The sequence below is a fragment of the Dendropsophus ebraccatus genome, chromosome 13, assembly GCF_027789765.1.
Source record: "Dendropsophus ebraccatus isolate aDenEbr1 chromosome 13, aDenEbr1.pat, whole genome shotgun sequence".
NCBI lineage: Eukaryota > Metazoa > Chordata > Amphibia > Anura > Hylidae > Dendropsophus > Dendropsophus ebraccatus.
The window spans coordinates 66804194-66923408 of NC_091466.1; the positions used below are offsets into that span (position 1 = coordinate 66804194).

General features: G+C 46.4%; 2 protein-coding genes across 3 annotated transcripts; one reads left to right on the plus strand and one right to left on the minus strand.

Moving 5' to 3' along the window:
* Positions 1 to 27341: 27341 nt before the first annotated feature.
* Positions 27342 to 80562, plus strand: CDC42BPB (CDC42 binding protein kinase beta). 2 transcript variants are annotated; one of them, XM_069950248.1, is made up of 38 exons: positions 27342 to 27798; positions 41806 to 41897; positions 42534 to 42617; positions 43469 to 43564; positions 45632 to 45780; positions 46889 to 46982; positions 47900 to 48100; positions 49055 to 49303; positions 50763 to 50842; positions 51024 to 51190; positions 51824 to 51943; positions 52038 to 52171; positions 53341 to 53583; positions 53831 to 53941; positions 54569 to 54813; positions 55386 to 55491; positions 56218 to 56342; positions 56529 to 56634; positions 58004 to 58054; positions 59721 to 59869; positions 60277 to 60371; positions 60463 to 60536; positions 62398 to 62490; positions 63808 to 63885; positions 66203 to 66308; positions 66797 to 66933; positions 67169 to 67308; positions 68408 to 68489; positions 69335 to 69554; positions 69808 to 69870; positions 71085 to 71681; positions 73998 to 74095; positions 74177 to 74261; positions 74401 to 74521; positions 74607 to 74724; positions 76314 to 76431; positions 76664 to 76719; positions 77524 to 80562. In XM_069950248.1, the coding sequence occupies exons 1-38, from the start codon at positions 27624 to 27626 to the stop codon at positions 77653 to 77655; spliced, it is 5190 nt and encodes a 1729-aa protein (XP_069806349.1). In that variant the 5' UTR covers positions 27342 to 27623; the 3' UTR covers positions 77656 to 80562. The 2 variants fall into 2 exon arrangements, with proteins under 2 accessions (XP_069806349.1, XP_069806350.1); XM_069950249.1 differs by lacking the exon at positions 58004 to 58054.
* A 205-nt stretch (positions 80563 to 80767) lies between these two features.
* On the minus strand, positions 80768 to 106096 carry AMN (amnion associated transmembrane protein). Its single transcript, XM_069950250.1, has 12 exons — positions 106016 to 106096; positions 101442 to 101563; positions 100335 to 100379; positions 91135 to 91219; positions 90391 to 90626; positions 85269 to 85406; positions 85053 to 85161; positions 83021 to 83103; positions 82292 to 82478; positions 81591 to 81762; positions 81378 to 81501; positions 80768 to 80935 (listed from the first exon to the last, which is right to left on the minus strand). The coding sequence occupies exons 1-12, from the start codon at positions 106053 to 106055 to the stop codon at positions 80837 to 80839; spliced, it is 1440 nt and encodes a 479-aa protein (XP_069806351.1). The 5' UTR covers positions 106056 to 106096; the 3' UTR covers positions 80768 to 80836.
* Positions 106097 to 119215: the final 13119 nt, after the last annotated feature.

Below are 119215 nucleotides of genomic sequence, written 5' to 3' on the forward strand. Positions count from 1 at the left end.
CTCTTCCTGGATTACCATCAGCCCCTCGCCTGGCCCAGCTGTTCTTTCAGCATATCTTCCGCCTCCATGGTCTTCCTCTTCATATAGTCTCTGACAGAGGCTCACAATTTGTCTCCAGATTCTGGCGTGCTCTCTGCTCTCAACTCCAAGTGAAGCTGGACTTCTCTTCGGCCTATCATCCCCAGACCAATGGGCAAGTGGAGAGGGTCAATCAGGTCCTTGGCAATTATCTTTGACATTTCGTCTCCGCTCGCCAGGACAACTGGTCCAGTCTGCTTCCTTGGGCAGAGTTTTCCTACAATCATCTGGACTCGAGCTCCACAGGCAAGTCACCCTTCTATGTGGTCTATGGACGTCACCCTCGTCCTCCTCTGCCTCTCTCTCCATCCTCTGAGGTCCCAGCCATGGAGGAGTTGTTATCTGACCTGCAGTCAATCTGGGAACAGACTCGACAATCTCTGCTCAAGGCATCTGTCCGCATGAAGGACCAGGCGGATAAGAGAAGAAGACCCGCCATGAATTTTCTCCCTGGTGACAAAGTCTGGCTCTCGGCCAAATATGTCCTACTCAAGATTCCCAGCTACAAGTTGGGTCCTTGATTCCTCGGTCCTTTCTCGGTGCTAAAACGCCTCAACCCTGTCACCTACAAACTCCGCCTACCCCCTACAATGCGGATTCCAAACGCCTTCCATGTCTCCCTCTTAAAGCCAGTGGTCCTCAACCGGTTCTCCGATAAGGCTTCGCTCTCTGCTCCACAAGCCGTCTCTGATGACGTTTACATTGTCAAAGACATTCTGGCTATGAAAACTGTCAGAGGGAGACGATCCTTCATAGTGGACTGGAAAGTATTTGGTCCTGAGGAGAGGTCCTGGGAACCCGAGGCTAACATCCTGGACCAAGACCTCATCAAGAGGTTCCTACAGGCCAGAAAGAGGGGGAGGCCAAAGGGGGGGGGTACTGTCACGGCAGCGGCGGCGTCCCGTGCTCCGGGCCGCCGCCGCGACTCCCCACTGCCCCATGCAGCAGCCGATGTCCGTAGGCAGGGACCCGGCGCTGCTGTCACTTCGGCCCCGGGGGCGCCTTACCTCTCCACGCTCCTGTCCGTCGCTGTGCCGGCCGGCGCGCGCGTCCTCGCCTCCTAGGGTGCGCGCGCGCGCCGGCTGTCTCTGATTTAAAGGGGCAGTGCTCTCCTAATTGGTCCATGTGCACAATTACTCCCTATAAATTCCAGCCCTGCCCCACTACAGGTGTTGGAGCCTCTACATGCTTCCCATAGCGTTTGGCCCAGCTCCCTGTTGTTCCTGATTCCTGTCCACTACCTGGTCCCTAGTCCTGGTTCCTGCTTCCCCGTTACTCTATTGCTCCTGTCTTCAGCCTGTCTCCTCCGGTCACGACTACAGACCTCTGCCACTACCATCTCCTGCCTACTGCTCCTGCCACGCCTCGCCTGCCATCGCCAGCAACCAAGCTAGGGGTAGCGACCTGGGGGTCGCCTGCCGCAGCAAGTCCATCCCGCCTTGCGGCGGGCTCTGGTGAAAACCAGCGGCCCCTTAGACTCCGCTCCCTGGTGAGGTTAGTGCCATCGCTGGTGACGGACCAGTGGATCCACTACTCCAGGCGTTACACATGTGACCACACAGACCTCTGACAGCAGCCCTGCTTCTCTATTCTAGCTTGTTGTACCACACTACTGCATTATGGGGATCTGCAGCTCCATCCTGTATCTACAAACTGCTGCTGTGTTATCAGGGTTATGCACTTACTATACATTATACTCCACATGCTGATTGCTATACTGTACAGCAACTTATAATATCACATATTCTGCTGTATCTGAATGTTTGTTTTATCAGAATAATAAATCATTATTTTTGGGGTGTGGAACCAATTGTCTGCATTTTTATGATTTCCTATGAGAAAATTTGCTTTGGTGTAAGAGTGGATTTGGATTACAAGCCTTGTCCCGGAATGAATTATGCTTGTAATCCAAGGCACCACTGTATAAGCAAAGCCCCAGCAATACCCCAAACAACCTCCATATGCCCCAGGAGCATCCCTGCTTAAAACAATCCCCCTGGATGTCTATACAAAAGTGCACCCTTAAAGGGGCTCCCCAACGTCAGGTAAAAAATAAACAACCATACAGCAGAAGTATATAGCATTACCTATCTGCCCCAGTACTGAATCCATTTGTTTGGGGATCTGGGTTCTGTACTTGTTCTGCAGTCCTCCCACCCTTCCAACTCCCAGCACTCCTGCCAGTTTCCCACCTGGAGCTGCTGCAGAACATCTTATTTCACTTCAGACTATTGCACAGTGAGCTTGCAGCACCTGCTGCCTAAACTCCCTGTCTGCTCCTTCTGTAGCATCATTCAGCACAGAGCAGCATGTAGTAATTACTGCTCACTCTCCCTTAACCCAGGCCAATTGTCACTTTTGGGTTTTTGTTTCTTCCTCCTCGCCTTCTAAGACCCATAACACTTATATTTTTCCACTTACAGGGCCATGTGAGGGCTTGTATTTTCCAGGAACAGGTGTACTTTTTAATGGCATATTTCAATCTGCCATAAAATGAATGACGGAACCTCCAAAATATGATTTTTGGGGTAACGTTGGGTCAAAAAATGCGGTTCAGCAAAAAAATTTGATTCCGTGTCAGTTCTTTGCTGCGCCGTATGGGATCCCATAGCAGTAAAGGCAGTGTTCCACACTGTACACTTTTACGTAGTGTGAACATAGCCTTATAGTCCCTTTAGGGGACTTTTACATATATACATTAGATTTCATACACTGATCACTGCTATACCATAACATAGCAGGGATCAGTGTTATCTGTGGTCTTCTGATAGAGTCTGCCACAGGCCACAGGCCACAGGCCACAGGCTCTATCAGAAGATTGAAGACCTGACTGCGCAGAGGAAGGTAAGAGACCCCCGGCGATCAGGTCATGTGATCGGGACCCTGCAGACACGCTGCGTGGGTCCCAATCGGTAAGTGACCAGAGGTGCTCCAGTCACTCACACTTAAACGCAGCGGTAGTGTCAGAATCCACACTAAATGGATTCGCCTATCCGCAGCTACAAAAATCAGCACAAAGTGGTACAGATTCAGTTTGTAAATTTAACCATGGAAATGCTGTAGAAAATCCGCAGGGAACATCCATACAAAATTTTGTCAATTTTGCTGCAGATTTCCTCTCAGGCCATGTGGAGCCTGATAAAAAACCCATCCATGTTGCTGCTACTGTAGAAATCCACAACTGATCAATAGCTGTGACAATACAAGAGACTGCCAGCAGAGGGCGATCAAGATTTACAAATATTCAGCACTGCACGTTTTACTACCAGTCCAGAAGTATTATAGTAGTTATATTCCTGTATATAGGGGCAGTATTATAGTAGTTATATTCCTGTACATAGGGGCAGTATTATAGTAGTTATATTCTTGTATATAAGAGCAGTATTATAGTAGTTATATTCCTGTATATAGGAGCAGTATTATAGTAGTTATATTCCTGTATATAGGAGCAGTATTATAGTAGTTATATTCTTGTATATAGGGGGCAGTATTATAGTAGTTATATTCTTGTGTATAGGAGCAGTATTATAGTAGTTATATTCTTGTATATAGGGGGCAGTATTATAGTAGTTATATTCTTGTATATAGAAGCAGTATTATAGTAGTTATATTCTTGTATATAGGGGGCAGTATTATAGTAGTTATATTCTTGTATATAGGAGCAGTATTATAGTAGTTATATTCTTGTATATAGGAACAGTATTATAGTAGTTATATTCTTGTATATAGGGGCAGTATTATAGTAGTTATATTCTTGTATATAGGAGCAGTATTATAGTAGTTATATTCTTGTATATAGGAGCAGTATTATAGTAGTTATATTCTTGTATATAGGAACAGTATTATAGTAGTTATATTCTTGTATATAGGGGCAGTATTATAGTAGTTATATTCTTGTATATAGGAGCAGTATTATAGTAGGTATATTCTTGTATATAGGAGCAGTATTATAGTAGTTATGCGGTTCAGGGAAGAAACAGAGTGCTGCACCTCACACCTATGGCTGATACTAGTGCCGCTAGGCTAAATAAAAAACACATCAGAATTATTGTGTATGAATTGATCAAGCCATACTGCCCCATGTACCTCGTGCCGGTATCTGATACACATGGGTCCCTACACTAAGTCCACACCGTGCCAGTCAGTGGCCACCAACCCCGCAGGCGTGCACAGCCAGGGAACGGGGGCCATGGGACGGCCCTGCGACCCCCATGCCACAGGACCAGACCCAAAAACACCACACCAGAACCCGGCAAGCACCCCCGGCGGAGAAGGTCGCCCCCAAGCAGCACAAGTCTGGATAAGGTATTACACTCACCATAGCTGCAGCAAACAGAATGGGAAAAAACAGGAGGGATTAAAACCATGTGCACTCAGGTGTCTCCTGCTAATTGCGGTCATGTGGGTCTCACCAGGAGGAGTGCAAAACACGGAGAAAAGAGAGAAACAAAATGCGGTTCAGGGAAGAAACAGAGTGCTGCACCTCACACCTATGGCTGATACTAGTGCCGCTAGGCTAAATAAAAAACACATCAGAATTATAGTAGTTATATTCTTGTATATAGGAGTAGTATTATAGTAGTTATATTCTTGTATATAGGAGCAGTATTATAGTAGTTATATTCTTGTATATAGGAGCAGTATTATAGTAGTTATATTCCTGTATATAGGAGCAGTATTATAGTAGTTATATTCTTGTATATAGGAGCAGTATTATAGTAGTTATATTCCTGTATATAGGAGCAGTATTATAGTAGTTATGTTCTTGTATATAGGAGGACAGTATTATAGTAGCTATATTCTTGTATATAGGAGCAGTATTATAGAAGTTATATTCTTGTACGTATTGACTCAGTATGGAGACAATGTAACCTGAGTTCCGCCCTGAGGCATGATGGCAATGATCCTTTGAGTAATCCTGGGACACTTCTACCATCTCTAACCCTATTTTTGGAATAGTATTTGCTCCCCAGTTAAGTGAGCACTTTAAGAGCAGACGACGGCTTTTACTGAACGATCTTAACGCAATTAGAAGAAGCCTTCCAGGATAAATGGATTTTAGAGCGCTGCGTTTCCTGTCAGCTGAACACAAAGGGGTTTCTTACCACTTAAAGGGGGCTGCACACACTTTATATGTTAACGCTCATCCTACGGCTATGTTCCCACTACGTAGAAGTGACGGCCGTCTTTCTGGGCGGCTGTTAATTTAGCACCAATTTACTGCCCTATCTAAGTTATTGACCACCACTCTGCTCTAAAAGCAGTGGTCTGACTGGTGTGTATATATAGCCGTAATGTAGATATATAGAGATCTTGGGGCTGATTTACGGGATTTAGATTTTCGTTTTTCGATTTTTTGGTTTCTTGTTTCCCCATATTTACTAACGTTGTGAGCTATAAAAAATATTTTTAAAAGTACACACCTGTCATTTTGCACTTTAAAACTGAGAAGTGGGCGTGTCGTGGGCATGTCCCTTTAAAAATCACTACAAGTTAGTTGAAAAGGGAATCCTCAGACCATGATCACTATTGATCATGGCTTATGGGGGACAATACAGTTGGCTGTAGGGCTGGGCGATATGGCCAAAAAATAAAATCTCGATTTTTAAAAAAATTTTGGACGATTCTCGATTTAAATCTCGATTTTGTCTCTTTTTGCTAAACAAACAGGACATTTTTCTCCCTGCAGCATCAGAAACTATTTTATAGACGCTTGAGACAACTGTTTTGCTTCCCAGTGTAACAGTGCTCCTCCCGTGCCCCTATGTAGTAGACAAGCCCATTGTGTGCCCCATATAAGTAGTTTTTCCAAATGTGTCCTATGTACTAGTGTATTAGTAGTAGTACAGATGAGGGGATTAGCAGTACAGGTAAAGGTGAGGGGTGTAGTAGTAGTACAGGTACAGATGAGGGGTGCAGTAGTAGTAGTGCAGGTAAAGATGAGGAGTGTAGTAGTAGTACAGGTACAGATGAGGGGTGCAGTAGTAGTACAGGTAAAGATGAGGGGTGTAGTAGTAGTAGTGCAGGTAAAGATGAGGGGTGTAGTAGTAGTAGTGCAGGTAAAGATGAGGGGTGCAGTAGTAGTAGTGCAGGTAAAGATGAGGAGTGTAGTAGTAGTAGTGCAGGTAAAGATGAGGGGTGTAGTAGTAGTACAGGTAAAGATGAGGGGTGTAGTAGTACAGGTAAAGATGAGGGGTGTAGTAGTAGTAGTGCAGGTAAAGATGAGGGGTGTAGTAGTAGGGTTACAGGTAAAGATGAGGGGTGTGGTAGTAGTGCAGGTAAAGATGAGGGGTGTAGTAGTAGTACAGGTATAGATGAGGAGTGTAGTAGTAGTAGTACAGGTAAAGATGAGGGGTGTAGTAGTAGTACAGGTAAAGATGAGGGGTGTAGTAGTAGTACAGGTAAAGATGAGGGGTGTAGTAGTAGTAGTGCAGGTAAAGATGAGGGGTGTAGTAGTAGTAGTGCAGGTAAAGATGAGGGGTGCAGTAGTAGTAGTGCAGGTAAAGATGAGGGGTGCAGTAGTAGTAGTGCAGGTAAAGATGAGGGGTGTAGTAGTAGTACAGGTAAAGATGAGGGGTGTAGTAGTACAGGTAAAGATGAGGGGTGTAGTAGTAGTAGTGCAGGTAAAGATGAGGGGTGTAGTAGTAGGGTTACAGGTAAAGATGAGGGGTGTAGTAGTAGTGCAGGTAAAGATGAGGGGTGTAGTAGTAGTACAGGTATAGATGAGGAGTGTAGTAGTAGTAGTACAGGTAAAGATGAGGGGTGTAGTAGTAGTACAGGTAAAGATGAGGGGTGTAGTAGTAGTACAGGTACAGATGAGGGGTGTAGTAGTAGGGTTACAGGTAAAGATGAGGGGTGTAGTAGTAGTACAGGTAAAGATGAGGGGTGTAGTAGTAGTACAGGTATAGATGAGGAGTGTAGTAGTAGTACAGGTATAGATGAGTGTAGTAGTAGTAGTACAGGTAAAGATGAGGGGTGCAGTAGTAGTAGTACAGGTAAAGATGAGGGGTGTAGTAGTAGTACAGGTAAAGATGAGGGGTGTAGTAGTACATTTAAAGATGAGGGGTGTAGTAGTCGTAGTGCAGGTAAAGATGAGGGGTGTAGTAGTAGGGTTACAGGTAAAGATGAGTGGTGTAGTAGTAGTACAGGTAAAGATGAGGGGTGTAGTAGTAGTACAGGTATAGATGAGGAGTGTAGTAGTAGTAGTACAGGTATAGATGAGGAGTGTAGTAGTAGTACAGGTACAGATGAGGAGTGCAGTAGTAGTAGTACAGGTAAAGATGAGGGGTGTAGTAGTAGTACAGGTAAAGATGAGGGGTGTAGTAGTAGTACAGGTAAAGATGAGGGGTGTAGTAGTAGTACAGGTACAGATGAGGAGTGTAGTAGTAGTAGTAGTACAGGTACAGATGAGGGGTGTAGTAGTAGGGTTACAGGTAAAGATGAGGGGTGTAGTAGTAGTACAGGTAAAGATGAGGGGTGTAGTAGTAGTACAGGTAAAGATGAGGGGTGTAGTAGTAGTACAGGTAAAGATGAGGGGTGTAGTAGTAGTAGTGCAGGTAAAGATGAGGGGTGTAGTAGTAGTACAGGTATAGATGAGGAGTGTAGTAGTACAGGTAAAGATGAGGGGTGTAGTAGTAGTACAGGTATAGATGAGGAGTGTAGTAGTAGTACAGGTAAAGATGAGGGGTGTAGTAGTAGTACAGGTACAGATGAGGGGTGTAGAAGTAGGGTTACAGGTAAAGATGAGGGGTGTAGTAGTAGTACAGGTAAAGATGAGGGGTGTAGTAGTAGTACAGGTAAAGATGAGGGGTGTAGTAGTAGTAGTACAGGTATAGATGAGCCTGGTGTAGTAGTAGTACAGGTACAGATGAGGAGTGTAGTAGTAGTACAGGTACAGATGAGGAGTGTAGTAGTAGTACAGGTACAGATGAGGAGTGTAGTAGTAGTACAGGTAAAGATGAGGGGTGTAGTAGTAGTAGTGCAGGTAAAGATGAGGGGTGTAGTAGTAGTACAGGTATAGATGAGGAGTGTAGTAGTAGTACAGGTAAAGATGAGGGGTGTAGTAGTAGTACAGGTATAGATGAGGAGTGCAGTAGTAGTACAGGTAAAGATGAGGGGTGTAGTAGTAGTACAGGTAAAGATGAGGGGTGTAGTAGTAGTACAGGTAAAGATGAGGGGTGTAGTAGTAGTACAGGTAAAGATGAGGGGTGTAGTAGTAGTACAGGTACAGATGAGGGGTGTAGTAGTAGGGTTACAGGTAAAGATGAGTGGTGTAGTAGTAGTACAGGTAAAGATGAGGGGTGTAGTAGTAGTACAGGTAAAGATAAGGGGTGTAGTAGTAGTACAGGTAAAGATGAGGGGTGTAGTAGTAGTAGTAGTACAGGTATAGATGAGCCTGGTGTAGTAGTAGTACAGGTACAGATGAGGAGTGTAGTAGTAGTAGTACAGGTATAGATGAGGAGTGTAGTAGTAGTACAGGTAAAGATGAGGGGTGTAGTAGTAGTACAGGTAAAGATGAGGGGTGTAGTAGTAGTAGTACAGGTACAGATGAGGAGTGTAGTAGTAGTACAGGTACAGATGAGGGGTGTAGTAGTAGGGTTACAGGTAAAGATGAGTGGTGTAGTAGTAGTACAGGTAAAGATGAGGGGTGTAGTAGTAGTACAGGTATAGATGAGGAGTGTAGTAGTAGTAGTACAGGTATAGATGAGGAGTGTAGTAGTAGTACAGGTACAGATGAGGAGTGCAGTAGTAGTAGTACAGGTAAAGATGAGGGGTGTAGTAGTAGTACAGGTACAGATGAGGGGTGTAGTAGTAGTACAGGTAAAGATGAGGGTCAGGGACATAGCTAAGAGCATGGGGCAGACTGGGGGGGAAGGGCATGGGGTACACTGGGCTGGAGAGCATGGGGTACACTGGGGGGGGCAAGTATGGGGCACACTGGGGGGAGCAAGGGGCAGACTAGGGGGGAAGGGCATGGGGCACACTGGGGGGAGCATGGGGCAGATCGGGGGGGAGAATAGGGCAGATCGGCAGGGGCATGGAGCAGACCGGGGCAGGAGGGAACATACCTGGTGTACCCGCTCTGCGCGGGCGCACACCACCGGCACTTGCTCTCTCCTCCCGCCCGCACTACTCCCCGCAGCGGACCCGCCCCCATAGCCGGACGTGTACGCGCGCTTCCTCCCGGCCGCACATGGAGGTCCCCGGAGGAGGCTGCAGATACTGAAGCATCGGGTGATAGTGTCGCTGCTGTACAGCTCCAGCACCCGCAGCGATCACCCGATGCTTCAGCATCTGCAGCCTCCTCCGGGGACCTTCATGTGCGGCCGGGAGGAAGCGCGCGTACACGTCCGGCTATGGGGGCGGGTCAGAGGCGGGGACATAGGACGCTGCTGGGCGCTCTCGCTCCTCACGCTGTTTCAGTAGCTGGAGGATGCGAGCAGCCCGCGCGCCCAAATCCAATGATTTTTTTGGAAAATCGATTTTCCAAAAAAGTCAAATCGATTCTCAAATTCTGGGCGAATTAATCAAATTAATTCGATTAATCGCCCAGCCCTAGTTGGCTGATATTGGCTATTACTAGTGGGTGTCAGCTGCTGATAGGGAGCTCAGCTCCTGAACTTGCTTCATACTTCTGCACCCTACCACTAACATACATATGTACATACAGTAATACCTCCAAGAAAGAAGCAGAGACACCTGTCATAATGACAGGTATCGCTGCTCTAAACAGGTGGGTGTCAGCCAGAGAGGGGCTCCTTCAAAAAAAAAAAAGGGTGGAGTCTCCTATGCAGTCAAGTGCGCCGGCCACCTAGGAAAGGGGGATTTCCTGCTCCTTTAGTAACGAGTAATGCACAATGCACCCGTACTCACTGCTAGTGCAGAGGAGGTAAGTGGTGATGCTATTGCATCTCCACTTAACTCTTTACGCTCTGTGGTACGGGCACGCTGCATCTGACCTGTAGAGTGCAACAACCAATTGCACACATTTACACGGTTCCCTATGGGAAATCACACAGCTCGATTCTCAAAGAGCCTTTCAGACTGGATTGTATTGTATTACTGTATAGCGGTCATGAAGGGGTTAAAAGAATACAGTATAAGGCTGGGTTCACACTATGTTTTTTGCAAAAACAGATGAATAAACGGATGCATTTGTGTGCATCCATTTTGATTCGTTATTCCATTGACTTTTATTATAAAAAACGGACCAAAACGCATGTTGTTTTTTTTAACACAAAAATAACGTCAGCTCCGTTTTTGTGTACGTTAAAAAAACAGATGCCAATGGAAAGAAGTCAATGGAAAAACTGATCAAAACAGATGCAAACACAAATGCAAAAACGGATTGAAAAAACGCAGTGTGAATCCAGCCATAGGGTGGTATTACGTGGAACGATTATCGTTTGAAAAATCGTTAAAACATTTGGATTTGAACAATAATCGTTAAGAGTAATAGCAGACAACAATTAAACGACCAACGAGAGATCGTTGGTTGTTTAATAGAATTTGGACCAGTTTTTATCGTTGGTCGTTCGCATTTAATAAGACTTCGTTCGGTTGTTCGCAGTGGCGACGACAGGAGGAACGCAATAATGATCATAAGTAACGATCATCATTCCGTTTAATTGGGTGAACGATTTTAGGTCGTTCGCCATAGCGGTCATTTGAGTTTGTTTATCGTTAATCGTCAAAAAAATCGCTTTGTGTAATAGTCCCCTTACTCTGCTGATTGGAAACACATAACAGAAGAACAGATCTATAAACAGCAGCTTTTTAATGGTTTCCACTAAAGTTTCACTTTTTTTGAAAACAAATAAGATAATAAGAAAAAAAAATTATACGAGCACGTCTCCTCATTGGCTTCATCCTCCAGGACGGTGTCAAGTGCAGCTGGGAGAAATGTATGAAGAGCAGCCTCTCTGTATGACCACTTGGCAAGCAGGGTGCAGATTCACCAAAAGAGTGCAACGTTCTGGTTTTGTTTAAAGGGGTTGTTCACCAAGAATTTCTTTCTTTCAAATTAACTTGTGCTAGAAAGTGCTAGAGATTTGTAATTTACTACTATTAAAAAAAAGTCTAGTCTTCCAGTACTTATCAGCTGCTGTATGTCCTGCAGGACGTGATGTATTCTTTCCAGTCTGACACCACTTTCTGCATGACATACAGCAGCTGTAAGTAAATTACAAATCTCTAGCACTTTCTGGCACCAGTTGATTTAGAAAAAAAAGCTGGTGAACAACCCCTTTTAAAAAAAAAAAAAATACTGGATCTACACTGGGGTCAATACAGCCCTATTCTCGTTCTCCCGATTACGCATGGTCTCACTACGAGGACCGTGACACTTTATAGCTAAGATATCAGCAATAACATTAAAGGGGTCCTCCGGCTACATTGTTTTTCTTTCATATCAACTGGTGTCATAAAGTTATACAAATTTGTAATTTACTTCTGTGCCCTTATTTTTTGCGTCACTATTTGTACTTTGCAATGACAGGCTGAATTTTTGCATAAAGTACACTGCGAAACCAGGAAAAAATTCAATGTGTGGTGAAATTGAAAAAAAAAAATGCATTTCTTTTATTTGTTTTTTTTTTTCGTTTTTACGCCATTCCCTCTGGGGTAAAACTGACTTGTTATTTATGTTCCTCAAGTCGTTACGATTACTATGATATATAACATGTATAACTTTCATTGTATCTGATGGCCTGTAAAAAATTCAAACCATTGTTAACAAATATATTTTCCTTAAAATCGCTCCATTCCCAGGCTTATAGCGCTTTTATCCTTTGGTCTATTGGGCTGTGTCAGGTGTCATTTTTTGCGCCATGATGTGTTCTTTCTATCGGTACCTTGGTTGCGCATATGCGACTTTTTAATCGCTTTTTATTACAATTTTTCTGGATTTGATGCGACCAAAAATGCGCAATTTTGCACTTTGGGATTTTTTTGCGCTGACGCCGTTTACCGTGCGAGATCGGGAATGTGATTAATTAATAGTTCGGGCGATTACGCACGTGGCGATACCAAACGTTTATTTATTTTTATTTATAACATGGAAAAAGGGGGGTGATTCAGACTTTTATTATGGGAGGGGATTTTTATTAATAAAACTTTTTTTTTTTCTTTTACACGCCCCTGGGGTTAGTGTTATTCCACCCCTGGGGTTAGGGTTATTCCCCCCCCCTGGGATTAGTGTTATTCCCCGCCTGGGGTTAGGGTTATTCCCCCCCCCCCCTGGGATTAGTGTTATTCCACCCCTGGGGTTAGTGTTATTCCCCCCCCCTGGGATTAGTGTTATTCCACCCCTGGGGTTAGGGTTATTCCCCCCCTGGGGTTAGGGTTATTCCCCCCCCTGGGATTAGTGTTATTCCCCGCCTGGGGTTAGTGTTATTCCCCCCCCTGGGGTTAGGGTTATTCCCCCCCCTTGGGGTTAGGGTTATTCCCCCTGGGGTTAGGGTTATTCCCCCCCCCCTTGGGGTTAGGGTTATTCCCCCTGGGATTAGGGTTATTTCCCCCTGGGGTTAGTGTTATTCCCCCCTAGGGTTATCCCCCCCCTGGGGTTAGGGTTATTCCCCCCCCTGGGGTTGTTATTCCTCCCCTGGGGTTAAGGTTATTCCCCCCGTGGGGTTATTCCCATTCCCCCCCTGGGGTTAGGGTTATTCCCCCCTGGGGTTAGGGTTATTCCCCCCCTGGGGTTAAGGTTATTCCCCCCCTGGGGTTAAGGTTATTCCCCCCCTGGGGTTAAGGTTATTCCCCCCCTGGGGTTAAGGTTATTCCCCCCCTGGGGTTAAGGTTATTCCCCCCTGGGGTTAAGGTTATTCCCCCCCTGGGGTTAAGGTTGTTCCCCCCCTGGGGTTAAGGTTATTCCCCCCCTGGGGTTAGGGTTATCCCCCCCCTGGGGTTAGGGTTATCCCCCCCCTGGGGTTAGGGTTATTCCCCCCTGGGGTTAAGGTTGTTCCCCCTGGGGAACTTCTAGTATAAGTGCACTGATCTCTCATTGAGATCTATGCTGCATAGATATGCAGCATAGATCGATGAGATAGGCACATTGATTGCTTCTGGCTGCTGCAGCCAGAAGCAATTGAGTGCTGAGCCGGGATCAGCGCCATTATGGCGCAGGCCCCGGACGGCATAAGATGTGTGGGTCGTTCCCCACTAGACACCAGGGATCGGCTGCATCAATTAATCAGATGCAGCTATCAACTTTGACAGCTGCATCGGATTACTTTATTAGCAGGCACGGCGATCGGACCGTGCCCGCTTATAGCCGCGGCCCCAGGCTACGAGCGGCACCCGGGACCGCGGCGGTTCAGAGCACGGCCCCGCTCTAAACGCATGGAGGCGGCCCTGGACGTACCCGTACATCCAGGGTCGCCTACGGGTTAAAGCGACTCTGTAACCCCAATCTGACCCCCCCCCCCCCCCCCCCCCCAAACCACTTGTACCTTCGGATAGCTGCTTTTAATCCAAGATCTGTCCTGGGGTCCGTTCGGCAGGTGATGGAGTTATTGTCCTAAAAAAATACTTTTAAACTTGCAGCCCGTGCCCTATGGGCGTATCTGTGCCCTAACTTTGCACCACCCCTGTGTCCCTCCTCCCCACCCTCTTCATCATTAGGAATGCCACTGAAACATTTTCTCCATGCTGAACATTGCACAGGTGGCCTAACGATCCAGCCCATGTGCCAGGCTGACACAGGTGGAGAATAGGAGGCAATCTGCCTGGAACATTCCTAATGATGAGGAGGGCGGGGAGGAAGGACGGAGCATAGTTAGGGCACACATACTCCCGTTTGGCACAGTATTTTTTTTTAGGACAATAACTGCATCACCTGCTGATTAGGCCGCAGGACAGATCTTGGATTAAAGAGGATGTACCACCAGGTATGTCCTCTTTAACCTGACACAGGGATAGAACAGCACCGTGATGGGGAAGCCGGTGCCGCGGTCCGTTTTTCGAAACGCGGCCCGGTTCCCCCGTACAGCGCCGTTCTTTCCATGGTTACCGGGCGGGGCTGAAGTACAGGAGGCAGGCCGGCCCGCCCCCAGTGGGAGAGAATTCCCTCCCCTCTATGACCCCGCTCCTTAGATTCTAACGGAGCCGGGTCATAGAGGGGAGGGAACTCCCTCCCACTGGGGGCGGGCCGGCCTGCCTCCTGTACTTCAGCCCCGCCCGGTAACCATGGAAAGAACGGTGCTGTACGGGGGAAGCGGGCCACGGTACGAAAAACGGACCGCGGCACCGGATTCCCCATCACGGTGCTGTTCTATCCCTGTGTCAGGTTAAAGAGGACATACCTGGTGGTACATCCTCTTTAAAAGCAGCTATCCGAAGGTACATGTGGTTTGGGGGGTCAGATTGTGGGTACAGAGTCGCTTTAAAAAATCTCCAGTCTTCCAATACTTATTAGCTGCTGTATGTCCTGCAGGAAGTGGTGTATTCTTTACAGTCTGACACACTGCTCTCTGCTGCCACCTCTCTTTATGTCAGGAACTGTCCAGAGCAGGAGAGGTTTTCTAGGGGGATTTGCTGCTGCTCTGGAAAGTTCCTGACATGGACAGAGATAGCATTTGCACAGTGCGATCAGGATACAGCTCTGGATCCTCCATTGATGCTGATCCTCTAGTGATACGGCTTCTTCCCGCACAAGTTCAGTACAGGATCAGTAATGTATGTACACCGTGACCCCACCTGCAGAATAGTGAGTGCAGCTCTGGAGTATAATACAGGATGTAACTCAGGATCAGTACAGGATAAGTAATATAATGTATGTACACAGTGACCCCACCAGCAGAATAGTGAGTGCAGCTCTGGAGTAGACTGGAGGATAGGCGGGTGTGGTCACTTTCAGTGTGTGTAGGTGTGTCTGTCTGTGCTCCTGAGCTCCAGAGAGAGAGGCTGATTTTCCACCTGCCTTTCCCAGGAGTGTGGCAGGCTCCTGGGGGAGGCTTTCAGCATGGATCCCCGGGAATCCCAGGCCTCCATCTCCCGAACCAGGCCGGCGGGGGGTGGAGAGGAGAAGCTACCGGCCAGCGCTCCAGCCTGTGGACTGAGGAGATCTGGAAGGGTCCGCAGCAATGTGGCCCCTGGCCCCCAGGCAATGGCTTCCAGTGATGGAGGAAAGAAAACTGCGCCTAAGAAAACTCCAGCAGTGTCCAGGAGTCAGCCGGTGGAGATGTGGGGTGAGCGAGGCCCCAAGGAGTCTGCCAGCACGTACTGCTCCCGCATCACCGCTAAGTTTGCAGAGTACGAACAGCTTGGGAAGGAACTGAAGGCAGCAAGAGAAGATCTGCGCTTTCTCAGGTACCAGGCTAATACGGCTCCCAAGAGGAAGAAGCCCGAGTTCTCTCCCAGGATCAGGTCCCTGAGTGCCCAGGTAAAGGGGATAGAGGAGAGGAGGGCGGCCATCCTAGAAGGGAGCGACCTGTTCAGGGAGAAATTGCGCAATGAGGATCGCTTTGCCACTATGAAATCCCCTAGCAGCAGAGCGGATGATGGGGGTGATGCTGCAGGAGATGGGGAGAGTAGTAGTGGTGAGGAGGAAGAAATGGAGGCTGAGGAGGCTGTGAAAGCTGAGGACTTGGTGGAGTGTAAGGAGGAGGACTGTGTGGTGAATGAAGACCCCTCTGATGTCACTCAAAGTAACCCCCAAAGCATGCAAGAGAGCTACAGCATTATGGCAGCGCAGGTGGCTCTGCCAGACACTGATGAGGATGATGATGATGGTCTGTCAGATGGAGGACTACTACAGGCCATAATCAGGCAGGAGTCCCCCCTGAGGATGGAGGCCTTCACATTTGGAGAAGATCTCGGTGATGATGTTCCGGTAAAAAGAAAAGCAGCAAAAAAGCAAGAGAGTGTGAGTCTTGTGTTCACTCCATTCCAGCAGTCCGGGGCGGCTGAGAAGTCAGTCCGGGCGGCTGGTGACTCCTCTACACTGCCAGTCCCCATTTCTGATGTGGAATGGGGCCAGCAAGGAGGAGAGATAGATGGCAAGATGGCGGAGAAAGCCGCTCCTGCTTGTGTCAGTAGTGGGGGCGGCCATAGTAAAGGTAAAGAAGGGGCGGACAGGAAGGTTCAGGGCCACTCGGGAGTCTCGGGTGCTGCAGGACGCTCCTCTGTGGGGGGTGCCCGGGCATCAGAGACTGGTGCAGAAGGTTCCGGAATGTCACATCCACCCGGAGTGACTGCGTTTCCGGTTGCCGTGTCTCCTGCTGTTGGCTCTGCGGAGTCGCAGCGGGATGGCGCATCTTCTGGGAATGCAGTAAGCAACTCTCCCAGGGCAAGAACATTGGAGCCTATAATGGGTTCCAGCGGGAGAGTTAATGGTGATGCGGGGCCATGTGCGTCACCTGTCATGGCATCCGCAGCTAAAGAGACTGTTGGGACTGAGACACGAAAAACAGTGCTAAAACCTGCCACACTGATCCATAAAGCCAGCCCAGCTACTGAGTGTATGGAGGTGACGGATGGGGGGAGTAGTAGTAGTATGAATGTTGTGCAGACTGAGGGAGGGAGTGGTGTTATTGATGGGAGTAGTAGTGGTGTGCATGATGGGGATGTGAGTGGTTTGAATGCTAGGGGTGGTGAAGTTAACCCTTCAGGTGCCACTGGAGAAGTGGCAATTCTCAGGGCAGATATTGCTGGGGTATATTCTGGTAATGCGGTTACTAGTCAGTCAGGGCCGGGTCCGGCTGCCCCTCCGGCTGCCATCAGGAGTTACGCTAATGTTGCGGCAGCCGGAGGTCCAGGGAGATCTTCACTTCCACCCCCTGGGGAGGGTCACTTGCAACGACGCCTTCTGGAGGCTCTTAGGAAAGGAGATAGAACGCTCCAGGTAGAGGGGAGGGAGGTCGACTTGTCCTTCTACATAGAAAGACATGGACTTGGAGCCTTCCGAGAGAACAATGGGGAAGTGGTCTGGTCGCTTCCAACACCCGGGCAGGAGGTGGGCCGTAGGAACGTGGCCCGTCTGGTATGGAGAGGCAGTGATGCGTGCCCACAGAGAGGGAAGGTGGTGGAGCTTCTCTTCCAGATGAGGTTCAAGGCCAGTGACATCTTTGCTTTGATCCACCCCTACGGCTCCTCTGAGTTCGACATCAGCTTTGTAAGACCAGAGGGGCTTGAACTTTTCTGGTCTAATTATGAGCTGGTGAAGGACGAGCCCGGATGGCGAGATTTCATTGTTAAAGCGATATCTCGCCAGAGCATGGTAAAGAAAGTGACCGTTTTGACACGTAACGAATCACTTTCTTGTTATGACATCATGACTTGGTTGGGCAGGTACGGGGAAGTGACGGACGTTCCCCGGAAGAACTTAGATCAGCATGGCATCTGGTCTGGGGCCTGGACGTTCTCAGTCCGTCTAAAACGTTCAGGCAATACTGTTGCGCACATACCATCAGCCACTTTCCTTGGTCGCGACAGAATCCAGGTCTTTTACCAGGGGCAACCGAAGCTGTGCCACAGGTGCGGTGATCCCACCCACTTTAGCGCAAACTGCTCTAAGCAGATGTGCGCACTGTGCGTTGCGGAGGGTCATCTTGCTGCATCCTGTGGCCGGATTAGGTGCCACCTGTCTGGTGACCTTGGTCACCCATTTAGTAGGTGTCCTCGTTCTTTCTCTTATGCTGCAGCCACCCGAGCTGGGGAGAGCCCTGAGGTTGCCTCAGAGGGGGAGGGGACTAGCAGAGGAGAGGGAGCACCAGAGCCAAGGAAGAGAACTGACAAGGAAAAGCGTAAGAGCCCCACTCAGCTTAGGCGAGAGGAAAGGCGCAGAAGGAGCAGGGACCTTGGAAATTCCAAGATGGTCGGGGTAGTCCAGGGTCCTGCTCCTGGCGTTGGCTCAGATGGTCAGGCTGAGGCTTTGGGGGACGATGAACTAGATGAAGAGATGGGGAGACTGCGCAAAGAGGAAAGCGAGGCTATAGCCATCTCCTCAGGTTCTTCCCAGTATGAAAGTCTGGATGAGGATGGAGGGAGATGGCAAGAGGAAAAACCTAAGCGCAGCAGAAGGAAGAATGTTAAGAAGATGCCTAAAAAATCTAAGGGGACTTCTTCGTCTTCCCAAAATATTATTAAAGGCCAGATGTCAAAGGAAGCTCTGACTGACCCCCCTCTGATCGGTCTATCTAACAGATATCAGTCCCTCAGTGAAGGAACCTCTCCATTTTTAGAGGGAGAGGTTGAGGGACTGGTGTCTAGGGCAGAGGAACCTCCAGGAGATGCCGAGCCTGCTCCCCCAGAGGTAGTTTCCTCAGGGGGTCAGGTGGGGGAAGTGAAGATCAAGAGATGGATATGTCCACCTCTCTAAAACGGTCTAAGGAACCATCTAAGGGGTCTTCCTCTGATGTTGAAGGGGGTGGAAAGAAAAAAGGAAAGAAAACAAGTAAGTAGGCCGTCCAACTCTATCATCCATGATGGCGGCACTCACCCCATTGACGCTGGCATCCATTAACTGTGCCAGCATTAAGTCGGATACGGCTAGATTTGCAGCCTTTGATTTTCTCGGTCGTATTAACGCCGACATTTTGTTTTTGCAGGAGACCAGGTTAACAGATCTAGCCTCTCTAATAAAAGCAAAGAGAGAGTGGAGGCATGGACCTTCACACTGGTCTCTTGCGGCTGAGCCGTATAGTGGGGTGGCGGTCCTTTTTACCGCTCCTGTAGAATGCAGACGGGTTATCGAGTTGGAAATGGGGAGGTGCCTGATCTTGGATGTCCTCATGAAGGGGCAAGAGCTCCGGCTCATTAACATCTATGCCCCACAGACTAAGTGGGACCGTAAAAGCCTTTTTATGAGGATTAAGCCCTTTCTTTTTATGAGTCGGCAGGTGGTCTTTGGTGGAGACTTCAACACTATCACGAGGTCTCAGGACAGGAGAGGCGCCAAAGACAAGCTGGCTTATGATAGCATGGCCCTGATCAGCATAGTTAGGGAAGCTCGCCTAGAGGATGCCCACATCCGGACCCCCTCGGGCCACACGGGTTTCACCTATCATCGAGGTAGCTGCAGGTCTAGATTAGACAGGTTTTATTTAAAGGAGGAAGCCGTCTCTTCCGCAGTGTCCGTGGTTGAGGTGGAGTTCTCCGATCACTGTCTAATTTTGTTTTCCCTGAATGTTTCAGAGACCCCCCGGATGGGTAGAGGCTACTGGAGGCTGAATTCGTCCCTCCTGGAAGAAGCAGGGGTAAGACAGTCCTTTGAGGATTTTCTTCAGAGTCAGGTACCTCTACTGGGCCTATGTAGTAGTAAGTCAGAGTGGTGGGAGATATTCAAGAAGCGGGTTGCGAGGTTCTTCCGCCAGCTCTCGAGCCTCAGGTCCCTGAATAGGTATCGTGTGTATCAGGGCCTGAGGAGGAAACTCGAGCATCTCGTCTCGACTGGAGGTAGTAGAGAAGAGATCTCCAGAGTGAAAGCCTTGCTCATGAGGTGTCAGTATGATAGGCACGCATCTTTGGTTTTTGAGAGGGATTTCGGGAGGTACCGCTCGCCTGACCCCTACAGAAACTGTAAGATGTCAGTGAGTAGTAAGATCGTGACTGGACTGGTTGATAGTACGGGATCTCTGAACCGGTCCAGATCAGGGATCCTGGAGGTCGTCAGATCCTTTTACTCACACCTCTTGGGGAGGAAGGATCTAGATCGAGACGAGATGTCGGGTTTCCTGGCTGAAACCATTCCTGAGCCAGGGGTAGACCCCTCTCTTGATGTTTTGGCAGAAGAGATCAGGGAAGAGGAAGTTAGACTGGCGATTGAAGGGCATGCCCTGAAGAAGTCGCCAGGTCCAGATGGCTTAACATCTGAGTGGTATAAGACCTTCAGGGACCTCTTGGTTCCCCTCTTGACTGAGGTCTTCAATGAGTGTCTTTCCTCGGGCACTCTGCCGAGGTCAATGAGGAGGTCAGCCCTGATTCTTCTGTCAAAGGGTAAAGATTCGAGCCGCATTGAGAATTGGAGGCCCATAGCTCTTCTCAATGTGGACAGGAAGATTCTGGCCAAGATACTGTTTAATCGGCTGGTGAAGTTTGCACCCCGGCTCCTTTCGGAGGCTCAGCATTGCTCTGTTCCAGGCCGAAGCACCTTAAGTGCTGTCCTTGGTGTCAGGGAGGCAGTGGAGCGGAGTAGTGCGGGTCTTTGGAAGGGGTACTTGCTGTCCCTGGATCAGGCCAAAGCATTTGATCGGGTGAACCACGAGTACCTCTGGTCTGTCCTTCGGAGATATGGCCCACCAGCTACTTTTGTCAATTGGCTTAAGATCTTGTATGCAGGGGCAGAGAGTTTCCCGCTGGTGAACGGTTGGTCTGGCCGCTCTTTTGAGGTTGGGTCTGGTGTTCGCCAGGGCTGTCCTTTGAGCCCACTGTTGTATGTGTTCGCGATCGACCCTTTCCTTAGGAGGGTTGGTTGTGGACCATTGGCAGGGGTCGGGATGAGCCTGGAGGAGCCAGAAGCCACCCTGAGAGTGGTAGCGTACGCTGATGATGTCACTATCTTCGTGTCCTCGAGAGAGGAGGTCGATATGGTGATGTCGGAGGTGGACCGCTACTCAGAGGCATCTGGGTCCAGAATCAACCCGGATAAGTGTGAAAGTCTCTGGCTGGGAGGGGGAGATCCCGAGTTTGATCTCCCGGACACCCTTCCAGGGCCCCAAGACTCGGCAAAAATCCTAGGCATTACATTCGGCCAGGGTGATTACCCCACTAAAAACTGGGATGGTAGGCTCCAGAATGCCGCTCAGAAGGTGGACCAGTGGAAGGGTTGGTCCTTAACCTTAAGGGAAAGGGTACACCTGATCAAATCGTACCTGCTCCCTTTGTTTATCTACCTGGGCAGTGTATGTATCTTGCCAGAGGCTTCCTATACTAGGATCTACAGCCTGTTCTTCCAGCTGTTATGGGGGAATAGGCTGAACCTGGTCAAGAGAGAGGTTACGTACCGCACGAGGAGACTTGGGGGTTTGTCTATGGTGAACCCTGTGGTGTTCTTACTGAACACCTTCTTAAAAGCTAACATCGCAAACCTCTGGAAAGAGAGGGCTCCTCCGTGGGTACTCTCCTGCAGGGAATGGTTTCGGCCTTTCTTCCAGGAATGGGAGACAGGAGGGCGAGTGAAGGACCTTCGTACACCCCATGGGTATCTTCCGGCTTACGCTACCCCGACTCTGAAGATGATACGTCGGTGGGGTCTGGGAATGTGGGAAATCAGGACTCAGTCGAGGAAATTCCTTGACCAAAGGGTTCTGTTGACCCATTTCCAGAAGCCCTTGGCGCTCAGGGACTGCCCAGGTCAGGATCTAGAGGTTGGGCTTAGTCTTTTAAACTCGAAACGGATCCCTCAGAAGTTTTGGGATTTGGCCTGGCTCTGCTTCCAGGGGAAGCTATATGTAAGGGACAATTTGAAGTGCAGGAGCTCCGATGATCGGGGGTGTCCCCGTGAGGAGTGTGGTAATACACTGGAAAGCATGGATCATTTCCTGCTTCATTGTCCCTTCAATATAGGGGTTTACACCAGGGTGGGCGCCTCCATAGGTTGAAGTCAGTTAGTCAGCTTCACCTATCCGGAGTGGGCTTATGGGGCATTCAGGAACCTGGGTGGCCGAGATCGCTGCACGTTATTTCTAGTCAGCTTAGTGGTTAGGTTCCACACGTGGAACGCACGGTGTCCAGTATCTACACAGCGTAGAGTCCTCTCCGAGGTGGAGGTTTGTAGGAACATCACTGGTGACCTTGGGAAGATCAGGTCTTTAGAGTATGGCAGGCTGGGTACCAGTAGGGCTTCTCTCATGTGGAGAGGGTTTTCTTTTGCTGTGCCCTAGGTACTAAGCCCACTGGGTGAGGGACCATAATTCTGGTTAGGGACAGAGCAGGTAGGGACAGCAGTAGGGAAAGCGCGTAGGGTCAGTTTAAACTTAGGGTTAGAGATAGGGAGAGAGCAGGGTAAGATAGTAAGGGATAGTTTATAAATTTCTAGTGCCCGGTCTGCCATCCTCCGATCCCGGTGGAGGGCTGGTGCATGCCACTTTAGCTTTTTGTTTTGTTTTTCTGGTCAGCAGTAGGTATAAAGGGCTTACAGGCTACCGAACTTGGGCCTTATTATAATATTGTATAATATTGTTGTGTTATGTTATTATGGTGTGCTATGTTTATGTTAATATATGTTTTGTGATAAGTGTAGGCAGGGTTATGGCTGAATAAGCCATGTGAACTTTATGGACATTATAGTCATTGTATATATTGTATATATGAGGGGATACAGAATAGGTTGGGAGGGGGGATATGGGGGGCGGGGTCTGTGGGAAGGTGTGGGCTGAATGGAGCTGACACCAAAAATGGACTGAACTTTGACTCCATGAACTGAGCTCACACTGGGGTCTAGGGGTAGGTGGAGGGGCACGTGGGTAATAGCTAGAATTGTTATGTGTTTTGTTTCGCTGTTACTGGTGGTTTGTTTCACTGTTACTGGTGTTTAGGTACCTTTTTTAATTTTTTAGGGCAGCCGGGCCCGAGTGTTGTACTGGAATAACCAGTTAGTTAGTTAGTATTTTATTTTTATACTGATATGTTATATGCTTTCTTTTGGTTAGGCCTGGATGGCTTTCATTTTCCGTTCATGTATAGTTATTGTTTGTAGTATCAGGTGGTCGTGTGTTGGTCTAAAGGTGGTTGTATGTGTGTGTTTGTTTTGTTTATTTACTATAACCCAGGTTTGGGAGTTTTGTTTTTGTTCTTTCTCTAGCCAGGGCGGCTTCTCCTTAGTTATGATTACAGCCGAGGATGGCTTTGTAGTTTAAGTTTTATGGCTTATTTTGCCTGGATTGAAAACATTTTTATTTATTTATTTTATTTATTTATTTATTTTTGTTAAGTAGGAATGCTGGGCTGGCTTGGTGGCAAAAGGTTAAATATTTCATTTTTGCTTTATACTATTACAATGGTTTATCATTATTATTTGTTATTTATGTAATTTACTGTTATGTTTAAGTTATGGCCAGATATGCCTTGTTTGTTAATTTTTATATTTTTCTAATAAAAAGAATTACAGGATGTAACTCAGGATCAGTACAGGATAAGTAATATAATGTATTAATGTACACAGTGACCCCCACCAGCAGAATAGTGAGTGCAGCTCTGGAGTATAATACAGGATGTAACTCCGGATAGCTGCCCTGGCAGTGTGAGTACAATGTATATGAATGTAAGGGGAGATATTAGTCATCCGGTCAGAGTAATAAATATTGGATTGTTCTAACCCATAAAGCCCTGGGCTGCCCCGGCTGTCCGTTGTATATTGTCCTGGGGCGGCAGGATGACCAATTTCCATCCATGCATGAATTATTAGTGGTGGAGCGCCTGCTGCTCTATAGAAAGCCATCTATACATCCATTAGCTTTAGCCTCCGCTTTCCTCCTCTCTCCAGGGAGGACACCCCCGTGTCCGGCCTCCCCGGCCCTGAGGACGTTCTGTCCCTTTAATGTCATCTTCTCCTGATGACCTAGTGACAGGTTTATGACCCCTGGGAGAAATACGGGAAGATCTGGAGGCAGAAGGTCCCATTCACTGACAGCAAGCAGAAGCCTTGGGAATGGTGCCAAGCTGAACACACCAAGTATACAAGGCTGAATGACAAGAATATGGAGAAGCCCTTGAAGAGGTGCCGCAGGGTGGAGGGATCAGTGTCAGGTGCACACATTGTGTATGTTTGTTGCTGTGTCACAGGGTTGTCACTAGGCCCCTGGGGCAGAGTCGGGGTGAGGTCCTGCATACCGTACACGAGGCAGCACCCATAGGAGACGCCATACACCAACCATCCCCCATTACCACCAGCAGACTTAGAGGGATTGTCCACCTCACAGCTTCACCCATCTCTCAACACTGGAGCCTCAGCCGCCCCTGTGATACACCCCGCTGGTGGGGTGCGGAGAAAGCTGTAAAAAAGGCCGTCCTGTAAAACACAATCACACATGACAGGATTAGATACAGCAAGACAGCATCACACATGACAGGCTTAGATACAGCAAGACAGCATCACACATGACAGGCTTAGATACAGCAAGACAGCATCACACATGACAGGATTAGATACAGCAAGACAGCATCACACATGACAGGCTTAGATACAGCAAGTCAGCATCACACATGACAGGATTAGATACAGCAAATTAGTATCACACATGACAGGCTTAGATACAGCAAGTCAGCAACACACATGACAGGCTTAGATACAGCAATTCAGCATCACACATGACAGGCTTAGATACAGCAAATTAGTATCACACATGACAGGCTTAGATACAGCAAGACAGCGTCACACATGACAGGATTAGATACAGCAAATTAGTATCACACATGACAGGCTTAGATACAGCAAGACAGCGTCACACATGACAGGATTAGATACAGCAAATTAGTATCACACATGACAGGCTTAGATACAGCAAGTCAGCATCACACATGACAGGATTAGATACAGCAAGTCAGCATCACACATGACAGGCTTAGATACAGCAAGACAGCATCACACATGACAGGCTTAGATACAGCAAATTAGTATCACACATGACAGGCTTAGATACAGCAAGTCAGCAGGAAGCATCACACATGACAGGCTTAGATACAGCAAGTCAGCATCACACATGATGGGCTTAGATACAGCAAGACAGCATCACACATGACAGGCTTAGATACAGCAAGACAGCATCACACATGACAGGCTTAGATACAGCAAGTCAGCATCACACATGACAGGCTTAGATACAGCGAGTCAGCAGGAAGCATCACACATGACAAGCTTAGATACAGCGAGTCAGCAGGCGGCATCACACATGACGGGCTTAGATACAGCAAGACAGCATCACACATGACAGGCTTAGATACAGCAAGTCAACAGGCAGCATCACACATGACAGGCTTAGATACAGCGAGTCAGCAGGCGGCATTACACATGACAGGCTTTGATACAGCAAGACAGCATCACACATGACAGGCTTTGATACAGCAAGACAGCATCACACATGACAGGCTTAGATACAGCGAGTCAGCAGGCAGCATCACACATGACAGGCTTAGATACAGCAAGACAGCATCACACATGACAGGCTTAGATACAGAAAGTCAGCATCACACAAGACAGCCTTAGATACAGCAAGTCAGCATTACACATGACAGGCTTAGATACAGAAAGTCAGCATCACACAAGACAGCCTTAGATACAGCAAGTCAGCATTACACATGACAGGCTTAGATACAGCAAGTCAGCAGGAAGCATCACACATGACAGGCTTAGATACAGCAATTCAGCATCACACATGACAGGCTTAGATACAGCAATTCAGCATCACACATGACAGGCTTAGATACAGCAATTCAGCATCACACATGACAGGTTTAGATACAGCAAGTCAGCATCACACATGACAGGCTTAGATACAGCGAGTCAGCAGGAAGCAGCACACATGACAGGCTTAGATACAGCGCCTGAGCAGGCATCATCACACATGACAGGCTTAGATAGAGCGAGTCAGCAGGAAGCATCACACATGACAGGCTTAGATACAGCGCCTCAGCAGGCATCATCACACATGACAGGCTTAGATACAACGAGTCAGCAGGAAGCATCACACATGACAGGCTTAGATACAGCGCCTCAGCAGGCATCATCACACATGACAGGCTTAGATACAGCGAGTCAGCAGGAAGCATCACACATGACAGGCTTAGATACAGCGCCTCAGCAGGCATCATCACACATGACAGGCTTAGACACAGCGAGTCAGCATCACACATTACAGGCTTAGATACAGCAAGTCAGCATCACACATGATGGGCTTAGATACAGGGAGTCAGCAGGAAGCATCACACATGACAGGCTTAGATACAGGGAGTCAGCAGGAAGCATCACACGACAGGCTTAGATACAACAGCTCAGCTGACAGCATCACACATGACAGGCTTAGATACGGTGAGTGAGCAGGTAGCATCACACATGACAGGCTTAGATACAGCAGCTCAACTGACAATATCCCAACATAGGCGTAAATACACCAGTACATTAGACTGTATCATACCATAGGCTTAGATACACTAGTACAGCAGACTGTATCATACCATAGGCTTAGATACACTAGTACAGCAGACTGTATCATACCATAGGCTTAGATACACTAGTACAGCAGACTATATAACACCATAATCTTACATATACCAGCACATCAGTAAGTATCACATCATAGGGTTAGATACACCCTCGCAGAAGAGTATATCACACCAGAGGTACATTACCACAGCAGCCAGTATCACACATTACAGTCTTAGACACATTAGTAAAGCAGTCAGTATCACACATCAGAGGCTAAGATACATTAGTAAAGCAGCCAATATCACACATCATGGGCTTAGATACATTAGCACAGCAGCCAGTATCACACATGATGGACTTAGATACATTGACACAACAGTCCGTATCACACATAACAGGCTTAGATACATTGGCACAGCAGCCAGTATCACACATAACAGGCTTAGATACATTGGCACAGCAGCCAGTATCACACATAACAGGCTTAGATACATTGGCACAGCAGCCAGTATCACACATAACAGGCTTAGATACATTGGCACAGCAAGTAGTATCACACATGATGGACTTAGATACATTGGCACAGCAGGCAGTATCACACATAACAGGCTTAGATACATTGGCACAGCAGGCAGTATCACACCTGATGGACTTAGATACATTGGCACAGCAGTCAGTATCACACATAACAGGCATAGATACATTGGCACAACAGGCAGTATCACACATAACAGGCTTAGATACATTGGCACAGCAGGCAGTATCACACATAATAGGCTTAGATACGTTGGCACAGCAGTCAGTATCACACCTAACAGGCTTAGATACATTGGCACAGCAGGCAGTATCACACCTTACAGGCTTAGATACATTGGCACAGCAGTCAGTATCAGACATAACAGGCATAGATACATTGGCACAACAGGCAGTATCACACATAACAGGCTTAGATACATTGGCACAGCAGGCAGTATCACACATAATAGGCTTAGATACATTGGCACAGCAGGCAGTATCACACATGATGGACTTAGGTACAGCAGCCTATACTATGAGGTACAGTCCTGCGCTTCGCGGCCGCGCTCTTCTGTCCCTCCCCGCTCCCCGTACTCCAGGCTCTCCTTTATTCCCTATGGATGTGCAGTGCAGCCAGTGACCGGAAGAGGGCTCTTCCAGGCTCGCCGTGACGTCGCTCGGACATTCCTTCCCTTTCCGGTGGGCTGGGTCAGCGCTCCCGGTCTGCTCGGTGATCCCGAATCCCAGGGACAGGGAGGGGAAGGCGGCGGGCCATGGTCCCGGGCAGCAGTAGCGGCAGACAGCGGGCAGCAGGGAGCCGGGGCATGGACTGAGTCCCGGCAGCAGAGAGCCGCGCCCTCCGCCGTGTGGGGGGGATTACATCCCGGATTATTCTCCTCCTCGGCGGCTCCGGACATTTTCTGCTGCTTGTCGCTCGGATTTGTCGCACAACATGTCGGCCCGGGTGCGGCTGAAGAAGCTGGAGCAGCTGCTGCTGGACGGGCCGCAGAGGGACGAGGCTTCCCTGAGTGTGGAGACCCTGCTGGACGTGCTGCTCTGCCTGGTCACCGAGTGCGACTCCTCCACGCTGCGCCGCGACAAGTACGTCAGCGAGTTCCTGGACTGGGGTGAGTACTGACCCGAGGGGATGGTGGGTACGGGAGACCGGAGGGGGTGGTGGGTACGGGAGACCGGAGGGGATGGTGGGTACGGGAGACCGGAGGGGGTGGTGGGTACGGAAGACCGGAGGGGATGGTGGGTACGGGAGACCGGAGGGGGTGGTGGGTACGGGAGACCAGAGGGGGTGGTGGGTACGGGAGACCGGAGGGGGTGGTGGGTACGGGAGACCGGAGGGGATGGTGGGTACGGGAGACCGGAGGGGAGGAAGGTGGGTACGGGAGACCGGAGGGGATGGTGGGTACGGGAGACCGGAGGGGAGGAAGGTGGGTACGGGAGAGCGGAGGGGATGGTGGGTACGGGAGAGCGGAGGGGATGGTGGGTACGGGAGAGCGGAGGGGAGGAAGGTGGGTACGGGAGAGCGGAGGGGAGGAAGGTGGGTACGGGAGACCGGAGGGGAGGAAGGTGGGTACGGGAGACCGGAGGGGAGGAAGGTGGGTACGGGAGACCGGAGGGGAGGAAGGTGGGTACGGGAGACCGGAGGGGAGGAAGGTGGGTACGGGAGACCGGAGGGGAGGAAGGTGGGTACGGGAGACCGGAGGGGAGGAAGGTGGGTACGGGAGACCGGAGGGGAGGAAGGTGGGTACGGGAGACAGGAGGGGAGGAAGGTGGGTACGGGAGAGCGGAGGGGAGGAAGGTGGGTACGGGAGACCGGAGGGGAGGAAGGTGGGTACGGGAGACCGGAGGGGAGGAAGGTGGGTACGGGAGACCGGAGGGGAGGAAGGTGGGTACGGGAGACAGGAGAGGGGCATCTGCACTGGTAGAGGAGAAGCTGCAAAGCTGCCAGAGGGCGCATGAACTAGACTGGCACAGAGTGACCAATGCACAGGGCATCATCTCCAGGAGAAGGTTGCCAGAGGGTGCATGTATCTGTAGTGGTATAGTATAGGCATCATTCCTGGCATCATCCCCAGGAGACATGAGAAGGTAGCCAGCGGGTGCATGAATCTGCTATGGCTTAGTATAGGCATCCTTTAGGGCACACTATGATAGAGGCATGAGAAGGTAGCCAGAGGGTGCATGTATCTGCATTGGCATAGTATCAGAGACTAGGATAGATTGCCAGGCGGTGCACATACCTGGAGTGGCATAGTTTGGGCACTGTAGCCAGACAACATAGAAAAATCGCCAGAGGGTGCATAATCTGCATTGGCGTGGCAGCACATAGGAGACATGGAAATGTTGCCAGAGGGTGCATGTGGACAGTGCCAAGGACACCATATACAGGGGCAGTGGAAGGTTCCCATGGGTGGTAGAGTGCCATAGGTGGTGTGTGCCTGCATATAATGAGCACATGACAATATTGCCACAGGGTGCATGTACTTGGAGTGGTGGTGGTGGCATCATTTATAGGAGGGATAGAGATGGCACAGTGTGGTCATACACCGGGTACACACTGGTATTATTAGCGGATTGGCCTTGTGGAAATAGGACTGGGCACTAAGGGTCAGTATAAGGAGTCAGGGTGGCATTGCCTTGTGTATCCAGACAGTAATTGTAGGCAATCTATAGGATATGGCAGTGATTCACCCAGGAGCAATGCCAGCTGGATACAGACAGGGTGAGGGGTCAGATGGGCATATTCATGGTGGTGGGATTTCTCAGGGCCTATGGCCTGGGGCCATTACTGGGAGGGCATGTGGGTGTTATGGGGCTGGCACTGGAGGGGGCAAGGGTGTCACTGCAGGGGCTCAGGAGAGCTGGAGGGGGCAAGGGTGTCACTGCAGGGGCTCAGGAGAGCTGGAGGGGGCAAGGGTGGCACTGCAGGGGCTCAGGAGAGCTGGAGGGGTCTGAGGTGGCACTGCAGGGGCTCAGGAGAGCTGGAGGGGTCTGAGGTGGCACTGCAGGGGCTCAGGAGAGCTGGAGGGGTCTGAGGTGGCACTACAAGGGCTCAGTAGAGCTGGAGGGGGCAGAGGTGTCACTGCAGGGGCTCAGGAGAGCTGGAGGGGTCTGAGGTGGCACTACAAGGGCTCAGTAGAGCTGGAGGGGGCAGAGGTGTAACTGCAGGTGCTCAGGAGAGCTGGAGGGGGCAAGGGTGGCACTGCAGGGGCTCAGGAGAGCTGAAGGGGTCTGAGGTGGCATTGCAGGGGCTCAGGAGAGCTGGAGGGGGCAGGGTGGCAATGCTGGGTGTTGGCATTGTTTATTGTGTAGGCATTTAGTATTGCCTGGGGTGTGGTCATCAGCGCCACCCAAGAGTCTCTATCCAGTTGGCACAGCTTGGTATCAATAGTTTTTTTTTTTCTTTATTGGTTGGCATTAAATATACACGAAGAATGCAACCCATAGTTGTGCAGTCATGGTGGGACTACAACCCCCAGTTGGGGGTTGTACTTCCTACACTATAGATGACAGATGCAGCACACTGTACGCCACCAGTTCTGGATCTCTGAGGTCTTCTCTGTTCATGCTGGGAGTTGTAGTTCCCGCACACTGTACACCACCAGTCACAGATCTATGAGGTCTTCTCTGTTCATGCTGGGAGTTGTAGTTCCTGCACACTGTACGCCACCAGTTCTGGATCTCTGAGGTCTTCTCTGTTCATGCTGGGAGTTGTAGTTCCTGCACACTGTACGCCACCAGTTCTGGATCTCTGAGGTCTTCTCTGTTCATGCTGGGAGTTGTAGTTCCTGCACACTGTACACCACCAGTCCCAGATCTATGAGGTCTTCTCTGTTCATGCTGGGAGTTGTAGTTCCTGCACACTGTACGCCACCAGTTCTGGATCTCTGAGGTCTTCTCTGTTCATGCTGGGAGTTGTAGTTCCTGCACACTGTACACCACCAGTCCCAGATCTATGAGGTCTTCTCTGTTCATGCTGGGAGTTGTAGTTCCTGCACACTGTACGCCACCAGTTCTGGATCTCTGAGGTCTTCTCTGTTCATGCTGGTAGTTGTAGTTACTGTACACCACCAGTCCCAGATCTATGAGGTCTTCTCTGTTCATGCTGGGAGTTGTAGTTCCTGCACACTGTACGCCGCCAGTTCTGGATCTCTGAGGTCTTCTCTGTTCATGCTGGGAGTTGTAGTTCCTGCACACTGTACACCACCAGTCCTGACTCTGAGGTTTTCGCTTCCTGTTTTTTGTGGCTGAGTATGAGACAATCGCATCCACAGCAATTCCCTAATATTAGGGCTATCACCAGTATGGCTTTCTGCAGGCCGGATCCTGGTATTGGGGATCTTTACTATGACATCCCAGTGCATTGTCTACCCAACCTCCAGGTTGAAAAGTTGCAGAACTTGCCGTCTGGCAATCCCTGTGCGGTGAGGATGGGCGCTGTGGTCCGGCCTGCGTCACAGGTAAACACTGAGCGATTAGTCAGACGATCTGGCGGTGTAGTCAGGTACATGGAGCACTTCCTGCTGCTGCCGCCCATCCCGGCTCTGGAGATCGTCTATAGTGAGGAATGTATGGCCGCTCTGTATACACCGCCTGCAGATTCCAGGAAGCCTTAGGTCAGGAATGCTGCAATAAGACTCAACCATATGGTGGATCTGAGGCCAGGAAATCTCTATAGCAGAGGATGGACGGCACCCAGCTTTCCCTGGACACTGACTGCCATCAGTATCCTTTACACCCCATAGGCCCCTGTAATGTCCAGTATATGTAATTTCGCCCACCTATCACATTCATTTCTGTCTCACTATGCGGCTGGGGTTACTCGCCTACAGTTAATGCATTAGGTAGAACTGGATGAACACTGCTGCCCTATCCGAGCAGTAAAGTGTTGCGTGAGGCGCTGCGAAATGAGCGTGTGATGCATCAAATATCACGATTTGCAATTTTTTTGCTGTGTTTTTCTGACACCGAGGACATGGTGTTTTTTTTTTTTTTTTACGACTCCTGCGCTCCGAACTTCCTCAAGTGCGAGGCAGGAAATTTTATTTCCTGTTTATACGACCGAGAATAACTGGACATTGTTGGGAACGAAGACTTTTATCTGGCGGCGGATGGGGAAAGTGTCGGCCACTCTCAAGGACGCACGATCAGGTGTAGATCATAGGGGATGCTACAGACTACAACTCCCAGCAGGCCCAGGCGGCCATGGCAATGATGTATAACCTGTACTACTACTTCAGTAGTCATTAAACTGCAGCTCCCGATGCCTGGGCAAGTAACAAGCATATCCTGACAGTCCTGAGCATCCTGGTTGTGAAACTACAACTCCCAGCAGTCCCAGGCATCCTGGAGTTCTGTAGCTAACTTGTAGGGGTTATCCAGGATTAGAACAGCACCTCTGTCCTCAGGTTGTGTGGGGTATTAATACTCAGCTGCATTAACTTCAGTGGAACTTAGCTGCAATACTAAACACAACCTGAGGATGGGGGTGGTGCTGCAGCTGTGTTTTTCTACTCCTTTAAGGAGAGCTCCGGCCAAAAAAAAAAAAAAAAAATACATATTTATTTTTTCATATCACAAGGTTTCAGGAAGTTATAGAGATTTGTAATTTACTTCTATATAAAGTCTTCAAGTACCTATCAACTGCTGTATGCCCAGCAGGAAGTAGTGTATTCTGACACAGCGCTCTCTGCTGCCGCCTCTGTCCATGTCAGGAACTGTCCAGAGCAGCAGCAAATCCCTATAGAAAACCTCTCCTGCTCTGGACAGTTCCTGACATGGACAAAGGTGGCAGCAGAGAGCGCTGTGTCAGACTGGAAAGAATATACCACTTCCTGCAGGACATACAGCATCTCATAAGTACTGGAAGACTGTAGATTTTTTAATAGAAGTAAATTACAAATCTATATAACTTTCTGAACTTGCCAGAGTCGCCCTTTAATACCTCTTATTTGCAGAGTATTTTCTGTATCCTGTGGCTACCTAGATTTTTTTGCAGCCGCCACTTCCTTTACGTTCTGTCAGTCAGATGTCACCAGGAATTCTGTCGCCTCCAGGAAGCAACAACCGCCACCAGAATATTCCGTCACTTCTCACATCCTGGGGCTATCCTCTAGCTTTCTGTCGTCTGTAACCTGAGTTGTTCCTTTTTCCATCTACCACTCCCAGCATGCTCTTCAGCTGTTGGGAAACTACAACTCCCAGCAGGCTCCGTCAATCATTAAATTGCAAATCACATTATTCTGCATTTTTTTGCTTTGCAGGGCATGTCAGGGCATGCTGGGAGTTGTAGTCTCGCAACCAGTGCTTAGCCCCAGGTTGCACAGCAGTGTAATATGTCTTTCAGGCGGCTTTAGATCTGGCTGACAGATGGGACCACCATTAAAAGATGAGAGGAATTGAAGGAAATGACATGTGAGAATCTCTGGGGTGGGGAGAGAAGCCTTTCCTGTCCTGGAGGGGGAAGCATTGCCCATCACCCAGCTTTCCCAGAATCTATTATCCTCTAAGAAGCACAGAATATTATAGAACCCGTCCGGCCGCTCCGACGGCCACTGGAGTTAATATTTAATGGATGGTATAATGGACATTTCCTGTGGAGCGTAATGCATGAAGGACCCGGCTCGTAGGAGGTCACTACTGCTTAAAGGGGAAGTGCATGACTAATGCCTCCCCGGTCTGGTGCTGGTGAGCTCTGCTGCATCATCACAGCTGTGATCAGTGACTCCAGCTTATTGCATTGTGTATAGTCAGGAATCCAGCACTTACCTCAGCATTGCTCACTATGCTTTACACTGCCGCTCTGAGCCAACTCCTAGGCTTTACACTGCTGCTCTGAGCCCCCACCCCCATGCTTTACACTGCTGCTCTGCTCTGAACCCCCACCATGCTTTACTCTGCCCCTCTCCTCTGAGCCCCCCGTCATGCTTTACACTGCTGCTCTGAGCCCCCCCATGCTTTACACTGCTGCTCTGCACCCCCCATGCTTTACACTGCCGCTCTGCTCTAACCCCCTCATTCTTCACACTGCTGCTCTGCTCTGAGCCCCCCCATGCTTTACACTGTCGCTCTGTTCTGAGCCCCTCCATGCTTTACACTGCAGCTCTGCTCTGAGCACCCCCATGCTTTACACTGCTGCTCTGCACCCCCCATGTTTTACACTGCCGCTTTGCTCTGAGCCCCTCCATGCTTTACACTGCAGCTCTGCTCTGAGCACCCCCATGCTTTACACTGCTGCTCTGCTCCGAGCCCCACCCCATGCTTTACACTGACACTCTGCTCTGAGCCCCCCCCCATGCTTTACACTGACACTCTGCTCTGAGCCCCCCCCCCCCATGCTTTACACTGACACTCTGCTCTGAGCCCCCCCCCATGCTTTACACTGCCGCTCTGCTCTAACCCCCTCATTCTTCACACTGCTGCTCTGCTCTGAGCCCCCCCACCATGCTTTAAACTGCCGCTCTGCTCTGAGCCCCTCCATGCTTTACACTGCCGCTCTGCTCTGAGCACCCCCATGCTTTACACTGCCGCTCTGTTCTGAGCCTCTCCATGCTTTACACTGCTGCTCTGCTCTGAGCCCCCCCCCCATGCTTTACACTGCTGCTCTGCTCTGAGCCCCCCCCCCATGCTTTACACTGCTGCTCTGCTCCGAGCCCCCCCCCCATGCTTTACACTGACACTCTGTTCTGAGCCCCCCCATGCTTTACACTGACACTCTGCTCTGAGCCCCCCCCCCCATGCTTTACACTGACACTCTGCTCTGAGCCCCCCCCCCCCCCATGCTTTACACTGACACTCTGCTCTGAGCCCCCCCCATGCTTTACACTGACACTCTGCTCTGTGCCCCCCCCCCCCCATGCTTAACACTGACGCTCTGCTCTGTGCCCCCCCCCCCATGCTTAACACTGACGCTCTGCTCTGTGGCCCCTCATGCTTAACACTGCCGCTCTGCTCTGAGCCCACCCCCCTTCCCATGCATTATATTGACACTCTGCTGTGAGCTTCCTCTCCATGCTTTATATTGCTGCTGTGCTCTGAACCCCCCATGCGTTACACTGCACTGTGTCCCACATGCTCTGCGCCCCCCATGCTTTACACTGCCGATTTGCTCTGAGCCCCTACCCCACCATGCTTTACACTGCAGCTCTGCTCTGAGCACTTCCCCATGCTTTAAACTGCTGCTCTGAGCCCACCCCCTCCCATGCATTATACTGACGCTCTGCTCTGAGCTTCCTCCCCATGCTTAACACTGCCGCTCTGCTCTGTGGCCCCCCCATGCTTAACACTGCCGCTCTGCTCTGAGCCCACCCCCCTTCCCATGCATTATACTGACACTCTGCTGTGAGCTTCCTCCCCATGCTTTATATTGCTGCTGTGCTCTGAACCCCCCCATGCGTTACACTGCACTGTGTCCCACATGCTCTGCCTCCCCATGCTTAACATTGCCGTCCTGCTTTATACTTTATTCAGAACCCCCCCCCCCCCCCCCGCCACGCTTTACACTTTGCAGGGAATAGCTCGTCCTATACTCCACAAGGTCTCTGCAGACAGTCAACAAATAGACTTGTGCTGGTCCTTCTATAAGAGATGCGGGTTTGTTACACTGTGAAATATGGCACCATTCTGCACACGTGTCATTAATCCCGCCAGGACCCCCCAATACACATACACGGCAGCGTGCGAATACATGTTCTGTGTTGTGGCTCATATGGTGCCTATACACTCCCCGGTAGTCCATCCAGGGGACCTTAGATCTGTGAAACAACCTGCGATACAGCACAGTGAATTGTGTAAAAAGTCAGAGACGTACAGCAATAACATAGAGTCCCAGAGACGTCTGCGGAGGCCATGTTATGGTCGTGTACATGAGCAGTAAAAGATCCACCAACAGCAGCTTGTTGCCCGTTTTTAGAGCGCACCTTGAGACGTAATGATAAATCGATGGAGTGTCCCTTTAAATCCCCATCTGGTCCTCAGTGTAGTCTCCTGTGGGTCTCCCTGCCCTCGCCTGGCGTGCAGTAGGAGTGACTTCATGACTTTTTATGTTGTTCATGGTTTATAGCTGTTTACCTTCCACTTTACAGCACAATTATGTACACAGAGCGGCCATAACTAACTGTATGCGGGAAGCAAGGGGAGGACCTGGGGGTCATTAATCTATAACCCAGGGATGGGGCACCTTTAGCCCTCCAGATTTTGCAAAACTACAACTCCCATCATGCCTGGACAGCCTTTGGCTGTCCAGGCATGATGGGAATTGTAGTTTTTTAACAGCCAGAGGGCCGACGGTTCTACATCCCTGCTATGGCGCCCCCTATAGTTTCCAATTTATATTTATAGTGTAAGAAAAAACTGACAGCGGACGTGACGTCACGGATCATGGCGATCGTTTGACTGCTCAGAGATGTAGGGGACAATATCGCCTGCGATCCATTGTAATCCATCGCCGCCGGCCTGCGAAGGGTTAACCGCGACTTCCCGTGAAGTAGGTAGAACAGGAAAAGGAAGCAATCACTTCAGCAGCTGACAACCTCTGACCTCCATTGTTTAACAGGCCGTGTCTGCCGCACATGTAGGGGCAGGGGGCAGCGAGCGACAAGAGATACGAAAACCGATTGAACTAATAATAATAAAAATAATATGAAAGTATTAAAAATATAAATATATTTATTTTTTAGACGTTGAGTATTATACAGGATTATCAAATATTCTAAACTGTCCCCTTCAACGTTTGTGACACAGCGCCATTCAATTGTTTAGCGGCCGCATATGGTATTGCAGCTCAGTGTAATTTTCGTGCAATACCAGCCGCAGCCACTACCATGTTTATGGCGCTGTGCTTGGTAAACAGCAGAGGGGATGCAGTACTGGTATGGGAGCTGTGAAGCTGACCCCTGATAATGATGTCTTGGTATAAGAAGTTGGTAGAACTCCACTTGTCTGAAGTCTCTATCTACACATTGAAGCAAAGCTTCTCCTCTGCTCAGCATTAGCTTCCTGCTCAGTATCACATCCAGCCTCTGTTTTAATCTACATTGAGTTTTGTTTTTTTTTTTTAACTTTTTTCCTTACTATATCAGTGTAGCAATAATCTTCTGTTGCTGGCAGGAAACCATCGGCAAGCTGCTGTTGACAGATCTGATATTTGTATTTGTCTGCATTGTACTTTAAGTGCGTAATAGTGTTGCGCTGTGGATAGATTGTAGACTCCATGTCTCCCCTGCAGCCTGGTTTATTAAAGGGGTACCCCAGCAAAATTCCCCCTCCCCCAAATAAACTGGTGTCAGAGTCAGAGATTTGTAATTTGCTTCTATTAAAAAATCTCCAGTCTGTCAGTACTTATCAGCTGCTGTGTGTCGTGCAGGAAGTGGTGTATCCTGACACAGCGCTCTCTGCTGCCACCTCTGTCCATGTCAGGAACTGTCCAGAGCAGGAGCAAATACCTATAGGAAACCTCTCCTGCTCTGGAAAGAGGTGTCAGCAAAGAGCTCGGGGAAAAAATTCACCACATCATGCAGGACATACAGCAGCTGATAAGTACTGGAAGACTGGAGATTTTTTTTTTTTATAGAAGTAAATTACAAATCTGTATAATTTTGATATCTGTTAATTTTAAAGAAAATAAATCGCTGGAGTTCCCCTTTAACCCATCGGTACCTGGAGTCCATTTCAAGCTCCACGTGGTTTGTGTTTACAACCATTAATTTACAACCAGATTAATGTGTTACTGTCACTTTAAAATAAAAAAAAAAGTCAAAAGTGGTCAGTCGGGGTCCTGGCGTTTAGTGACTTGCGCAGGAGAATGATTATATGAGTGAAGCTCTCAGCCTCACGCTTCTCCCAGCTCTATCTAGCGCTCTGTGGAAGCTTTTAGCTCTATCAGCCTGCTTGCTGACAGTTTCCATAATCAACTGATAAGCACGCTGTAACCCAGTGAGTAGACAGGGCAGATTTATATGACCGAGGGGTAAGGGGGGGTTTACATCTGAGGAGCCGCTCTGCAGCCTCTGATTCCCGGTAACTGAATGCACTTAGCGTTGTATAGATATGTTACAGTAATCAACCCATCACATGGGAGCCCACTAACTACAACACTCATCGGGTTTCCATCAATGACGGCTTCCGCTTTTCGTGTGAGAGATCCATAGCTGGGGGTCATCAGGGGGTGCCGCTCCTCATAGAGATGTGTAGAAGCCGGCCGTGGGCGTAAGATGCAGGGTACCGCTATATGGCTCACCCTGGCACCGCCGCCCGCAGGCTTATGTTGTATTTCATCTACAAGGGATATCAGATCCAGAAGAGGAAATTCCTGACCCGCGGATCTGTGCCGCGGCATAATGGCCAGGAAGAGGGGAGGAAGCGCCGACCGCCGAAACGCAACGTGCAGCTGCAGCCCGGGGAGCAAACAGGATACTGACATGTGTTATAAGGAAGTGGCCGTATATCTGTCTCCATGGGACGCATGAGAGGAGGCTCATAATGGACCGAGGAGTCACTTAACTCTCTCCCTGCCAGGTTTATCCTTAAACTGTGCACAATAACAACAACCACCATACACTTTCAGAGCATATTTCCTTAGACTAGGGACAGGGAACCTTTGGCTGTACCGCTGATGCTAAACTACAATTCCCATCATGCCCGGACAGCTTAAGCTGTCCGGGCATGATGGAAATTTTAGTTTTGCAAAAGGTTTCCTGTCTGTGCCTTAGACTTTGTCTGCGTCCTCCCAAAAGCATTGTTCAGCCTGAACCTCCTGATTCATGAGTACCAGACTGTAGTGTAGACATATTATCGCCCGGACGACACACTGTGAATATATACAATCTTTGCAGCTGCTGGAAAGTGCTTTGCATAGTATCAATCCTGGAGACATAGACCAGGACCACAGCTTAAGCTTTAACCCCTTCAGGGGAAATAATATGAGGATGTTGGCCCTCGGTTTAGGTCATCGATATGTGGTTACGGCTATACATAGATCTGTATGGTGTGCGGCCTGGGCTGTATGTTCTTTATGTTATGTGGGTAGTGTGTCCTGTTACCTGCGCAGAGATCTCTGTACACATGCCTGTCATGGGCCTGTGCACAGTAATAGCCAGGAACGCTCCCTATACCGCGGCTGGGTGTGTTCCCGGGCCGGGCCTGTCATATATTGACATTTTAAAGAGCAGCTGGTGCGGGCACGCCTAGCCTGAGGAGGCGCCACCATTGTCACGACTCTTCCCATAATAGCCGATATAATGTACAGAGAAAACGTATGAACGCTTCAAATCTGTCCACCTGCATAGCCTCCCCACGTGGAGCAAGCTGTCAGTTCTCTTACTATCTGTATACCTATACACACAGGTGTCCACTGCTAGACCTGCAGACAGCATTTTAGGTGTACTGTGCCTTTAAAAGATCCGCTGAGTCCCAGCGCTTTTGGGCGGAGCCTCGCTGCTCCTTTATCACCTGCTCTGAGTCACTTAACAAATATGAAAAGGAAAATAGTTTTATCATCTTGTTAGAACATGAAAAATGCGATGGATCAGACCCAGCCGTGTATCCTGAGGTCTGAAACCTACAGCCGTGTGATGGGGAGCCATGTACCCCCCAAAGGAGAGAGGGGGCCGTGTGTGTACCAGACCTCACATCTCATCAGTCTCATGAAGGGTTTGTTCACACGCTGCAGATTATCTTCAAATACACAGGGTGTGACAGACCCCAAACATCAGACGCTGCTCCCAGGAAGGAGAAACTGGAGGCGCAGAACCTTCTTATTATCTAGTTTAAAGAAGGTGTTTGATAAAAAGTTTCACCGGACTTCTCCTTTAAGTATTGTATTGCCCCCCTAAAGTTATACAAATCCCCAATATACACTTATTACAGAAAATGATTATAAAGTGCTTTTTTCCCTGCACTTACTACTGCATCAAGGCTTCACTTCCTGGATAACATGGTGATGTCACTTCCTGGATAAAATGGTGATGTCACGACCCGATTCCTAGAGCTGTGTGGGCTGTGGCTGCTGGAGAGGATGATGGCAGAGGGATGCTCAGTGTCCCTCCAGTGCCCTGTGTCCCTCAGTGTCCCTCTGCCATCATCCTCTCCAGTAGCCACAGCCCGCACAGCTCTGGGAGTTGGGTAGTGACATCACCATGTTATCCAGGAAGTAACATCACCATTTTATCGAGGAAGTGACATCACCATGTTATCCAGGAAGTGACATCACCATGTTATCCAGGAAGTGACATCACCATGTTACCCAAGAAGTGAAGCCTTGATGCAGTAGTTAGTGCAGGGAAAAAAGCACTTTTTAAGCATTTCCTGTAGTAAGTGTATATTGGGGATTTGTATAACTTTTGGGGGGCAATGCAATACTTTAAAGTCTGTCATAATGTCAGATCTATTCCTAAATGTATGACGCTGCAAATCTAGAGATTCATGTACAGTATCTCTATTGTCATCTGTACATCACTGCAGCCTCTATTGTTTGCTGATCACACAGATATATGCGTGACCAACTTATAGTACTGCCTCCTATATACAAGAAAATAACTATAATACTGCTCCTATATACAAGAATATACTATAATACTGCCCCCTATATACAAGAATATAACTACTATAATACTGCTCCTATATACAAGAATATAACTGCTATAATACTGCTCCCTATATACAAGAATATAACTACTATAATACTGCTCCTATATACAAGAATATAACTACTATAATACTGCCTGTATATACAAGAATATAACTACCATAATACTGCTCCTATATACAGGGATATAACTACTATAATACTGCTCCTATATACAAGAATATAACTACTATAATACTGCTCCTATATACAAGAATATAACTACTATAATACTGCCTGTATATACAAGTATATAACTGCTATAATACTGCTCCCTATATACAAGAATATAACTACTATAATACTGCTCCTATATACAAGAATATAACTACTATAATACTGCCTGTATATACAAGAATATAACTACCATAATACTGCTCCTATATACAAGAATATAACTACTATAATACTGCTCCTATATACAAGAATATAACTACTATAATACTGCTCCTATATACAAGAATATAACTACTATAATACAGCTCCTATATACAAGAATATAACTACTATAATACTGCTCCCTATATACAAGAATATAACTACTATAATACTGCCCCCTATATGCAAGAATATACTATAATACTGCTCCTATATACAAGAATATAACTACTATAATACTGCTCCCTATATACAAGAAAATAACTGCTATTATACTGCTCCTATATACAAGAAAATAACTGCTATTATACTGCTCCTATATACAAGAATATAACTACATATATGTACTATATATATATAATGTTTGTGTGTAGTTTCTGACTTTCCCATAACCATAAGATACATGGCAGGAGGAGTCGGCTTTCTTCCCTTTCTATTTCCTCATCCACATCACGTTCCTCAGAGCTGTAAACATTCCGATTAGTTTTATGGCGCGGTGCGGTTTAATGATTAAGTCGGTGGTTACTTTGTGCAGGTATCGTGTAACTTCTCCGCCTGCAAATCAGATCAGGTTTTTTTTTTCCTTGATAATTTTTTGTATGAGTTAAATATGTTCTCTCTAGTTGGTGGCTGTCAGGGCATGCTGGGGTTTGTAGGTTCACAGAGGCTACAGGATAAAACACAAGTGATGTTTGCAGGATTATGAGTTGTCCTGATGGCAACTATTTAACAAACTCCATTGTTTCTGTACTTATCAGCTGCTGTATGTCCTGCAGGAAGTGGTATTTTCTTTCCAGTCAGACACAGTGCTGTCTGCTGCCACCTCTGTCCATGTCAGGAACTGTCCAAAGCAGGAAAGATTTACTATATGGATTTGCCACTGATCGGGACAGTTCCAGACATGGACAGAGGTGGCAGCAGAGAGCACTGTGTCAGAATGGAGAGAATACACCACTTCCTGCAGGACATACAGCAGCTGATAAGCACTGGAAGATTGGAGAATTTTTATATAGAAATAAATTAACTTATACTTTTCTCACACCAGTACTTTCTGGAGTACCCTTTTGAGTAGCATGCACATTGGTTTACTAACTTATGAGCATTTCTCTTGTTTTTACAGCAAAACCCTTCACGCAGCTACTGAAGGGGATGCAGCTGCGGCGAGAGGACTTCGAGATCATAAAGGTTATCGGCCGGGGAGCGTTTGGAGAGGTAATTTCATTATTTCGTGTCGAATTGTATTAGCACAATAGCTATAAAGATGTCTATGGCAGATTTTACCGTCATGTTATGCACACGTGTTGTGTCCTAGTGGAGGGGGCAGTCATGGCAGCGGGGTGTAGTCCGGACCCTCACTGGAACATTTCACTCCTCTGAAGGGCCCGCCTAGGAATGTGCAAGTCCAGCAGAGCTGTGTGTGTCTGCCATGAGGACAACGCACTTAACCCCGCGGATTGCCGCATATGTGATGTAACGCTGTGTGCCTGCCTCTTATCACTTGGCTCCACAATACAGCCGAATATTCCCCATGTCTCTGCCAGCTTTCCAGAGTGTTTATGGTTTCTCAAGGACAGCGGAGCTGGAAATTTAAAAAGGGCATGTCCACCTTTTACACACCGTTATACACTTTGTACAGCTGAGCTATATAGAAATGTATTCACTTAAGAACCTTGTATCTTATACTGTATTATACTCCAGAGCTGCACTCACTATTCTGCTGGTAGGGCACCCTGGGAGTTGTAGTTCAGCATTAGCTTAGTATATATGTTAATGTCCTTCCCTCAGCCACTAATTATTGTGAAGACAACCTCTCCCGCACAGCGTTCAGTGTAATATTTGTTTCCTCAGGTCGCTGTGGTGCGAATGAAGAGCACAGAGCGCATCTATGCCATGAAAATCCTCAACAAATGGGAGATGCTCAAAAGAGCAGAGGTAAGTAAACCCCACCCCCCCTTTCGGCTGTATTATAGCGTAAAGTGTCAGTGTCGTGATTTTTTATTTTTTTTTTTTCAGAAATCAATAGTCCAGGCGATTTTAAGAAACTTTGTAATTGGGTTTATTAGGCGAAAAATGCATTTTTATCTTGAAAAAGCAGTTTGAAGCTCTCCCCCCTGTCTTCATTGTTCTCCTATGGAGAGAGCTAAATAAAAGACCAAAACAGGACAACAAAGAGTTAATCTACAAATACCTCACCCTTTATCTCCTCTGACAGTCAGCACTGACCTCTCTGAGCTCTGATTACAGCTGTCACCCAGCTCCGTGCCTGTAATCCTCTGTTATCAGCTTTCTGCTGCCGGCTAACTCCCTCCTTCCTCCTCCCCCCCTCCTCTCTCTATAGACCAGACTGGGGACGTCTGATGCAACAAGTCACAATTTCCTGATTTTTTGCAGTGGATGGAAAAGAGGAGGGAGGGGGGAGGACCTGGGAAAAGGCTTTTTAAATGCAGATATTGGCATATTTGGCTAATAAACCCAATTACAAAGTTTCTTAAAATGGCCTGGACTATTGATTTCTGCAAAGAAAAAAAATATGACAGTGACTCTTTAAAGCAGGGGTGTCAAACTCACAGACCTCAAGCTGTTGAAAAACTACAAATCCCATCATGCCTGGACAGTTAAACATGATGGGACTTATAGTTTTGCAGCAACTTGTGGGCTGTGGTTTTTTGTGTCACCTGTGGGCTTAGTGCTTTCCACCCAGGTATCACAGCCAGTGGTCTATAGTCCATGGTATACAGATATCCACCATGTGTTTCATCCCTTCCTCTTCCTTCCTCTATCAGACGGCCTGCTTCCGGGAGGAGAGGAACGTGCTGGTCTTCGGGGATTGTCAGTGGATCACTACATTACACTACGCCTTCCAGGATGAAAACTATTTGGTAACTTACAGATTTTTTTTATGTTGCTACATGTGGGTCTGCACTGGGAAGAATGGAGAATTCTACCTGCAACATTGTAACAAGATGGTACAACTGGGGGCTGGGGGGGTCGGAGCTATGTTTGGTTGGAGTCAGAAGAATCTGACTTTTTGCTCTTGCAGAAAAAAATGTACCGACTCTGGCTTAAAATAAATCTTTCAAAATTTCATTATTGATTTTTCATATTATTGAGGAACGTTTATGAAATTCATATATTTTTTGTTCTATCAATCTAAGGCCCCTCATTTATAAGAACCAGAAATATAAACCCTTTCTTATATACATTTAATTTCCTCCATATATCAGTAATAAAGCACTGGCCCTGTTAGGTAGAATGGTCGCTATTTGTTTCTGAGCTGGAAGAGCCCATTGTGTGTGGGGGGGATCTGTGCTGTTCTCTTCCTAGATGCTGGATGATTGTATATTAGCAGCAGTGTAATATAGAGAAGGAAGGAGGAGGAGCCATAAGTAGTGTAGTAGTAGTAGTAATAGGTTAACTTTGTCCTCAGTTCCCAGTTTTTCAGTGTGCTGTGGCTGCAGCAGGCTGTGTGTGTGAGGCAGAAATTACCCATTACAAGCAGTCATGTTCTATAACAGAATAAACATTAACAGCTAAAGTTCCTGTTACATTAAAGGGGTATTCTAGGAAAAAACAACTTGTCCCCTATCCACATGATGTGGTAAAAGTAGACGATTGCGGGTATTCCAAATTCTGCCACCCCCGCCGATCTCTTTATTGGGCCCCGGCTTCTGTGTAATGAATGGAGCCACAGGTACGGCACGTGACCCGCGGCTCTATTCATTTATATGGAGCTGACGGAAAAGGGTACAGGGCTCTTCCGGTGTACCTGGCTCTTTCCGTCGCTCCATAGTAATGAATAGAGCTGCAGTTTACATGCCGTAAAAATACAGAGATCAGCTGGCGATACAGAGCTCAGACCCCCATGATCTCCTACTTTTTTTCCTGTTTTTTTCCCCCCCCCTCTTTAAACGATTATCGACTTTACTTGGCTGATCACCACCCATTGAGGACGATAATTTATATGTAATAGGACATGTTAAAGGGCCACGATCAGCCCACATGCACAATGTCAGCTAATGGTGGCCTTTCAACATGTTGAAACATCTCTATGTGTGAAGTAACAGTCTCTTTGTGTAATAAATGACTACAATGGGTAGTCTGGGCAATGTATGGATCGTTTGGGCGGCACCACTGGCTGCTTCCCACTCGTCTGTGTGTGTAATGACAAAGTGCAGTGATCAGGGAAGCGAGCGCTGAGCTGACAGATCAGCATTCGCTTCCTCGTGATCATCAGGCCATGTAGCATAGCAGCTGCCCTCCTTACATGTGTGCTGGTCCTAAGGGGCAATTTAGTTGTAGTCTGAGTTGAAGTTGAAGCCTGATAAAATGCTGGGGTCTAGGCAATTTGTTTCCTCACTCCTGCCCTGGTTATAACTGAAATGAAAGGGGGGTCTTGAATTGTGTTTTTTGGCAACACCTGCAGAAACCTATAGCTGGCGTCCCCTGTCATGGGGGTTCATTATTCTGAAGTTATGGGCTCTAACTGCTGTATGTAATCGTATCAGGGACCACTATTGTGTTATTCTTGCTTACCCCATTTTAAAGGTGTTATCATTAGAGATGAGCAAACCGGGTTCGTGTTCGAGTCCATCCGAACCTGAACGATCGGCGTTTGATTAGCAGCGGCTGCTGAACTTGGATAAAGCTCTAAGGTTGTCTGGAAAACATGGATACAGCCAGTGACTATATCCATGATTTCCACATAGCCTTAGGGCTTTATCCAACTTCAGCAGCCACCGCTAATCAAATGCCGAAAGTTCGGGTTCGGATGGACTCGAGGTTCACTCATCTCTAGTTATCACCCTTTAACCAAAACAATAGGAGCATGATGGCATTACTTACTATCAATATAATGAGAATATCCATGAACAGGACCTTTTAATGTTTAGATTGTTTTATGTTCTTAGTATTTATGTGTCTTTCTGTGTCTTTTTTTTCCCCCCCAGTATTTAGTTATGGATTACTATGTAGGAGGGGACCTTCTAACACTTCTCAGTAAGTTTGAGGACCGCCTCCCTGAAGACATGGCCAAGTTTTATCTGGCAGAGATGGTGCTCGCTATACACTCCATTCATCAGCTGCATTATGTGCACAGGTAAAGACGATAGAATAACCGAGAATACTGGAAAATGTGCATCTCCGCCTCTGATCATCACCGCACAGATCATGTATGGAGGGGGTCTGCATACAGGGCATAGTCCATATATACATATATTACATTGCTACTCTACTCCAGAGCTGTACCCATTGTTCTGCTGGTGGGGTCACTGTGTATATACATTACATTACTTATCCTGTACTGATCCTGTATTATACTCCAGAGCTGCACTCACTATTCTGCTGGTGAGGTCACTGTGTACATACATTACTATCTGGTGCAAGTCACTAGAACAAGCCCTGTGCAGACGCTGAACAAGTTGTGAATGCTGTTAGGTGACTTATATCCCTGGACTGTGAATCAGCTTTTATAGCCGTCGTCCTCCCCCCATGACTCTTTGCTCAGCACAGTTATGGGTTTATTAGCTCCTGGGGAGGGTTGCATTCTTCTGCTGTATTATGCTTGCTCATCTTCCTGCTGCCCCCTCACCCTTTAGTGTATTTATAGGCTTCCTATCACAGCGGCAGGGCTCAGTGTGAGGTCAGAGCCAGTAAGGGATGCGGAGGCTGTGTCTGTACCCTGAGCTGTATAGGCTGTGGACAGTGACCTCCGGGCCCCTGTACTGTGCGGGGATCTTCAGTGATGCATTACTCCGCCGTCTCCTTCTCTCCGCCCACGCGGCTACTTATTCCGGAAAATCTTCTTGTAGACCTCTCAGTCAATATTTGCACTAGCCGCCTGTTTTTATTTTGCAATGCCAGAAGCCGTGTAGACGGCCAAGCGTCGTCACTGACCGCATTCCTCAGGCCGCTTTAACGCTTTCTGTGCAGTTTTACACGGTTGTTTTATTCTGCCTAAAGGGACAGTACCCTAACAACGGCAGCTTTATGACAGCAGTACACACAGCAGTGGGACCAGTACACAGGCATCTTACCCCCAGCTGCTGCACAACTACATTTCCCATCATAACTGGACTGCCAAAGCTTTTAGTGATGGGGATTGTAGTTCTGCAGCAGCTGCAGTTTTGGTACCTGTGGACCAGAGGACCTGTCAGTAGAAACTGGTAGGACATATCATCCTTATGCTGTCTCTCTTCTGTCCCCAGGGATATCAAGCCTGATAACATCCTCCTGGACATGAACGGCCATATTCGCCTAGCAGACTTTGGGTCATGTTTAAAGATGAATGATGATGGCACGGTAAGTACCATATACCATCAGGTGGAAATACCCCTTTAAAGCGTCACTGACAGTTCAGAAAACTTTCGACGTGCCAAAAGTTTTGATTGGTCCAGGTTTGAGTGTTTAGACCCTTACCGATCAAAACTTTTGACATGTCTGTATGACATGTCAAAAGTTTTCTGAAGTGACAGTGACGCTTTAAAGCACTGCTTCCCGACCTTTTCCACCTCGGGGCACCCCTTGGAAATAAAAAATTACTCGGGGCACCCCTACTAAATAATGTTCTACAAAATAAGAAAACCGTCATTCAGTGACTCACAGGTGACGTCTTCTTTGATCTGAGGCCTTACTTTCCCTTTTCCTATCCATCCGGACCAGACCACCATGATTTCTTCCAGCTACGTTTCATCTCTTCCGAACCTGCGGGACAAACATCTTAGGCTCCGCACATTTCTAGCAACTTCCTTTCCTTTCTCCCTCCTATAGGCTCCCATAGTAACTGTGCAGTTTGGTGTTATTTGCAGTAAAGCGAGTAGAAATGTGGGATGCCCCCTGTATGTAGGATCCCCTGCTGTGTCCTCATATGCTGTGTCCTCATATGCTGTGTCCTCATATGCTGTGTCCTCATATGCTGTGTCCTCATATGCTGTGTCCTCATAATAATGCCCTTAGCTGTGTACCCCCATACAATAGTAATGCCCCCAGATGTGCCCCCATGCAATAATAATGCCCCCATGCTTAAAGTCACAGTGACAATTCCCATTGTGATCTCGGCACCCCTGGCTGGTTCTTCCAGCACCCCGGTTGGGAAACACTGCTTTAAAGGGATTATCCAGGATTAGAGAAATTACAGCACTACCCCTGTCCTCAGGTTGTGTGCGGTTTTACAATTCAAGACCCTTTTAATATGATCTGTTCTCGCCTTTCATATACAGGTGCAGTCTTCTGTGGCAGTGGGGACCCCCGACTACATCTCCCCGGAAATCTTGCAGGCTATGGAAGATGGGATGGGGAAATACGGACCTGAGTGCGACTGGTGGTCTCTGGGCGTTTGTATGTACGAGATGTTATATGGAGAAACCCCCTTCTATGCTGAGTCTCTGGTGGAGACTTATGGAAAGATCATGAACCATGAGGTGAGCAGTAATCCCTGTTATCACGTCCTCTGCTCCAGTTATGTCGCCTTCATTACCCAGCATGCGCCTTATTGTGAACACGCAACCAGGGCTTGCTGGGAGTTGTAGTTTCCCAGGCTTTATTATTACTATTCAGCATTGCAGGTGCTTTGGGCATGCTTCTCCAGTGTCATTCCTAGCTGGAGGTATAATGAAAATTCATCAATTTTAGGCCCTGACTTCACTATCTGGCAGTGACCAGCCTGTTTTCTGGCTTATCTCACTTACAGTATTCTGTGTAGCCGACCTCCTGCTAGATTTTACTAGTCTGTATTATATTATCCTAAATGGATGATTAATTCAGTGTGTCTGTGATGAAGCTGCTGTGATCTAATAAATGGCGGCTTCCTGCGAGTCATGGCAGCGCTCCAACCCCCTGTAAATACAGTGTCTGTGGCGCCCGCTCACCCTGTCCTGACTATCACTGTGCTAGCTAACAGAGTATCACTATGTGGTGCCTATAATTTACACTACTTGGGCCTTATTCACACGTCCCGTAAAGTTGTCCATAATTACGCATCCGTAATCTCTGTTTAATTTAGAGCACATTGATTTATAATGGGCTTTTCACACAGTTCAAGTCCGTAATCTGTTCCATAAAAGAAAAAGGACATGTCCTAGTTCGTATTGTGATTGCAGTACGAATTACTAACCGAAGTCTGGGATCAGTATTTTTTACGGCCGTCAAGGATGTGACATCGGTTACATCCGCAAAAAAACACAGATCTAATCTATGCAAACTAGTCACAGAAAAATCACTGAATGTGTGAATGAGGGCTAACTATATGTGGTTGTATAAATAGTTTTACATGTTCATTATTCCGGTATCTACTTGCGGTCTCACAATGTGACACCTTCATCCCTGTACACCTAACGTTCAGGACATCCTCCGTGATCCCCCTTTTCCTTTTCCAGGAGAGATTCCAGTTCCCGTCTCACATCGCTGATGTGTCAGAAATCGCCAAGGATCTGATCCAGAGGTTGATCTGCAGCCGAGAGCGCAGACTGGGACAGAACGGAATAGACGACTTTAAGACGCACCAATTTTTTGAAGGGATCGACTGGGAGAATATCCGGAACATGGAGGCTCCTTACATCCCTGACGTCAGCAGTCCTTCCGACACGTCCAACTTTGATGTGGATGACGACATCCTCCGGAATCCCGTAAGCGAGATGTCAATGTGATATGGGTTTAAAGTGGTTCTCCTCTTCCCTTATTGTGATGAGGTTATAGGACCCATCTAACAGGTGTTGTCCAGCTTTGACTTTCCAGGAATGATGAGAATTGTAGTTTTATAACAGCTAAAGGGCCAATGTTGTATTACATTTTTTATTTTTTTGCAGAAATCAATAGTCCAGGTGATTTTAAGAAACTTTGTAATTGGGTTTATTAGGTAAATATGCCATTATCTGCATTCAAAAAGACGTTCCCCAGGTTCCCCCGTCAGGAAATCTCGATTCTTTTACATCAGACGTGCCCCTGTCTGTTCTATTGAGAGGGGTGGGGGGAGGACAAAGAATTGCACAGTGGGAGCTCTATGAAAGCCTGTATTTAGAGGTCACTGCTGACTTCAGAGGAGATAGCCCAGTGATGTAGCTGTAAATTAAAGCGACTCTGTACCCACAATCTGACACCCCCCCCCCAACCACTTGTACCTTCAGATAGCTGCTTTTAATCCAAGGTCTATCCTGCGGGTCGTTCAGCAGGTGATGCAGTTATTTTCCTAAAAAAACACTTTTAAACTTGCAGCCCGTGCCAAACGTAAGTATCTGTGCCCTAACTTTGCACCACCCCTCCGTCCCTCCTACCCACCCTCTTCTTCATTAGGAATGCAGCCAGCCCATGTACTGTGCTGCCACAGGTGGGGAATAGGAGGCAATCGGCCTGGAGCATTCCTAATGATGAGGAGGGACGGAGGGGTGGTGCAAAGTTAGGGCACAGATATTTTAAAAGTTCAAAAGTATTTTTATAGGACAAAAACTGCATCACCTGCCGAACAGACCGCAGGACAGATTTTGGATTAAAAGCAGCTATCTGAAGGTACAAGTGGTTTGGGGGGGGGGGTCAGATTGTGGGTACAGAGTCACTTTAACTCTTTGTTGTCCTGTTTTGGTGCCTCATCTCCCTCAACCCCTCCCCTCTCCATAAGAGAACCATGAAGACAGAGAGGAGAGCTTCAAACTGCTTTTTCATGATAAGAATACATTTTTCGGCTAATAAACCCAAGTACAAAGTTTCTTAAAACTGCCTGTACTATTGATTTCTGCCAAAAAAAATAATTTTTAAAGGGCAGTGACACTTTAACCCTACAGGGCTATTCATATATTATTACAGTGTGACCTAGCCTTATTATGCTAATGTTGAACCACTTTACTGATCTTGGAGAACAGGCTAGAGAGAGTGCAGAAATATACTCTTTTTATTATTTATAGTTATAATCACTTCTGTAGTAGAAGTCTTCTTCCAATTCTCTATATTTCAGGTGAGCTTATACGCAGCAGCCAGTCAGGCACAGCTGCAATGTAAAGCACAGTGGGGGGACAGAGCTACAGCCTATGGTGGATTCCACACAACCTTAGACAATGTAGATGTTCTTATACTTATGTACTTTATTCTTTACAGGAAATGGTCCCCCCGAGTACACACAGTGGATTTTCAGGGTTTCACCTACCTTTCGTTGGATTCACATACACAACTGACAGGTAAAACGTGCTTATGAGGGATATCTACATTCATCAGCTCCTAAACGTGATCATAAGGGGGCGCACTGATTGTAAGACACTGTTACCCCCAAGGCAGAATCATGGTGGTAATTTGGATGTTGCTTTGCAGACTGTCACATGCTTCCTATTATCCTGGTCCAATCACTTTTGTGTCTTGCAGCTGTTTTTCTGACCGAGGCTCCATAAAGGACATCATCCACACAAACGCCGTGACCAAAGACGAAGACGTGCAGCGCGGCCTGGAGAACAGCCTGCAGATCGATGCCTATGAGCGCAGGATACGAAGGCTGGAGCAAGAGAAGCTGGAGCTCAATAGGAAGCTGCAGGGTGAGTGTCATAGTAGAGATCTTCAGGAAAGTCATCTTTTAAGTGTATCCCAGGACAACACTGTCCTCCTTCGTAGTCCTTTAAAAGGATTTCAGCTATGGGTTGTCTGGTATTGCTACTCATCTATATTAAATGGTCGGGCTACAATACCGCACACAACCTGTGAACAAGTATCGTTCTGTAACAGCTGGAGAGCCCCAGGATGGGGGGCAGTGTCCCATAATAGCAAATCTGCAATGTGGGGCATGATGGGAGTTGTAGTTTTACGAAAACTGAAGAGCCACAGGTTGAAGCGTATGCCCTGATGGGGGGGGTTACTGCCGTAACCGGTCAGCATATAGTTTAAGTGCAGCCAGACACTGAGACTCCTCTAGCACCAGAAGTAAAGGTTCCTGTTGTAATCTCAGTGCTCCTGAGCTCAGAGAGACAATAGTCTTAGCTTCTGAGCCTCTGTACAGCCTGACTCCTGTAACCAGTCTGATCAGGCAGCTGGCCACGTAGGTAAGAGCAAGGCCACGTATTTCACCCAGCTGTAACTTATGATCATATTGGTTCTCAGGAATGAGACTGGGTCAGGTCAACATGTCAGAAGATTTTAGAGTCGACACTTACACATTATGTTTCACCTTTCAGAATCCACACAGACAGTCCAGTCCCTCCAGGGCTCCAGCCGACCAATGGGAACCCTAAACCGCGACAAGGAAATACGGAAACTGAATGATGAAATCGAGCGCTTAAAGAATAAGATATCAGGTACCCCCGTTACCCAGCGATGATCATGTGACCGTTTAATCTCCTACACATAACAAATCAGTCTTATTCCATTGTAAAATGTATTTATTTTAAGATTCAAATCGGATAGAGCGTCAGCTGGAAGACGCCGTTACTTTACGGCAGCAAGTAGAAGATTTTGCAAACAAGATCAAAAGCCTGGAGAGACAGCAGCGGACCTTGAAACAGGAGAGGGACGATCTGCAGAAGGTGATGACGCGAGTCCATGTGTGCATAACATCCCTGCCTGACACTGCTGGATTATTGGAATGATTGGCTGTGTAACATTGACCATACAGAGTAGTGTACAGTGAGCTGAACCTGCCAGTTTCTGCAGGATCAGCTGATCATCTAATATGTATGCTCCCAAGATGAAGTCCTTTGTGTTTCTGAGGTCTGGCAGCGGTCATATCCCGTTTTCCTCCATACAGAATACATGAATATTCAGCTGATTTGTCTATACAGTTAGCTATACCACCAAAGCCATAATGTATTGCCGGTTATTGGCAGAGAGGATTTCTTCCTCCAGAGGCGGCCAGCCTTGCGTAAGCCTCACATCTGTCCTCCAGGCCTGTCATGTGCCTGTGCGGGAGGAAAAGGTGAAACCTATTGAGCAATATTTCTTTAAACGTCTCCTGGAAAACACTACTGTAAGTCATCAACATTCCCAGATTTAGAGGCCTCAGAGAATGGCGTTAGTTTCCCCGGGTTCTGTCTGTATAAATAGATTTGTGAATTTAATAGTAGAATTGCAGTAAAGTGAACACCATAAAATGACGAAAATCAGAATGCAGGATTCATGGATAAGCCGCAATAGAGAGAGCTCCCCCTTTTGGTGTTGGAGCCTATAAAGCACTAGGGCTGTTTTGAGGAGGGGGTTGACGGTCTGCTAGGTTACCTTGTTCATAGCAGGATGTAGAAGCCCTGGTTTTGACGTGAACCTGTTTGATGACAAATTTGCAGCAACCAGAAAACACTGACTTGTGTTTATCCGTCTAACCACAAATATGCACCCATTGTCTAACTTTACGAGTCGACGTCTTTGTTCTCTGAGCTTGGCGTAATACATTGTTTTACAATGCTGGGCCCGGTAACTGGAATCTTCCTATATGATACAGTCACATATCCTGGTATGTTGCTGCCTGACCTGACCCTGTGCCGGAAGTCTACATCACATAGGCAGCACATTGAATCACGCCAGCAGTGTAAAGCATGGAGGATCTTTTGTGATTGCCATAGCTATGTCTTAGTTCATATGTATCACATGACAATACACGTCCTCTTCCAGATAATGTTCTAGATGTGACCATATCACCAAAGGAAAGGAATGCAATGCAGTATTATATAGGGATTTACAGTCTATTCTTCTCCATTTACAGCAACACGCTGAAGCCCAGGAGAGGCTGAAGTGTCAGACCAAGGAGCTGAAGGACGCACACCAGCAGAGGAAGTTCGCCCTGCAAGAGTTCTCCGAGCTCAACGACGAGATGGCCAACCTCCGCTCCCAGAAACAGAAGCTTACCCGACAGCTGCGGGACAAGGAGGAGGAACTGGAAGTCGTCATGCAGAAACTGGACTCCATGCGCCAGGAACTGCGCAAGTCTGAGAAGGCCAGGAAAGAGGTGAATAGTTTTATAGTCTTACCATAAGCTTTGAGGGTGCTGGGGTCCACACTGTATTCTAGAACAAAGCCATTCCTGATCTAGTACTTCTCTGATACCGCAACACAAACCCATTCACGTCAATGGGTTGTACTGCATTGCCCATGAAATTCAACTCAGTGGTCGGGCCCACTAGCTCATATATTGTCTGTGTTTATAGTAGAAAAGAATGAGGCATCAAGTAATTTTCATGTAATTTTATTGGCAGCTGGAAGTACAACTTGAAGATGCCAGTGCCGAGGCCTCGAAGGAGCGCAAATTGCGGGAACACAGTGACAACTTTTCCAAACAGCTGGAAGGTGAACTGGAGGCTCTGAAGGTACCAGCCCTATTTCTGTCTTAAAGGGGAAGAAGCATCTAACCTTCTAATATGTTTATCGCCTTGTGCGTTATAGCAAGTTTTTTAGCTTCATCCGCGATTATGGGGCCTTTGTAGTTTCATTCATTTGCTAATGCGACAGCTTGGTGTGCTGGGGGTTGAATAACCCCGGCCGCGCCGTCTCTTCTAATGAATATTCATCCAGCAATCTGCAGTGATGAGTGCTGGAGTGAATCCCCAAAAACTGCACTAAGGATGACGTAAGAAACTAGGCTTCAGCTCCTGAACTGGAGACAACAGTCGTGCTGTCTCTGGAAGAAAGCAGCTATGTTTAACGCTGAATAACCCCTTTAAGTGATTCTAATGTTTCCCTTTAAGATGCTCTTATAATCCATGCAGTATATTGCTGTAATATGAACACACTGGGCAATCGCAGCAGTGACATCACTATGGATGATGCATCACCATGAGCTATTGGCCGTGTCTTCACCTAACTCTTCAGTTGCATTGATTTGTATGGTCAGCGGTGCCTTTGAGGATTGAATACAATTGTCAGTGCATGTGATACATTGTGATTTGTGATACACACCCTGGGTTTTGCTATAGAAGCCGATCTCTTGTGTTTAGTTGAAGCAGGGTGGTCGCACACCGGGAGTCACGCTGGAGCACCAGCAGGAGCTGTCCAAAGTGAAAACCGAGCTGGAGAAGAAGATCTTGTATTACGAGGAAGAGTTGTTACGGCGAGAGACCTCACACTCATTAGAGATAAAGAACATAAAGAAGGCGATCCACGACTCTGAGAGTCAGCAGCTCGCCCTGCAGAAGGAGATTCTCATGTTGAAGGATAAGCTGGAGAAAGCGAAACGGGAGAGGTGAGACCTTGCCGGATGCACGATCATGCTGTGTACTATGCCACTGTGGTCTGCTGATGTCACTTAGTAGAATTTATTACATGCTTGCTTTTATATATTTTTAAAATACCAACCTGGTCTAAATGTGCCCATTAGTAAGGGTGATGTCTGCTGCTTCTTAGGAGTAACACATCACATAGATCAATGGCCAGTGGTTATACAAATGTTGCAGAACTACAACTCCCAGCATGCCCTTAGTTGCAGTTTTGCAACAGAGTGGTACAAGTAGGAGACCACTGATCCTGGCCAAAAATGCATGTCACCAGAGGGGTCAGCCAGCAGTTATTAAAGGGTTTATCCAGCGCTACAAAAACGTGGCCAATTTTCCTCCTCTCTTGTCTCCAGTTCAGGTGTGGTTTGCAATTAAGCTCCATTTACTTCAATGGAACTGCGTTCCAAACTGGAGACGAGAGGGGGAAAAGTGGCCATGTTTTTGTATAACCTCTTTAATTGTCTATGGTTGGGCCCGTTTTGCAGAAACTTGATGACCTTTGCCACCTATCCATATAAGAACGCTCTTCTCTGTTTCCCAGGCAAACCGAGATGGAAGAAGCTGTCGGTACAGTGAAGGAAAAATATGAAAGAGAACGAACCATTCTTCTGGAAGAGAACAAGAAGTTTTCTACAGAGAACGAGAGAGTAAGTCAACCTAAAGGTTTTCCATTATGTTAGGGTTAATAGAGGTGGTAGGAGTCCTTACTCAGGACCATGTCTATTAACCAGATGGAGGGCAGCTACAAAGCTGCAAATCCTTTGGAGGACCCAGCATATGGGTGCATTACACAGATAAGCTCATTGGTTTAAATGGGTGGTGTGTAATCCTTCATTTCTCCTGTGGGGGCACTGCAGGGATATTAAATAAATACCGCTATGTTCTACCATAGATTATAAGTAAAGCCCCATTTATACAGGCTGATTATTGGCAGGTAGAAACGTTCCTTTGGCTGATAATCGTCTGTGTAAAAGTGTCAGTGGTCAGCTGAGGAGAGAGAAAATGCCCACTTGTTGGCTAATAGCATCTTTTCTGCAAGCGGTAAAAATTTATCATTATTGACCGCACATCTTGGGATGTCCAGCTGATAGTGATACGATACAGCACAGTGATAGTTCATGCATATCCCTCATTGGCGCTTGCTTGCGTCCTTGCACAGCCCCATGTTAGGCAGTGTAACAAGACCCAAACCAATGGGGTTTCCAGCAACAGGACATCCCATGATCTGTTTATTGTCATGGAGGGAAAACCCTTGTTAGGGGATTTTCTCATCCATTTGCACTGAGGATATCTGCCCCCTGAATTCAGTCATCTTCTCAGGCTCCTATACCGGTGACACTTCCGCTAACTCTGTTTTGCTGTAATTTTTCCAGCTTTGCTCCTTTGTGGATAAGCTAACTGCACAGAACAGACAAATGGAGGACGAGCTACAAGACCTGACAACCAAGAAGGAATCGGTGGCTCACTGGGAAGCTCAGATTGCGGAGATCATCCAGTGGTAGGCGACCTTTTATGTTCCGTCCACCTCCAGGAGAGGGCGCACTGCTTCCTGCACTTATCACAGGAAGTAGCTAACTTCTCCTTGTCTGGTTTTCATAAAAACTATCATGGCTCTTATAAGATTTGGGATTACTATTGTGTTCCCCGCACAATCCCTAAGTATATGTGGCTCTTTATTTTCCAGGGTAAGCGACGAGAAGGACGCCCGGGGTTATCTGCAGGCCTTGGCATCCAAGATGACGGAAGAACTGGAGACTCTGAGAAGCTCCAGCCTGGGCTCCAGGACGCTGGTGAGTGCTAGAATTCCTGGCAGCGTCTCCGCTGGGATTCTGTCTGCGTTTTAAATATTTTCCATATCATTGAATTATAGTTGTACGTCCATCCCATGACCCAATGCTGGGATGCTGAGAACAAAGGGGCTGGCTTAGTACTGCGTCCCCTTAGGTTTCTTGATGCGTCGGCAATGCAGCACAGAGTATTTAAGGACATTAGTGTAGCTTATGGGAAGAATAGCGTAATGATGATACGGGAATAGAAATAACTATCTGCTTGTTCTTGTATGTTAAGTGAAGTTGGGGTAGGAGTAACATAATACCATAGGCCTAATCACAGCAGCACAAAGTATTTCAGGAGAGTAATATGTTGATTGTGTAGGTCATAAGTCTCTGCACAGAGTATTTAAGTAACCTGTCACCCCCCTCTCTACACAGCTGTAAAGCCTAAATTTTGCAGTTTTCATAGCATACTTCATGGCCACTGCATCACTTTGCCCTGCCCACATTGGCACTGTAGTGCCTGCCCCCTCCATGACGTCATTGGCCAAGTCTATGCCCCGCCCCCTCGGTGGGCATTAAAATGGGCTGGCCTAGAGGGGGGGAGCCTAGACCTCTAGGCCGGCCCATTCCAGTGGCCGCAGAGGGAGCGGGGTCAATGACGTCACAGAAGGGGAGGCTTCTACAGCACTGATGTGGGTGTGAAGAATTGGCGACCGTGAAGCCATCCCGGGTGGCACAATCCACCAACGATAAAAAGCATTTTTCACAGAACCAAGCACCAAGAAATCTGTTATAATGTAAAGTATAAAAACTGCATAATTTGAGCTTTAAATGGGTACTCCGTCCTGGGGGCTTTTTTTTTATATGGGCGGGGAGGAGGTGGCTGAGGGCAACAATGTCCACTCATCTCCCCGGGTTCCAGCGGCGGGTCCTGTATCCCGGCGCTCTGGTCCCCGCTGCCCGGCCGCTTCCTGGTGTCTGACGCGGGCTCGAGACAGAGGGATCCCGCCTCTGTTACTGACAGGCTGAGCGGACTTGAAACGTCACGTCTCGAGCCTGCTTCAGACACCAGAAAGCGGCCGGGCAGCGGGAACCGGACCGCCGTTGGAAACGGGGAAGTGAGTGGATGTCGTTGCCCTCAGCCACCTCCTCCCTGGCCATATAAAAAAAAAAGCCCCCAAGCTGGAGTACCCCTTTAATGCTGTGTAGAGAAGTCCTCATGCAGAAAGGGGCTATCCTTTTAAGAGCAGAGTGTGCTGTTCTCTTGATAGCTTACCTAGTGGAGGGAGCAGGGTTTCCAGCAGCACAAAGTATTTCAGGAGGGTAATAGGTAAATTGTAGTTTTTATCCTTGGTAACTTCTTATGTTCTGATTGTTGCTTTAGCCTGAGATGTCATTTCAGCAAGGCCTGGCCCCTTACAGTTCAGACCGGCTGGTGAGTGCTGGTGGGGCGGCCCCCCCATACCCTATAGCGGTGGTGGATATCTCTCTCCAGATCCCAGCCGTCACAGCTGGGTGACAATCCTGCATGCCTCATTACTCTACAGACAAGATCCACAATACCCATGTCTCCTTAAGAAGCCTTCCTCTTAGGATGAGAACCCGTCCTTGAGTCGTCCACTTCTGTCAAGTGGCTGGAGATTCTTGTCACTTGTTATGGTGACGGCCATTTTGCTGCATATGTAATTCAGGAAGCTGGAAGCTACCTGAGACAACAGAGGAGGACGACCCAAGGAGGCCGAATTGGGATTTAACAGAAAAATAGTAATTCATTTCTTCTCCTGGAGGATTTGGTTCCTTTTCCTTTGTCTCTGGTGTTGGGGATCTGAATCGGTGGATGTTGGTGATGTCGGTGTAAATCTGGTGTTGGTCTTGTCATCGTCTTATGATCTGTAATAATGTTAGATTGCAATGTACGTAAATGGCAAGCTACTTAAAGGAACTTGTCACAAGGGTGTAGGGGTGGTATCACTTTGCATTGAGAAAAGCAGCTGCCCTTGGCCTAGTTAGTCATGAGATTAAAGGCATAATGTGATGGCTATGGCCTATTGAGCTGAATGGGAAGTGATCAGCTGCTGCCAGACACTCCTTGTACACTCATTGTACAGTGTTACACTTCTACTCTTACTGTAGTTTCCAACCTGTTGCTTTCCAGCTGTTGAAAAACTACAGCCTCAAGCATGCTGGTAGTTGTAGTTTTGCAACAGCTGGAGAGGTAGAACACCATTGGTGTAGTGTGTATAATGCAGGACAAGACCATGTCATAGGCCCCTTGGACAGGTCTACAAATTCCATCCAAAATTCAAGCATAACTGTAATTTCAGGGTAATTTTTTTTTTTCAAAACAATAAATATCTATAGTGCAAGCGATTTTAAGAAACTCTGTAATAGGTTTTATTTACCAAAAGAGTTTACTTTTGTACTGAAAAATCTGATTTACTAGCTCCCCCCTGACTCCAGAAGAAGCAGGATTTCTGTGTCCATTATGCTCTATGGAGAGGGGAGGGGTTGAGAGGACTGAGTGAGCACGGAGCAGTCCTGCACAGCACAACACCCTGCAGTCTTCTCTCAGCAAGTTCCTAGATAAGCACTGACCTTTCTGACCCCTGAATCCAGCGTTTTAGGTGCCCAGACAGTCTACAAACAGCTGACCTTCATGTCTCCTCTTCCTGCTCCCTCATCTCCCTCAACCCCTCCCCCCTCCATAGGAAATAATGAACACAGCAGAACCAGTCTTCACTGGCTTCTTTGTAATGAAGACTGCTTTGCCTGATAATGTACAGATAAGAAGTGAGGGGGGAGGCTGGGAAACTGCTTTTTGAGTACAGAAAGAGATTTTTTGCCTAATAAAATCTATTATAAAGTTTCTTAAATTCGCTTATACTACTGATTTCTGTAAAAAAAAAAAAAAAAAGGGTCCAGCGACAGAAATCTAATGTGGATGGACTCAGCAGCTAGAGTTGAGGGCCCCTTATTGTTACCATTGTATAGAAAAGGCCACCACACCTGGTGACCATCAGCATTGATCAGCGGGTGGCAGTGGTAAGGTTCCTACATGGAGTCTCAGGTTATGTTATACAATTACATGATGATCTCTACAGGATCCGCTCTGGAAGGTCCGAAGAAGCCAGAAGCTGGACATGTCAGCGCGGCTGGAGCTGCAGTCTGCCCTGGACGCCGAACTACGCGCCAAACAGATGGTGCAGGAGGAGCTGAGGAAGGCGAAAGACTCCAACATCTCATTCGAGAAGTAAGAAGGGGTCTGGTTTTAGGAGTCGAACAACTTTCCATAGACAAGAATTGGAAACCATATTTGTCAGACTATAACTCCCAGGGGATAAGCTGCATCATCATGTATGGTAACTGCTTATCCCCCCCATAGAAATAATAAGCCTAGTCTGGAAAGAAGCCTCCTTTATATACCATTACATGATACACCCAGTCTGGAAAGAAGCCTCCTTTATATACCATTACATGATACACCCCAGTCTGGAAAGAAGCCTCCTTTATATACCATTACATAGCATAAAGCTACACAGGGAGGACTTATCCTATGCAGGCAGAAAGCTGGATGCTTGTTAGCAGGCTTGCTGACTGTCTCCAGTGCCATGGCCACAACTCTATTGGTGCTTATATAGTCACTTATTTATTTTTTAGCAAGCTAAAGGAGGCAGAGGCCAAAAACAAGGAGCTCCTGGAAGAAATGCAAAGTCTAAAGAAGAAACTGGAGGAGAAAATGAGAGATGATGGCGGTCAGTGGGTCTCCTGAGTATCTCAGTTTATCCGGTGGGCCTCAGGTTTTCTGCTTCTTCGCTCTTATTCTGTTTCTTCCTTCTGATTCAGGTCTTAAGCTCCCGGACTTCCAGGACTCCATCTTTGAGTACTTCAACACCTCCCCCCTGCCGCACGATCTAAGGGTGAGTACATGGCCACATCTATAGAAACCACATTTACCAAGACTCCCATCACTGCACACTTCATAGAAGACCATGTGACTTGGGGTCCATTTACACAGAAAGATTATCTGACAGATTATATGCCAAAGATTTGAAGCCTAAGCCAGGAACGTACAGTGTTTAAAAAGAGGAGAAATCTCAGGCTTTCCTGTATGACCTGATCTCGGTTTATAGTCTGTTTCTGGCTTTGGCTTCAAATCTTTGGCAGCTAATCTGTCAGATAATCTTTCTGTGTAAAATGGACCCTAATTGTGCATTTACACAGGCAGATTTATCTGACAGATTTTTGAAGCCAAAGCCAGGACCAGACCATAAACAGGGAACGGGTCATAAAGGAAAGATGTGAGATTTCTCCTTTTTTCAAATCCATTCCTGGTTTTGGCTTCCAAAATCTGTCAGATAAATCTACCTGTGTAAACGCACCATTAGTCATCAGGTTCTGCTACAATCTCTGTGTTTGCTGTCAGTAAATGGAAATACTTAACAGTACCCATCCTGGCCAGCTTACACAGCTGCAGTTTGTTTCACTGCATCAGTTTATATCATGTTTGGTAAGCTAGACAGCAGCACAAAGCACTTGCTTATTCTTGTAGTTCGCTACAATGTACCAGTGTAGGTAAGACTAGGGCTACACAGTGCAACATACCCCCACAACGCCCACATACTGTTAGTTAATGCAGTTGCATGAATCCAATTCTTTACCATTTTAGCACAATATGATTTGTAATGGTTCAACATGTCACCTCGTAGCCCTTGCCTAACTGTGTTTGAGCTGTTAGGACCAAAGACAGGTGTAACAAATGGTCATCCTTGGTCCAGCTCCAGTGCAAGTGAATGGGGTCTCTGAAGGTCCTTTACATGCATGGGCATAAGATACAGTCCTCCTATTCACTGACAGCAAGCATAGATCTTTCCAATATCGTTCATAGTTCTCATTGTAGAAGGAGATTGCTGTGTGTTGTGGGTACCTAGTACTGATGTGTACTATCTGTCCCTCCATATCTGTCCCTGAAAAGGCTCCAGTGTCCACCTCCTCCACGTCCTCACTGCTAGCCTACTGGGAAGACGTAAGTCGCTCACCACCATGACCCCCTTGATAACCATTCAGATGACCTTTAACCTTTATTTAGACCCAGACGTCGTCACTAATTCCCACACTGATATTTTATCGCCGTCTCTAACATTCCGGGGAGCGGCCGTATTAGTTCATGTAATATTTGTTTAACCTTTCATTGTTCAGAGAATGTGGCGTCGGCCGGCAAAAGGTTATAACATTGATTATTCTACTACTTTACACGGCTCTGGATGGATTGCGATTGTTCACATCAGTCCAAGTGCAGCTCAGACATGCCATAGATATTAGTAGGGTTCTTTGGGCAAATCCAGACATTAGTACAATAGGATGCCATCTGATATGCTGGATGTTAGCCAATCCATTGTTTCATCTAGCGAAAAGCAGCGCCAGAGCCGCTTATCTATCAGTTGTATTAAATTAAAGGGGTATTCCCATCTTGTCATTTGCAATCATTATATAATTCACGGTGGTTTGACACCTGGGACCCTCACTGATCCTGAGACTAAAGTGGGTGCAACGTGCAGTCATTATCTGTCAGTGAAGTCTCAGGTGACCCCCCTAAACCTGTCATGAGCTTTAGGATAGGTGGGGTTCCCAGAGAGGTCCTTGTGATATACTACCCCTTTACAAGGTGAGGCTACCCCTACAGCTTTGGCTAAATACTTAGGAGACCATTGATGTCTATGGCAGATTGATCCCCAGTTTGTAAGTACCGTACTGTAACATACCATTTGTCTCATCCCACAGTCCAGTATGATCAGCGACCATGAGATCTCTACACCCAAAGCCGACGCCTCCCCATCACTTCTAGCACCTTCAAGTCAAGAACAGCAGCCAGAGGTAAGGATGTGTTTGGTTTATGGTTGGTGTCTTACATCTGTGCCCACCGAATGGCTTTGCCAGGCCCAACTGCGGAGCTTATATAGTACTAAATCTTCAGGAATTATTCCTATTGCAATACGCATAGGATCTAGGATAGGGATGGGGAATCTCCGGCTGTTGCAGAACTACAATTCCCATCATGCCTAGTCAGCCAAAGCTAAAGCATGATGGGAATTGTAGTTTTGCAACAGCTGGAGGGCTAAAGGTTCCCCATCCCTGCTGTAACCTATGACTCTCCAGATGTTGTAGAACTCCCTTCATGCCCCTATGTAGGACCACTATAAATTGGGGAACCCTGTTCTAGAACATTACCAACACTTAATAACCGTAGAGTTTCCATCTCTGAGCCACCTAGTTTTCCAACCTTTGCCTGTCAGGACATGCTGGGAGTTGTAGTTTTACAAACTTTCCTCAAGATACACTGTGAACGTAGCTCGATGCATTTACTTGACCTGTTTGATAAATCCATTACACCTAGTACACGAATGGGGAACCTTCAACCCTCCTGCTGTTGCAAAACTAAATTGTAGTTTTGCAACAGCTGGAGCACGGAAGGTTTCCCATCCCCGATCTAGTGCATTGACGCCTCACTAGGGCTGGGCGATTAATTCGATTAATTTGCCCAGAATTTTAGATTTTTTGTGAAAATCGTAAATTCGATTTTCACAAAAAATCATTGCAGGCGGCATGGTACAGTGTGGGCGGGTGGCGGAACAGTCCGGAGAGATGTGGCGCGGGCGACTTCCCAGGAGCTGCTTACCTGCCCCCTCCTCTTACACACAGCATCCCGCTCCGCAGTCTCTGGATCGCATCTCGCTGTACAGCTCCAGTAATCCCCCTATTCTGCAGTCCCTGCTGCCTCCAGAGACCGGGGACCTGCATGTGCACTCCTGCCCCAGTCACCCCCAGTCCCCCTCTGATGCCCCCAGTCTATCCTAAGCACAGGGGGAGCACTGTTACACTGGGAAGCAAATACAGTTGTCTCAAACGTCATTAGAATAGTAATAGTAAAACGTAATAGACGCGAGAAAAATTTTAAGTTTGTTTAGCAAAAATAAAAAAAAATCGAGATTTCAATCGAGAATCGTCCCAAAAAAAAATAAATAGCGAGATTTTATTTTTTTGCCATATAGCCCATTTTCCCTAACAAGCTCGGCCTTATTTCCTACTAATTTTATTGGTTTATTTTTATAGTATTATATTGATTTTTAAATCATTGGCGCCTCATCTGTTACATGGAGGTTACTGTATTAATAAATGTTTCTTTTAATGCAGGAGGTTATAAGAACTCAACCTCGGACGCCCCCGGCCCCGTCACCAACATTTACACCAATGTCCAGCTCTGCTCCAAAGGTGCGTCCTGTCCAGGGGGGAAGGTTACTTTAGATTCTGAAGAACTGAGATTAAAGGGCCTTTTACACGGACCAATTATCGTGCAATAAATCAATTGAATTTAAATGATCTACTGGTGTAAACTCGGGAACGATCACTGTTGTTGGCAGCATATAGATATGAACGCAATTACAATGTTAAATATGCTCGCATTGACGACTTTTCTTAGGGATTTATCCCTTTGTCTAAACACCTATCATTTAAAGGAAAAAAAACGTAGCTTGTGTTTTTTGGCAACGAATTTTGCCATTTGCCCAAAGAATTGACATGTCAACAATAGAGGCCTCACTTATCAGCTGCTGTATGTCCTGCAAGAAGTGGTGTATTCTTTCCTGGCTGACACAGTGCTCTCTGCAAGAGAGGTTTTCCATGGGGAATTCTGGACAGTTCCTGACATGGACAGACATGGCAGCAGAGAGCACTGTGTCAGACTGAAAAGAATAAACCACTTCCTGCAGGACATACAGCAGCTGATAAGTACTGGAAAACTGGAGATGGTTAAATAGAAGTAATTTACAAATCTATATAACTTTCTGATACCAGTTGATTTGAAAGGAAAAAAAAATCACTGGACAGCCCCTTTAACATTACTTAAAATGCAAAGTGGCGCTTTTCTTTTAAACTTCCTGGTTTCTGAGAGCGCTGTATACCTTTTAGGTCTCCAGACCGTTTACCCTCATCCTGGTTTTGTTCCCAGCGCCCAATGATATCTGGTAGTAAATCAGCTGAGGAGATGAGAACACAAGCTCTTCATCTCCTCTGTGCTGACACAATGTTCTCGCCCTATGTCAAGGGAGCGATATTGTGTGGCGGGGGAGGCGTGCGTCTTCCTGCACCTCTCTGTAGTCAGCACAGCCTCAGCCAGGAAGCCGCCTATAAATGTGTCTGTCAGGGGGCAGTTCTCCCTCCGTTTCCCATGATTATTATATAACCTTAGCGATGTTCAGCAGATTATTAGCATAGGTAACTGTGCACACTGCTTCACAGCCCTTCAGGTATGTATCCATTGGTTTACATGGGACATTTCCCCCTAAGCATCTCTCCAGTGAGAGGCTGAAATATCCGTATAGTGTATATATTGTCTGTATCTATGGGCTGAGCTGTAATAGTTAGTGTTGAGTGAATCTGTCAAACCTGCAGGCTTCGGCAAGGTTCTATGAACCTGAACGCTTGGCATTTGATTTCTCATTTTGATATTCCTTTGTCAGGCTCTGCCACATCGGTTTACTAATACTCTCATAGATTGTGAAAATTTATGGTGCGTTTACACAGAGATTTATCTGACAGATTTTTGAAGCCAAAGCCAGGAATGGATTGGAAAAGCCTTTCCTTTTATGACCTGTTCTCTATTTATAGTCTGTTCCTGGCTTAGGCTGCATTTATTTGACAGATTTTTGAAGCCAAAGGGCCCTATTCCACGGGACGATTATCTTTCAGATAATCCTTAAATTGTTCTGAACTAAGCGATAACCGTTTGGTTAAATAGCAGTTAACGATTAAACAACGAAGGCAAAATCGTTGATCGCTTAATAAGGTCTGGACCTATTTTTATTGTTGCTCGTTTGCAAATCGTTTGCATGGAATACGTTGTTCGGTCGTTCGCAGTAGCGGCGGCAAGACGACCGCAAGAGCGATCATAAGTAACGATCATCGTTCCGTGTAAATAGGTTAACGATTTCAGGTCGTTCGCAATAGCGGTCTTTTTTTAGATTGTTTTAGATTGTTTATCGTTAACGATTACGCAAACGATAATCTTTCTGTGGAATAGGGCCGGATCCTATTACAAGGAGCAATTTTTTTTTTAACGGATAACGACAAACGATTGCAAACGAGATTGTTTATCGTTAACCTGAAATCGTTCACCATATTACACAGGACGATAGTCGTTAGTTACGATCGTTACTATGATCGGTTATTCCTTCTGATCCCAGCAAAACAATGAACAATGCAATTACACTGAACGAATAGTGAAAAAATGCGGAACTTGAACAAACGTGGAATTACAGCAAACGATTAACTATAATTATAGGTTCAGATCTAAATCAACGACATACAAACGATTTTTCGATCATTGCCTGAAATTACACAGAACGATTATCGTTTAAATTCGACCTATATAACGATTTTTCACCCGATAATCGTCCTGTGCAATAGAAACTTTTAGTCTAGTAATCCAGGACCCCAGCTATAGGATGTCAGGTGATCAGTTATATTGTGCTACTTTCCATGATGGCATTTAAGTAAAACACTTGTTTTTGTGTTGTTGTTTTGTCCTCAGCCCAAGGCTCATCAGCTCACAATCAAGTCTTTCACAAGCCCCACACAGTGTTCCCACTGCACCTCCCTCATGGTGGGATTAGTACGACAAGGCTTCTCCTGTGAAGGTTGGTGCAGGGCATCAAAGGGTTAGAAATACAAGGCTGGATTCTTACATAAATGGTGCCCCATTCAATGTCCATAGGGTTGTGTAAGGTATTGCAGCTCAGTCTTTCACCTCAATGGAGCTGAGCTGTAATTCTAGACACAGCCTATGGATAGTTCTGGTGCTGTGTGTGCGGTTCTGGAGAACCTATATGTCAGGGCTCTCCAGCTGGTACAAAACTGCATCTCCTACGCAGAGCATGCTGGGAATTATAGTCTTGCCATATTTGCTTGTCATAGCGTTCTGGGAATTGTACTTTTGCACAATGAAGTCATACTTGCAGACTTAGTTGGGGCATGCTGAGAATTTTGCTTCAGTCAAGGCATGATAGGAGTTGAAGTTTTGCCACAGCTAAAGAGCCATAGGTCGGGGGATGCTGGTGTATATGGAATGAGTGCAGGTATGATGTTGACTAGATCGGATGTAAAATCCTTTTATTAATTTTTTTAGTGTGTCCATTTGCCTGTCACGTGTCCTGTAAGGATCTCTCCCCACAAGTCTGTCCCATTCCAGCTGAGCAGTCTAAAAGGCCTCTGGGGGTGGATGTGCAGCGCGGCATCGGGACGGCCTATAAGGGCTATGTCAGGGTAAGTGACTTAAAGGGAACAGGACAATCTTTAAGTTGAAAGCAACACACAATGGATTTATTGTGCGATGTCATGAAATCCTAAAACTATGATTTCATGATGACCCACAATAAATCCTTTGTGTGTAGCAGTCAACATAAAGATTTCTAATAACTGTGAGATCCCTACTAAGTAGTTTCCCAGCTTGTTGCCTATAGGGTGGCTTCAGCATCCTTTATGATGTACTTCTTGACAGATCCCAAAGCCGACAGGTGTGAAAAAAGGCTGGCAGAGGGCATACGCAGTGGTGTGCGACTGTAAACTCTTTCTGTATGATGTAGCCGAAGGCAAATCTACGCAGCCCGGAGTCGTGGCGAGCCAAGTGGTGGACCTCAGGTACGTGACATCCCCCAATTCCTCCTTCCCTGGGATGATAACAAGGAACAATAGCTTGCATTAAGTCACCCAGTAGTTGCAGAAAGGCTAGATTTTTGGGGGTAATATCCCTTACAGTTGCTTCGATTACTACTGTGCATGCATAAATACAGGTTCCCATACTATGGCTCCCCATCTATTGACAAACTACAACTTCCGACATGCTAGGAGTTGTTTTTACAACAGTTTAATGGGCATTGGTTGGGGACCACGCATATCACATATCATTTGCTTGCTGTTGTCCCCCAATCTGGCTTTCCACCTGTTGCAAAATGACTATTACCAGTATGCTGACAGATTATCTGCCAAAGATTTGAAGCCAAAATCAGAAACAGACTATAAACAGAGATCAGGTCATAAAGGAAAGACTGGGATTTCTCTTCTGAAATACTTTGTGCTGCTGTGATTAGGCCTATGGTATTATGTTAGGGCCCTTTTACACGGAAAGATTATCTGACAGATTATCTGCCAAAGATTTGAAGCCAAAGCTAGGAATGGACTATAAACAGAGAGCAGGTAAAAAAGGAAAGCCTGAGATTTCTCCTCTTTTCAGATCCATTCCTGGCTTTGGCTTCAAATCTTTGTCAGATAATCTGTCAGATAATCTTTCTGTGTAAATGGACCCTAAAGGCCCTATTTCACCAACAGATCTGACAGATTATCTGCCAAAGATTTGAAGCCAAACCCAGGAGTGGATTTGAAAAGAGGAGAAATCCAGTCTTTCTTTAATGACCTGTTCTCTGATTATAGTCTGTTCCTGGGATTGGCTTCAAATCTTTGGCAGATAATCTGTCATCAGATCTGTTAGTGGAATAGGGCCTTAAGAATGGCAAGCATTACTAGACAATGTGCTTATATCAGTTTTCCCCAATCTGGATCTGTTCAGCCGCTGTGAAACTACAGTTCCCAGCATGATGGGATTGTAGTTTTTAACAGCTGAACTGGACAAACAAGGCATAGACCGTACTAACAATAAGTGGTATAGAACACCCAGTTTAGCTGTGACCCGATCTTCCCTCCTCGGTGGACTCAACCTTTTTGCCTTCTTTGCTTTAACCAGAGATGAGGACTTCTCCGTGAGTTCAGTCTTGGCGTCAGATGTGATTCACGCCACCCGCAAGGACATTCCCTGCATATTTAGGGTACGTGTCATATGGATCTTCTTTCGCTAACACATGCGTCTGGCCGGGCGTCAAGCATGAAGAAGCTCATTTTCTAATCGCATTAGCTGTGGTGTTCGATGGCAGGAAGGTTGGGCCGGGGTGTGATCTTTATTTGTGAATTTTGAAGTTTTTACCTTTTGGATTAGAGGTAATAGGGGGTGGGGTCTTGAGTGGGGAGCCACCTTTATATTACAACATATGGCCGCCTAGGGGAAGGGTTTACTCAACATTATTGGTGTGCAGACTAAAGGTCGTATTACACGGCACAATTTTCCGGGAGAAACGAGCGCCAACCTTGTGCCTCGTTCCCCGCTCACTGCCTGTGCTATTACACACAAACATCGAGTGGGGAGGAGCGATCCTAAGATTATTAAAGTCAGCGGTGGTCTGCCGATGGAGTGACGAACAGCGCAGCGTCGCTGATTAAAAGACCATGACCAAGACCTAAGCGTTAAACATGCGCTATTTCACAAAACGATTCTCAGCCAAGTAAGGCCAATAATAATTTTGTGTAATGTGGCCTATAAAGAGTTAGAAAAACAGAGCAGCTTTCTTCTAGGAACATTGCCCCTCCTGTTCACAGGTTATGCTTGGTATTGCAGCTGAGCTCCATTCATTGCAATGGATCTGAACTCTTATACCACACACGACCCATGGACAGGTATGACACTCTTTAATGGCAGAAGTAATGAGTGATCGCAGTGTCTACAATGTTTCCCAGTCTGTGGCTCTCCCGTTGTAGTTTTGCCACAGCTTTAGGAATCCGTGGTCTAGACTAATAAAATTATAGCAGACTAGTGATTTGTCTCTGTGTTCCTATGCAGGTCACAGCCTCTCTTCTAGGGGCACCTTCGAAGACCACGACTTCTCTGCTCATCCTCACAGAAAGCGAGAATGAGAAAAGAAAGTGGGTTGGGATCCTGGAAGGCCTGCAGTCCATCTTACAGAAGAACAACCTTAGGAACCAGGTGGTGCACTGCCCGCAAGAGGCGTACGACAGCACGCTGCCCCTCATCAAGACCATTGTGACTGCTGCCATCATAGGTATGTGCTGCACCTCCTATCAGTCAGATCAGCAGAGATCACTGCTATAGTACTGTCCTTTTTGATAATTGTGGGTCCATCCACTAGGACCCCCACTGATTACTATAGCAGGGGACCCAGCCCCCATACTCTTCTATCAACATGACTGCAGCTTGTATGGCGCAGCGGTGGAGCATAGAAGCTTCTGCTCCATAAAACTCTATGGAAGTAAGGAATTGACTGAGGAAATCTAATCACCTGTATTGTTGCTTAGATCGAGACCGGATAGCAGTCGGGACGGAAGAAGGACTGTACGTCATAGAGGTCACCAGGGATGGTAAGTGCTTTTCGTCATCCAAGGTCATGCCGCTTTCCACATTGCGTTGGCTATATTACAGTTCAGAGATGCATTCACAATTCAGAGCTGAAATTCCCAGTATTCCCTGCCTGCATTGGTGGAACCATAGAAAAAAACTATTAAATATCTCATCAGCCCCACCTTTTGCTAAAAAGAGGAATAACAGGTTAATTTTTCTGTAATGACATACCAGGTACTTCATAGAACGGAAATGACAACTTCGAGTATGCCCAGACCTCCTCTCAGCTGTGGTGGAAGTTGAAATTTTTAACATAACAATACATTGGTTCTACATCGAGCAGTGTTTCCCAGCCTGTGTCCCACCAGTTATGACTCAAAGCCTGCCAACATAACCTTGTCCGGACATGCTGGGAGTTGTAGTTTTGCAACATAATAATGTATTGCTTCTATATAGAACAATGTTTCTTTAGCCTGTGGCTCCCCAGCCTTTTTAAGGGTCCTATTCCGCGGGCCGAGGAGGGCCCGATCAACGATGTAAACGAGCGGCGATCTGCTAGATCGCCGCTCGTTTACTGGGCCTATTCCACGACCTGATCGTTGAGCGAGGGCTGCAGGGACATCGTTACCGATGTCCTTGCAGCATCATACATTACCTGTCCGGGCTTCTTCTCCGCGCTGTCTTCATTCCCGGGTCCCGCGTGCTCTATCTTCAGAATGGCCTGTAATTGGCTGAGCGCTCCGTCAGCTGACCGGCCATTCTGAAGATAGAGCGCGCGGGACCCGGGGATGAAGACAGCGCGGAGAAGAAGCCTGGACAGGTAATGTATGATGCTGCTGCTTGTCAAATCGTCGTTCGCCCGCCACGCACCGCTATTCAACTGTAGCGATGCGCGGTGGGAGAACGATGATTTTAGGTCTGGCCCTAAATGAACGATCAGCCGATGACACGATCATCGGCTAATCGTTCTCTCTATTTTACTGAACGATAATCGGCCGAATCGGGCCAAATGGGGCAGATCCGGCCGATTATCGTTACTGTGGAATAGGGCCCTAAAACTACAACTCCCATGCCAGTACAGCCTATATTGGCATGCTGAGAGTTGTGGTTTTCCAGCAGCTGGGTAACTACAGGTTGCAGGACCTCTGGTTTAAACTGTTTTATCCAGAAAGGTGTTTGGAGATGTTTCTTGTGAACAGACTTCCCCTTGTAACCTTCTGTACTGTTCTCGCAGTGATCGTCCGCGCTGCAGACTGCAAGAAGGTTTATCAGATCGAATTGGCTCCAAAGGAGAAGGTCGTCATCCTCGTCTGTGGCCGAAACCATCACGTCCACTTGGTCCCCTGGTCCTGCCTGGACGGCTCGGAGGGCAGCCTGGACATCAAGCTTCCAGAGAGCAAAAGCTGCCAGTTCATCACCATGGGAAGCCTGAAGAAGTCGGCCGCCTCATGTTTGTTTGTTGCGGTCAAACGTCAAATCTTCTGCTATGAGATCCAGAGAACTAAACCATTTCACAAGAAGTTCAGCGAGATCTCAGCCCCGGGGAACGTACAGTGGATGGCCGTGTTTAAGGACAAGCTTTGTGTCGGCTACCAGTCTGGGTTCTCCCTATTAAACATCCACGGAGATGGACCGCTTATAAACCTTGTCAGCCCTATGGACCCCTCTCTGGCATTTCTGTCCCAGCAGCCTATGGATGCTTTATGTGCAGTGGACCTTGGGAACGATGAATACTTGCTCTGCTTCAGTCAGATGGGAGTGTATGTGGATTCACAGGGACGGAGAACGCGATTGCAAGAGCTGATGTGGCCGGCCACTCCTATTACCTGCAGTAAGTATAGATCTAATGTGAGGGGGGAAACTGCATCGGCCACTAGGGGTGCAGAGGAGTATACACTTTTTATGGGAAATGCTTTAGGAAGCTCCCCCTAGTGGTGGCTGCCGGCTCCACTTTATGTATCTGTCTTCGGATCACATATTAGTTGAGAATTTTTCATCATACCATGTGACTGTGGTCATGTGATCGGTCATGCACCACCTCCCGGTCTTTTTTGCAACCATTTTAGGATTTATTGCCAAGACTAGAGATGAGCCAATCTCAAGCATGCTCTGGCTCATCCGAACCTTAGCGTGCAACATTTGATTACTGGTTGCTAAAGAAGTTGGATGTTTTCCAGGCAGCCCTAGGCCTGGATCCATCATCTCTAGCCACCGGGAGTCAAATGCTAAGAGTTTGTTTGGTGAAATGGAAGATACAGTAGTTTCGCTCATCTCTAGCCAAGATAATCCACACTAGAGGTGATGCTGCACATTGCTGAGAGACGCAGCATCCTCTACTTATCCCGGGATGTATTCTTTGGAGGGCCACAGCAGCTTTATAATAGTACGGATGCGTTCTAAGAAAGAAATGTCACATATGCTTGTGTTTCTGAAGAGGCAGCGGATCCAGTGTCCGTTCATCCCTATGAGAATACATCCCGCTGTGAGTATGTAAGTTAACCCCGCCCCCCCCCCCCCCCCCCATACATAATCTCCTCCCCGCTCCGGCTTGCTTCGGGGATTCCCGGTGTCTGCTAGTCCCGCCCAGCCAATCAGTGCACTGCCCCGCCGCAGCCACCTATTGGTTAAGCGGGACGTCCTGCCAAGAACCCCGAAGCAAACCTTAGCGGGGAGGAGGTGATGTATGCTCCAGGGGGTTAACTTACATATTCTCAGCAGGATGTCAAACCCGCTGCAAGTATTATTCTTATAGGAATGAACTGACACTGGGTCTGCAGCGGATTTCGCTGCGAATCCGCAGCGTGAGATCCGATGCAGATCCGGTGTGTGTGAAGGCACCCTTAAAGGGAACCTGTCACCCCCCGTGCCGGGGTGACAGGCTCCCGACCCCCCCGTTAGAGACCCCTATACTTACCTCATCCCGCCGGGTCCCGCTTCTGGATTCGGTCGGGTCCCGGAGATCTCAGCGGCTGCAGCCCGGCGCGCGCTGACAGATGAGTCCAACACTCATAGAGAATGACGGAGCGCTGGACTCTCCTGTCATTCTCTATGGGTGTTGGACTCATCTCTCAGCGCGCGCGCCCGGCTGCAGCGGCTGAGATCTCCGGGACCCGACCGAATCCAGAAGCGGGACCCGGCGGGATGAGGTAAGTATAGGGGTCTCTAACGGGGGGTCGGGAGCCTGTCACCCCGGTACGGGGGGTGACAGGTTCCCTTTAAGGGTTCATTGACACATACAGGATCTGCAACAGATTTGATGCTGTGTTCAGCAGATCCGCAGCAGAAAGTCCGCTGCTATACAGTGTGTGTGCAGCTACCCTAATAGATTGTATATACCTGTTCTACAGTCACCGCTCCCCAGCCTGACATAACTGATAACAGAACGATAGATTGTATTTCATCCTTACTACTATGTTGATCATCATTCAAAATTTAGGATCACCGTTTCCATGTGTTATCAGGTCTCATCATGTGACCTCTCCAGCCAATCACACATCAGCTTGCAGTCATGGAATTTTAAGGGTCCTGCTCCAATAATGGGGATCATAGCAAATGTCTGATCCCTGCCGCTTAAGCACAGAGATGCCGTGAGCAAAGATTTCTGAGGACAGGCGGCACTGTGGACACATTTATGTGCGGACAGCACCAGGTCCATTTAAAGGGGTTGTCCAGGATTAGAAAAAAACATAGCTACTTTCTAACAAAACAAAGCGCCACCCCTGTTCTTTGGTTGTGTTTAGCTCCATTCACTTTAGTTAATGTTTCAAGAAGTGTAGTCTTGGATAACTCCTTTAAAGGGATTGATAATATATATGTGTGATGCTTGGGGTCTGACTTGCATCTCAAGAATAGTGATTGCTGAGTGTTCTTTGTGAATTGTTTAGCTAGCACCCTTGTGTGGCCCCCCCACCCCATTTACTGCTATAGGGACTGACTGTGATAGCTGAGGGTAACAATCTGTCAGTCCCATAGCTGTGAATGGAGCGGTGACCACACAAGTGCACTATCTGCTCTATTCACAATGTCCTGCTCTGCTGATATATTCCTGTACATGTATTGTATTATCTGCAGAAGCGCCAAGGGAGGGAAATTCATCCCCCCCCCCCCATAAAGAACGTTCTATAAAAACCATGTTTTTCTCCTGTAGGTTGTAGCCCTTCCTATGTGACTGTCTACAGTGAATACGGCATCGATGTGTTTGACGTCCACTCTATGGAATGGGTGCAGACTATAGGACTTAGGAGGGTAAGATTAGCCCTACAGTAACTTCCTTCATGTATTTTATATACTTTTATATATAGTTTCTCATGCTATATTCCTTGACAGATCAAGCCATTAAATGTAGAAGGTACTCTCAACCTGTTGAACTCAGAGCCGCCTCGCCTCCTGTATCTGAAGAGCACATACTCAGGTTGGTGTTTATTTCCAATTCTACATATCATCATCCATGTGCACTCACAGTACTTAGTAATGGTGCGTACTGTCCTTACCCAGGTCTATCACCAGCCTATAACCTTACAAAGTATAACATCTTGTGTTTGATCTTACAGAAGGGGCCGCCCTGACAGTCCCAGAGACCTCCGATAATAGTAAGAAGCAGATGGTCAGAACCAGGAGTAAGCGGAGATTCGTGTTTAAGGTCCCGGAAGAAGAGCGACTGCAACAGCGAAGGTACGGCGGTCATGTGACTGGTTTTATTACTTACTGGTACCTCTTGTTTAGACTTTGCACTGATGAAATGCTCCTTGTATTGTAGAGAGATGCTTAGAGATCCTGAATTAAGGTCGAAGATGATCTCAAACCCAACCAATTTCAACCACGTGGCACATATGGGTCCTGGAGATGGGATGCAAGTCCTGATGGATCTCCCTCTGGTACAGTGTTACAGCTAATACTTAGTTTGTCCCCATTTAAAGGCAGAGCTGTATTCACAATTCTACCTTAACGGGAAACTATCAGCAGGTTCGTGCACACTCCCTGCAGCAGCATACCTTTCCGGCACCACTTTTCTTTTCTTAGTCGGTACCGCCGTTTTCAATCACTTTAATCAAAACAGTAATATGTGACTGGTGTTTGATTAAAGTTATTGAAAACAGGGGGACTGACTAAGGAAAGCTAAGGTACGCAGCTGCAAGAGCCTTCTGATGGTTTCCCTTTAAGCAAAGAGAAGTCATAGATGATTGTAACCGGGAAATGAAGGATGGATGCAATCCGGAAGGATGCAGTAATAATGGAGAAGTCTGAATACAGCTCTGGGTGTCACCATAAGCAGCCTTTCAGTGCTCTCTCTCTTGTTTCCTATGAACATGACAGAGTGAATGTCCTCCCTTACCGTCCTCTCGAAACTCTCTTCTGATCTCACCTCCTGCAAACTTTGAGCACGTCTATCACATGAACCCTGTCTCGGCCAACATCTATCTCCAGAGCGAGCTTAGTGTTCTGTCCTCTTCCTCCTCTTCTCCCTCTTTACCAAGGGTAGGAGAATCGGCAGCAGGAACCCCACCGATCCCTGCCGGCCCAAAACACCACAACTAACCAGAAGTAAAGGCAGCATGATGTGTATCTCACCTGGAAGCCAAATAACTCACCTTCTCCTCACAATCTGGATAGGGGAGCTCATTTTGCAGGACTTTCCCCTTTAAGGCTTTATGCACGTTGCATAAATAATACAGCGTCCCCCCCCCTTCTTGTGTCGCCACCACAGTAGGTGCGGTGTACACGTCATGCTGCATTTAGAATAATCATTTATGGATTTTAAGGCTCTTAACTTCCAGTTTGTTTTGACCTAGTAAAATTCCTTTAATTCAACAGTAATGTGATCTAGTGGATGTTCTGGATTATCAGACGGTCATAGATGGCTGCCCACACCGAAAAGTAACCTAAAAGCAAGACTTTAGTCTCATAATTCCTCGTCTCTGCTCACGTTCCAGACTACAGTGCAGTTTATATGGCGGATTATCAGATGTTGAATTAAAGGACATTTACAGGATAGGATGTCAGTTCCTTTAATCTTTTAACCCTTTCAACACTTCTGGTCTAATCCTATGGGACTGGTTATGAGTGACAGAGCGTGCTGTGACATGACACTGAGGTGCTAAGTGGCGTTCTTAAGGCATGTTCACAAGGCCATGTTGTTTGTTATAGAATCATGGATTTCATCCCCCTTTTTGGCGAATGGAAGTGTCACAGAAATTTCTGCAGTATGTGAACATGCCTTATAGCACAGTTGTCAAACTGCAGCCCTCCCGCTGTTGTAAAAGCTTTATATCTCCAGGTATGATGGGGGTTGTAGCTTTGCAACAGCTGGACAGCTGTAAGTTTTATGCCTGTGCTCTAGAGAGGCTTACACACCCAGTAGTATAGACTGTTCTGGCAGATGTATTGGTCTCTGAGAGTCGGAGCTCTGTTATCCTCCATAGTCTCCATATACATTGATACCAACCATATGATTTCTCCTCCTTAGACTGTCATGCATTCAACGCAAGAGGAAAATCCTCGGGAAAAATCACGTCCACCCTCCACCAACCTGGCTCGACAGCAGCAGCTAAGAAGCAGGTCCTACATCTCCTGGCCGTCTTCAGGTAAGGGGTCACCCATCTCAGGTCTTTTTTGACCTATGTTAGAACTGCCATCAATAAGCATTGCAGACAGCGGCCACGTGTGGTGAACACTAAATGTGCATGTTAGTAGAACATCCAGCACCACTTATCTCACAGGGAGACCAATCAATATGTTAGGTGATCTCCCTCCTAAGATGTCTGGCCATGATTCTATACAGCATTATTACTAACCGAAAATACATTTGTCTGGCAGGAACCGGTGATTCATCAAGGAGTATATCAGATGCTGATCCAGACCTGGAAAGAGAGGTAATCTATCCCCAACTGTGCATGTGGCTAAGCTAGTTTTTCCATATACGACAACCGTGAACAGGACATGGGTCACACAGCTACTGAAAGTGAATGGGATTGCATTGTGATCCACAGTCAGTAGGCGATATTGCATCAATCTCTAGTGACTGATGGGTTGCATCCCAATCAATTTCAACATGACATGGCAACATGTAGCCTTAGTCTGACCACTAGGATCCATCCTGCGCAGTGATTTGTATTAGACCGGGTTCACACTGTGGTGGTCTTGGATTTTAGAGGCCAGAAAAAAAATATAGAATTTTCGAACTTTTCTTTTTCCCCCATGATTGGCTGCTGTTTTGGCAATCGGTCATTCTTTTTAAATGCAACACAAAAGTGGCGAAAAAGTGGCTTAGAATACAAAGAGCTGCTTTAAGACTTAAAGTAGAGATGAGCAAATGTCAAGCACACTTGGGTCTCTCCGAACCCGATTATGTGGCATTTGGTTAAGCTGGGTTCACACTACGTTTTTTTGCAATCCGTTTTTGTTTTTTTCAAAAAACAGATGCGTGTGTGCATCCTTTTTTCGATTGAATTCCACTCTAAAAAAAAGTACACAAAAACGTAGTCGATCTCCTTTTTGTGTCTGTATCCATGTTTCCAACTTTTTTTAGCCACAGGTAACCAAATGCCCAAAACTTGGGTTTACGGACCTAAGTGTACTTATAATTTTTGCTTCTCTACAATTTAGCCTTGACTCCGCAGTCTATGCTTAAATTCACACACAACATGTGTATTTACTCCCCATTTTGTCTCACACAGCCGGATTCGGACTCCACCAAACATTCCACCCCTTCAAACAGCTCCAACCCCAGCAGCCCACCAAGCCCCAACTCCCCGCATAGGAACCAACTAACGCTGGACGGCCTGGATCAGTCCGCCTGTGACGCATAGCATCCGTTCGCTTTGGAGATGTGATCTTTTTAGTGTGTCAGTCCCATGCAATAGTGCCAAGATGTGTTGCACGGACCCCCCCTTCCCCTCCCCCCTTATTGTAGATACAACGTAAAGGTTAAAAAAAAAAAAGAGGGGTTTAATATATGTGATTGAGCTTTTATATGCAAAATGAGTTCAGCGTTTCTAATATCCGTTCTGCTCGATTCGTTTTACACTACGGAGACCTTATAGGAAGTTTTTATTTTGTACATTTTTTTTCCTTTTATATATATATATATAATCGTCACTCTTTTGTATGATGCTGCTAGTTTCGGGGGGAGGGGGGACGCAACAAAAGGAAATTACGGAAGCTGCTGCCGCAATACGTAAACTGGTATCAGTGACAGGAGGGTTAGGAACGCGTGTGACGTAGGAAGAGTATAGGAACGTGTAGGTGGGTATAGGGGCTCGGCCCTTAGTGCAAATAGGAAAGGAAGAGACACTCTGTCTGGTCAGAGGAGATGGGGTTGGCGTCTAGTGTTGCAACTACTACCCCTAGTATTTGCTGATAGGGCACGTTAGGAGTGGTAGTTGAGCCAAAGCAGGAAGCGGACCACTGGCTGTGAAATATGTTCTCTCAGATCAGTATTTAAATCCTAATTCATTGTAATAAAATTGCGCCATAGTTATATAAAAACTCTAAATGTTTGTTAGGTTTTTACTTTTTTTATTTTTTGCTTTTTTATGTTGCGTACGTGCTGAGGTGTACAATTACCTACACGCAGCGAAGGCAGGCATCATTCTCACTAGTTTGGGCTCACGGAGGATTGAGGCGTTCTGTGACTCGCCTCTCGGTGATATCACTTAGCTTGTAATCGCGCAGGCGATAGATGCACCCTAGAAATTCACATTGTACTCACCCCAGTCCTTCCCCCAGGTGGCGACACTGTACGGGGGAGATTGTAAATGGTAAGTGCATGTTCACTTTTCAACATTTATCGATGAGTATTTAGGAAGTCTGGAGAGGTTGCCTTGAATTGTCTTGCAGCCAGAGCTGCACTCAAGCTGTTACTTAAGCCTCTTTTCTGGAAAGTGGGTGGGGCTTAGCAAGAGGGGCGGGCCAACACTGTTGCTTAAAATATATAGCAAGATGTACCAAATGTATTAAGAGGCCTGTGCCTTCTAATAGGGTTGTGTACAAAATTGCTTTCCCCTCAAAACTGCACCATCCATGTCCAGAAGCTTGTATCAGGATTATGACATATATTTGAGCTGCAATACCACACACAAACCGATTACAAAAGCACTGCTGTTTCTGGTAGAAATCACATGGCAGCTTTCTTCTAGAAACAGCACTACTCTTGTGCTCAGTTGGGGTGTAGTATTGCAGTTCGTTTCCACTCAAGTGAATGGAGCTGAATTGTAATACCACATATGACCTGAGGACAGGGGTGGTGCTGTTTTTGGAAGATAGCAGCCATATTTTTCTAATCCTGAATAACCCCTTTAATACATTCCCCCTTAATCAATTTAAATCTTCAACCCTGTGGACTGCATGGTAAATCTGCAGCAGATGCTGCAGTGTGAGATGTGTCCAAAAGTGAATGTGCACTGTCCCTCCTAACCCCCATCTCCCCTTCTATGTCGACAAACCAGCCCCAAGTGGCAGTCATAATGTCATGAACCTGTCTCCATTCCATATTTTTAAACATGCAAATCCATCCTACCTGTGAATCAGTCACTGACTACGTTGCATTTACATTTTTAAAATTTTTGCATTTTTTCCTTTTATTTAAATTCTACAAATGTAACCATTTTACAAGGTTTTACGAGGATCCCAGATAGGACCAAGCAGATTTTTTTTTAGCGGACCATTAATAATTTTCACTGCCATCTGGACCTGCAGCTTGTTTAGTTTTGCAGGGACTCGAGATAAATGCTGCTTTTTTTTTTTTATTAAAATGGCATCTTCAATGTTTTGAGGTCCTCCCCAGCACGGGAGCAGGAGACCTTTTTAACCCTTGCTTGCATGAGGACACATGAGTATTATCGTCAGATTAGATTTCACACATCACATGTATATTTTGCTTCAGTTGTGCCGCTGGCATGTGCCCGCCCCTCCCCTCTGCGTGTATATTTAATCTTCATGCTTCCATGTATAATACATTTTATAATCCAAGAGCCGTGACCATGTTCCATTAAAAGCTTGTAATTTTAAAAAAAATTATTTTTTTTTTTCCTGTGCGTGTGGCAGATCTATGTCGTCACTGTCATGACTAGCGTGCCTTTCGTGCCAATTCTCTTTGACAGTTGGATTGTCAGTAATTTAAATTTGCTTCGATCCGTTGGGCTAATGATGATTTATTTTTTTCTCTGATACACTGTATAGGACTTGCACTTATTTTTAAGTTTTTAAAATAAAAAAAAAAAGTGATGTAGTCTCCAAGGACTTCTGTTGCGTGATTGGTCTGGCTGAGGGAGGAGAAGCCTCTTATCAGGGGCCACACACTACTGCTATGGAGGGGTCTGGTTTTTAATTTTTTTTTTTTTTTTTTTTTTTTTTTAATTTTTATGTAAGTTGTCTTTGTAATTATGAATTGTAAGATTTTTATTTTTTTTTTTTTTTTAAACATGTGACCTGTTAATAAATCCGCAGTGAGCAGTTCTGACCGTCATTCTGGTCTGTCTTTGACATATTAAACCTTATTACACGGAGGCACACGTGTCCTGTTTGAATATAGTTCTTTGGTTTGGGGGGGGGGGGTATATGTTGTATATACTTAGCAGCAAGGACTCATAAAAAACTGAATCCACCGATCACTGACTGAAGATACAAAGAATACAGTGTAAGAAGAAATGTCGGTTTTCATATGTTGTCTAAAATTTTAATGTAACTTATTAATAAAAAAAAAAGTGACAGTTACATTTTGTCTTTTTGTTATGTACTTCCTCTTTAAAAGGGGAGGTCCAGCCCCCTCTGTCCCGCCCTAGCTGTCACTGGGCATGGGCGGGTCTAGTAGTGGCGACCCGCCCACCGTGTAAAGTGCATAATAGCTGAGCATTGGCATACAGGCAATTTTCATGGCACATCCTCAAACCCCTCAGTGCACATCATTAAGCCATCGTGGTCTTTAGATTTTACTTATTTTTTTTTTATTTACTTATTTACCTTTTTTAATTTTAACTTTTTTATTTTACCTTATACATCAAAACTGGAATCAAAAACAGGATTGATGAACTGAAATCCACTTCTCTGCAAGACAACGTCTTTCCCGTTTTCTCCATCCGTATCTGCAGCCTGTACAGAGGAGAACAATGGAGCTGTCATACTAAAACAGGCAGAGCTGTAAGCTGTCTAGTACACAGGTGTCCGACCTGAGGCTCTTCAGCTGTTGCCATCATGCTTGAGCTTCGGCTGTCCAGGCATGATGGGAGATGTAGTTCTGCAACAGCTGGAGAGAGACTGTGGACCAGTCAGTGTCTATAAAGATACATTGATAGGTTTGTGTATATAAGAAAAAGCTTACTGTTTCCATTAACCTATGCCAGAGCTGCACTCACTATTCTGCTGGACAGGATAGGTAACGTAGAATGGAGAGAACTAAAGGAGGTGTCAAGGTTTTAAAGGGGTCATCCAGTGCTACAAAAACATGGCCATGTTTTTGTAGCGCTGGATAACCCCTTTAAGGATTTTAGTATTCTAGTGGAATATTATGCTATCCAGTGCCCTGACATTTTACCTGGTTATTTTCTGGTGATGGCTCAAAAATCGGATTGTCAAATCCCCCGATATCTACAGGCGCAGTGTCCTCCACCATTGTAGCTCCATCACTCCAGAACTGCAAAAACTCTAGGTATCGGTGACTAAGAAGAAAAAGGATATTTTCCCATTTTACTAAGTCCAAGTAGCCTCTGTGTGTGTGTGCATGAGGAGGGGGCAGCACTGTCCTTACCTGCAGCTGTCCATTCTGTAGAGGAAATAGGTGACACCCATGACTGACAGCCCAAGAATAACGCCAATGACTATTCCAGAAATGGCCCCAGGGGACATGAGAGCTGTCTGGGGACTTGATACACCACCAGTGGCAAACTGCATCTCTGCCTTTATAATGCCGAAGGATGTTCCTGCGGCCGGAAAAAGAAGAAGAAAAATAGTGTCAGGTTGTGTGTGGAGTTCTATTGCAATATGACGCCAATGGAGGACAATGGAGTGGTGCAGTTTTCGCAAGAAGGATTTGAAGATGATCTGCAATACCACACACAACCTGTGGACAGGTGTGGCGTTGTTTTATGTTTGTTTTTCTCTGGAAGAAAGCAAATAATACGCATGACATGTCGGTGTCAGAGTGTTTAGCTGGGAGTGACAGGTGCTGCCGTGCGTCGTTTCTCTGACATTTGGGTGGTCCCATAGGCACTCATGCTTCTGGCAAAGGTTTTATTGGTTGGAGTCAAGAAGTCCCCCCAATGTTTTGACTTATTAACCTGTTACTCCTTAGTTGTTGCAAAACTACAGCTCCCATCATACCCTGACTTTCAACATGTGGAGAGCTACAGGTTTGTACATCATGCATGGTAGGAGTTGTAGTTTTGCAGCTGCAGATTATACAATCAAAATCTGAAAAAAAAAATATACAAACAATTCACTCATTTTTACCATGTGTATCAATATCAGCCAAGATGTCATAGCCAAGCTGCAGAGCATCACTTCCAATCAAGGCTCCTTCCTTTCCATCAATCAGAACAATCTGGATTTTCACTTCTTCTCCAAGGCGAATCACATTCAAGATGGACAAGGGGTGCGCCACTTTAGAAATTGCCAGTTTGACAGAAGAATATTTTTCCTGTATTTTAAGGTAAAAGAAATAAATAACTCTACATTCTTCCATGTCTTAGAAATGTATGGGGGTCAGAGCTTTAAAGGAGTTCAAATGAAATTCTGACTCTCTGCAGTCACCACTAGGGGGAGCTCACTGTATACAGATAGTTTGTGCTTAACTATAAAGCAGGATGCAGTAAGCTCCCCCTTGTGGTGGCTGGAGGCAGGCAGAATATTACCAGGGGATAAAAATGGTATCTAAAAATAAGTGAAAAAGTCAAGTTTAATTTCCCTGAAAGTGATTGCTCATTGTTCATTACTAGAAAAGGGATGTGGTGACTTATAGGATAGGAAGTAACCGACCGTCACCTGCAAGATAGGAGGCACTATGTATTTGGGGGGGGGGGGGGGGGGAGTCGACCACTGACATAGGTGACATTTGCCTAGCTATGCAGCTGAACTGAAGTGATGGAAGGGAGGGGGGTAACACTAGAGACCTAAGCAGATGTCTGGGAAAGCTAGGTGAATAATGGTGAAGGTGTAATAGTAGTAGAGTGTTTGCTGTACCAGACTGAGGAACGTGTGGAGGAGGCGGCTTCTGTACGTCTCCAGGCTGAACGCAGACGCGTAATCCAGGGAGATGAGGGCGCCTGGTGACAAAGAAAAGACGAGAACATTTTTGTGAGATTATTATAATTCCTGTATCACTATTTAATGGGAGCGATTCCTCTCCAGACACTACGGGTGAGGATAGTGTGGGTCACATTGCCTTCCCGTGTGGAGTCGGAGTTCTCTTTTTACATTCTGTGGCTTTTGTTAGTGATACACATTCTATATGATTTATCTTCCCTTCATCTGTAGGGTCTGCATGGGTTCTATCCTTTCCCCCCCCCCCCCATACACAGATACATCTTCAATATGATTCCCCCTTCACCCCACTGCAGTGTCCCCTGTGGCTTCTCTCCTCCCTCTGTACATTGATCCTGCAGTGTCCCCTGTGGCTTCTCTCCTCCCTCTGTACCCTGATCCTGCAGTGTCCCCTGTGGCTTCTCTCCTCCCTCTGTACATTGATCCTGCAGTGTCCCCTGTGGCTTCTCTCCTCCCTCTGTACCCTGATCCTGCAGTGTCCCCTGTGGCTTCTCTCCTCCCTCTGTACATTGATCCTGCAGTGTCCCCTGTGGCTTCTCTCCTCCCTCTGTACCCTGATCCTGCAGTGTCCCCTGTGGCTTCTCTCCTCCCTCTGTACCCTGATCCTGCAGTGTCCCCTGTGGCTTCTCTCCTCCCTCTGTACACTGATCCTGCAGTGTCCCCTGTGGCTTCTCTCCTCCCTCTGTACCCTGATCCTGCAGTGTGTTCTGTGGCTTCTCTCCTCCCTCTGTACCCTGATCCTGCAGTGTCCCCTGTGGTTTCTCTCCTCCCTCTGTACACTGATCCTGCAGTGTCCCCTGTGGCTTCTCTTCTCCCTCTGTACCCTGATCCTGCAGTGTCCCCTGTGGCTTCTCTCCTCCCTCTGTACCCTGATCCTGCAGTGTCCCCTGTGGCTTTTCTCCTCCCACTGTACCCTGATCCTGCAGTGTGTTCTGTGGCTTCTCTCCTCCCTCTGTACCCTGATCCTGCAGTGTCCCCTGTGGCTTCTCTCCTCCCTCTGTACCCTGATCCTGCAGTGTCCCCTGTGGTTTCTCTCCTCCCTCTGTACCCTGATCCTGCAGTGTCCCCTGTGGTTTCTCTCCTCCCTCTGTACCCTGATCCTGCAGTGTCCCCTGTAGCTTCTCTCCTCCCTCTGTACCCTGATCCTGCAGTGTCCCCTGTGGCTTCTCTCCTCCCTCTGTACCCTGATCCTGCAGTGTCCCCTGTGGCTTCTCTCCTCCCTCTGTACCCTGATCCTGCAGTGTCCCCTGTGGCTTCTCTCCTCCCTCTGTACCCTGATCCTGCAGTGTCCCCTGTGGCTTCTCTCCTCCCACTGTACCCTGATCCTGCAGTGTCCCCTGTGGCTTCTCTCCTCCCACTGTACCCTGATCCTGCAGTGTCCCCTGTAGCTTCTCTCCTCCCTCTGTACCCTGATCCTGCAGTGTCCCCTGTGGCTTCTCTCCTCCCTCTGTACCCTGATCCTGCAGTGTCCCCTGTGGCTTCTCTCCTCCCTCTGTACCCTGATCCTGCAGTGTCCCCTGTGGCTTCTCTCCTCCCTCTGTACCCTGATCCTGCAGTGTCCCCTGTGGCTTCTCTCCTCCCACTGTACCCTGATCCTGCAGTGTCCCCTGTGGCTTCCCTCCTCCCTCTGTACCCTGATCCTGCAGTGTCCCCTGTGGCTTCTCTCCTCCCTCTGTACCCTGATCCTGCAGTGTCCCCTGTGGCTTCTCTCCTCCCTCTGTACCCTGATACACAGTCAATAAGAAACCTTCTCTCTCCTGCATTCTGTACACCTGCTCAGCCCATGCTATTTTTTTCCCAGCTGCTATGTCTTCTAGAGAAATAACAGGGAGCCACCTACATAGAGGACTGCACAGACTGTGTAGCACCAAACTTGTAGGAAACAGATTTAGAATGTTTTATTTTGGGGCTGGTGTGTACTGGTGATGGGCAGTCACCTGCGTGCACCTACCACAGATACCACAGCAATGTCCTATAGGCCGCAGGGGATTGGCACAGGTCACCTCAGGACACTTGTTGTCGGTGTCCCGGAGAAGCACAGAGCAAATTTCTTGCAGCATCTACAAAGAAACCACAAACAAGAATTTATTATTTCATGTAGATAAACGCTCGAGCGGATTATGTGGTTTACACCAGTACAAGTTGTTCCATAGTGTAAATCAATCACCCCGTCATTGCCGCATAGGCAGCCTGTGCTGTCCTGGCATCTCAGGTTGGTAATCTGGGGATGGGCTGAGCCAGGGAACTGCAGCTTCCCAGTGGGCGACTGAAGATATTGGGAAAAGTCGTCATTGTTGGTGAATTTCTGTGGGATAAAAAGAAATGTGGGATAAAGAGGCAAACTATTTCTATAAAAAAAAAAAAAATTAAAGGGACCCTCCATTTTCAAATAGTATTAATGTAAAGTTGAATTCACTAGTTCTAAACCCTGTTTTTTTCCTTTCTATGAACTAGACTAGAGCAAGAATACAACCAGCTAGCTACTGATGTCACTCAGTGGTGTACAGCAAGTGGACAATGCTTTACACTGCAGCTCTGCTTGTTCTGTGTGGCTGCCGTGTATAGACACAATACTGAGCAGGAATTGACAATGTGTCTCAGTTAGGTGTTAGTAAGGAAAGAGTAATGTTCTGCAGACCTCTGGGGAGGTCAGAAAGTAATATTCTGCAACTTATGCAGGTTTACATACACCAGAGGTGGCGGAGCAATATTCTGCAGGTGTCTTTCAAGGTCTATAGTGTAATACTTTGAATACCACAAGAGTATGTCTAGAGGTAGAGGGATGTTCTGCATCACTGTATACTTTCTGCCCCAGAAGGCTTGAGAGGAGACTGTGTGCCAGGGGAGAGCTGCTGGGGAGTAGGTGACAGGTGAGATTAGGTGACAGGTGAGACAGGTGAGGCATAGAGGAGAGCCTAAATACTATGTGGTGGCACAGAGGAGAGCCTAAATACTATGTGGGGACACAGAGGAGAGCCTATATACTATGTGGTGGCACAGAGGAGAGCTTATATACTATGTGGTGGCACAGATGAGAGCCTAAATACTATGTGGAGGTACAGAAGAGAGCCTAAATACTATGTGGTGGCACAGAGGAGAGCTTATATACTATGTGGTGGCACAGAGAGGAGAGCCTAAATACTATGTGGTGGCACAGAGGGGAGAGCCTAAATACTATGTGGAGGCACAGAAGAGAGCCTATAAACTATGTGGTGGCACAGAGGAGAGCCTAAATACTATGTGGGGGCACAGAAGAGAACCTATATACTATGTGGTGGCACAGAAGAGAGCCTAAATACTATGTGGGGGCACAGAGGAGAGCTTATATACTATGTGGTGGCACAGAAGAGAGCCTAAATACTATGTGGGGGCACAGAGGAGAGCATAAATACTTTGTGAGGATAAAGGGGAACTACTATATGGGACCACAGAAGTGGCTAACTACTATATAGGGACATGATGTGGGTACTATTACTGTGTGGGGCATAAAATATGGGGAGTTGTATATAGGTAATGATGTTGCTTGAACAAGGAGCCTAAGATCTTTGTCTTGCAGATTCTGCAGAGATGATTCGCAGCTGGTCGAGGTCTTCGTGATGGCGGGGGCCAGATGGAGAAAAAAATGGAGAAGTGTGTACTGAACAACTCCAATCAGAGAAAACGCCACCAGTGATTGACACCTTCTGTAAGCCACTGGATGTAATTGCATTGTAATCACACAATATGACTTATATACCAGAACTCAGATAGAAGAATGCGATGTTCTGCAGATGTCTTCTGAGGTCAGTGATGTAGTAATCTGCAGAACATATTGGTTTGTCTGTAGCTGTAGGAGGGGGAAGGGTTAACGCTCTGCAACGGAGACTTCGTTATTGTATCAACATCAGAAAAGAAAGATCTTTAATTAAAGTCTGAAGAAAACGCCCAGAAACCTGAGAGGTGTTTGTGAAGTTTGGAGACGTGAGTCACCTGCGAGCGGCAGAGACAAGTCAGCGCAGGTGCCGTCTGTGCACAGATCAGGCTCTGCTGCAGGTGGACTGATGCTTAGGGTGGTATTACACGGAACGATTATCGTTTGAAAAATCGTTAAATCGTTCAGATTTGAACGATAATCATTTTGTGTAATAGCAGGCAAAGATTAAACGACCAAAGAGAAATCGTTGATCGTTTAATAGGATCCAGACCTATTTTTATCGTTTGATTGTTCGCTCATCGTTCGCACGTCGTTCGGTGGAATAAGAATTCACAGCTGAAACGTACGCAATAGCGACGACTAAACGACCGCAAGAACGATCATAAATAACGATCATCGTTTTGTGTACTTGTACGAACGATTTCGGGTCGTTTGCCTCAGCGGTCGTTTAAGATCGTTTATCGTTAGAAAATTGCTTGGTGTAATAGTACCCTTAGTGTCCTAGTGGGCGCCAACATCCATAACCAGGAAACTGCTTACTGGACAATTCCTTATACAAGGCTTTGGTGTCATAAGATCAGAGAGATCCAGTGATCTGCTACAACCCCACTCGCCCGCAGCAGTGGACTTCAACTAGAACAACTAGAGGTTGGAGGCTATAATGGGTGATTTGTCTATGGAAGCTCCACAATATAATCAAATCCCTTAAAGGGTTTATCCCAACATTAAAAGTAAACAGCTATGCACAGGAGATGATAGATGGAGATCTATCTACTGGCATTCACAACAATAGAAAGGAGGCAGCGGACAAGGTCGACCACTGTTCCATTTATTAGTTACCCTAATGCTGCGTTTACGCGGAACGATTATCGTGTGAATTCGCACGATAACGATCGAATTAGAACGTTAATCGTACGTGTAAACGCTGTGAATGATCAAGCGACGAGCGAGAAATCGTTCAGTTTCTCAAGTTTTCAAATCGTCGATCGCAAAGAAATCGCAGATCGTTCCGTGTAAACAGTCGTTCACCGATTTACCCTACGTGGGAGATAGGCTTAAGCGATCGCAAAATGATCGCAAAACGAATTTTCCGTAGGATATATATCGTACCGTCTAAACGCTGATCGTTATGAAAAACACATTGTTACTTCGACATCGTTAATCGTACGATCAGGCAAATTATCGTTCCGTGTAAACGTAGCATTAGATGGTGAATGGAGCACCGACTGAGCAGGGGCACCACCAATGCATTCACTCTGGAGACAACAGATCACTAATAGAGATGAGCGAACCTCGAGCATGCTGAAGTCGATCCGACCCCGAACTTTCGGCATTTGATTAGCGGTGGCTGCTGAAGTTGGATAAAGCCCTAAGGCTATGTAGAAAACATGGATATAGTCATTGGCTGTATCCATGTTTTCCAGACAACCTTAGAGCTTTATCCAAGTTCAGCAGCCACCGCTAATCAAATGCCGAACGTTCGGGTTAGGATGGACTCGAACCAGAACCCGGTTCACTCATCTCTAATCACGAAGGGTGTAGTATGATGATCTGCAGCAGTTGAGGTGTATTATAAGGTTCTGCAGCATCTGAGGTGTATTATGAGGTTCTGCAGCAGTTGAGGTGTGTATGGTGAAGTTCTGCAGCAGCTCAGATGTATCATGAGGTTCTGCAGCAGCTGAGGTGTAGTATGAGGTTCTGCGGCAGCTGAGGTGTATTATGAGGTTCTGCAGCAGCTGAGGTGTATTATGAGGTTCTGCGGCAGCTGAGGTGTAGTATGATGTTCTGCAGCAGCTGCGGTGTTGTATGAAGTTCTGCAGTAGCTGAGGTGTAGTATGAGGGTCTGCAGCAGCTGAGTTGTGTGTATTAGATATATACCCTGCTGGACTTCTTGTGACGTGTATTTTTTCGGAAATTTAGACTATAATTTCATGGAAGGTGTAAGAAATCTTGAAAGCGGGGGGTCCCAATGAAGTGATGGGTTGTGCATGCACTCCGCCACTTCATTCATTCTCTATGGAACTGTTTTGTAGGGTAGAGAGGACTTTTGGCCGGTGCCATATGTACAATACTCTGCAAATCATTTATATATTGTGAACTGTACAAAAAATAACAGCAAAACAGCCACGTCCGTCAGTGGCTGGTTGTGACCCCATCTAATAACTGATGCAAAGCATGTAAAACGCCACAAAGATATCAGATCGTCTCCAATCATAAACCCACCATGTTTCCCTGTAACCAGGTGCAGTTTATCACGGGGGATAAGAAGAATTAAACACCATTTGACTACTTGTTCCGAGAGGCATAACTGTAATATAGATGCAGAAAAAGACTTAACTAGCTACTATATGGGTGCACAGAGAGGCCTAAATACTGCTATGGGGGGGAAGTCAAAGGGGGAAATACAGATGTGGAGGATTACAATAGTGCATGAGTGAGGAGCCTAAACTGTTTGGCAGATTGTTTGGGGACAATATGTGGTTGGGAGAAGTCCTAATGATGGCCCAGGCCAGATGGAGAAGAAAAGGAATAGAAGACGTTCCTTGTGAGTCACTGGATATACCTGCACTGTAATGGCTTATATGGTGTGCAGAACCTGAATAGAGCTGGATCTACCTCCTCTATGGCCACTGTATGAGGTGATATTGTTCTTTGTACTGTGCATTTTAGTCAGTATGTGGTGGTAATATTTGTCCTTTTTGTAAACTGGTACAGTTGGCATTATTGGTCATAGTATACTGGATTTGGTTAGTAACAGAATGGTGGTAATATTTGGCCCCTGTATACTGTTTTTATTGGTAATATTGGTCTTGGTATATTGGATTTGGTAAGGGGGTCATATGTATGGTGATATTTGGTGTTTATATAGTGGTAAATGTTTTCTATGGGGCCTAGCCATTTCTAGTTACACCCATTCATGTGCCCCTGCTATGTTATATCCTTCATTTATTAGTTTATCAGCTTATGATAATACTACACAGGCCTATGAAATCTTTCGCTCCCTTGCTCCCCCTGCTGGCAGCTTTACAAGTAAAAGAGAACTCAATGCAAAACTGTTGTGTGCATTGTGTGTGTAGTCTAAGGGGCGAAGCATGATGTCCTAGTTTCAGGCTCGGCCTCATCAGACTTTCTCTGGAGTGTCCCTTAAACAAATGCATTATATGCAGATCTGTCCTGTTAGAGATCATCATCCTGCTGATTATATGTGGTACCCACAACCCATTACTCTATGAAAGAGTCCATGGCAAGATAAGGCTTTATGTCCTCAACCTCTCCATCAGAACTACAACACCGCAGGTAAGTATCAGAAACACCTAGGTCTGCATAGGAGCTGTATACACAAAACGGGGTGAGATATATAGATGTATGCTCTTACTTTTCCCAGCACAGAAATGCTCCGGAGCTGAACATCTGATCCCATCTCCTTGAAGTGAACCCGGAAAGAAGTGTCAGGAGAAAATATGACATCATCATAACGACAGGGGACGGATTCTGAATCCACCGCAAAGAGGAACCGGCCCGTGTCAAGGTCATCAGTAGACAAAGCGGAGCGCCACAGAGTGGGGTCCAACCATTCATGCCGATCCGCATCCTCAAAGTTTGTAAATTTCCCTAAATATAGAGAGACCTTGTATCAGATACTAAACCTATAGAATGAGACTGGCAGCGGCTAAGGTGTAGGATGAGGTTCTGCAGCAGCTGAGGTGTGTATAATGAGGTTCTGCAGCAGCTTAGGTGTATAATGAGGTTCTCCGGCACCTGAGTTGTGTATGAGGTTCTGCAGCAGCTGAGGTGTATTATGTTGAGGTTCTGCAGCAGCTGAGGTGTGTATGAGGTTCTGCAGCAGCTGAGGTCTGTATAAAGAGTTTCTGCTGCAGCTAAGATGTGTATGCTGAAGTTCTGCGGCAGCTTAGGTGTATATTGAGGTTCTGCAGCAGCTGCGGTGTGTGTTCTATAGAAGTTATGTAAGACTTGCGACATGTATTTTTCTTTTAATTTAAAGTATATTTTCCTTCACCCTGCTGTGTTGCACTGTTGGAGATGTCCACTAGGGGGCTCTAGAATATATCATATATCCATCATACAGCAATGTATCAAATTACAAGAGTCTTCCTCTCACCTTGACCGCACTCTGGATCCTCCCAGGAAGCAGCCAGAAAGCCGGCTCCATGTGACAGGATGAACTCTCCATCCAGGGGAAGGTACTAGAAACACAGAGCAGAAAGTTACACATCAATACTGAAATACTCGGTGCTGCTCACGGACCCTGCTGCTTTCAATATTTAATTCTATGTTTGTGACCCCCCCCCCCTATTCCCTGCCTCCTAAAGATTCTACGTTGCTTCAATGTGTGGATTATTATAACCGTAGATAAGTGTCTGTAAGACATTACCCATTCAGAGGTGCCCCAAGGTAGAGAGTCCCCACTCCGGAGGTGCCCCAAGATAGAGAGTCCCCACTCCGGAGGTGACCCAAGATAGAGAGTCCCCACTCCGGAGGTGACCCAAGATAGAGAGCCCCCACTCCGGAGGTGACCCAAGATAGAGAGCCCCCACTCCGGAGGTGCCCCAAGATAGAGAGCCCCCACTCCGGAGGTGCCCCAAGATAGAGAGTCCCCACTCCGGAGGTGCCCCAAGATAGAGAGTCCCCACTCCGGAGGTGCCCCAAGATAGAGAGTCCCCACTCCGGAGGTGCCCCAAGATAGAGAGTCCCCACTCCGGAGGTGCCCCAAGATAGAGAGCCACCACTCCAGAGGTGCCCAAAGATAGTAAGTGCCCACTCCTGAGGTGCCCCAAGATAGAAAGCGTCCATTACAGAGGTTTCCCACGATGGTGAGCCCCCACTCAAGGTGTGTCCCAATAGTGAGTGCCCTAAGATAGTAAGCCCACACTCCAGAGGTGCCCTAAAATAAAGAATGCCTACTCCAGAGGGGTCCCAAGATTGGGTGTGTCAGGGACATGCAGTGACTATCTTGGGGCTGGTCTGGAGTGGGCACTTACTATCTTGGGATGTATTGGCAGTGACTAAGATAGTGACTGCCCACACCTGATACACCCTAATATAATTTACCTTCATATAAGTAGTGCCCGCTCCCACTGCCCTGAGACTTCTTCCCATTTGGGTGACATTGTGGGTATGACCGGCAGCCATGAGTAATAACAATGTAACAATGTGACCCTGTCATTTACTGACTCCGCTGCCTATTCCTTGAACATGAGCCGCACTTCCTTACAGTTCCCCTCAATCCCCTCCCTCCCTCCGGCTCAGGGTTTTGTTTCTTTTTTTGGAATTTCCTTCTTCTTTTGGAGTTGAGCTCTCCCACCTCCCTGTTAGTAATGTCCATCCCTCAGTGACAGAGCAGATGCAGAGCGGTGGGGGGCTGACCCAGAACTTCACTGTAAAGAAACTTTCCCCCCAAATCCTAAACCACCTATGTATGTCAATCTGTCGCTGTCTGCTAACCTGTGATATTTTATGTTTTTCATAAAGCTGCCTTTTTGTAATTTACTCTGATTAAAAAAATCTCAAGTCTTCCAGTACTTATCAGCTGCTGCATGTCCTGAGGAAGTGGTGTATTCTTTCCAGTCTATAGAGTATGGAGAGGTTTTCTATGGGGATTTACTCCTGCTCTGGACAGTACCTGACATGGACAGAGGTGGCAACAGAGAGTGCTGTGTCAGACTGGAGAAAATACACCACTTCCTGCAGGACCTACAGCAGATTTATCTGGAAGAATGTAGAATTTTTTTTTTTTAGTAAATTAGAAATCTCTTGCACTTTCTGGTACTACTTTATTTGAATGATTTTTATTTTTTGGGGGTGAACAACACCTTTAATACAAGCACAAGCTCTTTTCCCAGGTCACTGCTTAAAGGGGTTGTTTACCCCAAGGAATCTCAGGAACTGTTCAGTGCAGTAGCAAATCCCTATAGAAAACTCTCCATGCTCTATAGACTGAAAACAATACACCACTTCCTCAGGACATGCAGCAGCTGATAAGTATGGGGAGACTTAAGATTTTTTAATCAAAGTAAATTATAAATCTCTGACACTTTATGGCTCCAATTGATTTGAAAGAAAAAAATTTTTTTGTTAACTACCCCTTTAACTTGGCATATTGGACATTCAGGATCTTGAGAAAGCTGAATGGTAAGAGCTTAATAGAAACTATGCCAGTATGGGCAGATAGATCTCTCCCTCAACCCAATCAGGCTGAGATTTATCAATCATGGATCAAAAATCCTAAACCAGACATTTCCACCCATTGACCAGTAGGTGGCGCAGTTCTCTGCTTCTTGAGCCGGTTTATCTAGAAGGAAATGCATCAATAAGCTCAAGTAACCGCTGCGGAAACTACCCAAGCTTTTTAATAAAGAAATTCCTTGACTGTAACCAAATCAGATGACACAAGGCCACCGAGCTCCTCACCGCACACCACCCGCCTCCTTCCTCCTTTCATTATTATTATTATAATTCTTCTTCTCCCAACTCCACTGCCAAAGGCTACAGAAGAAAAAAAAAAAAAAAAAAATTCCAACATTTCAAATGACAAATCAGAAATATTCCTGTGATCAGTGGTGAAAGGGCAGGAGAACAGTGTAACCAACTGCAAGACAGGGGGCGCTATCACTGCCAAAGAAAATCCAAGACAAGTGGAGCTTACAGCTTTAAATGAAGATGATACAAGTATGTCTAGTGCAGGGTCTGCGGGGGCGGAGCATGTCACAGGAGTACCAAATATAGGCTCATGGTGTCATGCTCCACCCCCAAGGAGCATACACTTAACAGAGCAGTGTGATAATAAGTGTTCTTTTAAGTATGTCAGATCAGACCAGCAGAATAGTGAGTGCAGCTCTGGAGTATACAGAATCTCCTGGTATCTTTGGTAGTAGGGGTCAATAAATATTATCGTGTGCCTCAGTTGTGTAAGGTTTGTTTGTTCTGGGTCTACCTCTCAACGGGCCAATAACACCTGTAAACGAGCACGATCGTTCCTTACTGGGCCTATTACTATTACCCGGCCTGATAATTGTTAAACAAGGTCTGAACTGAACTTATATATCAACGATCAGTCTTTTACTTTATTATCACCAATTCCAGTGATGATTGGGGGGGGGGGGGGGGTGTCTGTATTTACTAGTGTATTTATTTACTAGTGTATTTATTTACTAGTGTATTTATTTACTAGTACAAGAAGCAAGACCACATGGGGATTGTTATACAAGGATGTATGAGCTGCCCACCACAGGGCAGCTCTCTTATATAGAGTACATGTTAGTCCCTAACAAACAGGGACTTTGCACTGCTATTAGCAAGGAGCCAGCACAGGTGAGTACACCAGCCTAGCATTGGGTACTGAGCCTGGGTTTCTAACACCAGTCCCCAGCATTGGGCATCAACCAGAGAGTCCAATACATGATGCATTGGGTCCTGGACCCAGGTCTCTAAGCCAAGCCAGCAGGGACTGTATCTGGGAGCCGCAACTCCCAGATACATCAGGGAGACACAGCTCCCCCAACATCCCAACCAGCATTGGGTATTAACCCGGGTCGCTCACACCAAGCCAGTATTGAACCCAGAGAGGCCAACACCTCACCAGCACTGGGTATTGAACCTGTGACTGCAACACCACATCTGGGACTACCAGGTTCACAACCCCCTGAGCCAGCTCCTGCTCTGAGACCTCAGGGAAATAAGTCAGGGTCATGGTCAGAATAAAGGAATCACATTTCTAAAAAAGGACTAGACCAGGATTAGAACCTAAGAACCCTGTACTTGGCCAGGCCTGACACCTAACCCTCCAGGCCTGACACCTAACCCTCCAGGCCACAGCCACATCTGAATTCACTCCCTTAGCAGATGGCGGTCATGTATCTCTATAGTGATTCCACAATGTGGTGATGTCTGATGTCATGTAGTAACATGTATAGTTTGCTGGGCAGGCGGTGTGATAGCTCAGGGGCTATGTGATCTGCCTCTCCTGCTGGAGACCTGGGTTCAAATCTTATAGGGTTACTATAATCTTAGCTGAATCATCAGACTGTTACATTTTATTTGTATAAGGTATAGGACTCTATATCACAGTCCTGTCTAGTCCTTAGTGTTCCAAACCTTGAGCTTACACTATGGAGCCAAGAGGATTTGATCCAGGGTCCCCAGCACCCCAAGACCCAAGGCAGCTTCTTCACCATAGATGGTTTTGATGGAAAGAGTCTAATGACTCTTAGGTTGTGTTCAGACTTCAGTGTACAGGAGAGAAGAGGCAGCTGAGTGTCCTTGTAATCTGCACGGATCCTGTTACTATATGGAACATTTCCCTGTGTTGGTCCCAAGAACTAAGAAGAGCCAGCGACCTATGGGGATATCCAAGAACTATATACCTGTATACCAGGCTCCAGTGGAGCAGCTACCATGGAGAATGGCAATGTGATGGGGCCCCTGGGGGGAGGGGTTCAGCTCTAAGGTACATCCCCTGCTTAATATGTTGCTGTATACTGGCTGCCACTAGGAGGAGCTCCCCGCATACAGATTATACCTATCCCAGTGAGTGTAATACTTGTTATATACATATATGCAACATATACCCACTCCCCCTAGTTCTCACTCAGGAGTGGGCTCCTATGATGTCTCTGCTACATATGTCTCTCGAGGGGCCCTACATGTTGCGATAGGAATACCCCTTTAATATCTTGGTCACTAAGGTGTTAATATAGATTTGTGGGGTCAGTAAATTTGCTGACATTGGGCGGCCGTGTCTCACCTGTAATGAGGAACGCTGAGGATATAGAAGCATGAACCTTCCTCATTACCTCGCACGTACCGCCGACTCTGCCTGCAATCACCGACGGCTGCTGACACAAGCCGTACGTTTCCATGGCAACTCGTACCTTGAAAATTCATTTTTTTGTTACCATCCGGATCAGCAGCGAGAGCAACACAAAAAGGGGGAGACATCACTCAGCGCACAGTGCTTCATGGGAGGAGATGGCGGATTACTCCGACATGTAGTCCTATAGCATCAGTAACATGACAGGTGCAGGGCAGGGGTCCCCAACACTACAACTCCCATCATACAATGACAGGCGCAGGGCAGGGGCTCTTCCGGTGTTGCGCAGTAAGTTGCTGTTTTGCAAGGCATGATGGGAGTTGTAGTTTTGCAGCAGCTGGAGATTGCTTAGAGTAGGGATGGGAAACTTTTGGCCCTCCAGCTGTTGCAAAACTACAACTCCCATCATGCCTGGACAGCCTTCGGCCGTCCAGGCATGATGGGAATTGTAGTTTTACAACAGCTGGAGGGCCAAAGGTTTCCCATCCCTGGCTTAGAGTTAGGGTCCTATTTCACGGGCCGATAGGGGCCCAATCAACTATGTAAACGAGCGCCGATCTGCTAGATCGGCGCTCGTTTATTGGGCCTATTCCACGGCCCGATGATCGTTGAGCGAGGGCTGCAGGGACATCGTTACCGATGTCCTTGCAGCCCTTGCACCATACATTACCTGGCAGGGCTTCTCCGGTCCGTCTTCCTCCCCGCGTCCCGCGGCGCATTAGCAGCTCCGGAGCGGCCTGACTGAGCTGTCAGACTGCTCAGCCAATCACTGGCCGCGGCGGTCCTGGCCTGTGCAGTCTGACTGCTCAGTCAGGCTGCTCCGGAGCTGCTGATGCGCCGCGGGATGCAGGGAGGAAGACGGACCGGAGAAGTCGTCCTGCCAGGTAATGTATGCTGCACTTCTCAAATCGTCGGTCGCCGCCACTCACCGCTATTCCACCGTAGCGAATAGCGGTGGGGGACCGATGATTTTAGGTCTGGCCCTAAATAAACGATCAGCCCATGACACGATCATCGGCTGATCCTTCTCTTTATTCCACTGAGCAATAATCGGCCGAATCGGGCCGATTATCACTCCCGTGGAATAGGCCCCTTACACACAGTCTGACCAGAAGGATGAGTGGCCCAGAGGGTAATGTGAGAGTAAGAGAGGGGTCTGTGAGGCAGCGTCCTGTCATCAGGGGGACGATCAGATAGAGGAAACAGCTACAGTATAATATTCTCCATTTCTCCATAGCCCGGTCTGCTTCCCCTATCTGGGAAATTCCCGGCCTAGCGAGGAAATACTCAGGTAAAAAAGACGCGGAGAGCGGCGGACTCTCAGGTGATCAGTGATCGATCAGGGAAGATTGGAACATTTAGATATCATCTTCCTGAACTCTCCCAAAATGACGTCATCCGGGGTGAGAAAGGGGAAAAACACCCAGTTATTGCTTCTTGTTTTACTGTAAGAGACTGTAAGAGTCATCTCAAAGAACAGATTTCATAGTTTGTAACATTTGTAACATTTAAAGGGGAACTCTGGAGATTTTTTTTTTTTTCAAATCAACTGATGTCAGAAAGTTATATAGATTTGGAAATGACTTCTTTTTTAAAAATCTCCAGTCTTCCAGTACTTATCAACTGCTGTATGTCCTGCAGGAAGTGGTGCATTCTTTCCAGTCTGACACAGTGCTCTCTGCTGCCACCTCTGTGCATATCAGTAACTGTCCAGAGCAGCAGCAAATCCCCATAAAAAACCCTTGTTCCTGACATGGACAGAGGTGGCAGCTGAGAGCACTGTGTCACACTGAAAGAATACACCACTGCCTACAGGACATACAGCAGCTGATAAGTTTTGGAATAAGTAGAAGTAATTTACAAACTTTATATAACTTTTTGGTACCAGTTAATTTGATTTTTTCTCTAGAGTACCCCTTTAAGCCCTGGGTTGCTGCACTGCAGGGCTATGGTGCTTGGCAATGGTGGTAGCTGACAGAATGATTGGTTTCTCGTCCGTCAGCTAATAGATGGCTATGGCTGTGCTGATAGGAAGACCAGAGCGATGTGGGCACCCATGGGAAGGAAGCCTGGGGGGGAGGGGGGTGTACTTACATCCACAACCCCCACAGCAAGCAGAGGTCCTGAAGATGGTGAGGAAAAGAGACACAAAGTTTATCAAAAAGTTTTCATGACACATGTACCAGGGGAGGATATTGAGTATTGGGGGTCTCTATATGAGCACTGGTACAGGGCCAGTGATGGGGGTCTCTATATGAGCACTGGTCGGGTACAGGAATGGGGGTCTCTATATAAGCACTGGTACAGGGCCAGTGATGGGGGTCTCTATATGAGCACTGGTCGGGTACAGGGATGGGAGTCTCTATACGAGCACTGGTCGGATACAGGGATGGGGGTCTCTATGAGCACTGGTCGGGTACAGGGATGGGGGTCTCTATACAAGCACTGGTACAGGGCCAGGGATGGGGGTCTCTATATGAGCACTGGTCGGGTACAGGGATGGGGGTCTCTATATGGGCACTGGTACAGGGACAGGGATGGGGGTCTCTATATGAGCACTGGTACAGGGCCAGGGATGGGGGTCTCTATATGAGCACTGGTACAGGGCCAGGGATGGGGGTCTCTATATAAGCACTGGTACAGGGCCAGGGATGGGGGTCTCTATATGAGCACTGGTACAGGGCCAGGGATGGGGGTCTCTATATAAGCACTGGTACAGGGCCAGGGATGGGGGTCTCTATATGAGCACTGGTACAGGGCCAGGGATGGGGGTCTCTATATGAGCACTGGTACAGGGCCAGGGATGGGGGTCTCTATATGAGCACTGGTACAGGGCCAGGGATGGGGGTCATCCATAGCCCCTGACATTGATGTCTTTCTTTCATTTCAGGCTTTGGTTCCTTGTTTTTCACTTTTGCGGAGGGATTTTCCACTTTTGGGAGTTCATCACCTCTTTGTTCCTGTTGTTTCGCCTCCCCCAGCGTGATACATGGAACAGCAGAGGGTTTTATCTCCAATCCCAAGTACTGAAGAATCTTAGGGAAATCCCTGCGAGGGGGAAGCAGGAAAACCAGAGCATTCTTTGTGGGCTCCGATGGATCTTCAATGAACCCCCCCCCCTTTCTGTAAAGTTAATAAAGTTTCATCATCCTGAGTCGGCGGAGCCATCCATGAATAGTGCGGACAAATACATTACGTATACTGAGGGGGGAGAAATGAGGCCAAAAACCTTCTGTAATAGAAGCAGATAGATGTAGCAGAGCTGGAAAGGTTATGCTCCCCCATGCTCTACACTGCAGCCATCCTCCCCCATGCTCTACACTGCAGCCATCCTCCCCTATGCTCTACACTGCAGCCATCCTCCCCCATGCTCTACACTGCAGCCATCCTCCCCCATGCTCTACATTGCAGCCTTCTTCCCCCATCTCTACACTGCAGCCATCATCCCCCTTGTCCTACACTGCAGCCATCCTCCCCCATGCTCTACACTGCAGCACTCCTCCCCCATGCTCTACACTGCAGCCATCCTCCCCCATGCTCTACACTGCAGCCATCCTCCCCCATGCTCTACACTGCAGCCATCCTCGCCCATGCTCTACACTGCAGCCATCCTCGCCCATGCTCTACACTGCAGCCATCCTCCCCCATGCTCTACACTGCAGCCATCCTCCCCCATGCTCTACACTGCAGCCATCCTCCCCCATGCTCTACACTGCAGCCTTCTTTCCCCATCTCTACACTGCAGCCATCCTCCCCCATGCTCTACACTGCAGCCATCCCCCCCCATCTACACTGCAGCCATCATCCCCCATGCTCTACACTGCAGCCATCATCCCCCATGCTCTACACTGCAGCCATCATCCCCCATGCTCTACACTGCAGCCATCCTCCTCCTTGCTCTACACTGCAGCCATCCCCCCCATGCTCTACACTGCAGCCATCCTCCTCCTTGCCCTACACTGCCCCCATCCTACCCCATTCTCTACATATAAACTTTAGGCTACCTACCACCCAGCTTTCTCATAAACAGATACTTTGCTATTGTTTCTAGGGACCCTGAAATACAAACCTGCCCTCTATAGTCAGGGGCCAGATGTGCACAGTGACAATAGACTAACCTGACATTCAGGCCTCTTAGAAAGACGATAGGAGTTGTAGTAACAGACATATTGGACCTGACCCAAATTAACCAACCTCATCTCCACCAGGCTTTATCTGCTTGATCAGATTGGTAGGCTTTCTTACAAAAACAGCACTACCCCTGCCCACAGATTGTGTGTGTGTGCTAATGCAGGTCAGCTCTACTGAGATCAAAATGACTGAGCTGCATTACCACATGCTGCCCGTGGACAGGGGTGGCGCTATTTTTGGATAAAAGCAGCCATGTTTTTCTAACCCTGTGCAACTATTTTAAAGGGGATTGTGGATTTATAATCTCGAGGACCATAGAACGGATTATATGACAAGATACTTGTAATATCAAGACTTCTTACCAGATCGGTCAGGGGGTGGGACGACTGTACAAAGATGGAGACTCTCTGTAGAGACAGAACACATGACATATTATACATAATAGATACGAGAAATCCCTACCCAAGCCCCCCCTTCCCCCACTGCCTGGGGGGGGGGACTTCTTTCCTGGCAGCGAAGTGTTCAGACATTTCCATTTTTAGGTACCAACGTTAAAATGAAACTAAATACGAGAGGGGCGCGTAGTTAAATGAGGGCAGAGGAAATCCACCGGAGATTACACCAGGGACTATTCGTGGAAGCTTGTGGGTAACATTGTGTGGCTGTCATTAAAAGAACACGGAGGCTAATGTACAGAAACAGCGCCACCACTGTCCACAGGTTGTGTGTGGTATTGCAACTCAGCTCCATTTACTGCAATGTAATGGTTTATTCACATCACAATTACGTCAAAATCAGGTGGTAACATATTTGTGCACCAACTGGTATGGACCCCATTTACTTCTATGACCCGACCGGGACATAGAAGTAAATGGGGTCCTTGCACAGATATGGCGGCACTTGATTTTGGCACATTGGTGATGTGAATGCAGCCTGAGATGCAATACTAGGCACAACCTGTGTAGAACTGTGGCGCTGTTTCCGAATCTCAGAAACTCCCTTTAACAACATGGGTGTCCTGCAGCTGGACCCTCCGCAGACATGTGGTACCCCAATTACCTATAACCTGCCATATAACAGAGTAAAATGGGAATTACAGCACCCACTGGGATTTTCTGCAGCTTTCTAATCTTGTGCAGTGAAGCAGTTGCCTTTTCAAAAATTAAAAACTGGAATCTGATTGGTTGCTATGGGCAACCAAAGATCTCCTCCTTGGGCCCTCCATTATCAAAATGGTCTTCATTGTCCCTAGCAACCAATCACAGCGCAGCTTTCATTTTACTAAGCAGTATTAAGAAAAGAAAGCTGAGCTGTCATTGGTTGCTAGGGGCAACAAGGACAGTTCTTAGGCCGTTTTGAAGCCTTAATACTAATAAATGTCAACGGATCTGTTGACGGATCTGTGAATTTGACCGGACGTTTCTATTTTGTACCGTGAAAGCGCGTTATGGTTTCCGCCATTGATATACCTTATCTCTCGGGAACACGGCTTTATCCTGGGCGCAGGGAACCCTCCGCTCTATCCAGTTGGAGGCGTTCTCATAGTTTGTATTAGGGATCCAGCGCTTGTACAAGGCTTCAGACGCTGCAACTGTGAAATTATACCAATAAATCAAAACTATGGCCATACTATCTGCACTATGTGGATAGCCAGATTCACACCAACTAAACTACTTTATCACTTTTAACATAATGGCTGATTCTATTCCACCGGACGATTATCGCTTGCATAATCGTTAACGATTAACGATCTCAAACGACCGCTATTGCGAAAGACCTGAAAACATTCACTCATTTCCATGGAACGATTATCATTACTTATGATCGTAATTGCGATAGTTTTTCTTCACTTTTTATTCGCTATTGCGTTCGTATCTATTGCGAACGACCGAACGATGTCTTATTCAATGCGAACGATTTGCGAACGTTTTGCGAATGAGCAACAATAAAAATAGGTCCAGGTCTTAAGGCCCTATTCCACGAAACGATTATCGTTCGTTTTCGGACGATATCGACCGCTACGGACGATAATCGTTTCGTGGAATAGAGTGCAACGATCAGCCGACATCGTTCATGTCGGCTGATCGTTGCAGTCGCTTGTTTTCCAACATGTTGAAAAACAAGCGACTGATATAGCAGCGATCTGCTGCCGTCGCTCCGTTGAATAGGAGCATCGTCAGCAGACGCTGCTATATCCTATGGCCCCCCCGCAGCTCCCCGCCGTCCCCTCCCGCACTCACCCGCTCGCTGCAGCCGCGTTGAATAGCGGCGGCAGCGAGCGGCGAACGAGGAGCAAACGAGCGCTGACAGCGCTCGTTTGCTCCTCCAACGACCCGTGGAATACGGGCTTTATAAAGCAATCAACGATTTCTCGTTCGGTCGTTAATCGTTAACTGCATTTCAACCGAACGATTATCGTTTAGATTCGAACGATTTAACGATAATCTGAACGATAATCGTCTGGTGGAATAGGACCCTAAACTGGCCCATACATGATAGCTGGACACCAAACACTATGCCTTCAGACACAAAGACACAAGCAAGTGCCGATCAGCGTTTGCATTGCCTTCCAAAGTTATGGTTAGAGTCCATTCACACTACGGAATGAGCGCCGAAATTCCGTGTGGAACACCTGCCCGCGTAGTCGGTCAATTCTTTGAGAGGAGAGGTGCGGACAGTGGAGGTGCACGAGGCCTCCCATTCAAACACATAGCAGGCAGGATTCAGTGCCGGTTCCGCTCAGAATTTCTACGCTGATTCCATAGTGTAACCAGACCCTTATTTATGTGGCCAGGACGCCCGAACAGTCACTGTATCGTTTATACAGCCATTTAAATTATTAGCGATCAGCCATGCTTACCAAATTTACACAAGGAGATGTGTAAATGTGACTGCATTTTTCCGTTTCTCGGTTGATCGCTGACACGCGCTGACTATCGTCCGAAGCAGTGTTTCTAGCAACCCTCCTTGCCGGTAATCTGCCCATGTAAAAGGCCCAAAGGCCAACTCTTGTCTAAGTGTCAGATGGGCATACCCCGGGTCCACCAGTCTGATTTGGCAGATAATCTCTGTGTGTAATAGGGTAAATTGGTGCCATATTGTGCCAAAACACCATACAAGACCGGCATGGTAGCACCATACAGTGAGACGATACCAATATATACAATTCCTACTAACCCTATGGATAGTGTAGTGGAGGCCCAGGGGTAAGTACACCCTGACTTGTCCCTCTTTGTCACCACTGCAGACCCCGTGCCCAGCAGCGGTCAGCCCGGGGACATCCCAGGGACATGTTAGAACTCCGTTTTCTCTCTAGAAGTTTCATTGTGTGTCTCACTTTCCTTCTCAACTTGTATTTCTTTCTTTCTGGGTCTCACTATTACAGTATAATCCAGATAACATCCAGTCATTATAGAACTCAATATATATGAGAAATAATGAGATTAAAGACAAAAAATCCCTGCGTATAATTCCCCTGGTGTCACTGCATCAGTATAGATGGAGTCGTCATTACCAGCGGTATCACTGTGGTTTTCACTCACCAGTCCTGAGGGAACACAGATAAAAGACACTGGGTCTGTAGTTTCACATGTACAAAACCCCCTATAGAGACATGGGGGGCTTAAAGTGACTGTACCACCAGGCCCAGGCTGAAGCACTTGAGGCAGCCGACCCACCCTAAGTGGGAGGAAACCCTAGCCCCTCTATGATAGGTTTCCATTGATTCTAATGGAGTCACGTCATGGAGGGGCTGGGGTTTCTTCCCACTAAGGGTGGGTCGGCTGCCTCAAGTGCTTCAGCCTGGGCCTGGTGGTACAGTCACTTTAAGCCGTGACCTATAAACTTCTCCAGAACCAAACGGTTCCTCTTACAGAACGGCGACTCTTAGGCTCCGTTCCCACTGAGCAAAGGTAGCGGAATTCCGCGACGGAATTGTCCGCCGCGGAATGCCGTTAGCCTCCCGCTCATAATGGGACTCTATGGGAGGCGCGCGCTCCTGCCCTGTCCGCGCTGAAGAATGAACATGTTCATTCTTCAGCGCGTACAGAGCAGCAGCGCGCGCCTCCCATAGACTCCCATTATGAGCGGGAGGCTAACGGCATTCCGCGGCGGACAATTCCGTCGCGGAATTCCGCTAGCTTTGCTCAGTGGGAACGGGGCCTAATAACATAAAAAATGTTCACCCGAAAATCAACATCACAAGCTGATTCACCATTAGGATCAATGCTCTGGGATTTAAAGGGGAACGCCCAATTTCTGATTTGTAGCTATAATGCTGTGAAGTACATGTAGGGATGCAATCTGTGCCAAACTAGAGGATGTGATCACAGACAGACAACCCCTTTAAGAGGCTGAATGATGACATAAATTGTAATTTGGAATCTGTAACCCCAGTGGCCCCACTGCACAATCACTAGATCCTGCACCCCCTTGCTTTGATCAGCTCTCGGCTACACATCACTTACCATGGATTCCAGATGGTCAATGATTTTTAGACTTGTCAGAATGGAGCTATTATCCAGGGAACAATCATTTGCTAATCCAAAAACAGGTATACCTTATAGACAGGGCAGCCTGAGTTGGTCTCAAGAACTCTCGTCAGGTCTGAATGCTGGCTAAGAGACTTCTGTCTTTTCTATAGGGAAACATGCAATATCACGGCAATGCAACTATTTACCACCAACCTTCAAGAGTTATCCAGCATTAGAAAAACATGGCCACCTTCTTCCAGAGACAGCACCACTCTTGTCTCCAGTTCAGGTGTGATTTACAATTAAGCTCCATTCACTTCAATAGAACCGAATTGCAAAACCTGCACAGAAGCAGTTCCCCGCAGAGACAGATCATGACTCAGCCCGACCAATACTGAGCTCACATGGTTATTATGTACCTAGAAGGTATTTATCCCCATACAGTCCTCTCTCTGACTACAGCCTTAAAATATGCAAGTAAAAAAAAAAAAAACTTTTGTCACATATTTGCTACATTTTTAGTTTTTCAATTATTATTTTTTAAATGAACTCATTTTCTTCTATATGTAGAAGACAGGAATCTATTTCAGGGACGCGCTCATGGTTTCTGCAGTTATTTCGTCTCTATTTTCGAACTGATCACATCTCAATACTTCCTGTTGTCTATTTTTACACGTTAATATTTTACTAAATTTAGTCCCCAGTTTCAAGAAAAAGGAAAACGTTTTGAGATCGTTGAACGAACATTCTGCAAATTTTTACCAAACAATCTAGAAATCTCCGGTCCCAGCTGCTCCGTTGTGTAATCTTTACCTAATAACAAGTGTCATGTTTTACCTTTCACAATCATTTTTGTATTATTATTATTATTTCGTTTCTTTTCAAAATAAAGAAATTTGATCATTAAAAAAAAAAAAAAAAAAAAAATTTATATCCTGTCTTAATTCTGAAATTATATTTATTAATCAAGCACCTCAGAATATCAGGATTACAAACTTGACGGCAAAGAAAACATTACAATTAAAGGGAGAAAAAAAAAATCTGCATTGTACAACACGGAAACCTTTTCCTGGAATGTGTCCTGGCAGATAACGAGGGTTCCATCGGATTTTCTGTTATATTTTTGTAGAGCGACTATTTTTAGTTTAATCTACTTTCTGTGTATTTAAATTTTTGAGAATGTTACCATATTTTGTAAAGGAAAATTGTCAGTGTTTTGAATATCTGCTATAACCTTAAAGGGGTTATCCAGCGCTACAAAAACATGGCCACTTTTCCCCCCTCTCTTGTCTCCAAATTTTATGGCGTTTCAAACTCAGTCCCATTGAAGTAAATGGAGCTTAATTGTAAACCACACCTGACCTGGAGACAAGAGTAGGGGGGAAAAGTGGTTATGTTTTTGTAGCGCTGGACAACCCCTTTAAGGTTATAGCTGTCATGTCAATCAGTTTGATCTTTGGTGAGCGAAGTGTTGAGATTCTGATGATCACTGAAAGATTGGGGCCGGATCAGCTGCGATCAGCTCCCTGTACTATTACAATATAATATAGGTTAGTAAAATCCATACTTACTGAGTGACAGAAGCGACAGCAGGATCTGCACTGTATCCATTTTCCCAGGAGATGACTTGGGAGTGATCCCTGCACCTTGACCGGAGTCGCATCATGTGATCAGCAGAAAGGAGTCAAGAATTCTGCACCCTCAGCAAAAGAAACCTTCACTGCAGTGTTTTTTCTACAACCTCTTTTAAAAGAATTTTGACTTTTTTTTCCCCTCCCAAAATTATTTTTTCCATTACTATTAGGCGATGTTCATATCATGGGGCCATAGAATTATGATAGACTAATATATAATATAACTGGTTGGGGTGCAGCAAATTGAACCCCCACCAACCTTTTTCTATGTCCTCAATGGAAAAACAGGCCAGCAATGTGCAGTCATTCATCCTATTTAGGGTACAAACACACACGTATACGCAGCGTATTTACTGCTGCGATACGCAGCAAATACGCAGCAGATTAGATCTAAGTAACTGAACACTGCACAAAATCTGCACCATCAAATCTGCTGCAGATCGGCTGCGTATTTGCTGCGTATCTGCTGCGTATACGGTGTGTTTGTACCGGCTTAAAGTAAATGTACCACTAGGTACATCGCTTTTTTTTTTTTTTTTTAACATAAATAGATCAGCACTGGCGCGGGGATGCTTGTGCCGTGGTCCTCTTTTTGAACCACGGCCAAATCCCTACGCACAGCGCCGGTCTATTCCCAAGCACTGACCGGGCATGAAGCACTGGAGGCGGGCGGGCCGCCCCCCCGGCGATCTGCCCTCCCTATTAGAATCAATGCCAGGCCGGTGCTTGGGAATAAACGTCGCTGTGCGCAGGAACCTAGCTGAGGTGGGAAAAAAGGACTGCGACACCAGCGCCGGTCTATTCATGTAAAAAAAAAATATATATATATATATGTTCTAGTGGTACATTCGCTTTTTAATTGAATGTGTGCCCTATTTTTATTTTGCTAAGGCTACGTTTTTACAATCCGTTTCTTTGCAAAAAGAAAAACAAATGAGAAAAACTGATGCATTTGTGTGCATCTGTTCTTCCATTATATTAAAAAAAAAAGAGAATCAAAACAGATCTAAGTTTTTGCGAAAAACGGATGAAAAAAAAAAAAGGATTGTAAAAACGTAGTGTGAACCAAACCTAACACTGCACACTCTTTTTTTCTAAACCGGCTTCTACTTAATAATTTTTTTTTGTACATTATTATTTTAATCTACTTCTAGCCATTTTTTTTTACATTACTATGAGGGCAGCCATCTTGCCTTGGCTGTCTTTAACAGCACTTAGTGACTTGCTTTACAGCAAGCCCCATGAACATAGACATCAATAGACAGGGCCAGTCCAGATCACTTTCCGACAGCCTCCTCCTTTTCATTGCAGACAGAACAGGAAGTCTTAGCTAAGTGGCCAGAATGACAGCTTCAGGATTTTAGAATTATTTTAAAATATAGATAATGAATTGGAAAATTATAAAAAACAAAACACGATGCTCCTTAAAAATATATTTAACATGGGACAAGTATGGGATCGCAGGAGGTTCGACCTCTGGTCCCCAAGGGCATGTGACCCCTTCTCTCTCTATGGAGCCACCAGTACAGCACTAGGCCCAAAGGTCGTACCCCACGATCTCATACTTATCCCCTATCCTGTGGACTATGCTACTAATAAAGAACCAGAATACGATAAGATGGATTGACCGCTGATGTGTTGGGTTGTCCGGTCAGCAGGGCAGCACTGCAGTGTAGACCAGATCTTGCCCTCCATGATTGTTGGCCATGTCATCACAATGAATATTTTTAAGTAGTGTTCCTTTAAGAGGGCGATGAGGGTCGGCGTCCTCGGTTGACAAGCTCAATTTAATCTGCACTTTTTTTTAAACTGCATTTTCTATCCGCGTTCCCCAGCCGAACCCTCCAGACACTCCGCAGTCATCTGAGCTATGGAAGTCACCAAGCACTTTCTATATTAGTCTCCTGATTTTACTCAAGAAGAAGGTGAGAGATTTTCTTCCCCCCACTGAGGGGGCGTCACAATACTGGAAACCCTCCGTCTCACACTTCTAGACAACATATGAGGCCATCATTTCCATCCTGTGGCACACCAGCTGCTGTAAAACTACAACTCCCAGCAAAGTTGGTCCAGAATAAGAGAACACAGCTTTCCAATATATATTTTTTGTTGAGTCAAGTTTTCAGTTGGAAAGTGGTTGCTATGGATACACTGTCCATAGCAACCAATTTAGACTCCAGACTAGTCCCCTAAATTCACATACCAAACCAGACCAGTCCTCTAAATTCAGACCCCAGACTAGCGCTAGTCACTAAACTCAGACACCAGACAACTGAGTTCAGTACCTAGATAAGACCCCTAAATTTATATCCCAAACTAGACCAGGCCTTTAAATTCAGACCCCAGACAAGACATAGCTGTATACCAGCACATACATGGCAGAAACCCATCAGCCCCTGGTAATTGTGTTGCTAGGTTAACAATGGGGTCACAGATCCCTTACATGCCATATGAGGGGTCAGGATGGGCCCCCTCCAAGCAGTCTGATATATGGAAAATAATGGATCACTTTTGCCACCATTTAACCCATAAGACAGCGCCCATCTAGGAAAGCACTTTAACCCTTGACTTTCTGGGTGTGTGTGGGGGGGGTACACATCTCTCTTTCAGGTTGACATGTTGCCGCTGTAGAGCGGGTGATGTGACCACAGCGGTCGTGCAGGTGTAAAAAGTTTCAATCTCTAAAAACTTCTAAGATTCCCCCTTACATCTCCAGCGACATCCGCCGCCTCTTATGAAACTACCTGCCGTCTGTCAGAAAGTAACTAAGTTTCCAAGAAACACACAACTTTTTTAACTCTTGGTTTTCCAGTCACATTTCCCACAGATATCTGCAATTTCGGGGTCACGTTTATAGACACAGGGGGGGATTTATCAAAGGGTGTAAAATTCAGACTGGTGCAAACTGCCCACAGCAACCAATCACAGCTCAGCTTTCCTTTCAGCACTGCCTAAAGCTGAGCTGTGATTGGTTGCTGTGGCCAGTTTGCACCAGTCTAAATTTTACACCCTTTGATAAATCTCCCCCACAGTGTTTTGGACCAGATAATAGTGCACAGATAAAAGTTAAAGAACCCGCGGAGCTGACACTGTGCATTAAAGGAGAAGTCCGGCCATTTTTACAATCTGGCAGTCGGGAGGTGGGGGGGGGGTTTCAATCCGGAGTGTGAACTTACCTCTTCCCTTGACCATGGTGAGACCCCCACCGGAAGGCATTTTCCCATTACGCCAAAACTCAAGGGTAAAAAGCCTGTCCCGGCTAATGGACTGGCCGCTTAACCAATCAGTGAATGGAGTCACTGACTGACTGAGCGTCCAGCCAGTCAGCCGGATAATGACGTTCCAGAGCTTGAGATCCCGGAGCCCGGCGGGGTTCCCAAGGCCGGTCCCGCTGCTCACTGCAGGCATGGAGAGATGTAAGTTCATACTCCTACTAGTTCAAAGGGTACCACTGCCTTAAAAGGGTTATTCAGCGCTATAAAAACATGGCCACTTTTCCTTCTCTCTTGTCTCCAGATTGGGTGGGGTTTCAAACTCAGTTCCATTGAAGTAAATGGAGCTTAAAGGGGTTATCCAGTGCTACAAAAACATGACCACTTTCCCCCTACTGTTGTCTCCAGGTTGGGTGGGGTTTTGAAACTCCGTTCCATTGAAGTAAATGGAGCTTAATTGCAAATCACACAGGAACTGGAGACAACAGTAGGGGAAAAAGAGGCCATGTTTTTGTAGCGCTGAATAACCCCTTTAATTGCAAACCACACCTGAACTGGAGACAAGAGAGGGGGGAAAGTAGCAGAATCCCCATAGAAAACCTCTCCTGCTCTGGACATTTCCTGACATGGACAGAGGTGGCAGCAGAGAGCACCGTGTCAGACTGGAAAGAATACACCACTTCCTGCAGGACATACAGCAGCTGATAAATACTAGAAGACAGGAGATTTTTTTTTTTAATAAAAGTAAATTACAAAACTCCGGCATCAGTTGATTTGAAAGTAATTTTAATTCTTGCTGGAGTACCCCTTTAAGATGCATTTTCTCTTAATAGAATCATGATGCCTTCAGACCGCATTAAAGAGGTATTCCTATCTGAAGTAGTTATCCCCTGTCCATAGGTTGGTGGGGGTCCCTACTGATCCTTAGACAAAATTAACTCTATAAGGCCGACGTACATTGAGTTCAGCGCTGGGGGAGATTTATCAAACATGGTGTAAAGTGAGACTGGCCCAGTTGCCCCTAGCAACCAATCAGATTCCACCTTTAATTCCTCACAGACTCTTTGGAAAATGAAAGGTGGAATCTGATTGGTTGCTAGGGGCAACTGGGCCAGTTTCACTTTACACCATGTTTGATAAATCTCCCCCTATGTCTTTTTCTGGCTTTTTAGACAGCCGCAAATAATTGATTGATTATTAATGATCCAAAGGAATGGTGTGTACATAGGCCTAGGCTGTTTTCACACTGTGCGTTCTTTTTAGGTTCGGTTTACACCGCGTGTTTACATTTACCATATACGTTTTATACGCTGAAAGGGTAAGGTGTGAACCTAGACTTATGCATTGTGATTCAGGAACATAGGTTGGGTTCACACTATGGAATCTGCGCGGATAAGTCCCGGCAGATTCCAGCGCTCATGGCGGCGCGCATCTCCGCCCCTCCCATAGACTCAATTCTATGGGCGAGTGGATTCCGCCATTCGCCGAAAGAATTGACATGTCTCTTCTTTTGGTGGACGGTGGAATTCACCCGCCCACAGAATTGAGTCTATTGGACGGGAGGAGATGCGTGCCGCTGTGAGCAGGTACGAGTGACGGAATCCGCCGGGACTTATCCGCGCAGATTCCGTAGTATGAACTTACCCTTACAGAGACATTCTAGTTTACAGATCAAAACTAAGTGCATGGTGGAAAAGCAACAATATAACAGTCTGAACACGGCCTTATAGCACCCACTGTCCATATGTTTATCATATGTAAAAGATACCTTAAAGGGGTTGTTCGAGATTAGATAAATCATACCCACTTTCTTGCAAAAACAGCACCACCCCTGTCCTCAGGTTGTGTGTGGTATTACAATTTAGCTCTAGTCACTTTAATGGAACGGAGCTGCAATACCACACACAAACTGAGGAAAGAAGAGGTGCTATTTCTGAAAGCAAGTGGCTATGTTTCTCTATGCCTGGAACGTGTGAACACAGCCTAACCTACGGCAGTGTTTTCATATGCAAACAAATGCATCTGAAACCACAATTTGCAACATGACCCACACAGTGCGACATGCAATTTGTGGTTGCTTAAAGGAGTACTGGTGTCAGAAAGTTATATAAAGTTGTGAATTACTGTCAAAACATCTCCACTTTTCCTGTACTTATCAGCACCAGAGATTTGTAATTTACTCCTATTAAAACATCACTAGACTTTCAGTACTTATCAGCCGCTGTATGTCCTGCAGGAAGTGGTGTATTCTCTCTAGTCTGCCACAGTGCTCTCTGCTGCCACCTCTGTCCATGTCAGGAACTGTCCAGAGCAGCAGCAAATCCCCATAAATAAACCTCTCCTGCTCTCCAGACTGGAAAGTATATAGCAATCACTCTGATATAGCAAGGGATACAGAAAGGACCGAGAGATTATAAAACAATAGATTTTGAGAGATGCAATCCCGTTATTTATTCCATATACAGTAAGACACAGGTTTTAGGAACAAGCCACCTTCCCATCCTTCACATCAAGCATAGTCAATAGAATAGTATAGTAAGCAAGTAAGTATAGTATAGTAAATATAGTAAGCAATAAAAAGTTATACAGATGGTTACATATACACAACATAAAAATTTGGATAAAACTAGACAGGAGCAATCGCACCAGACCAAGGCTTCATATCTGATGAGAATTAACCCCTAGGTGAACAGCACCTTCAACAAAGTCTGCCATTGAGAAAAGAGAGCGATCATGTCACGCCATTAGGGGTTAATTTGTAACGTGACCTGACAGTATACGTATTTGGACACATAGAATATGTCATTTGGAAGCGGCAACAGGTTCTTGGGGTCATGGCCAATTTGCACTGCAGTACTCCAATAATTAACTGGGAGTGGTCCCTTTAAGTTTCCGCATATTACAGATGTCACGTGACACACTGTTTGACACTTCAGGAAGAGTCCTGTCAAAGAGGTGGAGCCATAGTGGTTTCAATAGGAAATCATAAAAATATGCTAATATAATTGAGTCTCCGATTTAACCCCCGAAAACACATGAAACAGAAACATTTTCTCTTTTCGCAGTGCAACTTTTTTTTTTTATATTGTTTTTGCAGGACGAAAGGGAAATACTCCAGACACTTTAAATATAGTCATTTGCCTTCTGTATAGATTTTAAAGTGATTATTCCTGTAACTGGAAGGAAATTTACAGAAAGGAAACAGATGTTGAAAATCTCAGATCGCTCGTTGTGTACGTATCGGCGTTTGTTTCAAGTATATAGTTATGGCGGCTGTGTTTGGACTCTTGTTACATAGGCCCCAGTGATATAGAGTAGATATAGACTAATGTTAGACGAAGAACGGAATGTTCCGGTGTTCAAAGGCCGTTCTAGCCATTATAAATTATTATATAGATGGAAAATGAAAGGTGGAATCTGATTGGTTGCTAGGGGCGACTGAGCCAGTTTCACTTTATACCATGTTTGATAAATCTCCCTCATGATGTGTTCAGGCACGGCAGTCACTACTTTCCTATGACCGATATGAGGCAATCATGTAATGTTACCAATGGCAAAACTTCCAAAACTGTTGATCTTAAAGGAGTTCTGCAAGATTAGAAAAAATAAAAAGTGCCATACCTGCGCACAGGTTGTTTGTGCTACTGCAATTCAACAGATGAATAAATTGCACAACCTGTCGATAGGTGTGGCACTATTTCTGCTAGAAAGCAGCCCTGTTTTTCTTATCCTGTCAGCCCTTTTAAGTTGCACAGTTCAAGTCATGAGTTATCAGCAGTGGTGATGAGCGGAGATGGCAAACTATTCCGGGGGGTGGGGGTTGGGTGGGATTTAGGATTCAGAGGACGTTGCAAAACCCGAACAGTTCAGCATCATGGCTCAACACTAATCAGCAGGGTTCTGGCATTGCGTCCGGGTCTGCACGACACATGTGCCAATAAGTCTAAAGGCCCGATTCTACGGGCCAACAGCGCTTGTTTGCTCCCCGTTCCCTGCTGCAGGTGAGTGCAGGAGGGGCCACGGGAAGCTGTCCAGTTGATCGCTAGATCGTCCGGGCAGCCCATAGGGGATAGTGGCGGTCTGCTGCCGCCGCTCCTAGCCTATGGGAACTGGCTAGGGATGGTCCGAACCTGGGGTTAGATTCGTACGAACCCGAACTCTCTGAAATGATTCCCGCTGTCTGCCCGCCCCGTGGAGAGGGTGGAAAACTGGGATACAGCCATAACCATAGGCTGTATCCCAGTTTTCCAGGCGGTACTCCCGCTGTATCCACCCGCTGCACGGAGCGGGCAGACAGCGGGAATCTGATGTCGAGCGTTCGGGTTCGTACAAATCCAAACCGAAGCAGGTACGGACCATCCCTAGAACTGACATTTCCATATACTAGTGTTTGCAATAAAACAAGCATTTGCTTCATTTTAGGCAGATTTTTTGCCCTAATACACAGGGCAGTTTTGGCCTATTTGGCAGATAATTTCCACATGTACTAGGACGTTATCTCTACAGCTTCTGTATCACAGAGACAGCCCACTGTAATTCCTCATTTCTCCTGTAGTGGCGCTCGAGGAAAATGAAACCGCATCACTTCCCCACAAATTACAGCTGATCACTGGGAGAACCTTTTTGAGACAATTATCATGGATAAGCCCCCCTTAAATACAAAGTTAAAAATATTATATATATATATATATATTTTTTTTTTTTTTTTTTTTCCTGGAATAATCCTGGATATAATATAATATAATATAATATATATAATAATCCTGGAATAATAACATTACATATATATATTTTTTAATTACTTTAGAATTTCATTTCAGAAACAAAATATAACACATTTATATTATACTAAAGACCGTGACACCCCCGACCCCTTTTCCAATATCTACATAGGGATTGAATCCAGACATCGGCCTAATAAATAAATAAACATGTGCAATGACAATAATAATAATTATTTTATTTATTTTTATATAATAAAATGGCCCCGATGTGAGGCTGACACAGGACACATAGACAGTACATGATACATTCCTCATCCGGACACACAGACATGGCATCCTCCTCCTTTTGGATTTTTTTGTAAAACAAGTTTTTGCTGACTCAAGCTTTTTTTTTTTTTTTTTTTTTTTCTTCTTCTTCTTCTTACATTTTGGCTTTTACCTTATAATGAGCACCAATGATCTGTATGCGATATGGAAGCAGCGTCTGTACACAAAGACGATATTCGATCCTGTGGCTGAAAACAATACGCGCCCATTGTCCCAGCATCTCGGGTGCTTCTTCAGGTTGCGATCTGCTAATGTACAGAAATAGTGCAGATATTTTAAGATTAAGCGTTCCCTGCCGGCTATGCACCAAGGTGGCTGGCGACGTGCGGCTGGACTGTTATAGATATATGCACCATGTTAGACTTCTGAGGTCAATGAGCCACAAGGCACTGAGCGCCTCATGTCATAAAGTAACGGCTTTCATTAAGGCGTCAGACCCAAATATATATCATACATAATAATTAAAAAAATAAAATGTATACATTTTAGCAGCTTCTTTTACATGATAGAGATATAAGCCCCTGGCCATCGGGGTCCCCCTACTGATCATGTGTCCCCCCCCCCCCCCCAGCTTTTTGCAAAAGTACAATTCCCAGCATGCTGGGGATTGTAGGTTTGCAACAGACTCATATTTCGGAAAACATTGCCCTATAGTTAGACCCCTAATGAATCATGAGACTGCAAGTCCAGATACCCCCGGTCCTATATAAAACCTTAAAGGCATCTGATTCTATGGTGATAAAATACAGTTTCTGACCTATAGGAATTATATTACACGAAGGGATAAAACTTGGGATCACCAAAGCTGATTCTATACAGGTAAATTTGCCCCCCAATGTGACCAGGGTAGGGGTATTCCTGCCAGAAAAAGTTAAGCATCTGATCTTGGGTCCAGCCATTGGGGTCCCAAGTGATCTAGAGAATGGGGACCCCAGATTTAACAAGCACACTGCTGCTCCACCATTTCCTAAGAGAGCTGTGTACAATGTTCGGCCATTACATGTCCTAGTGGGAGACCAGGGTCCCCGTTCTCGAGGTCGTGGGGATCAGCTTGTGGATAAGGGATAACTTTCTCCGATAGAAATACCCCTTTAAACGGAACATACAGTGTCGAACTGGCCCACCGGAGGACCGGAGAATCCTGGGGGCCCCCGAGCTTTAGAACCTGCACAAACACTGACTGACATCTCGTTTCTCACTGGTTCTACATTGGTGGGCCCCCAGGATCATTTCCTCTGGTGGGCCCCAGGTATCCCAGTCCAAAACTGGGGACATACACTGCACAATATCTGTACCCATTACATTAACCCTATGTGCGTCATCCTATCTGTAATTTTATCACTGGGATTGTAAGAATAATCCCTAAAAATTTATTTCTTTTAAAAAGGGACCAAAATAGTAAATGAATATCCACTGGTGGAATAGGCCAAAAGTTAGGAAAACGCTCTGTTTTGACCAAAAATTTTAGGAAATATACATATAATATATATAATTCCTGTAAGGGGGCAAGGAGACCGCCATGATGGCTAAGCCCCACCCTCTTGTCTACTGCCATGAGGGATGGCAGAACACTAGGCCTCGAAGCTTCAGTGAGAGACCTCGTTGCCCATGGCTACCAATCAGATTCTAGCTTTCGTTTTTACCAGAGCAGTTTAGAAAATGAAAGCTGAATTCTGATTGGTTGCTATGGAGACCATAGCAAGCCATGAGCTAAATGGACCGCTTGCTATGGCTCCCTGGCTTAGGTACATGACGGCCGTTGCGTTTCAGACGCGTCACACTCTATACTACACTATGTAATTAAAAATAATAGATTTATAGACAAAATAATTTTTTACAATACTTTTGTCATTTTAGAATCTGATCTTGTAAAAAAAAAAAAAAATTAAAATAAACGTGCATATAATAATGTACATATAATAGTAAATATATAGCTATATACTTTATCCGTGAAGGTCCGTAAAAAAATAAAAGCGGTTCTTTTCCCATCATTCTAGATAAGGCACGGAGAACCTTGTGCCCTCCAGCTATCGTAAAACTACAATTCCCATCATACCTGGACAGCCAATTTGGCTGTCCAGCCATGATGAGAGTTGTAGTTTTGCAACAGTTAGAGGGCCGAAGATTCCCCATCCCTGTCCTAGATGCCACACAGCCCGGTCACATCCTCTGGTGGTGTTCGGCCCCGAATTCACTCCAAGTTTTTGGGCAAGGCCAGCAAAATTGCCAAGGCTGTAAACATTATTGTTATGAGTATAGAAAGCGAATGGCGGCCGCGTAGAATACAAAATATTACATTCTATAATGAAGGCAGCGTGGAGGCTCTGGGCCACAGAGCTTACAATCCATTTATTGGGGTGCTGGAGACTGTGGGAAGTAATAAGACTGTGGGAAGTACTACAGGGAAAACAATGGACAAAAGGAAAAAACGCCAAAAAATTTTCTACAAATAAAATATATTAATACCCAGATTGGGTGCAATAGGGATATGGGTAGAAATGAGGCTACGTTAGGTATGACTTCAGATGGTGCAAACATGGCGACTTTTAGATCACTACGGGCGGTGGTGGAGCCACCAGATCACCGCCATCTGCACCTGGCTTGATGTTACATAGCTAAAGGGTAAAACATGCCGGGTCCTTATATATCATAGGCAGCCATTTTGTGGGCTCTAGTCTTAAAGTCTAAAAATGAAGGATCATGACCGCCACAGGTATAACAATTCTTCCCCATTTATCCTCTATGGCCCCTTTAAGACCTTGCAGGCTACAGCGTTATGGATATTCATGCAGCCCACAAAATGGCTGCCTCCACTATGACCAGACAATTTGCTTGCAGGCAGGATATTTATGAATGTGTTATGTAGCGTAAATTATAAGGCTATTATAGACCAGCCAAATAGTATAATATTGAGCCTCACGAATAATAGTCATTGTTCACGGCAAGCAATTGTATCACCGCTTTACATTTTCTACAAGAAAGAAAAGAAAAGCTCAAATCTGATTGGTTGCCGTGGGTGATGCCTATAACTTTTGTTGGTTTTTATACGTGAAGCGTTTCTCATCCGTGCACCCCCTGCTGTAATAAGGTCTATGCACATCATATCAACCTTGCTTATTTAAAGTGGAGTTCCGCCCCCCGTGGCACTTTTAGAGGCGCTTTTCTGGTACTGCCAGACTAAAACGGCATTGTAATGAGAAGCCTAGAGCACCTAGTGTACACCTACACTGGCTATATAGAAGGAGGGTATAGATTCCCTTAAAAGGGCCAATATAAGGCTTGTACACCCTGCTCCTCGGGGGTGTGGTTTCAAGTTCCTGCACCCCAAGAAGCCCCTATGATACTACATTATTTTTTTTAGCACTGATGATCCTCCTCTTATGAGGCATTTGGGACACCAGGACCATCAAGTTACCATAGCTTCTGGTCCCTGTTTACGTAAAGGTGCTTAGGCCTATGCAATGCCCCCATCCACGCAAGGTCCACAACATTGGCTAACAATAGAGGAGAATGGTTGAAGACCCTTATAACCAACATAGGAAAGTGCCAGGCCTTCCTGTTACAGGATGGGAGGTACGGTGGCATAAATTAGCACCAGAGGCACAGTGACAACTTGGTTTGCCACATGACCCCATCTATTTGCCCTTTTCCTTAGAACTAGTTTCCAGAAAAAAATGCCCCTGTATTACGTAGAGGTACAAAAGAACAAATAAAAAGTTGTGTTGCCCACAGAGACCAGTCACATGACACCCATAATAAACCAGCACCTGAAAGATACAAGAAAGTTGTCTCTTAGTGGTGCAGCCTCAGGCTTTGGGCCTATAACTTCTAGATATCAATACACATAACATATACAGTTGTACATAAACGTGAGCTTTTTTTTAATTATTATTAATGTGTATATTACTAGTTACTAAAAAAATTTTGGTAAATTTCGACTGTGAAATGTAAACTGCAGAATTTCTGTGATAGGAAATAAGAACTATTCTTGAGTCACAGACTAGTCCTAGCAAAGATACGGAGGGTCGCTAAGCTCAAAAAGTCTGAATTCTAACTGAAATTTGAAATGCTGACATTTTAATTTGAACTTTTTTCAATCATTTAAATGCATATGGCGGAACCAGAGATATCAAGCAAGTCATTTATTGAGAACGCCAAGGTTCAACAAATCCCTAGTTTAGGGTGAAAGCCTGAAGCCTGTTTCAGATGCACAGCATCGAAGAAGCATTCAGAAATGTAATAATAATAATTATAAGAATTGGTATTTCTGTGATATAACCTACGACATGTAGTTGTTTTTTTTTTACATTTCAAAAGTGAAATAATACGACACTGAATAGCTTAAAAGTGGTAACAGAAACGTGATACATTTCTGTTAGGAACTCTAAACATATTCACCAGCAAAAAAATAAAAAAAATTCAAATGTCTTGAGAGGACCACAATCGAAACATTAGTCAATGGCATTGGGAGAGAGATGTTCACTTCAACGCCTGTGACCATAAGAGATTAAAGAGGTATTCACACAGGGTGCTTATGCTGTGCTCGGTATAAGGCGTTAGGAGCCCCCATCACAGATACTCCGCATACAGCGCTATGCTTGTTGAGTAAAATTCCAAGCACCATGTTGGAAAACAGACAGACCCCATTAAAGTCAATGGGGTCTGTTGGGCCAAGTCAGTGTCTGGAATGGACTGGTTGCGGCACAATGTGGTACAGCTGTTCCATGTGAATACCCCTCCAAAATTTTAAATATTAATGATAAGGCAACGGTCCTTGGAAGTGATTAGTTCGGAGTCAAATTCTTATTAGGACTTACCCCTACCCCCACATTAACCCATTTGTAGCCGTTATCAACAGAACATTATTGCTGATG

Coding starts and splice junctions, on each gene's coding strand:
- CDC42BPB (XM_069950248.1), top strand. CDS start 27,624: ATGTCGGCCCGGGTGCGGCTGAAGAAGCTGGAGCAGCTGCTGCTGGAC. Junction 55,492..56,217: donor TTTCTACAGAGAACGAGAGA/GTAAGTCAACCT, acceptor TAATTTTTCCAG/CTTTGCTCCTTTGTGGATAA. Junction 68,490..69,334: donor ACATTCCCTGCATATTTAGG/GTACGTGTCATA, acceptor GTTCCTATGCAG/GTCACAGCCTCTCTTCTAGG.
- AMN (XM_069950250.1), bottom strand. CDS start 106,055: ATGGATACAGTGCAGATCCTGCTGTCGCTTCTGTCACTCA. Junction 91,220..100,334: donor CCCACCCCCTGACCGATCTG/GTAAGAAGTCTT, acceptor CTGTGTTTCTAG/TACCTTCCCCTGGATGGAGA. Junction 81,502..81,590: donor TACAGAATGGACAGCTGCAG/GTAAGGACAGTG, acceptor TTTTCTTCTTAG/TCACCGATACCTAGAGTTTT.